This window comes from Dipteris shenzhenensis, chromosome 10 (assembly GCF_047967505.1).
Source record: "Dipteris shenzhenensis isolate YYH24624 ecotype China chromosome 10, Dip_SZ_1.0, whole genome shotgun sequence".
Taxonomy (NCBI): Eukaryota; Viridiplantae; Streptophyta; class Polypodiopsida; order Gleicheniales; family Dipteridaceae; genus Dipteris; species Dipteris shenzhenensis.
Window position 1 is genome coordinate 7,785,701 of NC_141605.1, and position 144,179 is coordinate 7,929,879.

The window sequence follows — 144,179 nt, forward strand, 5'->3', positions numbered from 1 at the left end:
TTTGTCAAATGGTTGAGCAGGGCTTGCAAGTCAGATTTAATCCTCATGGATGCTTTGTTGAGGATATGAAAAATAACGGTCGCTTGATAGCAAAAGGAAAGAAGAAGGGCAGGATGTTTACGTTGGATGCGGACATGCCTGAATTAAGTGCAGCAATGTTTGCACATGGGACCAGTGTAGTTGCAGATATTGATATCTGGCATAAATGCATTGATCATGTTAATATACAGCGACTTAAATCAATGCAAGCCCAAAATATTGTTGCAGGATTGCCTAAATTCAAGGTTGCAGAAATGCATAAAGTTTGTGAAGCCTATCAATTTGGAAAACAGGCAAGGAAACCATTTCCTAGGCATGTTCAAGAGAGTAAAAAGCCATTGGAATTAATCCACTCTGATGTGTGGACTACTAAAGCTGCATCTATTGGAGGCTGTCACTATTTTGTCACTTTTATTGATGACTTCAGCAGAAAAGTTTGGGTGTATTTTATGAAAAAGAAAAGTGAAGTGTTTGGGCACTTCAAAGCTTTTAAAGCTACAGTTGAAAAAGAAACAGGCCTGCAAATAAAATGCCTAAGGTCAGATGGAGGGGGAGAGTACCTCTCAAATGAGTTTGCAAGGTTCCTGCAGGAGCATGGCATAAAGCAGCAATATTCATGCAGTCATACCCCACAGCAAAATGGACTTGCAAAAAGGAAAAACGAGCATATTGGAGAGGTATCTCGGGCCATGCTAAATGAAAAAGATCTACCAGATTATTATTGGGCTGAAGCAGTTGCTACAGCAGTTTACATAATGAACAGGACTCCCACTGTAGCAATACATGGCATGACGCCAGAGGAGATGTATACTGGTAGGAAACCAGACATTTCTCACTTGAAAATTTTTTGTTGCATTGCCTATGTTCATGTGCCAAATGAGTTGAGGTCCAAGTTGGATCCAAAAGCTGAGAAGTGCGTCTTTATTGGTTATTCTCTGCAGCAGAAAGGGTATAGATGCTATAACCCTTCTACTCGTAAGTTTACAGTGAGCAGAGATGTTGTTTTTGATGAGATGAGCAGCTGGTATAAACCAGTAAATGTGATGATTGATGTAGATGCACAAAATGGTAATGCTGCACAGAATTCAATGCAACAATCACAAAATATCAGTGGACCCGCAGTGTCCTCTAGCAGTGGTTCACATACTTCGCCATGGATAGGCAGATTGAGATCAGGAGAATCTCCTCAAAGCAATGCAGATAGTGGTACGCAGGTATCACGAAAAGGAAAAGAGAAGGTAGATCAGCCCATGTTTGATGTGAATGCAGGTCACTCTTATGTGGATGGTGAATCCAGTGGCTCAAAACAGAGCATTGATGATGAGTCAGGTATTCCTTCTATTGTTACACCTAGAGTAAGGAAGACCAGGGATGTTTTGAGAGAACCTGGAAGTGAGCCTATTTTGCGCAGGTCTACCAGAGCTAGGTATCCTGTGGATAGGCTGAAATATGATGGATTTACAGCCATTCACTATGCCTATATGGTCAAAGTGATAGAACCAGAACCCACTTCTTTTGAGGAAGCCATGGGAAATGAAAAATGGGAGAAAGCCATGGATGAAGAAATGGATGCCTTGGAAGCCAATGCTACATGGAAATTGGCGCCTTTGCCTAAAAACAAGAATGCAATTGGCTGTAAGTGGGTTTATATGATCAAGCACAATGCAGATGGTTTTGTGAATAGATATAAGGCAAGATTAGTTGTCAAGGGGTATGCACAGACATATGGCATTGATTATGAAGAAACATTCAGTCCGGTTGCAAGGATGGCAACTGTAAGAGCAGTCATTGCTATGGCTGCATCAAAGGGATGGTCTTTACATCAGATGGATGTAAAGAATGCCTTCTTGCATGGTGATTTGCAAGAAGAGGTCTTTATGGAGCAGCCAGCAGGTTATGTTCATGCTATTCATCCTGAGTTTGTTTGCAGGTTGAAGAAAGCCTTGTATGGCTTGAAGCAAGCACCTAGAGCATGGTCTGACAAGATAGGACAGTATCTTGTCACTATTGGCTTTCAAATTTCCAAGGCAGATTTCTCACTCTATGTGAGAAAAACAGAGAAAGGGATTATGATGCTTGTCATTTATGTTGATGATTTGATCATCACAGGTGATAGTGATGAAGATATCCTTCATGTGAAAATGCTATTGAAGCACAAGTTTGAGACGAAGGATTTGGGAGAGCTGCGTTATTTCTTGGGCATTGAGGTGATTAGATCACCAAGTGGGATACAACTCTTGCAGAGGCAGTATGGATTGGACATGCTATCCAAATATGGGATGACAGGCTGTAAGCCTATTTCAGTTCCTTTGGAGCAGAATGTGAAGCTGAGCACAGATGCAGGTGAGCTTCTGGAAGACCCTACTATGTGCAGACGCATAGTAGGAAGTTTGATTTATATGACTATTACCAAGCCAGATCTAAGCTATGCTGTTGGATTGGTAAGTCAGTTTATGCAGGCTCCAAGGAAACCGCATTTGGATGTAGCTAGATGCATACTCAGGTATGTGAAGTCCACATTGCAGTATGGACTATTTTATGAGGCTGGGGTTTAGATACAGTTGCATGGATACACTGATGCTGATTGGGCTGGTAGTATTTCTGATAGACGATCTACCAATGGATATGTGTTCTCTTTTGGGAGTGCTGCAATCACTTGGAGCAGCAAGAAACAGCCTACAGTTGCCTTGTCAAGCAGAGAGGCTGAGTACAGGGGTGCAGCAATGGCTGCATGTGAGGTAGCTTGGTTGCATAAGCTACTTTATGATATGCATCAGTCTACAGATGGGCCAGTTGTCATTTATTGTGACAACATGAGCAGTATACACTTGGCAAATAACCCAGTCTATCATGCTAGAACAAAGCACATTGAGGTGCATTATCACTACGTGCGGGAGAAGGTTTTACTAGGTCTTATTGATCTAGTTTATGTCAGCACAGAGGATCAGGTAGCTGACATATTCACGAAGGCATTGGGCGCAGAGAAGCTGCGCAAATTCAAAGACTTGCTTGGTGTGCAAGAATTGGGATTGAGCTCGAGGGGGAGTGTTGAGATATCGAGCTCCACTCGTGATATGTCAGGGTGACCGTTGTGCATTTATGTCACCGACTTGTTAGCTGCAGATGCGGTTGGTACACCACCCACGAATAATAGCTGGATGACAGCTATCCTTATCTACTCTAGTTCGTGGCTCAGTTAGTATGCCACCTTAGTTAGTTGAGTTTGGTTTGAGACCCACATATAGGGTTCTTCTATTTCTTTGTACTAGAGTTCTTTTGGCTTTCACAACTAAGAAGAGGAAAACTGTTTTCAACCTCCACCTTTGTGTGTATTCCCCCATTGTGCATGTGAGAAAGCCGCAAGTGAGACTCCTTCCCTCTCTCCCACTATCTTCACAGGGAGGAGGTAGAAAAACAAGAGGCAACTTTGGGAGGAAGGAGGAGATAGAAGGTCAATGGAATGGAGAAGATGGAAGTTTTAGCTTTGGGAGGAAGGAGGAGATGGAAGGTAAATGGAATGAAAGGAGGATATGGAAGGTCTCCCAGCCATGTATCAAGACTTAACCAAAATTTTAAAAGCCAATCCAAGTACACAAGGTGAATTGATTAACAATTTAAGAGCCGATCAATGAGGAGGAGAAGAAAGGGATGGACACTAAGAGGGCATGGGCAAAGGTGTCAAAGGAGAGGGGAGAAAAAGAGGAAAGAAGGAAGTGATGGCTATAAGGCTAAGGAACATGAAGCAAGTAATCTATTATTGTTTTCTATTTAGCTCCCTTGATAGTGCACCCAAATTACCTTAAATTGATTGATCTCAAAAATTTCTAACCATGCTAATGCATTATGTTTTTTTAAATGTGAAATTTGATTGTGAATTTATATGAACATTCAAATTGGGATTTTAATTTACATAAATTATGTATATAAATTCCCACTTGTTGGAAAAATAAAGTTTGAACTAGTTTGTAACCTACCAATAACCTACGATGTGGAGGAGAAGAGGGGAGAGGCAACTAAGCTTACATAAGTTAGCATGGCTTTTTACTAGGTTTTTGTTTTTGAAAGCACTATTTTTGGAGGATTCTCTTCTTTAAATCTTGTATGATAAGAACTCTCTCTCTCTCTCTCTCTCTCTCTCCCTCTCTCTCTCTCTCTCTCACACACACACACACACACACATACAAGCTAAATTTAAACTAGAAAAGACATACCGGAATACTATACTAATTTCAAAAGTGGTATGCAGAAAAAACGTGGAAACTGCATGCAACTACAAAAGACTAGGACCGAGTGTGTGTCATGGGATGTGAAGGATTAGACTCCATCCTATGAATTTTTGCAAAGTTCAATGAACTTTCATGCTTACTATGTGAACAACGGATAATTTTCACATGACATCCATGGTGATATTCATATTCCACAAAGAATTTGCATGGAAAAATTATCTCTACTTCAAATGTGATGAAGTCAAAACTACAAAACATATGACATTTATTTCCCTATTACTATGCCATTCTATGCTCTTTGGCTATATATTTTGGTTCCTTTGATTAAATGTGGGATTTCTTAAGTTGATTCCTTTTCTAAGTTCATATTGGTTAAGGTCTGGAGTTTCTTTATGGGAATGACAAGTCTAGGTGCTGTCTCGTGTCTTCCTTTGGGATCGGCTTTTTAATTTTTTGTTGGAGTTTCATTAGATGTTTGTATATATTTAGTCTTTGAAGGTTCTAATTCTTACCATCGGCATAATTGGTTTCCCATGCCTTCTAAAAGTAGAATTCTAGAAGAGAATTTTTAGTGTTGAGCGCTAGACTTTTGCATCAAACGAATTATGCTTCCTCTTGCATCTTGTGATTATTTTGCTTGTGTGGGTTAGTCAAAGAAGCGGTGGGCTAATACTCTCCTGGTATAAAAGACTTTTGTACTATTAATGATGGACTTGTTGTTGTCAAGATTAATGAAATTCATTTGATGCCAAGATGTGCTTGGTGTTTCTTCTATGTTGTTCTAAAGTTGCTTTTTGAGATAGGTTGTAATGGTTTTTTCCCTTTTCTTTGTTTTTACATTTCAAATGGTAGGATGTTCATTCCTACTTATTTAGTGGTGTTTTTTATTTGGTAGCTTGGAAATAGTTAGGAGACCATACGATGTCTGCCAATGTTTAACTTTCCAGCAGTCAACCTTGATCATGCCTTCTTCTTTGCTGCCGCCCATCTTACTTTGTGACCTCCTTCTCCATGTGCCCGTTGATTGCATCATGCGCTTCGTCTTGTCTGGAGCCTTGGAATGAGATGCTCTCTGTTTTGTTTGGGAGGACTACTGCTTACTTGTCTCGAGTGGTCTGAATCTAAGGTGATACCTATTGGCTCCTCGTTGGAGCTTTGAATTCCAAGTGGTGATTCCAGTGCCATCTTTCATCCCCCTTTGCTGCTTGATCGTCTACTCCTCCCTTTGCTCTTGGCCAAGGGATCTCTCATCACTTTGTTCATGCTCCATGTCTCCTCATCCTTCCCTCAGCTAAATTGTTCCAACTGCTCGTGCCGTGCATTGGTCTGTTACCATAGTGTGGAAGGATTCTTAAGGCGGTTACCATGTCGGCTGGGGGCGCTCTTGTTTTCACTACCTCCCTCGTGGGCTTGTTCTTTGCTCCTTCTCTAGCTAGTTTCCTTTCTTCCTCTGAGGTATAGATTTGACGTGACATGTTGGTTTACTTGAGCGTAGCTGGCAAATCAGTCAAAATGTTTGGGAGGTGATTTTTATCTCAAAGGACTTGGTGGCCTTAGGCGTCTGCATCGGTTCACAACTGAACCTATTCCTCTCCAATTCACCAGGTGAGTTTTGTGTGGTATTCTCGAGAAGACCATCAAAATTTACATTGAGGTTTTCTTCACTATTGTTTTTTTCTACTATGGTACGAGCTTTGGTTATATTAAATGTTCATAAGACTAGAACCATTGTATGACATGGGCATATGCAACTAGCTACACATGCTAAGATTAAAACTTGGTTAATAGGAGTCTTGAATCTCCAAATGATGATAACCTTTTTAGTGTGTCGATTTTAATTGTACGAATGGCATTTTGCCATTCACATGTCACTTCTTAGCTCGTATACTCTAAACAATTACAGGAAGAAGACTCAAGTTATTACTTGGTCCTCTAAGGTGACAATTGAGCCTCACATCGAACCTAAGAGGCTTTCCCTAGCACTTCTTGTTTTGAGGTATGCTCATTTTCTATCTACATACCATCCACGACATGGTTCAACATAACTCCGTGCTACATGGGTTTATGATGTTAAACCCTTTTCAGAGAGGATACACAAAACGTGCCCCGTATTTATGGAGCATCTGGAGGCTTATGAATATAAAGCAGAAGTGCGAGATGAGGCACTGCTAAGCAAGGTTGTTAGGATTTACTAGCTTTCATAGCATATGATATTGCGACATTGATAACAAGTGGAGCTGTGCTTGAGGTCGGCAGTCCCACATTAAAAATGTTTGTTCTAACATGGATTTTTTGTGGATGGATGTAGGTGAGTAGAGCTCTTGTATTTGTAAATTTTTTGCCTATAACTTTATTTGACAGTCTTCATCGAGCAAATCAAGTATCTTCCAATCTTGGATTTTCACAAATAGTCCTACTCTCCTCCTCACACACATCACCCTCAATCTCTCCTTACCCTGTCGTATTACTCTCCCCGCCTCTACCTATCAGTTGCTCACCCATGTTGTATCCTACGTTTATGCCTCTTGCTCCCTAAGACCTCTCTTCTCCCCAATCCATCTCAACTTGCCCCCGCCCTCGCTCCTACTCGTGCTTTGTTCTGCACCTGCTGCTCTTATACACCCGTGCCCGTGCTATGCCATCTTCTCTACTTCTCTAAACTACACCTCCTGGCATGATTCCCACTGCAGCCGCCTTACAGCTCCCTCAATGCTGACATCCGTGCATTAAATGCATGTTGCTTGTTCCGTATCTCACTTGCTCTGTGCGACTCGCAACTCTCTACCAGTGCTTCATGTTCCTCTCTCTCCCCCCGGTCCGCATAATCTGTGACGGCTCCCCATGATTGTTGGCTACCCCTTCATCGATTTTGCGCCTCCCTGTCTCCATCCTCCATGTGGCTCTCAAGTCCTTCATCTTGTTATTGTTATTTAATTAACCAAACAACCCCCCCACCACACACACACACACACACACCACCACCACCCAAAACCCCCTTCTTTTTTCTTCGTCACATATTTTTTTACACTACCCTCGTCTTAGCCTATCACCCTTACATTAACTTTCATCACCCTCGTCTTAGTCATTCTCACCTATCACCCTTACATTAACTCCCACCCCCCACCTAAGTTTTCCTTCTACCTCCTTATGGTCCTAACTCTCTCTCTCTCTCTCTCTCTCTCTCTCTCCCTTTCGTCTCTCTCTCTCTCTCTCTCTAACCCCCCTCCCTTCCTCTCCCTCTCCCTCTCCCTCTCCCTCCCCCCCCCTCTCTCTCTCTCTCTCTCTCTCTCTCTCTCTCTTCACAAACTCATCTAGATTTGCTATCACCTTTGCTAACATCTCCAAATTCTTATTTAGTAGCACACTTATGGCTACTCCAATCTACTTGACACACTTTAATTAAAACATGCTTGATAAGTTTGTGGTTAAGTGTTAATTTTATTGTGATCGTGATAACAAGGGAGGGGTGTTTATGACACCTGTCTTCCCAACTAAGTTTTAAGTGGGTTTTCACTGCATTTTTCTTGTTGGATGGTGGCAGGTATGCAGACTCCCCTCTTTAATAAAAGTGATGCTTGCTACGACTTTTCCAAGCTCAACTTCTGTGCGTTTTACGCAAAATCATTTTTTCAAAATAGCCCACTACTGGTTTTTCTTTTAATAGGTGTTCACTGAGTTGTACAAACCTTTCCTTTAATGAGTTTCTCTTTCTATTCCATTGTCTAGCTTCACTCTTTTGTCTTCTCACTATGCAAAGGGGTGTTGTCAAGTCTTCCACACACACACACACACACACACACACACTTCCAAGAGATAAATGGGGGTTGAATCGACCTACATCTTTTGTGTTAGTTCTTTAAATATATTGCATGACATTTCCATTTTTATTAGTATCTTCTTTTTAAAATCAAATCCATCTTTAGTGGCTTTGGTTTTTTGGGGTTTGGGGTGGTAGTTGCCACACCATGTACCACATAAATAGTTATTTCTAATGCTCTACCTTCTTTTTTTTTGGGGGGGGGGCAAGGGCTTTTGTTTTTCACACAATGTCCCATACAAGATATTCATTTATTATGCTTTAGCATTGAGTTACATCTTCAAGGTCTGAGGAGCTATTAGGCATGCAATGATTATCACATGCATGTTATTAATGCCAGATGTTAGCTATTGACACTCTAATGTTTTGTGTTATCAATGCTAATCACCAGCTATTCACACTTTACAACTAATGTTTTGAGTGCATAAAGTTTTGATTGAGGTCATACGGCCATAATATGCCAAAATTGATTTTTCCTTCCAAAAATTTACCATTCATTTTAATTGTCATGGTCACAAAGGATCATCATCTAATTTTTATAGCTTTTTTAAATTTAAAGGTAATGTGAGGAGCCTTTCATCAAGTGGAACACATTTGATCTTTGTTTACTGTTTAGATGTTCGCTCCTTCCTCAATTATTCATTCCAAATAAGTAATATTTAAAGGTAAGAAACCTAAATTATTTGGATTTGGTTGAATCCACCCTCTCATTAAACGAGCACCAATAAACTAGTACCCTGAAAGTATGTGGCTATAAAATGAAAGCTTAAAGATTCTCTCCATGTGCATAAGACTTTATTAGCTCTTGCTTATGGAAAGGAAGCAATATGAATAATGTATCTTTTGGAGATAAATTTGCACCACTTCTTATAGAATATGCACCTCTCTTATGGTGGTAGGTTTGGGGGTATCTAAGAATCCATACAAAGAATATTGATTCGAAAGATATGGAATTGTAATAGTAAGGTCAATGTGGATTGAAGCTTGGAAACTTGTTTCCTTTGAAGTTTGAATGTGAAAGGTGTCATCAAAACATAGCCATCAAATATCAATTGGTCATCCAATTATTAGATTTTTTTGAGGCATAACAAAGCTATACGCAAATATTAAACATGGCATCCATACAAAAATATATAGTAGCCTTAGTGGACAAGGTGGTTAGATTGTTTAATGTAGGTTAGCAAAAGCATGGGCTAGCTTTATGTGGTCTCATGATTGTTGATAATTGCTATGAAATCAAGATAACACTCAAATAATGATTTTGGGTTTAAATTCATGTTTGTTTTATTTAAGGCCCACACATCCAACGTCTTCTTAATGGTTGTTGTAAGGGAATAGCTAGCTACCGATGTGGTGAAGCCATCACAAAAATTGAGGCCAAAAAGTAGCTTTAACAAAAAACTTATAACGTACTTGTATATTTAAAAAACTTATATATACTTATATATTTTAAAAAACTTATGATATATGTGTATATCTAAAAATTAAATTTGGTGTGCTTGGGAAACTTCTATCAAGCATTGAATCCAATAGAGTGACATATGTTTTTGTATCAATAAGGCAATCTAAGAAGCACATTACACCATGCGAAAAAGCATAATTTTGATGTTTTTAAATGAAGTCGATTAGGAGATCGTTTGCCACATGTAATGCAAAAAGCAAATTCTAAGACCTTGCATGAAGCATGCGAGATGGGGCTTGATTCATGATGTGTGCTTCAAGGTTTTATAGGTGAATTCATTTCGTTAATTATAGGGGGCAACTAAGATTGAAACTCTTAGGTGGATTAGTTTCCTTAAAGGTAGGGGACAATAATGGACCAACCAAGTGTGAAACTCAAAGTTGAATTGAAGTATTTAGAATTGAGGTAAAGATCCACTAAAACAAGTGTTAGAAAATATGGTATAACCACAAAAAGTTGTTCTGCTTGCACTTTTATTTTATGCCAAGTGGGCAACATTTATGCAAGAGCTTAGGATAGGGTTCACAAACACTTACTCACACATAAAAGGAACCTTCACAACACACCCTCCAAAAATTCAAATGGATGCAAAGTCCTAGCTTAGTGGGCTTGTTAGAACTAGCATAGTAAGTGGCTTACTTTGGGATGTGTAAAAAGTTTATTTTCCTTCTTTATTATGCAACCTAACCTTGGACCAAAAGTCCTTGCGGTAGTTGAGTTGACTCTTGGATGCTTCATTTAGAGGATTATGACCCCATTGCCCTTTTCAATGTAGGCACTGACCTTGTGGAACTTCACATAAGGTGTGGTGGGTCATGGCACCAGGGTATGAGCCCTCATGGTTGAGGATATAATGCTAGATAGCAAGCAAAAATTGACAAACATAGGTGCTTTTGGGCGAGTTGGTGCAACTAAACATGAGAGTATGAGGAGAATTGCTATTAGGTTTGGAGTTTTAGCTCTGGCCTCTTCTTACAAAGCTTGCATTTGTGCTTTTATTTTTAACAAGTGTGAAGAGGTAAATTCTTGATGCGCATAGAAGGGTACTAGGGTACAACGACTAATAAAAGCTCATTTATGTACCAAATGAAACATTGAAAGGCATGACTTTTTACATTGCAAGGAGGCACCTCATGCGAGGACATGGAGGGGAACATTTTAGCTTACTGACCCTTCTAACCTACCAAGTCAGCTCTTACATTCCCATGGCACAGGCACACTGAGGCCTAGTAAACAATCCCGTGTACCCGCCCACGCGAGAGAAAGGATGGGCATTGCACTAAGTGCTTGACAAATAAACAAAAAGGGTGATGTGCAATGACAAGCAAGCAAAGTTGAGTTTCTTATTGCTTGGTGAGGGTTCAAATCCCAGGCAGGCAACGGGTGGGGGGCAGTTGCCTCGAACAATTGAATGGCCAGTTGATGGGTGGCGACTACGGGGGGCTGAGGCTGGAGAGCTCGATGGGTGCTCTACTTCTTGTGCAACGAATCAACGGCTAGCATGTGGCAGCCACGTCAGCACACACCCCTTGGCACATCCAATTATCCAAATAAAATACTAGAGTCTAATAATTTGCTGAAAGACGCAAAATGTCTAACGTCGTGGATGACACGTTGGGGTGAGTGTTACCGGGAACGGGCTGGACCGGTCAAGTGCAGAGGGCACGTCAGCAGGGGCCGTGAAAGGAGTATGTTAACGTGAAATGCTTGACATAAAAGGAATTTTCCGTCCTGATGAGATCCAAGTGCCATCCTTTGCTTTGCTTTTGCCTCCTTTGCATTCCTTGCTCCCACTGCGTACATCCAGGCTTCACAGCTTTTGCCTCAGCTCTGCGACGCGCTCGCAGGGTGATGGGCGCCATCCTGCACGCTTGAGCACCACTCTGTAACGCAGGAGATGCAGCAGAGTCGAGTATGGAATGCAATCATCCACAGCGATTTATGTGAAGCTTGGCTTTGTGAGATTATTAGCGGAGCAATCGCAGGGGAGACAGCGCCTTATCAGGAAACAGCGGAGGCAGCCGGGGCCGACGACGCGAGGATTCGATCTGAATGAGGACTGGAGGTGGCGGCCGGAGTTTGAAGGGAAGATGAGGAGCGGTGGTGTGTGGAGAGAGAGAGAGAGAGAGAGAGAGAGAGAGAGAGGTAGGGCAAGGTCAGGTCAGAGACATCGGATGTGGGGGCGACGTTGGCGGTGAAAGGGCCTCATGCACGCTGCGCCCGCCTCTACGTGCGAGGCAAGCGAACAAAGAGGCTGGCCATGAGGGCGGCGCATGCACACAATCGTCATACAGCAAGCAACGCACCCGGAACGGGAGAACCAAGAGTGCGCCGGGCGACGTTCTCGCATAGATAAATGGTTGTGGGGCATCTAGCAGGGGCAAGCAGGAAGGGCGTGTGCGGGCTGCGGAGGGAGCTCGGGAAGGAGGCAGTCGTGGGGTTGATACTTGCAGAAGCGGAAAGCTGGCTGCTTTTCTGAGAGAGAGAGAGAGAGAGAGAGAGAGAGAGAGAGAGAGAGAGCTCTCGCGCTTCCAGCTTCCGGGGGATGGGGAGCGTCGCTACAGCAATGAGGGGGCGACGTGCAATGAGTCGCTTCAATTGAAAAAGGAAGGCGGTGTGGAGGAGGAGAAGACGACGAGGGAGGGGAGGCTGTGAGCAGAGGAAAGGGATCTGAGGGGCGATGGGAGCGTAGCAGCTGGTGGGCAAAATCCAGAGCGAGCTTGGGCGAGTGGGATGGAGGAAAAGCAGCAGCAGAAGAAGCACAAACAGCAGGATATGGAGGATGAAGTAGAGGAACAGATGCAGGACATGGCGACGACGACGACGAAGAACAACATGGCTACAACAACGAAGAAGAAGACGACGACGACGATAACTACAACACAAAGTGCAATAGCAGCAGCAGCAGCATCTTCTCTCCCCATCGTCCCCTCCAATGCTCCCAAATTCTGCTTCAACTCCAAGTGCTCCACCTCCTTCTCCCCCTCCTGGAAGCCTGGCTGGTTGCTCCTCCGTTCCGGCCGCATTGCCGATCTCTGTGAGCCCTGCGGGTACGCTCCCCCCTCCCTTAATCTCCTCTTTGCTCTCTCTCCCCCTCCTTTCCCATCCATCCCTCCCCTCTCACCCTCCTTCTGTTCCTCCCTTGCTCTCCCTCTTCCCCCTTCCCCCCTTCTCGAGTCCAGATGGATTGCTTAACCATTTATTCTTCCTTCTACCACCCACTTCTAACCTCCATACCTCTGAACGGCCTCCCAAACAACGAACTCACTCCCGTTTTAACGCTACCTTCAACAAACATGATATTGAAAACAGAGAATCTCTGGATCATGCCGGATTGCTCTCGATATCTCTAAAATCCACGCTCAGCGCCCACGTCGCGGAGTCGATGCCTTGCTTCTGCACTATTCGCGGAGCTACGCTTCTTTCTCTAGAAATATGTCCCTCCGACCTGGATCGTTATTGTATTCTCGCTCTGTTGTCGGAAAACGTGCCGAAGTCTGATAAAGTGCTCATTACGGTAGTATCAAACGTATTTAACAGGTTGGATTTCTTTTCAACGATTTACAACCAAAGATTTCCCTTTTGACTTCCTACTGTTGGAGGGTCTTGCAACAAATTTTTCAGGTTGGATATTTCAAATCTGATTTTTTCGCATCTTCACTACGCTTGTCGAGAACAGCACAATGAGCTTGTCTCAGCTGGGTGGATGCCCGAACGATAGAGGAAAATTGCGACGTTCCATGTGGATGGGTCTTTCATGAGCAGGGTGAAACGTAGAGGCCTTGTGTAGCTGCAGAAGTTCTGAAACATGATGACAATGATTATTCATCAGTTATACAGGATTTCTTGGAGCGAGATTCTGAAATAGAAGAAACCAAATTTTACTATCTCACAGGCAGCTGCTGTCATTCATCGGCAGAGGTGGTTCTCATGTGACAGCATGGATTTTGATTTTGACAGTTGCAAAGAAGAGATCTGACGAGCGTGAGTGTAGTATGTCATTGAATAGGGAAGAATGAGCGGTAGGGAGAATTGTTAGCAATTTGTAGGGGCCCTGAAATTTTGGTGCTACAGGAACAGTTGCAAATTTCCAAATGCACACATTGCAACTGGCTTCAGTTTTTTGTTCCTGTCTGCATATTCTCTCGACTTTTGGGCCATTTACCCTAAATTTTTGATGGAGTTCAGTACAATATAAGATTGGGGTCTATGGAAAGGAGTCTATCAGAAGGTTCTACCTAGACATGCGAAGAAACAGAGGTGGTAGTCCATGTTAAATTGGTACGGTCACTGTGAATAAACGCTTCCATCATTTCCAAATGGTGAAGATTTTATGCGGAATCTCCACAGAGTTGCAATATGACACATGCCCTTTAAATCAAAGTATAAAAGTGAAAGTTAAAGAAATCAATTACCATTAGGCAGGTTCCTAGACATACACACATTGCAAGTAGTTTTATAGAAAAGTTAATTATAAGCAGCATGAGTGTAATATTATCAGGATCTATATGACATTGCAGGGAAATGTAGAAAATGTGTGTTCAAAGGGGTCATAGTACAGGATGTCTCCCAAAGTGAGAGGTTGTTGATGACACAGCTATGGACCGCTCCTCTATAATGAAAGACTCTTTAGACTTAATTGTTGCAAAGGCTTTGTGTTGTTCAGACAGACCTCTTGCATGTGAAGGGAAATTTTCATGGACTTAAATGCATCTCTCTCTCTCTCTCTCTCTCTCTCTCTCTCTCTCTCTAGGTGATTCGTAGTATGTAAATCCTAACTTTACATTGCATTGCCTATAGTCTATTGCTTGCTGGAAAAGGAGTAAAACCTGTATTTTTAAATTTAGATAGTGGTTTTTAGTGGCTCTTGTAACATGTATCAAGAGGCTTAACATCTCTGGTTTTGTAGTAGTTTTTAGTAGCTCTTGTACCACGAACATAGTATCAAGAGGCTTAACATCTCCGATTGCACGTCTCTTTTTTAGTGACGTAAATATTAGAGTAAAATATGTCATATTTCTAAATTGAGACTATTGCCCATGCGCTATACTCTCTTGATAATGTGTTCATTGAATGTGCGCTTCTAAGACTACTATCAAGAATGCAATTATTTCAAATGCTCATCTTTTATGTCCACTGAAAAAATTTACAGGATTTTTTCAAGCCTTATTGAGGTGTATGCATCACATCTTGTAGTAGATGCCAGGCTCTCTGTCATTTTAAAACATGTGGATCACTGTGTTACATGATTTTGGCATCCCTGCAGTCTCCACTTTCTTCACGATGCTTATGACAATTATCTTGTTCTGCAAGGACAGTCTAGCATACGAGCGTCTTTGCTTTTGCGAAACTTTTCATGCGGATGAGACGGGCTGGAGGACATGCAGCTCATGCCAAAAGGTACTTGTTTTTAGTGCATGGTCTTTTGTCATCTAGAAATGATTGGCCATGCTAATCTTCATCGAGTTGAATAGGGGATTAAATCTCCATTTTGTGTGTAGGTCCATTTTTTTCCATATAAATAAGTATAATTTGTGTGCCTTTGGCTGAGTAGAAAGCCTCTATGCTTGTTTGAGCCCTGAAGTGCTTTTAGGAAGCTATTTGGGTTCGACCCTTTATTTTCTATGATTAGACAATAATACTCTGCACTCATGTGAACGCTGCTGGTATCAATTTCACGAATCACAGCTAAATTCAGGAGCATACGAATTTTAGAAGGCAAAAATATGGTGGACCACCTGTTTGACTGCAAGGAGATGCTGAGAAAAGGATTCATGTTGGGAATTATGAACTGTTGGCTGCTCCCTCCTATAGGGGGGGATTATATGCAGCCAATAGGACGAAACAAGAGGGCACCTGTAGCTCATCGAAGGAGCAAAGTTCTGAAACTGCTTAATTTAGCTGCATTTCCAGGCAAGGTCCTCCATCTTGGCAGGCATATTGGGAGCAGCTCACCATCGAACACCTCCTTTACACATCAGCATACTTGCATTCCACGTTCTCTTTAGCCAGATGTATAAAAGCTTCCATCCACTCTATATCATTTCTTCCTAGCTGGCCTGCCACTGTCACATTTTCTAGGACTTCCAGCATCCCAATTTTGCAACCACACTGCCTCAAATTAACACATTGCAAAGGATGCTTGGTTTCCATGGCTAAATTTTGCAAGACCAAGTCATGTATCTCAAAACCTCTGTGAGGAATGTCCATAGGTATTCTTCACCTCATGCATTCACCCTGCAGTTCATGGTTTGGATAGTGGGAGTGGGCTTGCTGCTGCCTTCCATATGCTCTCCTTAGCATTTCTTTTACAGTCGGTTTGTGATGCTGGCATACATGTAACATCACTGTGCATAGAGCACTTTCCATTAATCCTTTTGGCAAAGGTTGTTGCGTCTTTCCTTCAATAATTTTCATCTCATGTCAACATTCTCATAGCGGGCTCGCTGTATCAAGCATATGGTTGGCTTATCTTTTGAAGCACTCCTCATGAGTCCGGATTATCTATTGAAGCACTCCTCATGGTGGATCCAGTATCTTAGCACCTAGTGTTTTGTTAGTACAATTGGTACTAACTGTCCTAGTTAGGCACTATCAGCCCTTTAGGCCACTCAAGCCCACTATCAAGCCACTGTCTTTACCTCCTAGTCTTTTAACCCAAAACATCTCCTAGGAGTAATTTTACACCTTACCATTATGGGTGTATCATTTCCTTCCCCTTAGAAGAGTTGACATCCTTGGCAACAATATAAGGAAATCATTTTCTGAGTTTGCTTACACTTTCCCATGCTTGGTGCTTAAGAATAGGAAAGGCTTTGTACGTGGCCTGCCTCATCTTTGACATGAGAAGATGAATTGCAAAGCATGTATGTTGGAGGTCAATGCTCCACCCTTTGTTACCATTCATTTTAGCTTAGTGGCTCATGTAAGGCCCCAAATGAGGAGAAGCCATGAACATGTACAGTAGGTGAAGATGAAATGCCTAGGCATCTCTATGCAGCTTCATCAATCTTAGTGAGATGGGCTGCATGTTCTGTCCAGATTATGTCTATGCATTCACATATTCATCAGCCACCTGAGATGACGTTGCATGTGGGACACGTGGCAGATGTTAGAAATTACCCAACAGAGGGTATGCACAGCGGAAGACTGATAGTATTGCCCAGGAGCTCACACAGTGTGCTTGTTGCGTGTGAAATCACAGACTTCTTAACTTAATGTGCAAAGATGTGCAAGCCAGTAAATAGACAATGCTCCGAAACAAATATAGAAGCAACTCTTTATATTTCCGTCCGTCCACAAAGTAGGACAGGATACAATACCAAAAGGTTCTCCTACTAGATGTCAAGCACTTCTAGATCTCTGAGCGTGCGTGCTCCACCTCGAGCAAATGTAGACTATCTGTCTAGAGTGATCCTCTCCTCAACCTTGCTGCCCTGAATGTCAGCCTAGGTACGCAGCCCTCCAAGCTCAGTCTGCAGCTGTTCCTTCTCCTCTTGGTCCTCCGGGAATAGGCTCCAAGAGTAGGTCTCCTGCTGCTCCTGTCTGCCTGTCTTTTGCTCCAGAAGATGTCAAATGAGGGCATGGAAGCCCTCCTTTTATAGCCCCAAGGGCTACAGACAGAAACCGACCAGCCTGGCTCAATCTGGCCGACCAGACTGGCCGACCTGGTCTGTCACAAACTGACTTGGTTGGCTGGCCCAACCAGCCCTATAAAAGGGCCTTTGGCAGCCCCTTTTGGGCTGCTGCCTTTTGCCCATTTATTGCGCCAAGCAGGCCACCATAGCCAGAGGCTGTTCCATCCTTCTGTCAGGCCGGATGCAGGCCTCGAGCCTGCCCATATCCTCTGCCATACAGTTCGCCACGTGGCTGCCTCCAGCCTGCTCATCTGCTGCCTCTTCTGCAGGTCCATGGCCTGCCCTTTGCCTTGACAGCTGCCCACATGGCAGCTCATGTGCTGCCCATGTGACAGCCCCAATATCTCCAGGTCTACCTCCCCCATGCTCTCCTCATATGGGGCTTACAGATGGGAAGGTGACCATTCCAACACCCTCTCTCACCGACACATCCAGGCCCAATGCCAACACGTCGATGACGATGCTCCAGTAACTCCCTGGTCGTAGTCCTCTGGAACATTTTGATGTCGAATTCTTTTCCTGGCTTTTCATCCAATGGCTCCTGCTCCACCAGGTTTGGTTCTGCTTCTGCACACCATCGTGGTACATAGGTCCATCTTTGGTAGCACCTCCTGGCACCACCTCCTTCAGTCAGGTTCTCGCCTTCAAACTCGAGCAATCCAGCCGTCACGATCTTCCAGCTGTCCCCCTATGGTTCTCGCCTTCGAACTCGAGCAATCCAGCCGTCACGATCTTCTAGCTGTCCCCCTCATAATGAGTGAACAACGTGGAGTCTTCTACGCATCATGCTCCGAGGGTCTGTTTCAACCCGTCCTTCCTTGGCAAGGTCTGCAACCAATGAATATTTCCAGATAACCTGGACCATGAACTCTATCTGGGTTCTTAAGCTGGTACTCTTCTGGCTTCAGTACTCACCTTCTAGCAATTTGCGTCCGAGATTTGAAGAAGCACCAATACTTCCCCTTCTGCTTTCGAAGAAGGCCAATTCCTTCCAATCTTGTATCTCTTGAGATAAATGAAGAGCAGAGTCTCTTCACAGCATGCTATAAAGGCTCAAATGCAATCAACTACATACCAGATTGTTGTACTGCCTGTGTGCTTGCTCTGAAAGCAAACCCTGTACCTCATCGAGGCACCCACCAAAAGCCTGTGTAATCTTGTACTGTCCTGAAGTACAACATCCATTTGACCATGAGATGCTAGGACCCTCCATGGAATCCACCCTCGTGTAAGTGTCGACAGCCACACACCTGGAAGGTACCAAGCGCTCCATGCTGTTCTTCACCTTCACAAAGGCATGTGACTCCTCGTCGATCCACATCTCTATGTCAGACGTCCATACTGTGGTTTCTTGGTCAACATATCTGACCTCGGTAACACTTGAGATCACTTGATGACACTGTATGTTTCATCCGAGATACTGAGCTGACAGTATTTCTGCTGTGAGACTTCATGATATTGATGCATCTTGACTATTGATCGCCGAGAATCACATAGATTTTGAGCAGTGTATATGGATGGATGCATGCCTCTCCTAGCCATATTTTCACTGTCTCTGTATACTATAGCTGCGGCTTTCTTGTATACTCTTTCATGCTATATTTCATGCTCACTCCTATGTTTTGGAGCAGCAAACTGTGGTTTGCTGTTTAAAGAGAGGGGTATGTCACGGGGGCGTGAAATTCTAAGTACTTTAATGTACTACAAGACCATGACAACTTTAGTTTTAAAAGTCCAAGCATGGACTTAATAATGTGTAATTAAATGCGGCATGGTGCCTAGCACATAAGCGTAATTAATCCCTAGGCCCAAAGGCATTCCAAGGAATTAAAAGAGTGGTTGTTGGGGAATGATGATGTAGCATTTTTAATGGGCCCCCTAGAGGACCATGTACCTTCGATGGCCCCCCTAGAGTTCCAAGTGGCTCTAGTGCCTTCTACATGCTCCTTTGCCATTCCTAGACCTTCCTGGGCCTTCTAAACTTCACATGTGTGGTTTTCTCTCTCATCTTCTCCCTTTGTTGAGATTTTGGACTGGTTTTTCAACCTCCTTCACCTGAATTCCGATTTTCTTCATAACTCCTCACCCGTGTGCTACATGAGTCATTCTTTGGTTAGGTACTTTGTTGATTTTATTTTGGAGCTTTGAAAAGCTTTGTGAATGCCATCTGGAAACCACTCAAAGAGAGTGCAACTGGGTTGCAATGTGATTGCATCTGGACAGCCAATGGAATTGCACTCGGAAAAGAGAATGCCTTTGGGTTGAGCCTATGGGTTAAGTGCACTTATGTGATGGTGTTCTATGCTTGAAAGCCTTGCGAAGGCTTAGTGAATTGGGGCTGCATGCTCAGTTGCAGGGAAGGTCTCCCAGATGCAACTTGTAATCATTTCACTGTGAAATATAAAGAAATACCGAAAGGGGCGCCACGGTGTTTGGGGCCAATCGGGTGCACTTGTCTATGTTTGTTGAGCATGGGCATTCTAGCCTCCATTCCTTTTTCAGTGGTTTTGTTTGTGAACAAATTGGTAAATGCCAAATGGTGATCATGCAATGGTTAATGATTGTGATATATGCTTTGTGAGCTGTAAATAAGTGCTGAAGTGATTAAAGGTTTAGTTCCACTGCCCTCTGAGTGATTAGAGGCCGGTTTCAGTCACCCCTCCCACACACACAAAACAAAAAACCCAAACCACACCCAAAAAACACACCTCACAAAACAAAACCCTGCCCAAAAACACCCAAACAAAAAAAAAAAAACGTACAGAAAGCCGTATGGAAGACCGTACGTACGGACATACGGATGAGGTACGAAAAAATCATCCGTACGTGTACGGATGCAACTATGATTGCAGTAGACAGAGAGGAGCTCGAAGCTTGGGAAGACAGAGATGCCCATAACCTAGCATAGGGACTACGGCGGACTTTGTTCTTCCACATATCCAGATGGCCGAGAGGTCAGTAGAGGCGTGGGTCACTCTAAAGGATCTATACAAGACGGACAACACCTCCTGAATTTTGCTTCTTCAGCATTAACTCCACAATCTTGATATGGAAGAAGGAGATACGATACATAGCCACTTGCGTCAAGGTGGTGAGGGATCAACTGGCGGCAATTGGTCAGAAGGTGGACTCATGCGATTTGGCCTTGATGGTACTGAGGAGGCTACCTCGGAGTTTCAAGAGCTTTGTTACGACCGTGATAGCAGGACAGAGGACCAAACCTCTGACGTTTGAGGAGTTGGGTCCATTACTGCTACAGGAGGAAGCTCGAGAGAAGCTCTACAACAACGACAAAGATGACAAGGCGCTGCTGGCGAAGGATTACGCTAGCAAAGGAAAGGGCAAGCCTAAAGGTGGCAAGTCCAAGAAAGACGGCTCTAATGACGAGGAGACTTCCAAGAGGAAGCAGAAGAAGTGCTTCTATTGTGATACGCCACGCCGGGACATTTTGTAAAGGACTGCAGAAAGAAAAGGCGGATTAGAAAAACAAAAGGAAGGAGTCAAAGGGAGATACAAAGGCCAAAGCAAATATGGTAATCAAAGAGTTGTTCGTGATGACATCACCGTGAAATCACGGTGAGCCCGTCTGTACTAAGGAGTGGAGTGCTATCCCCCTCCTGAACACCAGGTAATGCTCCAGACGCTCGCTCTGCTAAACTATCTGTAGGAGCCCGGACCGCAGTCGGCTCTAACTGGAAAGCATCAAGGTAAAGCTACAATATCCCAGGTGAATTTGCCAGTTCACCTTCCTCCATCCATTTTGCATCAAGTGATGGGTAATTTTGAAATTTTACCAAGTAGGGAGGGATAACTTTACCCTTGAGCTTTCTATCTCTGTGTGCCAGAATCTGCTCTGGGACCAGAAGTTCATCCAGTTCTTCCCTTCAGGCTGCACCTCATCAGGTAAATCCTCGGGAATATCTCCATGATATTGCTTTAATAAGCTCACATGAAAGGCATTATGTATCTTCCAATGCGGAGGCAACTTCAGCCTGTAAGCTACCTCGTTTATCTTTTCAGAAACCTGGAAAGGACCATAGTAACGCATGTTCAGCTTTGTGTACAACCTTTCCTTGCCTTTCTTATTTTTCAGCCTTGCCTTCTGAAAACGCAGCAAAACCCAATCACCTTCTGTGAATACCAATTCCGTGCGGTGCTTATTTTCTGTTTGTCCTGACTTCTTTGCAAGGCATATTTGATCTTCTTGTAAGCCTCTTCAAGGCTTTCCACAAAACGATCAGCTTCGAAGATTTTCTCTTTTGTATGCAAAATGGGAGGTATCTTCCTGGCACCTTCCACTATTTCAAAAGGTGCTTTACCTGTGGATGTGTGCACCGTATTATTGTAAGCATATTCCAGCAAAGGCAAATAATGCTCCCATTTGCTTTTGTGGTCTGAGACATAGCATTTAAACATATCCAAGATGGTAGAGTTTTCCTGCTCCAATTGTCCATCAGACTGAGGGTGAAAAGATGACGAAAAATTCAGCGTAGTGCCCATATTTTCAAACAGCCCTCTCCAAAAGAGGCTGGTCATCCTCGGATCTCTATCACTGATTATGGATTCAGGCATCCGATGATACTTGAAGACATGCTGCAGAAACAATTTGGCCATTTGATCTGCTGTAATTTTCTTTCTTACTGGCACAAAGTGGGCTTGTTTGCTGAACCTGCAAATTATTGTCCACAATCCATCATGTCGAGTAGGAGTACGTGGAAGATCAAACACAAAATCCATAGCTATGCTTTGCCATGGTCTATCCGGAATTGGCAAAGGGTGTAACAACCCAGGTGCCTTATGCCTGTCAAACTTTACTTTCTGACAAACCATGCATGTTCTCACATATTCTTCCACATCTTTCCTCAAAGATGGCCAATAAAAGTATTGCTCCACTGCTGTAATTGTTGCTGTAATTCCCCTATGTCCTGCATATGGAGGAGCATGACTTTCCATTATGACTTTCTGTCGCATCTGATCAGTGACACAGAGTCGTCCATGCATCAAAATGAAACCCTCTTTCAACATATAGTGATCATGCCTTTGACCATCAGAAAGCTGATTATAAATAGTTGAAAAATCAGCATCATTAACATATTGATCTTTCATCACATCTAACACATTGTTGTAAGCAATGCTCACTGCTGAAACACTGGGTTTCTTGGAGACTGCTTTAGGCTGTGGTTTCCTGGAAAGTGCATCAGCCATGACATTTTTGTTACCCGGCACATGTACAATTTGAAAATGAAACATTGAGAGGAAGTTAGCCCATCTCATGTGCTATTCAGATAATTTTCTCTGCGTGAGAAAATATCTAAGTGACTGATGATCTGTCTGCACATAAAAATCAGCTCCAAGAAGGTAATGTTTCCATGTGGTCAAAGCATGTATCACTGCTAACATTTCCTTCTCGTATGTCTGCAAGTACAATTCAACATCTTTGAGAACTCTACTCTCATATGCAACCACTCTGCCATCTTGCATCAAAGTGCCTCCTATGCTGTTTCCACATGCATCACAAGTTACAGCAAAGGGTTTGGCAAGATCTGGCAAGATAATAACGGGTTCAGAACACAACTTTTGCTTCAGGTCTTCAAAAGCTGCATTTTCCTTTGGTTCCCACCGAAACGGTACAGCTTTCTTTTGTAAAGCATGCAAGGGAGAAGCAATTCCTACAAAGTACTTTATAAACCTGCGATAGTATGTACACAACCCAAGAAAGCTTCTGACTTCATGCAGATTTTTCAAAATTGGCCGACTCCTTATGGCCTCAACTTTTGCAGGATCCATCTTGACTCCATCCTTTGACACTATATGACCGAGAAAATGAATCTCATGCATAAAGAACTCACTTTTCTTGGTGTTTATTAATAGCTTGTCTCTTTTCAACTCTTGAAACACAATAGTGAGGTGTTTCCTGTGCTCTTGCTCATTTTTAGAGAACACAATGATGTCATCGAAGAAAGTGTCCACAAACTTTCTGTGTGCTCTAAAAATTCTGTCCATCATTCTATTGAAAGTTGCATGTGCATTAGTCAAACCAAAAGGCATCACAAGGAACTCATGTAAGCCAAATGAAGTGCGGAAGGCAGTCTTGTAGACATCTGCAGGCCGTATCCTTATCTGATGGTATCCACTTTTAAGGTCAATACGACTGAACATTGAGGAACCTTCCAACCGATCCAATATATCATCAATGCGTGGAATTGGAAAACGGTTCTTAATTATGACTTTATTCAAAGCCCTATAATCAATACACATTCTCCAACTGCCATCCTTCTTTTGCACAAGCAACACAGGGGAACAGTAAGGAGAATTACTTGGCTGTATTAATTCCTTTTCCAAGAGTTCCTTCACTTGTGACATTATCTCTTCCTGTTGTGCCTTACTGACACGATAGGGAGGTATATTAGGCGGTGAGCTTCCTAGAATTATATCAATTTGATGATCCTCGGGCCTCTTGGGAGGTAATTCTTGAGGAAGTGCATCTGAGAAACAATCCTGAAAATCTGAAATACAAGCAGCCCTTTCTCTATCTAAAGCAGAAAGAGTAGAGCCTTCCTGAACTGGTTGGCTGTCCTCTTTGACAAAAATCAAGTACGCTGAAATATGACGCTTTATTACATTGGAAATACAAGAAGCTGAAACTACAGGGATGGACTCCCCTTTCAACTTTACATCAAGTACATGATTTTTGCCTCTATGAGTTAAAGAAATCTTCTTGTTTCTCATTTGCACATCAGCCCCCACCCTGTACATCCAAGGCATCCCAAGCAAAGCATCACACTATGGCAAAGGCATAATGTAGAAGTCCTCTGCATCCTGATATCCCTGGATATGCATCCTTAACTTGCCAATGATAGGAGTGACAGGTGTGTTGAGTTCAGGGTTGGCCATATCACACATGCCGGATGGCCCCATTTCCTCAGGCTTGATGCCAAGCCTTCCTGCCATATCAGGAGTTATGAAATTCGCCTTTGCCCCAGAATTTAAAAAAAAAAAACAATTCTGATTTCTGATTTTTCCCCATGCTCTGCACATCTCAGTCTTTTTCGTTTCCTCTTCATCATGTGCATGTGGCAAACTCCCAATCACATCTGGAAGAAGTCCTGCGAAAGGTTTAGGCCTTTTGCCTTTCCGATCAGCCTGTTTATCACCATTCTTATCATCATTTGACCTATCTCTTTTCTTGGATGGGCAATCATAAGAGCGGTGTCCCTCTCCATGAGTGACTTTTTCTCTTCATCAGATAACTTGGTACGGGGCTGTTTATTAGGCTGTCCACGCCTTTGACCAGCTTTGAATTGGGCTCTTCCTCCCTTTTGAAATGGTCGTTTGCCATAATTTTTATTTTCAGTATTGATGTCCTTATCCTGGTGTTTGGCAGCCTGTTTGTTGTCTTCTTTCTTGCTGTCCATAAAGCCCAAATTCTTCTCCTGCATCCATGCATATGCTGTCCTTGCATTCTTAATTAATTGAGTCATAGAACCCACCTTGGTTTTGATGCAATAATCACATAGCTCACTAGGCAATCCACAACAGTACCTCTCTATTTGCTCTTTCAAAGAAACATGCCTGTAAGAGCTCGTTGGGGAGAGACTAAAATGAAAATGTTCAGACTTCACAGGCAGTTGTAGCTTGAATGAAGAGATTTCGGACTACCTTTTGATTAGCCTTCTCCTTTAGTGCTAGCCTTCATCATGGCTGAGTCTGCCCTTCACCTCCGGAGTGCCGACAGAAACTCAATACGAAGACTTTGTATAAATGGATGCTCAAGTGTGTGTGGGTGTGTGGATTTGTATGTGTGAGAGCATATTTTTATACTATGGTCTACACCCACTGTTGGGCGCTGATGATGTAGTGGGGATGTCATAGTAGCTAGTCCCTGCTATGCATGATGGAGTTTATGGTTTTCAACCTTGTGAGTGACTATCATGAGATTTTTGAAACTGCACTATGTTGTGTTTTTAGAGGATGAGTTTGGGAATGTTCCTGGATTCATCTAGGTATATGTCTGTAAGAGCTCAATGGCAGCAAAACATCCCAAAACCTCTGGGTGTAATCATCAAGATTCTTGCAAAGTTTGTATGACAAGTCATGCCAGTGTGAAAGTACTTCAACTTCAAAAGTTGGAGTAAGCCAAGTAGAAGAGAACACTTGCTTAAATTCCAGCCAAGTAGCAGGTGCATCTCCATGAAGCATAAGGTTGGTGTACCACTTAAGTGCATTGCCTTTCAAAAATGTGGTGACCTTCCTCATCTTGGATGCTTCTGTAAACAAACCCCCAAGAAATGCAGCATCAAACTGTTGAAGGAATGTGAGGGCTTTGTACCTGTCTTGTACTCCACTATATGTATCAAACTTGACATGAGAACCACCATCCTTAAATTCTTTATATACGTTTGATATTGGCTGTCCCAAAGATGGCTGTATATTTGCAGCATTCCCTTCACTAGGGAGAGCCATGCTTGGCTGAACATTAGGCATGGGAGCATATGCTGTGGCTTGCATGCCTGGCTGCTTTCCCACATTGTCATACATGGCTTGCTTTCTATGCCCAATTGGCGGTGAAATCAACATAGCATCAAAGATAGAATCTGTACCAAAATATTCAGGTTGCTGCCTCAAATATGGCTGAGGTGGTTGAGCCACATTTATGGACTGCACATTATTATTTTGAGGAGTAGAAGTACCCAAACCAAGGCCTTGTGCTGGCTGCTCATACTGTTGCACTGGCTGTACTTTTTGTACCTCTTTCTCAAGTGCTCTTTTGGGTGATCCCTCTCTCTTGGAAGTCACTTTCTGAGTCATTTTTGATGGCTGTCCCTCATGGGAAACTGATGCATGAGTGTGCGGTCCGCCATGAGAAGCTGATGCATGTGTGTACTCACTCTTTCCGTGCTTGTGCTTTGTTGATTTCTTCTTCTTCTTGGCATTTGTTTGCACAATCTGAGCCAAATTTTGAGCCAGCTAAGTCAAAGCAGTCACTGCACTTGCAAGTTGTGCATTCAACATAGTAGCATCATCTGACTCACTGCTAGAACTAGTATCACCGTTGAGCTCAGTTGTAGCTTCATGTGTGGCTTGCTCTAAAGGCATTTGTTGTGCTCCCTGCAGGTGTACACTAGCTGGATCATTAAGGTTTTCCTGCCTTCTCCTTTGAGGAGTTGTGGAGCTCTCTTGCTCATGGGTACTCACCATGTTTATGGTTGTAATATTCAGCTGTCAAAAAGTGCAGCAAAGATATCCTTCCTCTTGGGAAAGAGTGTGTGGTATCCCGGCAATGGAACCAATGAAACCGGCCTCTAATCACTTAGAGGGCAGTGGAACTAAACCTTTAATCACTTCAGCACTTATTTACAGCTCACAAAGCATATATCACAACCATTAACCATTGCATGATCACCATTTGGCATTTACCCATTTGTTTACAAACAAAACCACTGAAAAAGGAATGGAGTCTAGAATGCCCCTGCTCAACAAACATAGACAAGTGCACCCGATTGGCCCCAAACACCGTGGCGCCCCTTTCGGTATTTCTTTATATTGCACAGTGAAATGATTACAAGTTGCATCTGGGAGACCTTCCCTGCAACTGAGCACGCAGCCTCAATTCACTAAGCCTTCGCAAGGCTTTCAAGCATAGAACACCATCACATAAGTGCACTTAACCCATAGGCTCTGTTAGAATTATTGTTATAATTTAGCAGTGACCAATGTAATGTAATAAGTAGGTTAGGGGCACTTTTCCCTCACTTAGAGGTTTTTTCCCCTAACCACAGTTAGTTCACTAACTACGGTTAGTGAAGGATAAGGTTTTGTCACTTAGACAAAACCTATCCCACTCTTCAGTTGTAACACTCTTCTTCTATTGCAACTATTGCTTTCAGCTTTCTCTCTCCGACTCTTCTGCTCTCACACTTTGCTCTCTCCCTTCAACTCACATTTGGTATCAGAGCGGTGCTCCTTCCCGGACGTGCTCCCAGCTCCTTGCCCAAGCTCCTCCTGCAAGTCGAGCTGCCCAAGCTTGTGCTGTTGCATCATCGCCGTATAGCCCCAGCCCATACAGCTCCCGTACCATTCGGTACAGCTATCAATGAACAAGTCCGTACAACCATTGTTGGATGTTCCGTACATCCGTACCAGCTTGTCGTCAGCCTGTACAGATCGCCGTACAGAACAACCTGTACAGCTCTCGTACATTCAATCAGCCCGTACAGTTGCAATACGCTTATTCGTACCTGCTACAGCGCCATCTGCACGCTTGTCCGTACATGCACGTGATCCGTACATATGTACAGATCCGAAGCGACGTTCGTACAATTTGCCATTTTCGTACCTCGCTGTACAGTGCGTCGATGGTACAACCGTACAGCTTGTCAGTACAGTCGTCAGATCCGTCCATCCGTACATCACTCAGATTCGTACATCTGTACAGAAATTTGTACGCCCATACACAGGAGGGCACCTGTCTGTACAACTTGACGGTACATTCCGTACAGTTCCGTACGTTTGTACGGAGTGTGTCATTCGAGGCAGATTTTTGCTTTGTAGGCCATTTTGAGGGTAGATTTGGACACATTTTCTGTATTGGGAATTTTATCAAATTTGGGGCTTTTACATTTGTTGCAGAGATTGCAAAAATTTGGGGCTTTTGCAATCACACTGCAATTTTGCAGTGAAATTTGGGGCTTTTGCAGACAGAGAGCAATTTGTGCAACATTTGGGGCTTTTAGACCATTTGCCCCTTTCTGGTTGCAATTTCAAGCCACAAATTGGGGCTTTTGTGTTGGGAGAGCAATTTTGCAGGTTTCAGTTCACACTGCCTTTCTGTAAGTGTTTTGAAGCACTTTTGGCAGGTTTTGGGAGAGATTGGATGCTCTGGCAGATTTCTGACAGAGACATTACAGAGATTTGAGTTGCATTTTTAGCCAGTTTTTGGCTGTATTTTTTGGGGATTGTGCACTCCATTCCCAGCAAGGGAATTCAGATTTGCATTTGCTGTATTTTCTTTCTCAGACATGGCCCAGAAAAATTAGAATGATTTCCAGTTCAGTGGTCTCTCACAAGAGGATAAGCTGGATGGTACTAACTACTCCCTCTGGAGTTTTATGGTACGCAATATTCTGATTTCCCGTAATTTGTGGGACTATGTAAATGGGGATGAGATCCGGCTGGCAAATGTGGCACCTAATACCCCTCCCCAGCAAGGAGGAGGCAGAGGTCGTGCACAGGAGGGTACAGCTGCAGCACAAGTTATTGTTGCAGTTATACCTACCACTCCAGAGCAAAAGAGATGGGATTCACGTGATGCGTTAGCTTTGTCGTGTATTTCTCTTTCAGTGAAAATATTCATCATTCTGCATATCCGGTCGTGTAAGACCTCAAAGGCAGCATGGGATATTTTGGAGAGCATGTATGCAGCTCGGAATGATGCCAGGGTGTCTTCTTTGAAAAGAGAATTGTCTCATACACATATGGAAGAGGGTGACTCCATGTCAATGCACCTCACAAAGCTACAGGATTTACGAGAGCAATTGCTGAATATTGATGAGATCATTCCTGATTCAGAGATGACTGCCACTACTTTGAATTCTCTTCTTGAGTCTTATCTCAGCTTTCATACCTCGCTGAATTTGTCGTTGAGGGGGGGTGCAAATCCTCTCAATTTTCACGAGTTGATAGGACTTCTGTTGCAGGAAGAGTAGACCAGGAAAAACATGGCTTCACGAGCAGGTGAACATGCCATGCTTTCAAAATTCAAGCCTAAAGTAAAGGGACAAGCAAAGACATCAGCAAATCAGCCTTCTAGTGGTTCAGGACAGCCTTCTCAAAAGGCTAAGGGTGATGCAGGTAAGCCCAAGAAGAAGGGAATATGTCATTACTGCAAAAAGCCAGGTCACTACATTGGAGAATGCAAGAAGAGGCTTGCAAAAGAAAAGAAAAACAGCTCCGGTATGGCTGTTTCAGATTCAGCTCCTCATGCATCTGACAATGAGCAAGCTACAGCCAACTTTGTGGAGCACGACTATGCCTTCTTGTCTTGCATTTCAGACTCTTAGTTGGCTGCTCCGGATAGTACAGCCACTTGTAATGATGACTCTTATGCTTTTCTGACATGCAGTTATGATTCTTCCAAGGATGCATCAGCTTTCAGTGTCAATGAGACACAAAATACATTGTATTTTGATAGCGGTGCCTCAAAGCATATCACTTCCAAAAAGTGTCTTTTCACATCTCTGCATCCACCTCCCGTTGGTAAGAAGGTCACATGTGCCAACAACTCCTCCTATTCAGTTCGTGGTACAGGAGAAGTTGAACTTACAGCCATTGATGGCTCAACATTCAAAATTTCTGATGTCTTGTATGTGCCTGGTATCACAAAAAATCTACTTTCAGTGTCCACTCTTAACAGAGCTGGATTTCAGGTCATTTTTGAAGATGACAAGTGTGCAGTCCATGACACAGAGAATGACTATGCCTTGAGATTGTCTGGCACTTTGTTATGTGGTCTTTTTCAGCTTGACATGTATGAGAAAAGACCAGCACATGCTCTTGCAGTTTCCACTCCTATTGCTGCTATGCAGAATGCGGAGTTATGGCATGCCAGATATGGACACATGCATTATGGCAGCTTGATGACACTTCAAAAACATGCTATGGTTGATGCATTGCCTCCTCTTGAAACACCTCCTCCACATGCCTGTGAAGGGTGCATTCTTGGTAAAATGCACAGATTTCCTTTCAAGAAGGATGGATCAGTAAAAGCTGTCAGTAAAAGCTGTTCGAAAATTACAGCTTATTCATAGTGATGTTTGTGGTCCCATGAGGACTCCATCATTGGGTGGTCATCTTTACTTTGTCACTTTTATAGATGACTACTCCAACTACACTTGGGTTTATGGATTGTAACGCAAATCAGAAGTGTTTATGGTTTTCAAACACTTTGCAGCCATGGTTGAAAATGAATAAGGACTCAAGATACAGACATTACACACAGATAGAGGAGGGGAGTATTTGTCTGTAGATTTTGATGCTTTTAAGGGTATTGCACATCAGCTTACAGTGAGGCTGACCCCTCAGCAAAATGGCAAAGCTAAGAGGAAAAATCGTACTCTTTTGGAGATGGATAGATGCATGCTAAAAAGCAAAAAATTGCCTCACAAATTTTGGCTTGAAGGTCTCATGTGTGCCAATTATGTTTTGAATCGGGCTCCCACAAAAGCTTTGAAGACCAAGACTCCCTATGAAGTTTGGCAAGGGAGAAAGCTTTCTGTGGATCATTTTCGTGTTTTTGGATGCCTTGCATATGCTCATGTGCCCGTTGAGTTTCGGCATAAGTTCTCTGATAAGGCAATCAAATGCATTTTTGTTGGGTACAGTGCAGAGAGCAAGGGCTACCGTCTCTACAATCCTGTCACACGCAAGACTATTGTCAGTAGAGATGTTATATTTTCAGAAGATTCAGCTCACACTCAAGCTGAATTTGATTTGCCTACTTCTTCCGATGATGTCTTTGAGGGATTACTACCCATTGCCTTGGGTTCCCCTGCTGATATATTTGATGCAAATCAAAATTTTCAGATACCTCCACATGCTCCGATTCAGCCACAGGATGTCTTACCACCTCCACAAGCAGTGGAAGAAGTTGTTCAGCAAGAAATTGCAAATATACATGCAGCAAAAACAGTCCCTAATTGGCTGTTACAAACTCTCAGGGAGAGTAAAATTGATGCTCCATTACCTGGCAGAACTCGGAGTGCAGTAAGGCATGGGGGGGGAGCTCTTTCAGTTGAATCAGCTTATGCAGGTACTCTTCTTGATGAGGAGGAACCTGAGACATTTGAAGAGGCACATGATAATGTGCATTGGATGAATGCCATGCACGATGAGTTGCAGTCCATTCAGAAAAATCAGACATGGGAAGTTATCGATTTGCCACCAGGTAAACATGCCATAGGTACACGGTGGGTTTTCAAAGTTAAAAGAAAGCCAGATGGGACCATTGATCGGTACAAGGCAAGGCTGGTTGCAAAAGGATATGCTCAGAAAAAGGGCATAGACTATGAGGAGACTTTTGCTCCTACATCCAGAATGACAACCATTCGGTCAGTTATAGCTATGGCTGCAAACTTTGAATGGAATGTTCATCAGTTGGACATTAAAAAAACTTTCCTTAATGGAGACTTGTTGGAAGAGGTTTATGTCAAACAACCTCCAGGCTTTGAAATTTCAAAAAATGCACTTCAGGTATGCAAGCTGAATAAAGCTTTGTACGGGCTGAAACAAGCCCCACGTGCATGGTATGCCAAAATTCATGCCTTTCTGACCAGCAAGGGGCTGCACAATAGTCCAACTGAAAGCACCCTCTACATCAAGAAGGATGGGGGGGATATTTTAGTCATCATTCTTTATGTAGATGACTTACTGCTCACAGGGTCAAATGAGGATAATATTGCAGATTTTAAAGCTGAATTGCAGACCACTTTTGACATGTCCGATTTGGGGCTGCTACACTTTTATTTGGGGATCCAGTTCACTCAAGAGAAAAGTGGCATCGTTATCTCTCAATCCAAGTATGTGCAGAAACTCTTGGACAGATTCAACATGCAGGATTGTAAGCCCATAGCTACTCCCATGCATGATGCAGGTGAATCAATTGATGTCACACTCTACAGTCAGGCTGTTGGATGCCTCATTTATCTCTGCAATACACGACCTGATATTCAGTTTGCAGTTTCTCAGCTAAGCAGATATATGCACAGCCCAAAGACTATGCATTGGCAGGCTGTAAAATGCATCTTCCGTTATTTGCAAGGTACCAAGTCTTTTGGCTTGATGTTTCCCAGGGGGGTGACTTGTAGATGCATGCCTACAGTGACTCAGATTGGGCTGGAGACTATGACACTAGGTAGTCCACAAGTGGCAATTGTTTCTTTTTGGGCAAAGCTTGTATTTCTTGGTTAAGCAAGAAGCAGTCTACAGTGGCTACCTCCTCATGTGAAGCTGAGTACAAGGCAGCTTTCACAGCGACAGTTGAATGTGTTTGGCTGCGTCGTTTATTTGCTGATCTTCATCTTTCATTGGAGGGTCCTTCTTCAATTCTCACTGATAGTCAGAGTGCTATTGCAGTGGCAAAGAATTCTGTGTTTCATGCTCGCACGAAACACATTGAGGTTCGCTATCACTACGTCAGAAGAGAAGTTGCATGCAGGAGAGATCAGTATGATCTATGTGTCAACACATGACAATGTTGCATACATTTTCACCAAAGCACTTCCACGTGAAAAGTTTGAGGCATTTCGCAATGCCCTGAACTTATCTCCTTTTGGTGATTGATCATTTCCTTGTACATGACATTGGCACTACAAGGGGTGTTAGAATTATTGTTATAATTTAGCAGTGACCAATGTAATGTAAAAAGTAGGTTAGGGGCACTTTTCCCTCACTTAGAGGTTTTTCCTCCTAACCACAGTTAGTTCACTAACTACGGTTAGTGAAGGATAAGGTTTTGTCACTTAGACAAAACCTATCCTACTCTTTAGTTGTAACACTCTTCTTCTATTGCAACTATTGCTTTCAGCTCTCTCTCTCCGACTCTTCTGCTCTCACACTTTGCTCTCTCCCTTCAACTCACAGGCTCAACCCAAAGGCATTCTCTTTTCCGAGTGCAATTCCATTGGCTGTCCAGATGCAATCACACTGCACCCCAGCTGCACTCTCTTTGAGTGGTTTCCAGATGGCATTCACAAAGCTTTTCAAAGCTCCAAAATAAAATCAGCAAAGTACCCAACTAAAGAATGACTCATGTAGCACTGCCTGGGCACCTGTGAGCCAAGAAAGAGGCGGCACACGAGGCCAACCAATAGCTTATGAAAAAAGGAATTGGAGCAGCAAAATCACAACTCACCAAGCCCTGAAAACTCGAACTAAGTCCTCAATCGCCAAGAGGACATAGTAGCCAATGCCCAATTGCATTCTTAGCCAAAGAGGAGTGCAAAGGCATGAAGAAAGAGCATTTACAAGAGCCGACCAGCAAGAATTCCACTGAAAAATGCAAAAAGAAGCACTTCTGTCGCGAAGAAATGGGAGTTCTTGGGCTCAAAAGAAGCGTGCTTCAGAGAGGAATGCATTGAGAAGGTTTTGGAGAAGTTTCATCGCCGGAAAGTCCTCCAAAACTGAGAAAAACCAGTCAACCAGCGCGTGGGACCACTCGAAATTCAACAAAAAGCTGTAGCTTTGCAAGAGGAGAGGCCTAGGAGGCGGTAGAAGCAAAAAGGTCCAGAAAAAGCCACTTTTGCAAATTCGACCAGCAAAAGAAGTGCTCAGCTCTGTCCGTTCTACCAAACGCACGGAGAGAAAAGCATATTACTAAAAAGCATATCACTACGAAGGGGAGGCAGAGGGGAAGCCATCGGGCCAAACGGAAGTCGAGGAATCCAAACGGGTGAGGAGTTGTGAAGAAAAACGGAATTCAGGTGAAGGAGGTTGAAAAACCAGTCCAACATCTCAACAAAGGGAGAAGATGAGAGAGAAAACCACACATCTGAAGTTTAGAAGGCTTAGGAAGATCCAGGAATGGCAAAGGAGCATGTAGAAGGCACTAGAGCCACCTGGAACTCTAGGGGGGCCACTGAAGGTACATGGGCCTCTAGGGGGCCCATTAAAAATGCCACATCATCATTTCCCAACAACCACTCTTTTAATTCCTTGGAATGCCTTTGGGCCTAAGGATTAATTATGCTTATGTGCTAGGCACCATGCCGCGTTTAATTACACATTATTAAGCCCATGCTTGGACTTTTAAAACCAAAGTTGTCACGGTCTTGTAGTACATTAAAGTACTTAGAATTTCACGCCCCCGTGACAGTGACGGTGTTTTGTTTGGGAGTAGGGATCGATTTTGTGCCTTGCCAAATGCATTTTTAGCAATATTCTAATCCGTACGTTGCTAATCCGTACTCTGTACACTATTTGCCGACTTTGGCTCAAGGATGGTCTCAAGGAGGAGGATGGCAGTGATGCAGATGAGGATGAGGATGAGGATGAGGATGAGCAAGAGAATGAGGATGAGGATGCAGGCTGCATCTTGAGGCTTGAGCCTCATCGGTTGTGAATCGTGATGCATTTCAATTTTCAGCTTTATTTCCGGGCTGTGGCAGCCTTTTCTTCTATGATGTTTTGCCTTTGATGTTTTGGTGTAGTACCTACTTCCAAGTTTCTACTACCTACTACCTTTGATCATGATGTTTGGTGTAGTATTGATCTATCATTGACACTACGTATCAGAATCCAGATTCCAGATGACTCTGGTCTCTGGAGGGCCGAGGTTGGACTCTTTGAACTTTCGTGAATCATGACTTTAATATTAATACAAGTTGGAAGTCTGAAGTTTCAATTTGAAAGTTTGTAGCTCCATGTCAATGTAATGTGTACAATGTATATCTTTCCCAATGTTTTTGAGTAAAATAAGGGTCATGTATGTTTCAGCCCTAGGGGCTGAACCATACTCCAATCATACTTCCATACTCGTATGACGTATGCGTATGGTAACATATGGAAAAAACTATGACTGCAATGAGTATCTTCCCTTGCCTGTCCACCATGTCCTCTGGTTTCACCTCCACTCCCGTTGTCAGTTTTCATAGCTTTCGAGCCACTGACTGACTCCGGATCTTCACTAGACCAGAACTCTGAACGCACCTGAATGAAACTGGGTCACCCTTCTCGCAAGGGCACAATCCTCCAGTCGTGGAAGTCGATTCCCAAGAGCTTCTAAATCAGGGTCATTCTTCAGGAAGGTCCGTAGGGGCCTTCAGGCTCCCACACCTGTGAGCCTCCTACTTGGGCTCTGATACCATGTTAGAAATTACCCAATAGAGGGTACGCACAGTGGAAGACTGAAGAACGACCCAACAGAGGGTCGTTCTTCAGCAAGGTTCCTGCCTTCAGGCTCCCGCACTTGTGAGCCTCCTACTTGGGCTTTGATACCATGTTAGAAATTACCCAACAGAGGGTACGCCCAGCGGAAGACTGATAGTATTGCCCAGGAGCTCACACAGTGTGCGTGTGGGGTGTGGAATCACAAACTTCTTAACTTAATGTGCAAAGATGAGCAAGCGAGTAAATAGACAATGCTCAGAAACAAATATAGAAGCAACTCTTTATATTTCCGTCTGTCCACAAAGTAGGACAGGATACAATTTCTCCTACTAGATGTCAAGCTCTTCTAGATCTCTGAGCCTGCGTGCTCCACCTCGAGCAAATGTAGACTCTCTGTCTAGAGTGATCCTCTCCTCAACCTTGCTGCCTGAATGTCAGCCTACGTAGGCAGCCCTCCAAACTCAGTATGCAGCTCTTCCTTCTCCTCTTGGTCCTCCGGGAATAGGCTCCAAGAGTAGGTCTCCTGCTGCTCCTGTCTGCCTGTGCTTCAGAAGATGTCAAATGAGGGCATGGAAGCCCTCCTTTTATAGCCCCCAAGGGCTACAGACAGAAACCGACCAGCCTGGCTCAATCTGGCCGACCAGACTGGCTGACCTGGTCTGTCACAAACTGACTTGGGTGGCTGGCCCAACCAGCCCTATAAATGGGCCTTTGGCAGCCCCTTTTGGCTGCTGCCTTTGCCCATTTCTGCGCCTATTGCAGGCCTGTTTGCAGGCCTTATGCCTTCCCATTTATTGTGCCAAGAAGGCCACCATAGCCAGAGGCTGTTCCGTCCTTCTGTCAGGCCTGATGCAGGCCCCGAGCCTGCCCATATCTTCTGCCAGACAGTTCGCCACGTGGCTGCCTCCAGACTGCTCATCTGCTGCCTCCTCTGCAGGTCCATGGCCTGCCCTTTGCCTTGACAGCTGCCCACATGGCAGCTCATGTGCTGCCCATGTGACAGCCCCAATATCTCCAGGTCTACCTCCCCCATGCTCTCCGGCTTACAGATGGGAAGGTGACCATTCCAACAGATCTAAGCGCTGATGCGCACTGCACGGATGCTGCTGACATGGCAGAGCGCCATTTGGCACTTTACTGATGATGATGTGGCAGCAGGCGGTATGCTGATGTGGCACTATATGGACAATGATATGGCATCATGCACAGATTGCTGACATGGCAGCAGATGCAGTTTGCTGCTGTGGCAGACTGGTGATGTGGCAAAACAGCCACCTGGCCTGTTGGCTGATGATGTGGCGGTCGGCTGCTGGTCGGCTACAGATCAGATGGGCTGGTAGGTGAGGTCACATCCTCCCTTGCCCAGTTGCTGGGCTATGAAACTGGGAGTTCCACTCCTACTCTCCATCCACCTCCCTCTTGAAGAAAGAAAGAGTGTTCAAGCATAGTGCATTCCAGCACTTTTTTGCTTCACCTCCCAACTGACATCTAGTAGAGGAGAGCGTGGTTTCTAAAAGTTGTAATTGTGGTGGAAATATAGGTGTCAACATTTCTTGGTTAAAAGATTGCTTCTGCTTTGTGCATCACATACATGATGAATTTCACTCTCACATGGTATCAGAGCCAAGTCGGTTCAATTGAGAGAGGCGACCTGAAGAAGAACACAGATCAGTCCACCCACAGTCCAGGCCTCTTCACACCTGAAGGAAGAGGATCTGCATTAGATGGGACAGTAGAACCCTCTGAATCTGGTTGACAGCTCAATGAAAGAAGCTGTAGCAAACAAGGGCAGCAAGCCCTACATTGAGTTGGCCGTTTGAGCAGAGGAGGTATATCCAGTTGCTGTGTTTTTTTGGAATTAAGTTTCCCAACGTTTTGATGAACTTCCGTGCTCGAAGGTCAAGATTCTAGAGTTTCCTTACTTCTTGGAGACTGTGAAGGTTACAGGCGGTACCTTCTCTTCTTGGAGACTGTGGAAGGTTATAGACGGTACCTTCACAAAGCCCGAGGCAACGCTGATAGGTGCTATAGCATTGCCTCGGATGAGGCATTGTTGCAGTCATGGGAAGAGCAGGATGCACCTTCATAGAGATGATGATGAAGCCCATTGTCACCATTCAAGAAAGATGAAGTTGGAAGAAAAGTATGTACAAATGTCGAGGTCTTCAAGTGACGGAAAACTAGAAGTATCACTTTCTTGGATGCGGCAATTAGATACTTTGCGGGGGAGGAATTTGATGAGAGAGCAAATATCAACTTTGCTACAACGGCTCTATGGCATCAAGCTATGGAAGCACAATGTATCATTCCGCAATCTTGTGCTCATGCTTCTTGGACTTTAATACAAGACCGACAATCCTACGAGGATGTTGAATGTCTAAAATCAATTCTTTGTAATAAAGCTGGTAGTTTCTCAACAAGGTTAAGGGGGTTTGGGACCAGTTAGCCTTGGTGGGGAGAACCTAGACACTGAGAACCTGGCAAGACTTGTGTTGATCAAGTCACCACGGAATTATCAAGAGTTTGTAATGGCATTGACTATATGTCAAAGAAGCAGCCTGTTCATGTCTGAGGAGCTTGGAGCCATGATCCTTGAAGAAGAACTTAGAATGAAGGTATATGATGGAACGGATATTGATGAAGCTTTGAACGTCAAGGCTAAGGGCAAAGGAAAAGGAAAGCTAGCATCTCCAACAAAGCTTATGATGTTTAGAGTATTGTAAACCATCATTTAAGCAGCAATGAAAGTATGGTAGAGAAGAGGTTAAGTGCTTCTATTGTGATAAGATGGACTACCATGCCAAGGAATGCGGAAAGAAAGTAGCTGTCAAGAACGACGGCAACAAGAAGCCCGAGGAGGAGACAAAGTAGCAAAAATGTTGAACTATTCCTCATCATGGGGGAGATGCTACTAATGGCCAAGACATTACACCTATTTGATGCCTAGTATGTTGATTGTGGTGCCATTTGGCACATGTGCTTCTTGTTCCTAAGCTTTGCAAGAATCTTCTCTGTTCATACCATAACAAAGAATGGAATGAAGGTAGAGTTTGATCATCATGGAGATGGCATCCTTGATTAGAAAAGGAAAGTTGTCGCACGAGGATGATGGTCTCTACCAGAGCAGGACATCCAAGATCACACCAAGAGCTTCCGGCATGATGGACATGAAAGGGAAACGCAAACCAGGAGGAAGCCATGATAATCGAAATGGATTGATACTCCAAAATCATACTTGGGACATAGTGACCAGGCCTGCTAACTTCTAAGAGCAAGGTCATAGGAACCAAATGGGTTTTCAAAGCTAAGTACAAGGCTCAATGGCTCATTGGACAAGTACAAGGCAAGACTAGTGCTAAGGTCGAGGGTAGCGATGTACCTCTTGTGACATGGTTCTTGCAGAGTTCGTCACGAGACCTCTCCACATAGATGCCTCATTTTAGATTCTCATTTACTTGCTTTAGTTAGACAAGGGAGATGAGCAGTCTTGATATGCACAAGCATCCATATGGTTTTGATTGTAGGGTATGACTATTGATCATTTAGCACCGTACTAGTGCTGACTAGATATTCCTTTTCTACATCTGACTCAGCAGGTATCCCCAACAGATCATACGGGATGATCTATGGGAGGTATACATCCATAGGACATGGATATGCCCTTCGTACCCACAGGCACCAAGATGGCCTTCTACACATAGCACTTCCTCCACTTGAGTGAGGATGGTTTCATCCAGGTCCTAGGATACCTATAGATTTATGCTGAGGGATCACTGTGGGATAGATCATGACCTCATCCCACCGATTCTAGATTGAGGTAGCATGAGAGATTGCAGCCACGCAACATACTCTTTTTGGCACACATGAGATAGAGACGGAGGAGCATGTTTCGATGTGTCGTCCTAGATACTATGAGAATTGGAGGAGGTATCATTGTCTTTTCGTCCAGGGATACACGGACATGAGCAGAGTCATTCACTTCCTAGGTCAGAGATGTTCTGCACTGTGTACATGAGGTCACCCGAATCAAGTCTAGACTCATGAGGCATACCATGGATCACAGGGATTACAAACTACTCCTTTGCTAGAGAAGATGTGACAGGGAGGTGTTGAGATTGGGACCTAGGCTTTCATGTATGTCAAGTCAGCAGGAGGCTCGATACAAGCCCTGCGAATACCCCTCTCATGTGAGATCCTATTATTGCGGCATCTCGATGCCAGGCTGCCTCACGTTCTCATGATTATAACCCATGGAGATGAGCTAGGTATGCCAACGACAGATCTCTCTGATATGTTCTAGCAACACCGGGGCTCCCGATGGGACCGTAGTTAGGACCATGCGAACTTAAACTACTCATAGCTGACATAGGACAAGATTAGACATGATTGTAGTCTTCGGATTTCCTCAAATTGTTGCCAATCCTTTTCTGGCTCATTTTAATCGTCCCAATTCCCCCCATAGGGGGTGTATCTCCATGATTGGACTCATTTTTCTTTGGTTTCATAGGCTTTTTTGGCCTTCAGCAGATGTTAATAAATCTTTCTTTCTTTCTTCATGGCTTCTCCACCACTCCAAGGCCTCTTTATGGCTGAAGGCTGTGGTCTCATGCTTTTGATGCTCATCCATGTTTATGCTCTTATGCTTATCCATGCTCAAATTCTCAATTTATGTGATGAGTTATGAGACATATGATATATCAGCTCTCAGTTGTGCTCAGATTTGTAGGCATGTCTACCTTTTGTTTTTAAAATTTTTTTGTTAGCTCATTTTTCTTCTATTTCTTTTTCTCTTTTATTTTCATTGTAGAATTTTGGACTTTAGAACAACAAAAATCTGAAGTTGTATGATTGGATATATTCTAGTCTTACAAGGGATATCTCAGCTGTGTAATATGTACTGAGTGTCAAACTTCCTTGGCCTTGGCCCTCATGGCTCAAGGCAATTTTAAATTTCTATAATGCAGGCTGATCAATGATGGTTAAGTTTCCTACGAGTACTTATACATGTGGGAATATGTTATAGTTTTTAAGTCTCCTCTTGTCTCCTAAAAATAAATCATAACCAAATGCCTCCTACACTGGTAAAATTAAGAGTTTTTAGAATCTGTGCCTCTTTCTATCATGCAATTTAATAAATACGAAGATAGATATTGATATACTGAATTGAACCAGGAAAACATTGTATTTTAAAGCCAAGACACTATGGTGATATGTATCCCCATCTATTGACTCCCATCTATTTTTGTCTGCAGAGGGTACATTGCGGTTGTATTGCGTCTATATTTGCATATATTCATTTGGATGGCGGAGGTATAGAGTGTGTGAGATGTTCGAAGAGGAATAACACTTCTTATGTGGTATCTACCAAACTTGCCTTTTGGGTTTTTGTAAGGGTCCTTTGTTATTGGAATTTGGTCATTTTCGTTTTTAGCATAAGTCTCATACATTTCCATTTTCATATAGGGAACTTAAAATGATTATGTGTATGACGTGCAATGATAGGGACAAAGTCCTTTGTAAAAGTTAGCTTGTAAACTTCCAAATGATCCCAAAAGTAGTTCTCTTGCATTAATGTGTATTGGACTTTAAAAACCAGCACACACAGTTTCCCCTTGCTTTAACACGTACCATGAAGCCCACAAGCTGTAAGATTAAATATACGCAAAGCATAGTTCTCATGTTATATACAACGAAATGATTACATGATCGATTGCTATCATGGAAAATTTCGGCCCCATGACCCAGAGACCCATGCACACAATTATTTAAACAATGATACTACTACCTAGGCTTGCTAGGCTCACGACCTGGACAACTCAGAATTGACCCAATTTGAAGTCATCTTTTAGAACTTGACGTGCCCTAACTTATGTGCATGTGAGTGGTCAAGGTGCTAATCAAAGATTATGGGTTCTGAAGATCAAGCCGCCTCACGGTTAAACACTATGTGATCTTGATGTCAAAGCCAGTCTGAAGGTGTGAGGGATAAACCATGGGTACTACAGATACAATAGACACAATGGGTGCTAGGAAACCCTTGTCGAGGTGCGAACCAGACAACATGTTGATAATTCAATATTTGATGGAGGGTGATCCGGAAGAAATAGTCAAATGACTCATAATTTCACTGATGTGAAGTCCACCCCATGGCATTCAGCTGCAAGTATATTGGGGTGAGGAGAGGATTTGGAAGAAACAACGTCTGGACATTGAGGCGTATTGGCAATTAGAAGAAGCTGACTGCAACTCACTAGAGAAGAATGCATGGGAAAGTGGGAAAGATTGGCCTACTTGAGGCACTCACTAGCTTGTAGCAGAGAAATGAGGGATAGTGCATGGGCTGATGTGGACATTAGAATTCAAACCATGGAGAAGACCCATGAGCAGCAGTTCTTTCACCTTCACAAGGGTCACTTGTGCAATGTTATGGAGGCGAAAAACCAATGAGTGGATGTGGAGTTGGCTAATGCAGATTTGGAGACGTAGTTAACCTTAGCTTAGTCAAAGGAGTCCACCATTGGCCATTAGTAAATGTTTTTAAAGTATACTTTTGTACTTACTCTTTCTATTTTAAGAAAGGAAGAAAGTGAAAACCATAGAGATAGTCTCTTTAGAAGAAATACAGTTGCCCTTGGTGCAATTGTGTATTGGAAAAGATGATTATGCTTTTTCCGAGTTTCAATTGAGTGTTGAAATAATCCCTCCCCCCCCTCCCCCAACCCCACCCCTCTTTCCCCTTTCCCCCCTTGTATTTCATACAGATTAGAATGAAGCCATCAGTTTGTATTTTACTTTTCTGAATTGTACTTTTTTTTCTCACTAAAATAGTAAACGCATACACCAAAAGGGTCGCAGATAAAGAGGGTTAAGAAGCTCAACCAGTTGTAGGGTTGATATTATGTTCATAGGAAGCTAATTGCTAACAAGCACCAAGTGAATATTACGAGGTGCTGACGCTGATGTGTTAGCAAGCTATGGCAAGGACTCTGTGTGGAAAAGGATGCAGGGGGCTACTTCTATAGGCTAGATGTATTTGGACTAAAGCCCATGTACTATTTTGAGGGTCTAAGGGATGTCTTGATCGGTGTGGATGTGTGCTAAGTTTGTGTCCAATCTTATCTTCAGGTGGTAAGATTGTCATATTTTGGATACACTGTTGTAGCTGTCCATGCCAAGTTGTATGGAGGAGAGAATGGTGTAAATTTTGACCATGACTTGTGTTCTGGTTTTATAAAGAAAAATGGACAGAAGAGGAAAACTAATTCAAAGCAGCATAAGGAAGCTAGGATACTTGTAGCTTGCATGTGCACATTTTGTATGAAGGAGAGAAGAGCATGAATTTTGTGCACTACTGACTCTGTTTTAAAAAGAGGAACAGAAGAGGAATTTTGATTGAAAAATGGTCTAGGAAAGGATTATGCATAGTTTCGGACATCCATTGCTGTCCGTGAGAATTTTCCTGATTTTGGGGAGTTGATTGCTCTTCTAATTTCTGAAGAGTAGGGAAATGGTGGTGCATCTTCTTCAAGAGGAACTTCAAAAGAAACTGTCTTCTACTCAAATGCTGGAAGAGGTAAAGGTAGAGGTAGAGCAGGACGATTTGGAGGCCATGGTAGAAATCAAAACGAAAGAAGAAGGCCAGGATGTTTACGTTGGATGTGGACATGCCTGAATTGAGTGCAGCAATGTTTGCACATGGGATTGGTGTAGTTTAGATATTGATATCTGGCATAAACGCATTGGTCATGTTAATGTACAGCGACTTAAATTAATGCAGGCCCAAAATATTGTTGCAAAATTCCCTAAGTTCAAGGTTGTAGAAATGCATAAGGTATGTGAAGTTTGTCAATTTGGAAAATAGGCAAGGAAACCATTTCCTAGACATGTTCAAGAGAGTTAGAGGCCATTGGAATTAATCCGCCAGTTGTTTGTCTGTGTCTCGGGCAGTTTTGGGTAGCTTTTTGCCAGGCAGGATATGTTCTGAGAAATCGCCTCTGGTGGACTGTTTTGTGGCCTTCTTGCTGCTCCTCTGGTTTGGGAGCAGCCCCTTTGTCAGGAGCCAAGCAGAGTTGGGGCAAAAGGTGCTTCTTTTTTCCTTCGTTCCTTTTTCATCCCTTCCTGCTCTTCTCTGTTCAGCTCTTTGGCAGCCAGCAACAGAGTTCTTTGGTCTAGTTTTGGGGTGCGAAATCCAGGTGGTGACCCTCTTTAGGCTAGCTAGAGGTGCTCTCATGGTGCTCCCTCGACTCCCGGATTATCCTTTTCTCAGAAGACAAACAGCAGTTACAGACGGCAGCTCAGTCTCTCTAGGAGCGTTGGTGGGGTGCATTGTTGTCCTCATGCCCATAAGAGACCAGGCTCGTGGTTGGGTTTAGGCGAGTTTGGCCCTAGGGGGTGACCACATCCAGGATGTCTCCATCTATAGAAGAAGAGTGTTTCTTCTTCGGGTGAGCTCCCCTGACATCACCCAGGCTTGGAGCAGAGCCCCATCTTCCTTGGTCCTTGCTTGGTTTATTTCATCCCTTGGTACCATGGATTTGCATTTGGGTCCCGGGCAATCCTTGTCGAGGGAGTTTTGGATGCTTGGACCGCGGAACTACGTGGAGATTTTGGATGAGTATCCTCTCGCTTGGGGAGAGATCTCCTTCATGATGCAGTGGGCCTTGAAGATAGGCGTTCCCACTCATAGGGAGCCTTGTTCTCTATTCCCCCTCCTTCCCATGAGTTGGACCATGGTGAGTTGGAACGTGTACGGGCCATGATCGTGCGCGCAGTAGCCACATTACCGGATTCTTTGCCAAGAGCTACTGAGGGCTGTGGTAGGACAAGCAATGGCCTTTCTTTTGATTTAGAAGCATATTTTTTCTCAGATGCCAGCCCCATCTCCTCCCAGGGAGAGGCCTTGAGGTGTGGTCCCCCGTAATAGGCATGAGTGGAGAGGCTCACATCTCTGTCTCACAAGCGGTGGTTGCATATGTATATGATTAGGGTGAGCTTAACTTAGGGAGGGCAGCACTGGTTGAATTTTAGGGTGAGATTTTTACTTAGATTCTCTTCCATAGTCTTTGAGTCGTGGTTGGATTTGTTTGATTCTAAAAGGAGAAGGGGGGGGGGGGGGCATGTGTAATCTTTATCATGTGAGACCAATTACTTTGCTAGATATTGCATACAAGATCTTGGCCAAGGTCTTGAGTTTGCGGTTGTGGCCCCATCTAGTGTATTTTATTCATAACACGTAGATAGGTTTTGTTTAGGTATGCAATCCTAGACAAGATCTTCACCCTTTGGGAGGCACTTTTTGGGCGAGGGAGGAGTCTCAGCCTCTTGCGGTCTTCAAGAGAACCTTATAACAAGGTGGAGTGGTCCTTCTTACAAGGCACCGTGCATAGATTAGGCTCCTCAAGTAGATGAATCGAAGGAGTCTTGGCCTTGTATGCAGTGAGTTTTAGTCAAATGCTTACTAGTGGCCACCTTCTCTCATGCTCGGTTTGGCAGGGCTGCCCCCTTGCCCTTTTTCTTTTGGTAGGCAAGGTGTTGGGTTGTTTTTTGCCTTGCAGGCTATAGGCCGCGGGAGGAGGCTCCCGATTTGGCAGCAGTATAAGTTGTTGGATTCAGAGCTCGCAAATGACATGACCCTCCATGTGGAAGCTTCAAGAGAAGCCTTGGGGTGGTCAGAGGGCCATAGATATCTACTGTGAGGCCTCTGGACTAGGATGCACTAAATTAGGTGGCTTCCTTACAATGACACAAAAGGCCCAAGAGATCTGTGCTAGGGCGCCGCCCTTGGTTTTTGGTGGATTTCGTGTGGGATGACAGTGAGATACCTTGGGTGCCAGGTGGGGATGGACAAATCAACGGAGTAGTAGATTGCCACGGTACTAAAGAGTGTGAATGCAAGCTTCTCTATTGGAGCTCGGCGAAACATCTACCTAGTAAGTAGGGCCTTGGTGGTTGACCAGATCCTCCTCGCCACGGCTTGGTACATAGCCTCTTGCTGGTGCTTTTACAGAGAATGAATGGGATAGCTCAGGCGCTTGGTGCGCAGTTTCTTATGGAAAGGATCGGATGGCGTAGGTACACCAGAGCCAGAGGCATGGTAGGCAGTCATCATGCCCTAGGCACTGGGAGGCTTGGGCATCATCGACCCATAAATGTAGAGCAGAGAGCCCTTTTGGGCAAGCTAGTTGTGTGAGGTCTTACCTTAGGCGCAGATGGAAGCTCCTACTTCAACAACCATGCATTGGGCAAGTCTCATTGGTGGATTTTTTCTGAGGCCATCTTTATTGGGAAGGGATTCCCATTGATGAGAAGTCTTCATAGGTTTGGTAGCGTCTGGTAGTAGGACTCATTGGGCTTGCCCTCGCTGTAGGAAGGAGTTAGAGTGTTAGCCTCTTATTTTGCATCCGGAGGTTGGGGATCAAGATGGTCTCATGCTTTGTCAATGGACTCACATAGGCTGTGCCCAGTGGGATAGTGGCCTAGCCAGATCTTTTGGGACTTGGATGAGGCTCCTCGCGGAGGTAGAGGCGCGGCTCAATGCTCTCTCTCCCATCTTAGAGGGGTAGGCTCGCGGATGAGGGAGATTGACGCAGCCATTCTTGAGTCATGGCGGGCAAGACTCCACACAATGGCAGTCGGTTAGTTCTCCAGGATAGGGGTACCTTCAAGGATTATGTTTAGGTGCAGTGGTCGAGCCTGTTTCTTCAGAGTGGGACCAAGAGGGCTCCTGCAGCCAATGTATGAGGGAGACCTAGAGATGGATGGGAGCCTAGATGGATGGATCATGGGCGTCGGTGTATGAGGGAGACCTAGAGATGGATGGGAGCCTAGATGGATGGATCATGGGAGTCGGTGTATGAGGGAGACCTAGAGATGGATTCGCTTTGGTGGCAGATGATCAAAGTAGTGGGCTGATTGGGCAAGGAACGGTCCATTGACCCATCATTCATTTCAGACCTGGATGCGCCTCGGTCGCCTCTGTCTTTTGGAGGACTTCAGAGCGTGTGGAGGAGGCCACCTTTTTTTCTGACATGACACGTATAGGACAGCGTCTTCAGCTGGAGGCAATGGCATGGACTCCTTTGAGAGAGAGACACTAGGTTGAGCCTCAGGTGCCCTAGGAGGTTAGATCTAGATTCTAGGTGCTGGTGTTTGCCCATGGGGGTATATCCATTGGCACTTGGCTGGATCAGATGCGTGTGGATGGATGGTGTCACTATTGCACGGACGGAGTTCAATCCCTCATTGCTTAATGGAGCTGTCCTAGTGCACAGAGGATCTGATTGGGATCTATTCGGATTGTGGCTCGGCTATAGAGGATTCAGAGGGATTTCTTGTGGGGCATGGCGGCCTGGTTGACAGAGGGGGGTCATGGCTTCCCAATTGACGAGGTCTCCCTAGCTTACATGATACATGGATAGAGCATCTCTAGGATTGAGCGATCCCACCTGCCTGGCATCGTCCCCTCCCTTCTGTAGAGGAAGTGTGTGAGAGACAATGATCAATAGTACAAGGTGGAACATCTGGTTTGCGCGATGTAGCCTGGTGATGGGTGAGCGCTTTGTTCCAACAGCAGCCACTCTGGTTGCCATTTAGCAGCATCATCTATGCCCTGCATGCCACATGGGTGCGTGAGATGTCGGGATCCTTAGTGACCGCCCAAAGGTAGGACCATTGTTTCAGAGATTCCCTAGGCATTGAGCTGGTTCTCTGGAACAGGCTGATTCCTTTTCAGCTAGTTTTCTTTATTATGTTCCCATGATCAGCACCTCGGGCTGATTTGTATGGTTGTTTTTCTAGCATTAATAGAAACTTCTTTTCTTTGGGTAAAAAACAACCTTCAAACTTCCTTTGAAAACTATATATATTCTCATAGGCTACCTCACCCTCTAGAATAAGCTTGTGCATATTGTGAGAAGCCACTTTACATAGATTGTAAAGGAATTGAAGCAAATGGATAAGTTGCTTATTGCATGTTATATTATTCATAAGATCTCATTACATGTGAACAATGGGTTTGTTTGATATATTTGCTGAATTGATACAAACGATAGATGCGTGTATGTCTGCTTGCAATGCAATGGCATTACTTCCATTGATTAACAAGTGTATCAATTTGGGGAGGTATCCAAAATTTTAGCCATGCTATTAGCAGGATTCAACTGTGGTGTTATTTTGAATACTATTTGTTGGGTCAGCCACTAATCATACATGGTTGTGCCGATTGTTTTTGGCTTCAAGATTTTCAAGGTGTGGCTTTTTCTTGATCTGTGCAGAAAGCCGAAGATTCTCCTCTAGAAGGGTGGACTCAGGACATAAGGGCAAAGATTTCATGGAATCCTGAATCTGGGTGCTTTTTGCCATTGGCAGCTCCATGGCTTGCCCCTGCAGGTGAAGTTCGAGCGACGCATTGGCAAACAGTGCCTGAAGTTGAACGGCGGGTTGGAAGTGGTCATGTTGCAGATAACAGTACTGGAGAGATGACCTCTGCTGCTGATTCCCATGTCAAGGCAGAAGATTATGCAAATGACGTGTTAAAAAATCACAATGGAGCACAAGAAAATGCAATGTCTGCACAACCTGCAATCTTAGAGTCGACAAATGGGGAAAGAAAGACAGACATGATGAATAAGAATTTAGCTCTTGATGAAAATATGCAATATTTGTTAAATCCTGTGGCTTCAAAGGAGGGTCGCTTGAAGGGTGAGTTTTTGACAAGGGAGGTGGATGAAGGTACCTCATCAGACACTGGTGGGCTAAGTTGGCGGGTCACAACTGCTGAAGAATCAGGAGATTTATGTGGGTTCACGGACAGTAATGGGTTAGTTGCTGGAAATATTCAGTTTGAAATTTCGAGTAGTGCTTGCTCCACGTTGCCATTTGCTCTGTGCCCATCAAAGGAGGTAGCTAGTGAAGCTAGTGGACCTAAACTCTTGTCAAAATCTGAACCGAATGGGGATGGAAGGGATCTCAGCAAATTTTCAGCATCAACTGCAGTTGCTCAAAGACAAAAACAGCTGTGTGTGAGGCCACCACCGGCCCCTGCATCTTCTCGTGCTGAAGCATCCAAGGACTCCTCGCTACAGATCCCAATACGAGTTGCACGTCCACCAGCAGAGGGAAGGGGTAGGAATCAGCTTTTGCCTCGATATTGGCCAAGAATAACTGATCAGGAACTCCAGCAAATAAGCTCCGGAGAGTATCCACGTACTACAACGTGCGATTTTTTCATTCTTTTATTTTGTTGATATTTTTGTTCTCACTATTTTAATGGTGTATGCAAACTGAAGCAGATGAGTCGCCTATATCGGAAGGAGTTTTATCTCACACAGTTTTGTTTAGAGCATCTTTGTAGCATCACCAACTGTTTTGTGTGGACCAATCTATTTTTGAAATGAAATTTTGAACATACTTTGTTGCCTATGTACGATGATTAAGTTATCTTACAACTTAGTGACGACAGCATGAGTTCTGCTCGAGAACTCTTCCTTTCTGTCATTATGATGTTATATTCCTTGACATGTGATCAGCTCAAATTCAACAATCACACCACTATTTGAAAAGATGTTGAGTGCAAGTGATGCAGGTCGAATTGGTCGACTGGTTCTTCCCAAAGCTTGTGCTGAAGTAAGTGTTCTCCTGCTTTTCTAGGTGCCTCATAGCATGCAATGCATTCACACTTTTGCTTTCTGACTAAAGTTTCACAAATGCTTACTGGCTCTTTGCACGATAAATACATATAATGCATCTGAAATGTTGACTTGCTTATATACGTTCATTTCTTGAATACTTTCAGAAACTTCCCTCATTAGGAAAAGCCCGCTTCATGGCTACCACTTGTCCATGCTGAAGCACCTACTTGCTATCTAATTCTACCCTAATGTCCCACTTAACAGGGCTTACAATTGGGGTTGGCCTTGTAACCAAGACCTAGCTATCCAGGATTCTTGCTACATCATCTTTTATGGATGCGCGTTACACCAAGTCACATTAAGGAAAGTGGATCTGCCTCTTGGAGACATACTCTTGGATAGTTGAATTTGGTGAAGACCCCAACCATGACGAACAACCCACCCCTTTGGAGCAAATGTCTAGTTGTAAGTCCTCTCCTTTTCCTAAGAGTACTCAGTATCTCTTGGTGTTGACTCGGACGACGCCTACAAGAAGAGGATAGGGTCATGCATACTGCCAAGTGCGACCTTCCGACAGTGGAGACGAGGTGGGGCCCAGGCAGCCAACTCACTAGGGCAGCAGACATCAGCTACATCAGAAAATCTTAAAGTTGGCCCTGCTACCAAGTAAGGGGCCAAGATAATGAGCAATTCTTTCACACTCTCCCCTCCAGCAGCAGCTCTCACTTAAGCCAGCGGCCAGCCACCATTTGCAACAGCGACAAGCCAGCCCTAGTCCATCAAAGGCACAACCTTCAGTCATGCAAGAGCAGCAAGACAGTCCACATGTGGGATAGGATGTGCAGCAGCAGGCCTATGGCAGGTTGGATTAGATAGACACTTTTAGATATAGCCCACGAGTAGGAGATGAAGCCAGTTTTTAGGTGTCATGGCCCTTCATTCATTCAGAACTCAGCAAATTTACCCACCTGATTTTATGTACTTCACTTATCTAATTGCATGGTTATTGTCTGCTTCTTATGTACACATGCGAAGGTATTGGTCTAGATACATTATTCAGATAGCACCATTTCAAGTGAAGCTTGAATGGAGAAAGAAAAATAGAAAGAAAGCTGATAACGTGGTTAGCATGTTGGGGCCCCTCTCTCCTCCTCTCTGGTCTTTGGGAGGTAGCTCGCCGTCTGGCAAGTGCCACTGTCACTCCAGTCATCTATCTCCACAAGATGAAGTGTAAAGAGGAGATATCTACAGTCCTCATATGTGAGTCAATGCAAGGGCAAGTCTGTTGTGTCGTGCTCTCTGATGACGGTTGCGTTGTGTCCCTGCAGCCTCTGGTCGGGATCACCTGGGTGGAAGAAGTCAATGATTGTCCTCCTATTGGACTCTGATGGGTCCTCTTGGTCTCGCCTATATAGTTGAAGGGGCCGAACACAATTGACATTGATTTACATTTGGAATTTTGCAATACTGCTCTAAATTGATTGTTTAGAGCAGTATTGCGAACTTCGAACCGCTGATCAGTGGGGCACGGCGACATCTACTAGGATCTAGCTCATTAAGTGATCATGTTCAAAAAAAATAGTTTCCTTCTTCCTTGGATGCATGCCCGTTGCCATCTAAGTTTTTGTAACTATGCCACGGGTATGGTTTATCGCTCTTGTATTGCTGAGCTCACTCCATGGACACACTTGTCTGGCAATTAAGGTGCCTCGCGTTTTGCTGCATGCTGCTGGTGACGCCATTTCAATCTTCAATCCTTCAGGATTTGTGGATAGAAAGTGTGTGGATGGGATCAATCTCGTCCTTTACCTTGGGTTGCAGGAGCCTTATCCATGTTGGCAGCAAGCCAGCAATGCATTAGTGCTCAAAGTTGAGTGTCCTTGAAATTTCGTAGAAAGCCTAGGTGGTCTCCAAGGTCAGGAGTGCAATGATGCAGGCTATGCTGTGTAAGCTGCTTCCAAGCTGAGCTTTGAATTGAAGCTGTGAACTGAATTTGGCAAAGGAGGGAGATTGTACAGAGATACATAGTCATGCACCAACCCTACCTTGGTTGGCAGTCAGATCATGTAGTTTAGGCCACTCATAGACTATCAATGTCATAGTCTAAAAGCACGCATACCATCAAGTCTCGACCAAATGTCAGGACACGTAAAACACATTGCAGACAGATCCCATGGATATGCTAAGTCCCCACTCCTCAGATGATATTTCGTACATATACTTTGCAAAACATATTTATGGCCCGGTTCATTTGATATTCCCTTTCAAAAAGACATATCTGTGTTTGTGGGACCTTAAGTGCTGGTTGCACTTTCTTATGACAATGGAGGCCAATTACAAGCTTCGACACCATCTATAAGATCCTAACCAAAGCCTTTAACTTCACAAAGACATCTTCTTATCATGAAACAAAGACAAGTTTGTCAAGATGCTAGTATCCTTCTCCTTTAGTGCTAGCCTTCGCCATGGTTGAGTTTGCCCTTCACCTCCGGAGTGCCGACAGAAACTCAGTACGAAGACTTTGTATAAATGGATGCTCAAGTATGTGTGGGTGTGTGGATTTGTATGTGTGAGAGCATACTTTTATACTATGGTCTACACCCACTGTTGGGCGCTGATGACGTCAGTGGGGATGTCATAGTAGCTAGTCCCTGCTATGGGTGATGGAGTTTATGGTTTTCAATCTTATGAGTGACTCTCGTGAGATTGAAACTGCACTATGTTGTGTTTTTAGAGGATGAGTTTGGGAATGTTCCTGGATTCATCTAGGTATATGCTAGTATCCTTGATAACTGGCTCCTATATCCTTCCCTTTATTTTAAAGAAAGCTTATCATAGGGTTCGCTAAATCTTGGATTGACCTTGCACGCTTTTTAATAGTACTTTATATGATGTTGGTGTCTCTCTTGTGGCTGCATGGGTCAGGTTCGCCAACTCATTAGCAAGTAACATGTGGAATGTTTATTTTCTCTTTGAGGTGTCACCGATGGGATGAATACGGCCTTTGCGTACTTGAGTCGATCATTGGTTCAAATGGAAGGCAAAATGATGAGAAGTCTTGGTAGCCTGATGGCCACTACCAGGCTGATTCAGCTAATGGACAGCTGTTATGTATCGTCAAAAGCTCTACACAGCTAGCACTTGTGACATCCCAGACAAAGAGGGCATCAGAGAAACTTCTTTGACCGATTGGATAGATCCGGAAGACTGTGTTAGCAGCTGCAATGGGTCACATGCTACCCACACAGCCACAGATTCATTTCTGAGAGCCTGTCTCCCTTTCTTAACCCATAAGGTCTCCTTTAACCTCTTAATCGAGCTCCCTCTAGAATCCTTCTTCTAGCCTAGGTTTACACTTGTTTTCATCCTCAGGTGCCACTTGTCCTTCGAAGGACCTTTTCACATTAGCCCTCTTATGGGCATACCTATGCACCCTTCCATTAGTACCAAGGAATGTCCCTGGGTCTTAGCCGTGATTACTGCAAGCATTGTGACACCCTCATGGTTCCTCACATGCCTACCCACGCAGCCACAGATTCATTTCTGAGAGCCTGTCTCCCTTTCTTAACACATAAGGTCTCCTTTAACCTCTTAATCAAGCTCCCTCTAGAATCCTTCTTCTAGCCTAGGCTTACACTTGCTTTCATCCTCAGGTGCCACTTGTCCTTCGAAGAACCTTTTCACATTAGCCCTCTTATGGGCATACCTAGTTGTCGTAACACCACTTGTAAATTCTGAAGTCTATATTTCTTTGGGCATATGATGATGCAATCAGTATTGAATTTAGACAAGTTAGTGAGGATTAAGACGGAGCCTGGTGTGCTCCACCTACCAGGATGATTTTAGCTGATGAACAGCTCTCATGTATCATTAGAAGCTCTTCTCAGGACACAGTCACGCTTGAAAATCTTTAAGCTTTACAGTTCTTTGGGCATAGGATGGTGTAATAAATATCAACTGTAGGCGGTTTAATAAGGGTGCAGCCTATAGAGATGGGTCAAAGGGGGTTGCTGTAAAGGCACACCACTCTCAAGGTTGGTCTACATTCATCAATCATCTGAAATATTATCTCCTTTTGTCTTCTGTCACCCTTGCCTTGGATCCTTAGCCTTAGCCCTAGAAGACTCTCTCCCCTCTTGCACTTTATTACACACCCTTTCTCTCCGTCTTCCTTGTCAATTGATACCCTTTCTATACTGGTCCCTACTCCAAGTTGAAAACACTCTCGTAATATCTGTGTGGTTTTCTTTGTATCTATCTCAGAAGTTTCTCATGTTATAAGTCGTATTCTAGTTGTGTAAGGAGATAAGCTCTGCCTTCAAGCAATCTGAAGCTCAATGAACTAGTGAGAGTATTCAAATTAATTTTCTGTTGCAATGCCATAGTGCTTGACCCCTAGATTTGAGAGATTTTTGGCTCCCCCATTGCATTTTTATTCTCCATTTCTTATTAAAGTGGATGCTTGACCCCTACAGTTCAGAGATTTTTGGCTCCCCCTGGTGCTTTTTTAGTCTCCGTGTTCTTATTAAAGCAGATATATGTTTTTAAAATCAACCTGCAACTGCTTTTTTCTGAGGATGGTGTGAGTAGTGTTCATTAACATGCATGGTTATCATTCTGAAGCTTGTGGATCAAAGCTATGTCAAGGGTAAATCGTAAGATCTACGATGCTGAGTTTCTTTTCTTTTTTTTTTTGGGGGGGGGGGGGTGTTCTTATCCACTCCCTCTGATTGGAAATTCAGCCCGGCCGGCTGGCTGGGGAGGTAAAGCCAATCATCCAGTCTAACACCCCTTGGGGTATGAAGCTATGTTTGCGTGCTTCAGATCTTTTTATTGATTTGTGTCCTCTTTTATGGATTTTTATGGTCTAAGATAGTTTTGGGTGTTTTGTAATAGAGGAAGCGTATTGATATTTGCTTTACATGTTTTTTAATATGCACTTGTTTTTTGTTTTTTTACAATAGGCATACTTTCCTGCTATCTCTCAGCCAGAGGGGGTGCCTTTAAAGATTCAGGATGTTACTGGCAAGGATTGGTCATTTCAGTTCCGCTTCTGGCCAAATAACAATAGCAGGATGTATGTTCTAGAGGGAGTCACACCTTGCATTCAATCTATGCAGTTGCAAGCTGGTGACACAGGTTTGTTTCTAGCATGATAATGGTATCTTCATTTTGCCCATATCAAAATTGTGCAACGTCTTTTAAGAGCATGTTGTCCTTTTAAAAGCAATCTGCATGCTACAATTGTGAAATTAAGGTCACTCTCAGCAAAAAAATTATGGTAGGAGGAGGTAGTAGTGTGATGAGCTTTAAGTAAGACGTGTTATATTGTATGTGTGATCTGGAAGGTGGTATTTTAAAAAGTTTTGGACTCGAGCAGATGTTTAAGATTGCTACATGCCCATTTCCCCCTTTGTAGTGACTTTCAGCAGACTGGATCCAGAGGGGAAACTCATCATGGGTTATCGTCGAGCACCAAATTTGCTTAGCTCACAGGTTTGTTTGGGCACTATACAAACACATTATTTTGGGTTACATAAGAAGCTACATGAAGGATTTGGAAAGACGGTAGGTTATGGCAGCTTTATGACTCTGTATTTGGTATTGTCTCCAGGATTCACAGAATGTCAATGTAAGCACAACAATGACCACACCGACGACGACTGCCATGCCCATGGGTTCTGGTGGCATGGACAGCTTAAATAATCTTGCACCATTATGTGGATTAATGCCAAATGCAGTCAAGCATTCATTGGAGGCACAAACCAATTGTATTGGTGGTTCCTTCGATGTATCTGACACAGGATATGGATGGCAAAAAGCAGAAAAACAAGCAAAAAAGCCAAAAGATAGCTCTGTTGTACAGTCTGCTACTTCGGGCGAGAGGAAAAGAGGACAGCATCTTGGTCCAAAAATCAAAAGACCACGGTTGGAGGTGGAGGACTCAGTTGATAAATCAAACATAAGCTGGGAGGATGTACATGAGCTGCTTCGGCCACCTCCAAATGTTGTTCCAAGTGTTTTAACGATTGATGGCCATGAATTCGAGGAGTACGAGGTTGCACCTTTTCTCTCTTGTAAACTTCCATTTCCAGATTGTTTCAACTTTTAGTTGTTTCAATGTTCATGAAGCTTGAGAGTTGGTAACAAAAGTTACTACATTAAATAGGTGTGTACAAGAACAGGGGAGACATTTGCAGATTTGCTAAGAACAAGGGTCTTTATAATATTCCATTTCTCCTTGTCAACAAAATGCCAAGGATGCCCATGACATTATCCTTGTGAATGTGTTTGCTAAGGATGAGGTCCCCTAACAGAAGTTCGGCCAAGTAATAGTCCTGTCAGAGACCCTTCCACATTTGAGGCAAGTTGAACATGTTGTCTATCCTTGTCAGGCTAGGCAAGGGCTTGCACGTGTTAGCGCAACGCATTATTATATTCGTATAGTCTAAGAATAATGAAGCAAGTGCAAGGCCACCGAGCGTCTACTGGGTTTCATACTTCCTACAAGCTGCAGTAAAATATTGCCAGGCAGCCTCAGAAGACAGTGCAGGTAAAAATAAAACAGAGTCGACTTTCTGGTAAAAAAGTGAGCGCGTTCATTTTTTATAGACGTGATCAACGGGATTCGTTGACCAGCCGATCAGGTCAACGATCAGCATTGACCAGCCGAACAGGGTCGATCAATCTGCCCTAAAAATCCTATTTAAGGAAGCCCCCTTGTCCTCGTCCTTCATAAACTCCTACAATCTCCAGTCTTCAGCCAGCAGTAGTCCTAAGAGTTTGGTTCAGGGAAAGGGAGTCTGCAGCAGTCCAGCAGCCCCTTTCAGCTCTTCTTCAGTTAGTCTTCAGCCCGGTTCAGTCCGGTACAGCAACATCTAGGGTTGGCCCTTCAGCAGCCCTTAGTTCCAGATCTACAGTGAGGGTAACCTCCCTCTATACAATAGTCTTTTTCACTTTTGCAGTGAGGGTTCTCCCTTCCATACAATACCTATTCATTGGAAAGTGCACTGAGTCGATGGAGGTGGCCACACAAGCTCCAAGTACTGGCGCTCATCGATGGTCGTGTAGGGAAAGGGTGACTGGGGTGGCATTGGTACCTCTTCATATATTCAGTTATTCCTGTTCGGAGGCCCCTTTTATATTCCTCCCTTAGGGTCTCTCACTGACTCCACTAGTGGTCATTGAGGAGCTTGAAGATCAGCAGAAGGGGGAGCTTTGTCAGTATCCCAACATGTTTCAGTTTTATGGCCAGATTGGTGGTTAGGAAGTCCTTATCCTGGCAGATTGAGAAAGCTCAAAGGACATCATTTCCACCAAAGCAGCTAAGAAGGCTCAGTTGACTCTTACACCGGCAGATACCATTGCCTTGAATGGCGCATTTTCCGGGCAGCAGATAGAGAGCAGCATTGAGTTCTCTTTAGCCACTATGAAGATCTCAGGGTGGGTGGACAGTCTGCCACTCTGAGTCACATTGACTTAGGCAGCGAACATCATCCTTTGGGACGCGATGGTGGCACGAATTTGAAGTTTGACCTAATTATCAGAACCAAGGTTTGGATATCAAAATCCTAGGCCATGGGTCGTCCAAGTTCATTTCTTGGATTAGAGGTGTTTCGTCTTGACTTTTGATTTCAGTAGTTGAGAGGGCTTGAGTCAAGACCCCCCAATAGGACATAGGACCAACAAGACCAAGATGCTTCCCTCACGACGAGTATTCCTCTGTCCCTATCACCAATATGCACAGAGGATAATTGCTATGAGCATCTTCTTAGATCATTACACTGCAGCATGTTTCCTTACTAGAAGTTAGCAGAAGAGCGTGGGATTCAGTTCCGTTAGAATAATATTCATGAGCTAGGGATTCAGCTCCATTAGATCATGATACATGAGCCAAGTATACGGATGTTACAGAAGTTCTTTTCATAGGTGATTTTTGGCGTTCAGTATCCCAAGTGGCTCTCTCCATACACTAGTTCTAATTTCACCAGAAGGGTATGTCACAGGCATCCATAGCCGGTGACATGTTGCCTACAGGTTACAGTGCCATCAAATATCACCAGGCAGCCTCAGAAGACAGCGCAAGTCCACAAATGTAGAGTTGACCTTTTGGTTAAAAAGTCAACGTGTTGACTTGTTTGGCCAACATTGACTTTTTCACCAACTTGGTCAACGATCGGATCAAAGTTCGGCATTGACTAGTTGGCTAGGGTCAGTCAATACTCCCTAAAATGCCTATATAAGTGCCATCATTCTTCATCCAACAGGTTCCGGTCTTCAGCTAGCAATAGGCCTAAGAGTTTGGATCAGGGTAGGAGAGTCTGCGGCAGTCCAATAGCCCCTTCTAGCCCTCCTTCGGTTAGTCTCCAGCCTGGTCAGTCTGATACAGCAGCAGCCCTTCAGCAGCCCTCGATGCCAGATCTATAGTGAGGGTATCCTCCCTCTAGATAGTAGTGTTTTTCTCTTTTGCAGTGAGGGTTCTTCCCTCCATATAGTACTTATTATTTCAGTTGTATTCAGCCCTTTGGGGGCAGGCAGATATTCAGTTATTCATTCCTCTTCGGAGGCCCCGTCTATATTCCTCCCTTAGGGGTTTCTTACTTACTCCATAGTTCCACGTGTTTGAGTACATATTTCATCTTAGTTTAGTTATGAGTAGAGAGAAATTGAGTTAGGCTTTCTCCTTCTATAGCTATAGTGTCTTCAAGAAGCCCTGAGCCTAAGCTATAGACCAACAGGGTAGCTAGTTTAGGGAGATTAGTAATCAAACGGAGGCACTGTTGGAGATATCATAGCCAAAGAGGGTGTGAGATGTGTTGTGTGGGGTGTTGTACTAGAGATCTAATAGTGGTTTGATGTGTGAGTGCCATGTGTCACCATGGGACTTATCCCATATGCACTTGGTGCTAGTATGTGTGTGTGTAGCCTATAAAGGCTTGTACTTCACTTATCTCATTGCCTTTCATGGTGTTTACATTTGAGGATCTCTTCTTCTCTCCCTAGCCTCTCTCTCTCTCACTCTCACCATGTTTCTAACATGGTATCAGAGCAAGTCAGTCCTGAAACCGGCCTTCGATAAACAAAAGGGCAGTGATCTTGTTCTACAGTCATAAACTTCATAAATGGCCACAATGCAAGCTTCAGTCACTTCAATAACTTAGCACAACTTAGAAACAAGCTTCAACAACAACAAAGGTGAGGCTAGAAAACCCCTGCTCAATGAAAATAGTACATAATGCACCCATTGGCCCCAAATGCCTTGGCGCCCCTTACGGTATTTATTTAATGCTTCTGAATGGAAATGCTTTACAACAAGGGTTCAACCCTACACTGTTCCTCTCTGCAAATCCTCTACTTGTCTTCAAGGCATCTAATCCCAGTGCACCACTAGAATTCCCACTGGCAAGGCATACTCAGGTATTCACTTTTGATCTGACACAACTTAGAGGCATTCAGGCATCCAAACCACTGGCAAACTGAGCTCAAGGCAGCCTCAAGGCTATCACATGCATCCACACTGTCCTTAGGCCTTCGACAGGATCCCTGTGCCTTTGGGTGCTTGCTAGAACCTATAGGAGTCCTGAAAGGACTGCACACAACACGCATGCACTGCAAAAAGCTGCAAAGCAAGAAAGAACAAGGAAAAACAGAACCTGGAACCAACTCCCGCTGTCTGTGGTAGAGGGGCGAGCTCCTTCCTCGCACCTATCCTCTGTCCAGGCTCCCCGCAGGGTGCAGGTGTCTTCCAGCAATCAGGAGAAGACTGTCCAGGCTCCCCGCAGGGTGTAGGTGTCTTCCAGCAATCAGGAGAAGAGAGAAATGAAGGTAGAGAGCAGAGGGTGAACAAGAAAGAGCTGTAGAGGAAAGATGGTTCACAGAGCTGCCTCGAAATGATCGCCTCGAGATCTGTGCCTGAGTCTTCCTAAGAGAGGGTGCCAAAAGCAGCAGGGAAAGTTTCTCCTGCAGCCTGCATTAGTCCAAAACAGCTCCAAAACAGCTCCAGAAGCCACAACGCAGCTAGAAACATGTGCACAAAGGTCCAGCACAGCAAAAGACAACCGCGGGCACCTGCTGGAGGCAGTTGAACACGTATGTATGGACGTCCGTACAGCCCGTATGAAAATTTTCAGAAAGTTAAGAAATGACTCTGCCACTTCCTAGAAGTGCATACTAGGCTTGGAACATTCAAAACAGACTTAAAACGGCTTAAAGCAGCTGAAAACAGGCTTGAAACAGCTCAAACAGCTCAAAAACTGCACAAGAACAACTGAAAACGTCCAGCACTTCTGGGAGAGTGAGGGGAGAGAGATGGAAGGTGGGGGAAGGGCATGCATACACATTCATGACAAATGGCACCTCCTCCTTGCCACTTGCCGCTTCATTAAAGTTCTAACCCCCATACCTGTCCTTGGGCCCAACTTTTAGACCCCTCTTTTAAAGCCTTTGCCTTGCCCCTAGGACCTAGTGCTGCACCTAGACTTTGCCCTTAGGAGCTTCTAGGAAATGTGCACTTCCTCTGACAGAAGACTTGATAGGCAACCTTGGGAAGACTAAGGTCATGATCTTCAACACCTCACGTGCTGCACCGGCATAGTATGACTTACCGAGGCAAGCATATTTGAGATTGTGCAATCCTAAATACACTTGGGGTAGTTTTCTCAGGGCCAGTCTTTAGGATGACTCATGCAGCCACAACACTACTCACACGCAGATAGGGAGCTTTGGCACAACTGAGAGACAGTGCTTTCAGGCATTCTCAAGACCTGCTGACGAAGGTTTGGCTTTTCAACACACTAGTTAGATCAACTACCATGTATGCAGCAGCACCCTTCTCGAGGAGTGACCTTTTAGCGGCAAAGTGGAGGAGATTTGAGCGGCTATAGGTGATTATGGGTTCTATGATGGTTTAGAGTAAGCCCTCAGTCCCCCATTAGATAGTGCAACCAGAGTTTTCCATGACACCTCTCTTCAGGTTGATGCCCTTTTCCTGACATTGACTTTCCTCCACAGAGTATGGGCCTTACCTCGCTAGAGATTACCAAGACTAGCACTAGAGTCGTCCATACAGTTAGTAGAGAGTGGGGCTGATACATCATGGTATGCACGCGTATCCACATGGTTGGCTAGTCACGGTATCCAGATGGACCGGCTCCCCCCCTTTCCAGTATAGGATTGATGCACACCCCGAGTCGATCCCTCAAGATGAGATTAACCTTGTCATACGGTTAGACCTCCTTCTAGTTACATGCATCACGGGCTTGGGACCTCCTTTGGTTAGACCTCCTTCTAGTTACATGCATCACGGGCTTGGGAAGGGGACTAGGACCTCTCCATCAAGATGAGATTAACCTTATCATATGGTTAGACCTCCTTCTAGTTACATGCATCACGGGCTTGGGAAGGGGACCAAGAGCTCCCTATCAAGGTGCAATTTTATCATAACCAATTCTTGAGATTATCAGATGATGGACTCATCATTAGACCCCAGTACCTTGAGGACAGAGGAGTCTCATGTGCACTGAGGATTGCCATCAGGCACATGCGGGTCATCACATCAGCTTGGGATAGAGGCAGGTAGAGATGCGGGAATACCTAGAGAGCAGCGGATCTGTAGGCCATGCGCACTGAGGAAGATTGAGACAGGGGATGACTCCTTATGTGTCTGCTGAGCCTACTACGAGATCCGAGGGTGATACCACTGCCTCTTGCTCTGTTTCAGAAGGGACATGGCTTTGGTCGACTCTCACGACTGATCCATTTTCAGGCCAAGTCTGCATTGGGCTTTATTTGATTGAGTGAGACGGCACAGAAGCACACTACTACGACAGATCAGACAACAGCAGGAACGTAAGGCATTACAACCTACTACGACAGATCATACAACAGCAGGAACGTAAGGCATTACAAGCTGTAGAGGTAGACTGAGCACAACGATGTGTCATAAAAGTCTATGCCTGTGAGTTAGCTCTAGCACAATAGGGTGTGGAGGAGGAGGAGCTAGCTGACCTGCGACTCGTGAGCACTGCGGATCAACGGGGAGAGATGACGTGATACTACCGACCGAGGGACACAGAGTCCACAAATGACACGGAGAGTGACCAGGGCACGCACCATTGAGGTTTGACCTATTGCCACCCTCCTCAGAGACAATCGCCGAGACGAGGAGTTATCCTTGACATAGCCCACTGATACAGAGCTTGAGGAGACCACGCCCTTCGCCACAGCGTGAGATAGCTCGACAGACAGAGATTCGGGAGATCTTTGCTGCACACCAGAGAGCTACTTTTTTGGATCTATAGCTATAGCTTAGATTAGCATAGCACTCAACAAGGGCCCTAGCACGCCCTTCGCTTTAGCCCTTTGAGGCTTGTATGAGTATCCATGTATATTTGGTGTACTTTGTCCCATAGTCCCACGAGGCCTCCTGTAGACGTTAATATATCTTTCTTTCTTTCTTTCTCTCACTCTCTCTTCACATTTCTTATTTTTATATATCCCGTCGGTTGTCCAAGCAGCTCAAAGCTTGGAAGTACTGGTCTGAGTCCTCACATTTGTTTTGCCTATACGGTGCCGTTCATCAGCTGCATGTACAGCAATTGCAAGTTGTTTTTTTAGAGAATATCTGCAAATTCACTGCTGCCAGTCCGTGATAAAACACTGCTGTAATAAACTAGCTGTTGTTTATTCTTCTACCTCCTCTTCTTTGCTGCCCACCTTTTCCCCCCGGCTCGATGACCTCTTTCAAGACATCATCTACCTGCTTGAGGACCTCATCATCATCTTTCAAGACAATATCTGCCTTCTTGATGACCTTGTTCAGCCCATTTATGCTTGTCATACATAGCCCGTTGCAGCTCTCATATTCAACCCACTGTTTATGCTGTCATTCTGAAGAAGGAGATCGCCACCTCGAAGGTGAAGAAGCACTACAGCCTGCACGTTCCTGCCCACCTAAAGATGTTGTCGATCTCAATCTTCTCATGGGTTTTCCCCTGTGAGCCAATGGTCTAACAGTCTTATTAATTACAGATGGATTTTTGTTGAATTTTCTTCTTTGTTTCTTCCTTTTTTCTATTGACGTTTTTGTTGTTTGGTTGGGGTTTCAAAGGTTCACTCAAGAAATTCCGGAATCTTTCGAAACCTAGATGGCAGCTTATGTTTGGGTACTGATGAGAATAATAGCGTAGCTTTGCTTATTAAGTTATTTTTATTTTTTATTTTCTCAATTACTTATGTTTTGTCTAAAGTAGCTTACATACTCCCTTCTTTCTTTGTTCTTTTGCTTGTTCTATAAAGTTTAATTTGTAATATTGGATACATTAATGTTGAGGAACTAGCAAACTTGGCTTGTCAGGAGAAGTGCTTCATCATTGCAGGACACTCCAAAATAATGAGAGGGGGCTCTGATTCTATCTAGGGACTCAAAGAGCAACAGCTAGTTGTTGGGTCAGGGTAGAGCATCATTCTATTGAGGCATGTTGTGTAGAATACTTCTGTAACTGGTCTTGTTCTCTTGGACTTTGCAGGAGGATACAGTGATATTAGCAATCATGGGGTGGCCCCAAGTCTAGGTGTTGAGGGATGACAATGGGTGAGTTGCGTATGGACTCAGGGAATCTTGGACATGACCTTTTATACTGTTTCAGGCAGAGCTTTCTGTGCTTGACAGCTAGAAAATAGATTTGATCCTAGACCCCAACAATGGTTACATTGGACATGATGGGGAGCTTGAAGGCCTAATTCAAGGATGAGGAGCTTTTAGAGACCCTGAGGGAGAGATGAACTATTCCCTGCCAGCTTTCAGGACTTCTAGGACTTTGTCCTACCCTACGTTGCCTTGCTTTTTGTGAGTTCTTTGGTATGTCCCATAGACTTAGTATAGATACTTTTGAATATGGTAGTTCTTGCACCTCGAGGTCTATTCTAAGTTGGTAAACTGATCCACCATAACTCTGCCATGACAGGGTCGAGCCTCGTTAAAATATAACATGAGCATTCTGATAGACTCGAACCTATTCGTCTTTACTATATGTCGAATGTCGATCTTGTCTGTAGAATTGATGAAATAACTCTAATACTATGTTGCAGACAGCTCCTATGCTTGATAGCTCTGTTCATTCTAACATCCTCTTTTGGGAAGTCCATACTTTACAATGTAATAGGTAACATTTTTATTTCAATAGCTCTGAGGTTTCCTAACTTATATTTTGCAGGAACCTCCTGTATTTGGGAAGCGAACACTATTTCTTCCAAGGAAAGGCAGGTCAGTTGAGACTTCCCTACAGCCTATAGTAATAAATGTCATCTTAAGGTGTTCACCTTTGTGTGTTTGGAGATGGTAATTGGCAGTTGTGTTAAGACATGCATACTTGCTGAGAGTTGTGCTAAGGTTCGGTCAACATTTTCCTTAGTGTTACCGCATGAAACATAGCCAAAAGCCATGCATGAAACACATCCCTTGACTACGGTGCTTTTTTCATTCAGCCTTAAATAAGAGTTTTCATTGCCTTATTTCATGGTAAACATGCTGCCTTTTATTTGCTGTGATGGTAAGTAGTTAAACTGTGATGGTGTATGTGCAGACCAGGTCTCCTGAATCTATGAAAGTGGTTTCATACACGATTTTTGTATTGCAAAAATTACCTTTTTGATTTATATTTTTTAGAAGGATATGACATCAACTCTCCTAGAAATATAGCAGAATATGAAAATTAAATCACCTTTAGAGCTTCAAACTTGCGATTTGCAGATTCAAACTTGCACCAATGACAAATATCAAGACTCAAATTTTGAAAAACCCATAAATTTGAAAATTCCCATCCCATGTGAAGTGTAACAAGACAAGATGCCATAGATAATAGTTGTTGTGCATTGGACACACTACCACACTTTGTATACATGTCTACTACAGTTCATAAAAAATATGTTGATCCCAATTTACTTTCAGACATTTTGTGCATGAACCCGCTTGGCCTCTCCAAGGGCTTTCAATCTCGTGCATTCTTTCAAAAGTCCACCATAAGTATTTTCAGAAGGCCACGTGTGTTGCTCAACTATAAGGTCCACAATCTCCAGGGCTTCCTTTATATTACCTCTGTAGCATTGCTGCATCACCCTGCTTTCAAGTCTGTTCAATGGGAAAAACACATTCCGATTGAAACTTTATAAATATAATATAAGCTATGGATTACAAAGAAAATGAAAACAGAACCTTTTGGAGCTTTCACCTGCTCCACAGTTAGAGCTGACAATTGGAGCATACTTTACCGTATGCATATGTCATACGGGTACGGAAGTATGATTAGAGTATGGTTCAGCCCCTAGGGCTGAATTATACGTGACCCTAATTTTATCCAAAAAAAACTAGGAAAATATACATTGTACACATTTACTTGAGAGAGAGCTACAAAACTTTCAACTTCAAACTTTTATTAATTCTAAAGCCATGATTTATGAAAGAGTCCAGGGACTGGATTCTGATACATAGTGATAGCCAACCAAACATCATGATCAAAGGAAGCAGGTAGTAGATACTATAAAATTGAAAGTAGCGTGTAAGTACTCCACCAAAACATCAAAGGCAAGCTGCAAAACATCATATATCAAACTGAAAAGACTGCCCTTGCCAGTCTGCAGGCTGCCACAGCCAGAAAACAAAGCTGAAATGCATTACAACTGATGAGGTTCAAGGCTCAAGCTGATTGTCATCTTGTGCCTCATCCTCATCAACATCAGCATCAGTGCCATCCTCCTCCTCGTCATCCTTATCCTCATCACTATCATTGTCATCTGCCTCGCCATGGGACTCCAAAATATTGGAGCTGCTTGAAGCTGCAACAACATCCATCCTTCTTGTAACGAGAGGGGCTGGAACTCCTCTTCTCCCTCTGTAGTCTCTTGCAAAGCAAGCAGCCTCTCATCATCCTTCTCCTTGTTGATCATTTCCAAGGTCACTTCTATCTTCTCAAATCCCCTTTCCTTGATTTTGGAGATGACTGGCAAATTACTATGGTTGTATACTAATTTTTCTATATTCTATGGAAGCAGCCTATTCCTTCTTTTGGTATGTATAAGAGAACTTGCTCCAGTTCCTCTCATAAGGAGAAGCACATGTCGCGTGCGAGAGCACTCGAATAGCTAATTGCTGCAAATTTGGAGTGAGCCCCAAACAGCTCACCCCTTGGTGCATCCTCTTATCATCCTTTGCAATTGCCCGAGCAAATGTTCCTGACATGGACTTGTAAATATCTAACTCATCAATTAAGATGACCTGCCTCTCAACATCATACTTCGTGTATGGCTCTTTGACATCCATTCACCCATCATGCACCTCCTTATCACCATCTGGATTTTTCTCTCTCTAAATAAGATGGAGAACAAAAGCTGCTGCATGCAAAGAAGAGTGCATCTTATCTCACCTATTAACACACAAGGCTTTGATATCAATGGACTTTGAGGAGTCTATTCCATCCATAGTCTGTATCTTCTCCACCATTCAATCAGTGAGCTCATATATAAGTCCCATTCAGAATAGGTGCACAGATCTCCACTATGACTCTTGCCTCTTGCTAGAATGAGGCACCAAATACAATGGAAGACACCTGCTGTGTTTTCACAGTGCGTGATACTTTCTTCCTGCATTACTCATCACTCACAACCATACAATGCAATCGCTTTCAAATCTCGCAACCACGAAAAAGCCTTCCCTCAAATATACCTCTCAACAAGAGTAGCCTGCAGGGTAATCTGTAATGGTAAAATGTGCCCCCCACCTACTCAGCCAAGAGCGAACATATTCTGGGGTTCGCTCCTACCTCCTGAAAATATCTCGGAAGAGGAGGAGGGCATGCATAGGCTGCATGCTAGGCGAGGTGGCTGTGGGGAAAGGCTTGGTACTATAAGGACTTAAATTAGCTGTTTACTAAAACTTCAGTTCTAGTGGATGTACTTTTGCATGCATGCACCACGTGGCACTTTCATGTGTGCTTGCATACTAGCACTCAATGCACACATGCATGTAGGTGCTTGTGAACTTTTAGAAAACACATGGCAGTCGCACAACAATGCTTACATGAAGCTTGCTTGTCACACAAAAAAACGCCTAAAGTAGAGGCTTCCAGAAGTTACACTGCCAAAGTAGCTTTCCAAGGCATGAAGCCCAGAAAAGTACGGGCATGTTCCACATGCAACCTCTCTTAACCCACAAAAGTAGGACTTCCTGCAAGCAACCAACTTTTATTGGTTTCACCTTCAAACAGGCCATGTCTATCCCTTGAAACCCTGCACATAGTCCACAAAGCCACAAGAGTGCGTACAAATCTGCTGCAAACAGGCAAATTCAGCAACAGTTAAGCTCAAGCAGATTTTGTTTTTTTGCAAATCACCTCCAGCCTGACTGTTCCAGAGCTGTTTCCTTGCCTATCTAATAATGCCAGCTGTGGAATTCACCACCAATTCTGTATAGAAGGCTTCCGAGAAGTAAAATTTACACAGCTACAGAGGCTGCATTTCCTTTCAGGGTAAACCCTTTCTATGCTCAAATATCTAGTTACTATCTGCTGTCACAAGGACTTCAGACATGCATACATGGAATCTTCAGCAAACCCAAGCTGACCCTTGAAAAAAGATGTTCCAATTAATATTCACACACATACTTGAGAACGGATAAGAAAGGCACTCGTAGTTTGCATTCTTTTCTTATTCACGTTTTTCAAGCTCTTCCTGCCTTAGGCGTTCAATTTCCTCTTTTGCTTCTTCTACACTATAGCTTGCATCCAACGAATCTTGAAATCTTTGGTCAAGTTCTACATCTTGAAATAGTGCAGTAGCGATGGGGCTTGACTACCAGGGCAAGCAGGGCTTGAGTTCTCTCCAGAGGATAGTGTTTGGAAGATTGTTGCCAGCAAAGGGCGTGGTTGGGTAGCATGAATTTAAGAGATATTAAGAGGAAATAGACATGTTTTCATTCTTTAAATGATGCCATACAAGGTTTAAGAGTCATTATGCAAACTGGAAGATCCTTCAAAGAAGCTATAGGAGTCTAAATAGACATGTTAAGATGACATCTGTGCTTATGTATGTCAAATATCTCTGGAGATGTTAAGAGTCCATTTAGGTTCACTTAAGAGATGGCTTGTGAGACTCATAAATTTCAGAGGTTTCACCCTACTATGAGAGGCATATTCTTATAACAAATGTTAAGCCTTTGACTGTTTCTTTTCAGCAACAAGAGTATTTTTTGAGCTATTTATATTCAATAGAGAATATGATTGATAGATTTTCGAAGTGAGCATTTGCGACCGGAAACGCTCGCGGAACCTGCAAATCCTTGAAAAACACAGCAACACTCTTTGAAAATACGCACAAACTCTCAAAACTCACAAACCGAAGAGACAGAACAAGTGTGCTGGGTACAATCTCCCCCATAGGAGTGGTGCTCTCTTTTCGCCTCCTATGTATTTATGTATATTCCTCCAAAAAGCTTCCGAGCAAAAATCATACAAAAGCCTCTGTGCTTTCCTCCATGCATCCTTTTAGAAAAAGCCCATCCACCTTCTAGAATAGCTGGCTTTTTCTAACTTTAGTTTATTCACTTAGCCGAGCCACTAATATTCCAAAATTCAATTATGTACATAAGCTTTTGTAATATCAGAAATTAGGCATAAGCCTTATTTATCCCCACATCACTGGAGTTGCACCTACGCGCCCAAAATATGGCGGATCATGCTTGCCAGATGCCATCGCCCGATCAATTACTCTTTTCCTGGATTCACACGATTAATAGTAATGAAATATTTCAAGCATAAGATAACCTTGGAATTAATCACCACAATCAATCAACCTTTCAGTATTATAGCAACGCGAAATCAATAAATCACAGATGAATGGTGCACACATGTGACACATACCATCTCATGGTGCACCTGATGCTACACATGAATAAAATCGTATGGATGGTGCACACATGCTACACATACCGTCAACGCGTAAGTGGTGCACACAATGCTACACACTCATACAGTCGCAGCCGTATATCCAACCATGTAGGAGCACACATGCATCACTACAGAACAGCGAGCACACATGCATCAGCTGCGCGACAAAAATGCTAGATCTCACTAAACTAAATACTGAAGGATTAAATTAATGGGATAATTCCAATTCTCGTAACATCCCTCTTGCTTAAAATCGTAATTGCCCTGAATTGCGCGACAAAAAAGTAGTCAATAAATCATGGTACTGGCGAAAATATTGCTCGGGCATCCACTTAGCATCCTCAACAGGGTGGTTCTTAAATGTAAGAAGATAAATAGGATACGAGTTTCCACGTCTCGTTTGAGTGATTTGTTGATCAATGATCTGGTCTGGCTCTAAGAGCTGGGTCTCTCCTTGAAGCAATGGTCCATCGTCTAAAATAGGTCGAATTGGTGGGTCTCCATGGAAAGGTTTTAGGAGGTGCACATGAAAAGAATTATGAATTTTTCAATCGGGTGGTAATTCGAGCCGATAGGCATTGTCATTAATGCGTTCCAAAACTTTAAAGGGACCATAGGATTTAGGGATAAACTTAACTACAGGGTGTGTCTCAATACTCTTAAGTTTGCGCTTCTCAATACGTAACATAACTAGGTCACCTTCAGCAAATACAACTTTCTTTCTATCCTTGTTTGCACGTGCAGTATATACAGCTTGAGCATGCTCGATATTCTTTTTGACAGTAGTTAAAATGGTAGAGAAATCTTCAGTAAATCGATCAGCAGCCTCTACTTGGTGCTTAAGGCGGGTCAATGGAGTAGGAATGGTCTTTCCATAGACAATTTGGAATGGAGATTTGCCTGTAGCAGAGTGCTTAGTATTGTTGTAGGCAAATTGTAATATGTGTATAAATTTGTCCCAGTTGCCTGGCTGACCAGACACGTAAGCACGTAACATGTCACAAATAGTATTTTGTGTGACCTCGGTTTGGCCATTAGACTCGGGATGAAAAGCAGTGGAAAAATCTAACTTCGTACCAAGATTGTCAAAGAGTGCGGTCCAAAAGTTACTACAAAATTTACTATCTTGGTCTGACACGATTACTTTTGGAAGGCCATGGTGTATAAAGATGTTCTTGATTAACAAATGAGCAGCCTGAACTGTGGTAAAGGTCTTCTTACAAGGAATAAAGTAAGCCTGCTTGCTAAATCTATCAATGATAGTCCAAATCATATCAAAACCTGAGCTAGTTGTAGTAAATCCAGTAATAAAGTCCATAGAAATTTGCTCCCATGGGCCATCAGGAATTGGTAAAGGCATAAGTAAACCTTGATATTTGCCCTTGTAGCTCTTGACTTTTTGACAAATAAGACATTGTGCATTGCAACATCAATTTTAAGCTTAGGCTAGAAAAAATCTTGAATTACAGTTTGATACGTAGCAGCAACGCCTCTATGTCCCATGTAGGGTGGCTGATGTACCTCATCTAGTACCAACCGTCGAAATGATGCAGTGACACATTAGCGCTTTTCATAGAATAGATAGTCATTATGAATGGAATACGAGGCCATAGGGGTGCTATTAGCTTGCTTAATCTTATGCCAAATTTTTGAAAAGTCTTGATCAGTAGGATAGTCCGCCTTCATAGGCTCGAAAGGGTCTCCCTCGATGACTGAGATATTATTTATGCTAGGTCGACGGCTTAGTGCATCGGTAACTACATTGTCTTTGCCTGGTTGATATTGGATCATCGGTTTAAAGCTGTTAATAAAGGCAGCCCATTTAATGTGCCGATCCGAGATCACCGGCTGAGTAAGGAGATGTCTAAGACTCTGGTGATCAGTCTTAATGAGTAACTCGGAACCCATAAGATAGTGTTTCCAGAGTTTAAGGACATGCACTACAGCGGTTAATTCTTTATCATATGTGGAATAGTTTAGCTCTGTTGGTTTTAATTTACGTGACTCGAATGCGATTGAATGGTTATCTTGCATGAGCACAGCCGCAAAACCCTGTCCACTAGCATCAGTAACCATGACAAAGAAGGGTCTCGTAAAGTCCGGCATGGTCAAAACTGGTGTGTGTGTCATTGCACCCTTAAGTCGTTGAAAAGCTAAAGTGTGCTACTTACCCCAAGAGAAAGCACGAGTCTTACGCAATAGTTCGGTCAATGGATGTGCCTTGTGTGCAAAATTTCTAACAAATCTGCGATAGAAACTACACAGACCTAGGAAAGATCATAACTCATGGATATCTTTAGGCTGTGGCTAGTTTACTATCACTTCTACCTTCTTGGGATCTACTCGAATGCCTTCAGTTGAAACGATGTGTCCAAGATATTCAATTTCAGGCTGGAAAAAAGAACTTTTCTCCGGGTTGGCATACAGTTGGTTCTCACGTAAGAGAGAGAAAACAAGATCCAAGTGTTTCTCATGTTCCTCTTGACTCTTGCTATAAATCATGATATCATTAAAGAAAACTACCACAAAGTCTTGATAGGGTAGGAAGATAGGATTCATCATCCGACTAAATGTGGCAGGTATATTGGTCAATCCAAAAGGCATAACAAGAAATTCATAGTGACCAGTTTGGGTTGTAAAAGCAGTCTTGAAAATATCGGGCTCGATCACTCTCACTTGATGATATCCTGACTTATGATCGATCTTGCTAAAGTTTATGGATCCTTTCAACTTGTCGAGTAGATCATCAACTCTCGGAATGGGGTATCGATTTTTCACAGTGATTTTATTTAAGGCACGATAATCGATGCACATTCGAAAAGTTTTCTTCTTGACAAGAAAAATGGGTGTCCCCCAAATGGTGAGCTACTAGGTCGAATTAGGCCTCTAGCCAAAAGATCTTCTATTTGGGATTGAATCTCTTGCTGCTCAGTAGGTATATGGTGATTTACACGGTGGTGCGCTACCTGGAATAAGGTCAATCTTATGATCCTCAGGTCTAGATTGAGGTAGGCCAGGGGGTAAGTCTCCCATAAAGCAGTCGTCATAAGTAGCTAGAAAAGGATCCAAAGGCTCTTGCTTAGTTTTCTTAGTCTCAGGACTCTAGCCTCAATCTTATTGACCATAACCAGATATGTCTTCTCACGTTTGCGCAGAGCTCTTTTAGCTTGGGTATGTGACAATATAGGCTAAGAGGGAAGATTCTTGTCGCATTCTAGAGTCATAGTCTCAGTGCCTTGAGTCAGAGTAATGGTGCGTTCAAGATAATTAGGTTTGGCATTCTGATCGACGCGCGAGGGCATCCCTAGAATGAGATCTTGCTCACGCAAAGGAGCGACTAAGAAATCACGGCTCTCAACTAATGGCCCTAAAGTCACCTCAAGATCCTTAACCATTTGCAAACAATTATAATTCAATCCTTGAAAAGCTGATTTGACTTTATATTTTGTTTTGATGGTTGCGAGCCCTAACTTTTTAACTAAACGTTGCGAAATGAAATCATGGGTGCTTCCATCATCAAATAAGACACTATGTTCTTTTTCGTGTAATAGTGCAGTCATATGTAACAAAGAAGTACTAAAATAAGATGCACTTTTACCTGAATAACACTTACTTGAAGGGGTGTAGTCGGCATCTTCAGTGTCGTTGTCCTCATCCTCGTCCTCTTGCTTGAAAGATTTATCATGGGATCCATCATCAATGTAGTTGATCCGTGCGGAGTTGTTGCGCTGACTATTACCATTGGTACGTCCATTGGTTCTCCCTCCATTGCCTCCGTTGTTGTTGGTAGCATTCTTTGCTTGAGTACATGTCTTGTGTGTAGTAAATGGATTCTTTGGACATTCATAAGAGTAGTGTCCCTTCTCTTTGCATTCATAACATGTAACAAGTTCTTTGGTTCTTCGATTAATACATGACTTAGCAGGTTTCCAATTAGACTTACCATTATATCTACCAACTTTACCACTTACACCCTCCTGCTTGAAGTATGAAGTATGCTTCTTTGCTTGAGGGGTGCGAGTAGCAAAGCTTCTTCCTTGCTTTCTTTCTGACTCTAATGCCAAATCCGTAGCATCAGAAGCTGTAGATGATCGAAGCATACGTACATCAGCACGAATAGTAGAGCGTAAATCCTCAACAAAGGTACGACATTGCTCCTTTCGGGACACTTTCTCAATAGTTTGCAATTGAAGTAGAGAGGAAAGATATTTCTCGGTGTATGCGTCCACACTCTCATCATCCAACTACCTCAATCTTCGCCATTGCTTGCGAGTATCCTCTTCAAACTGTGTAGGTAGGAAGCGCTTCTTGATTTTATCGTTGAATGCTTCGCATGTATTTGGAACATGAGTGCTTTCGGCAACCACACTCCATCATAATTGTGCACTGCTTGTCGTGTGACTTGCAATAAGTTTTACCTTCTCGATCTCTTCGTACCGTTCTCCCAAAAAGTATTGATTGAAAGAACTAATCCACGCAAGTAAAGCTTGTCCATCTCTTTTACCATCATATTTTGGAAAAGAAAAAGTTTTGCGATTAATCTTACCAGACTTCTTCTTATCACGAAGCTTGAGTGCTTTCAAGATGGCCTTTCCCACGTTGTCTTCATCGCTGGACTCATGTGAAGGAGTAGTGTCATGATGTCGTCGTAGTGAAGTCTTCACATGTCGCTGCTTCTTCCTTTGATGTCTGGTCTTGCTTCTTCCACGCTCACTATCACTAGTGTCTGATGATTTGCTGCTTTCACTTTTTTCATCATCTCTGTCCTTCATACGCTTCTTTGTGACTTCATTCATCTCTTTTAACACTCGATTTACGCGTTCTTCGTTGGCTTTATGCGTGCCGCACATGTTACGCATGTACTTAAGTTCTTGCTCAAGGTCCCGTGCATGATGTTTCCATGCATCCAGTGAATCTGATGCATGTATAGGTTCCTCGTCCTCAATCGATATAGGTGGCTTTCAAGTTGTCGTCACTTGGCGTAGAGCATCTTCAATTTCTTGACGTTGTTGCTTCTCATGCTAATAGCGTTCTCCCCATTCTTCCTCAGTAAGTGTCATCGGTGTTGAACTTCTTGTTGACCGATGGTGATCGTTTTCCACATCCTCATCATGATGTAGATCTTTAAGATAACCTATCTCTGATGGAATACGCCTTCCAGACATAGTTAAATATGTGCACGGTGCAAAGAAGAAATCACTATGAAAGGAAATACACACAAACACAAGACTTATCTCAATTCGGTTTCCAAGCTTTGAAAGCAGCTATTTGTCGAATAGTATCTCTGTGGGCTCTTGAACTCACATGATTCCAACAAGTGAATCCACGTTGCAAGGTACAAAGCAAAGCTCGTGTCCGATAGCACTTGTAGACTGCCTCCTGCTCTTGTGAACACTTGCTTTTGAGATTCTCCTCTTCCAAAATCCGTTGGGTTGCTCCCTTGTTTGCTCTTCTGCCTTGAAGTATATCTTTATGACTAGGAACTTCAAAGAATAGAGTAACAAAGTGACTTGATCTAGTGGATAGTCACCAATTGTTAAGTGGACTTGAGCTAAAACAGTACCGGATGGGGGACCTCCCGGGAAGTTTTAAGAGCAATCTCCCAAGGCTTCCTCGCGCGCAGCCAACGGTGCCTTCAGTGCCAAGTATGCCAAGGACTATGCCTTGGTCGCCGCCTTTGTCGTACGCTTGGAGGAGCTAAGGCGCGGGTGTGCGTCCACAGACTTCGACCTGTCTACGTACGGCTGACTTCTTTTGCTGTGATTTTTTTTTCTTCGTCGCACGTTTTCCTGCCTGCGAGCCATTTTGCGCTGTTCGCTTCTGCTGCTTTGAACTTCGTTGCGCTCTTGTACCCAGTGTCCGCAATCTGATGCGTACTGCGGTTTCTTGTTCGAGGACGCGGGGTGCGTGTGCTTCCCGTGCTATGGACAACGAAACCTACTGCGACGGGAAACGCTCGTTGAACCTGCAAATCCTTGAAAAACACAACAACACTCTTCGAAAATACGCACAAACTCTCAAAACTTACAAACGGAAGAGACAGAACAAGCGTGCTGGGTACAATCTCCCCCCATAGGAGTGGTGCTCTCCTTCCACCTCCTATGTATTTATGTATATTCCTCCAAAAAGCTTCTGAGCAAAAATCATACAAAAGCCTCTGTGCTTTCCTCCATGCACCCTTTTACAAAAAGCCCATCCACCTTCTAGAATAGCTGGTCTTTTCTAAAAATAAAGCTTTTTCTAACTTTAGTTTATTCACTTAGCCAAGCCACTAATATTCCAAAATTCAATTATGTACATAAGCTTTTGTAATATCAGAAATTAGGCATAAGCCTTATTCATCCCTGCATCACTGGAGTTGTGCCTACGCGTCCAAAATATGGCGGATCATGCTTGCCAGATGCCATCGCCCGATCAATTACTCTTCCCCTGGATTCACACGATCAATAGTAATGAAATATTTCAAGCATAAGATAACCTTGGAATCAATCACCACAATCAATCAACCTTTCAGTATTATAGCAACGCGAAATCAATAAATCACATATGAATGGTGCACACATGCGACACATACCATCTCATGGTGCACTTGATGCTACACATGATTAAAATCGTACGTATGGTGCACACATGCTACACATACCGTCATCGCGTAAGTGGTGCACACAATGCTACACACTCATACAGCCGCAGCTGTATATCCAGCCATGTAGGAGCACACATGCATCACTACGGAACAGCAAGCACACATGCATCATGCACCACTACGGAACAGCAAGCACACATGCATCAGCTGCGCGACAAAAATGCTGGATCTCACTAAACTAAATACTGAAGGATTAAATTAATGGGACAATTCCAATTCTCGTAACAGCATTGGTTCCAGCTGCAACCAGATCTTTCTATCTTTGCCAACAAAACGATTGTTTTGGCTATGGGCATATGTGCTCTATTTACAAGAATGAAATTCCATTCAACTGATTACCAAAAAGTTTTATGTTGTTACAGACCTGGAGATGACCAGTGGGCACAGTGTGATGATTGTGGAAGCTGGCGAAGGGTCCCTCTTGATGTTTTTTTGCCAACTAGATGGACCTGTGCTGATAATGTGTGGGATTCCAAAAGGTGATGTATTTTTTGTCTAACCTCATCCGTGATTTGGACTCTGATAGTTTATATGATTGGGGCTCGTGAAGTATGGATGCTCTAAATAAGAAAGGATCAGAGCGATGATAGATGTGCAAGGTTCTATCGTAGAGGTTACCCCTGAAAACAGTTCCTTCAACCTGCAGGACATGGATTCTGTCACATTCCATGGAATACTCCCTTTGACATGGTTTGTTTTGTGCTGGCCATCTATCAACTGGATATTAAAGTACACAGTGTAGAATAAATGAAAAGCGTCTAGATAGGTCTTTCATGAGATTGAAATACTGTATACATGCTGCAACATGGTTAATAGTAAACAGACTGAAGCTGCATGCTCCTATAAGACACATAGTGACTATCCATATCAATGGCTGGCTATTTAATATAACACTTTATTTTTCTTACTACTTCTCAAGTAGGAACATCATACTGAATCCTCTGAAGCTTTGATTCTACGTGTGTCCAGACTCCATTGTATGCAACGAAGAATTCCGATGCCTTTTTATTCTCATGAGTTGTGAGCAATATAGATATCTGAGACCGCAATGGATCTATGAACTCAATTAAGCAGCATACTTTGAGACTTGGTGCAAGTTTGGAGTTGCGTTATTGGAAGCACTTAAAATACCTTCTTTTTAGACCAGATGCACTTAATCAAGAATCTGCTGAATGTCAACATTTGAAGGCATACTATGAAGATTGTGGTTTTGGACATCAGCCTACGGAGCTTCTCTTGTCTCTAGCCTTGCTTGTGAAGTGTCCCATTGTATAATGTTTGTAACAGTAGAACCTAGAAGATTTTACTGGACTTAAAGATTGAATTAATGCTATTCGAAAAAAAAAGATAGCTTGGCCTGTGTACAAGATGTGAGTTTTGTAAGTCGGGGCCTAAAATCTGAGGAAGGTCCTGAAACAAAGATGAAAAGGCTGTAAAGTTATGGGTGGCATTATCACTTCATACAATTTCACGGCTGGGTGTCTAGGCAAACCAATCAAATTAAAATGGCCAGTGGACCTGGTTCACTAAATGGTGTTTCTGTAACCTCTAGTGTCTCTCTTTGAGGACTTAGTAGCTATATTTTTCTAATCTAAAATTATGCTGCTACTGGAAGCTCTACAAATTTTTTGTTTATGGAATCCAGATTAACAAATGTGAGGAAGGCCTCAAAACAAGGATGTAAAGCACGTGTTATAAATATATAGGCCATGTGTCTCGTCAAAACAACAGATTCATAAAATTAAAATGGCCATTGGACCAAGTTCAATAAAAAGCATTGTGTTTCTATGACCTCTAGCATCTCTTGTTGAGGGTTGAGTAACTATATTTTTCTAAACTGAGGCTATATTACGAGTTTTTCAAAATTTTTCTTTATGGAATCAAATTCAGTCAGATTTAAGATTCTTCTCTCATTTGATAGATTTATATTACAAGACTTTACTTCTTTGTTACCAGGAACACATGTATTGCCCCTCAAGAACTAGAAAACGAGGAGGTGGATAGCGTATCATGCTACACAAAAGGTGATAGTTCTGAAAACACATTTTGCTATTTTCAGAATGGAACTCTTTTCCTCTTAAATTTTCATCCATGTATGGATAAATTTTAAAAAAACAAGAAATTGCAGAGACTCCTTCTGGTCTCGAGGCCCTTGCTAATGCTGCAACATTGGGAGAGAATAAGGTTTCATCATCATCTCCTGCTCCTACAACCAAGCACCCTCGGCACAGGCCTGGTTGCACTTGCATTGTGTGCATCCAGCCACCTAGTGGTAAGGGCCCAAAGCACAAGCCGACTTGTACGTGCAATGTGTGTGTGACAGTGAAGAGGAGATTCAAGACCCTTATGATGCGCCGGAAGAAAAAACAGACAGAGAGGGAATCAGAAAGCGTTCGAAAGAAGAAAGTAGAAGTCAAAGAGGAAGGAGACGTAAACAGTGGAACGAAGTCACACAGCGAAACACATTCTATCTCTGAAAATGGAACAATGAAGGGAAACTTCACGGCCACATATCCCCCTGCCATACCTAAGATGAACCACTTTCCTTCCAATGGAAACGGATTTTCTCCAAATGTTACTCTTTCAGGAGCTTATCCTCCACAGACAAAATGTACTGGAGAGGAACATGTGATTGGGAAAGCAGGAATCGACCTCAACAGCCAACCAGAGCGAGATGATGAACCTTGTAAAGATGCAAGCAGAGTAACAATGATGATGCTATTTCAGACTGCAAACTATCCGCTAGAAAGATATTTGCAGCAACAAGGAATATCTAACCTCTCATGCTCAACCCAGTTGATAAATCCAACCGTGCCCTTTTCTGGCAATCTTGGGAGCACAGTGATGAATGGCCATACTAGCAGCCAGTCTGCTGTCCTGACCTCAGATAGACCTTCAGATGACCAAAGTTTGGGTTTTGCTCAAGACAAGTTGGGCAGTTCTACCGCACTTACTCAGGTTCTTTCCCCCTTTCATGCTAATCTTTTTTGAAAAATGGGATCTTGACTTTTCAATCTATTTCTGCCTACCATCTCTTCAAAAATGCTTGCAGAGATTTTGACAAATTCAAAACTGCTGCAGATATGAGTAATGGTTCTTGACATGCATTCATGTGGAGAGAGAGAGAGAGAGAGAGAGAAAGAGATTAACGTCCTCGGGAGGGTCTATGGGACAAAGCACATATACCTAGATGACTTACAATGTCTGGATATACCAGCGGGTTGAGGAGGCACATGGCATCTCAGCTCGAAGCTATTATAGCACACATCTAGATTCTAATACTATGTTTGAGAAAGTGGCCTTCATTACACCAGTTTAAGACTGAGGGTCTTTGGGTTTGGATTTGAAGTCTCTAATAAATGCTTTCCCATCTCTGTAAACAGTCCCATTTGCCTTCCTTGCGAGCTTCCTTCACTTTGGCTAATTCTGTGGCTTTCATCTTGAGCTGAGTCGGGATGAGCTCCTCTAAAATCCATATCTTGGTGCCTCTCAACTTGTTGGTTTGCTTGAGAATTTTCCTTCTTGCTAACTTGTCCTTCAAAACTAGTTGGGCTTGTGTCCCTTGTTGGAGGACACCAACCATATCTTTTGAGTCCCATTCAATTTGGGGAATTGCTTTTGTGACATGTTCCAGCTTTTCAGCCATGCTCCCATCCTGCCAGCCCATAGGTAATCCTCCTATGCGTAGAATCCGGCTGTTGCTGGCCCTTTTCTCCTGTACTTCATAAACATCTCATGTGTTGATTTTGTTGTCCATTTTTGCTGTAATTTCCTGTTTTACTGATTTGACCTGAGTGGTAACTAAGTCTTGTACTTTGGTTACCAGCTTTGGTTCGAGCACTGCTTCACTTTATATCTGTAATACTTCTTGTATGATTTCATGTTTTCCTTTGTTCTCCATATTGAAAACTTTCATCTCCAGAGAGGTGAGTCGAGCCTTAGTCTCTCTGAGTTCTTGTTGTAGATAGTAAACTTGTTCCTGTAGGTTCAAGCCTGTGAGTTTTCCGCGTTGCCTTTGATAGTTCAAATGATAAGGAGAGGGAGTCGGGACAAAACTAGTAATGGCAGCAAAGGAGAGTTTCTTCGTTGTAGGTGTCGAGATAGGAGTTGAGATATCATATTTCTTCTCCATGGAGGCCTTCGAGAGCTCCATGGTGGCCTATGAGTATTTTGGGGGGCCCTTTCGCTGTCTCTAACACCCCAGACTGAGCCTCAGCTCCGTCTGGGGCTGATAGTGGCCTGCTTTTGCCCCCCCTAGGCCGGTGAACTGCTCCCCGGATCTGCCCCTCCCCGTGACTTGACCTTGGTGCCGCCGTGCTGCTCTGCTGCTGCTGCTGTGTGAGCCGCCGCTCTTGTTGCTGTGGGCGCTGTCTGGAGTGGTGGAGCTAGGCAGAGAGAGGCTGAGAGCTAGGCGAAGGACTAGGCGGGAGAGAGGCGGAGAGCTAGGCGGGAGAGAGGCGGAGGGGTGGAGCTAAGTGGGGAGAAAGAAAGGAAGGAAAAAAGATATATTAATGTTCACGGGAGACCTCGCGGGCCTATGGGACAAAGTGCACAGAAAAGCGAACTCATACAAGCCTCATTGGGCTGAAGCAACGAGTACACTAGGACCCTTGCTGAGTACTAATCTATGCTAATAGAATCATAATCATAATCATATCAATCAATCTATCCAAGTGCTGGGACGAAAGCGAAGCCTGGTGTAGTGATGGCTCTCTAGTGGGCTGCGAAAATATCTCGTATCTGTGTTTGTCGAGCTGTCTCGCGCTGCGGTGGGGGGCGTGGTCTCCTCGCTCTCTGGACTCTCTGGGTTGTGTCTAGAGTGACCCCTCGTCTCTGTCGTCTCCCCTGAGGAAAGTTGTGATAGGTCGGACCTCAATAGAGTGTACTCTGGAGGCTCTCTGTCGCACATGTGGCCTCTGCGCCCCTCTCTTGGCAGAACTGTGCCAGCTGCTTGCTCTCATATCAGCTAGCTCCTCTTCCTCCACTCCACTGTGTCCGAGGACTTACTCAAATGTATAGAAGTCTGTGATGTGCCGTTGTGCCCGGTCACCCTCTATGTCCTGTAGTGGTCTGACCATCCCCTGCTGCTCTCTGATCTGTTGTAGAAGTGCCTCCTTGTGTTGCCGCATCTCCATCAGATAAAGCCTGATACAGACTTGATCATGGAAATGGATCAGTCGTGACAAAGGACCGAAGCCATTCCCCTCTAGGTAGAGACAGTGGTAGCGTCCCCGAATCTCGTAGTAGGTTGGGCAAACACAAAGAAAATGCTACTTTGTCTCAACCGCCCCCAGCGTACATAGTGTGCAGACCCGCTGCTCTCTAGGTATACCCGCTGCTCTCCCTGCCTCAATCCTCAGCTGGTGGGATGAAACCCACAGCTAATCAGTGGCAATCCTCATTGCATGAGATACTCCTCTATCCTCGAGATACTCCAATTATTTAGAGTACCTACATTATAGCTTGAAAAACATAATCATCCATACATCAATTTAAGACTGAGAGTCTTTTGGCTTAGATTTAAACTCCTTAATGATTGCTATGCCTCCACGATATACTACCCATTTTCCATCCTTCCTAGCAGTCTTGACCTTAGCTAATTCCGTTGCCTTATTTTTCAGTTGAGCTCGTGTTAGTTCCTCAGCTATCTTAGTCCCTTTCAATTTATAAGATTGTCGGAGAAGCTTGGTGCGTAGATCGTGTGAGTTGAGCGTAAAGATAGCATGACCTTGAGACTGAGAGATTTAAGTTGGTATGGCTTCATCATCATCATCGATATCATCACCCTTGTCAACCGTCCAAACAATGTTAGGCATGGCTGCTTTGACATGTGCTATAGTGTCACTGAAAGAGTCCTTCTTTATACCATCCTTCAGAAGTCCCCCAATATCTTCAAGCCATTATCACGTCTAGCTGTGTGTTCTTAATCTCTTCCTGACTGTCAGCTTCATTTACTTTGGTATCAAACTCCACAATCACTTCCTTCTTAGTGGTTTGTACTTCAGTGTGAACTAGATCTTTGACCGTAGAGACTAGCGGGGCGGTAGGGGGGGAAGCCTTGCAAGACTTTGCAGCCCCATCAATTACTGCCTGCTCGCAAGGTCCTTCAAGATCCTGAATTGTAGCTCCCAGTTGCACCTTTAACTTTGTTACGTGCTGCTGTAGATCAAAAATCTGTTCATGGTGCCCAATTATGGGTCGATCCAGACCTCCTCGTACGTATGTGTGTGCATATGGAGAGGGTGTCTTGGCTGTGGCATATCGGGTCTGCGCATACGGAGAGGGTGTCATCATTGCAATTGTGGCATATCAGGCCTTGCTGGCTGGGGCTGTTGGGGTTGAGGGAGGGGATTTCGAGGAGAGGCTCGACCATTCCTCCTTGCTGGCCATGTCTGCTGCTACCTCGGGCTAAACTAACCGCCCCGGCTGGGCTAGGGGTTCAGCCTAGCTAGGGGTTAGGGGGCTTCTGGAACTACTGGTCTGACGGGGGTGTACGAAGGTCTGATGGGGATGTACAAAGGTTTGACGGGGATGTAGGGAAGTTTGATGGGTGGGTCTGATGAAGGGTGTACGGGAGGGCTAATGAGAGCTTGGTAGAGGAGAGCCTTCAAAGCGGGGGGGGGGGGGGGGGGGGAGAGAGAGAGAGAGAGAAGAAGAAGAAGAATATATTATCGTCCTCTGAAGACCAAAACCGGCCTATGGGACCTGAGCAATACAATATCACAAGTACATGAAAGCTCCTCCCGAAGATGGGAGGGTGGAAAGAGAAACCACCTTCTAGGATTCAGGTGGATTCCTATGCTTGAAGAGCTTATACACAAAAGTTCCTAAAGCTGAAGGTGACCCTTTATGCAGCAAATCAGCCAGTTTGTTATGTCCCTCAAGGAGGTGATTGAACTCTTCAGGAGACCAACAAGTCTATGGGGAAGCAAAAAAACCATCTAGTACATCTGCTTTAGGGAGGGTATATGGCAGCTCCCAGGGAGTGCAAAAGCAACCCCAATTATTTAGAGTACCTACATAATAGTCTCACAGGGTAATCAGCCATACATCAGTTTGAGACTGAGAGTCTTTTGGTTTGGATTTAAACTCTTTGATAAGTGCTATGCCTTCACGGTAAACTGCCCTTTTTCAATCCATCCTAGCAGTCTTGACTTTAGCTAACTCCGTTGCCTTATTCTTCAATTGAGCTCGTGTAAGTTCCTCTGCTATCCATATGTTGGTCCCTTTCAACTTGTAAGATTGTCGAAGGAGCTTGATCCGTAAATCTCGCGACTTAAGTGTAAGGATAACGTGTCCTCTGGAGTGTCGGATATTCGTCGTCGTCGTCGTCGTCATCATCATCATCATCATCATCATCATCATCATTATCATCATCAACCTTCCATTCAATATTAGGCATGGCAGCTTTGACATGCTGAAAGAGTCATCATCTTTGAACCATCCTTCAGGGAGCCCCCCCACTCTAATCTTCAATGCATTATCGTGTCTGGCTTCGTGTTCTTTGATCTCTTCTTGGATATCAGTTTTGTTTGCCTTTGTGTTGAACTCCTCAATCACTTCTTTCTTGATTGATTGTACTTCAGTATGAGCCATATCTTTGATTGTAGAGACTAGTTGAGGAGGAGGAGGAGAATCTTACATGAGTTCACAACCTCAACAATTATTGCCTGCTTAGCAGGTCCCTCTAGAGCTTGAAGTCGGGCTTGTACTTCTGCCAGCGCAAGCGTTAACTCTCTGATTGCCTGTGCAAATAATAAATCTGTTCATGTTGCCCAATGATGGGGCGTTTGGACCCTTCTTGTTGGTAATTGCGTGCATATGGAGAGGGTGTCATGGCTACAATTGGAGAGTACCGAGTCCCGATAGTTGAGGCAGATTTGGAGGAGAGGGTAGGCCATTCCATATCTTCTATTTCTCTAGAACCCCCTAGCTAAACCTAACCCTCGGGTTGCGGGCTGGGGGTTTAGCCCAACTCGGGGTTAGAGACTCTAGGAGCTTGCTGCGAGGTGAGCCGAGGGGGGGGGGGGGCAGAGAACAATTGACCAACGAGGAGTAGCAGAATTGCTACTAGTGGCGGTTCTGCTGGTGGTGGCACTGTTGGCTGGTTGCTAGCGGCGCAGCTAGCTAGTGAGTTAGCTACGTTGCTAGTTGCAGCTAAAGTTGCTGAAGCAGTAGAGAGACCAAAGGGTAGGCGACGAGCAGAGTGGGCAGGGCTACTACTTGACGGGCAGAGCGTGCTGAGGCGACGGATACCGGTTGAATGCTGTGAGAGAGAGAGAGAGAGAGAGAGAGAGAGAGAGAGAGTCCTAAGTACAACATAGTCATGTCGATAGTCGACTATATATCAATCTCAGCATCATCGTCATCAAGAGAGTTTATTAAAGTCTTCGGAAGACCGATGGGTCTATGAAACTGTGAAAAACCTAATACAATGAGCTGTGGTAGTGGAGCTACTAAACGAGCATCCAAAATGGCAGTACTAAGTCCTAAGTACAACATAGTACAACATAGTCATGTGGATAGTCGACTATATATCAATCTCAGCATCATTGTCATCATCAACATCATCATCCTCATCATCAACAGCGAAAAATCAGGATGGATGAGACAGTGGAGGCATGAGGTCAGCAATAGAGCGTCGGCCCATCAAGGGTGCAATCTTGGTACGTCTCTTGGTCGTAGCTCTGCGTCTAACCAGGGCCATTGTGACCCCCGTCGGTCGGGCTCCGACCCTAAACAAGGAGGGGATGTCCCCAAGTATGATCTGTGTGTCAACCCTCTGTCTGAGCTGTCGGGTCACTGGCTCTGGGTCACGGTCATGTCGAGGTCTCGTCTCGTGGAGGTCTATGTGATCTGGCGGAAAGAACTCCGTGATAGAGCTCTGAGAAAGAAGTCTGCTCTTGTCTCTGTGCTTGGAGTAACACCGCGAGAGTAATCTCTCGCGGTATCTAAGTATCTCATAAATGAAACCAGCCAAATACCGCTGGTCTGGGTAGGAGAGGAGACGGGCCAAAACCCCATAACTATGTCCGAAGAGACAATAGAAACGCCCTCAGATCTCATAGTAAACAGGACACCTGAAGATGAAATGCTCCTCTGTCTCAACCTTCTGCATGTCACACAGTGTGCATATGCGCCTCTCCCTGGGTAACCGCTTTGCTCTGTTGCTCTCGATATGAAGTTTGTGTAAAGAGACCCAGAACTGCCCAAGAGAGATCCTCAACGAGTGGGGTAGGTGAATCTGCGTGTATCCTGGTGGATCAATGAAACCCTCCACTGTGATATGTAAGAAGTGATCTCTGTAGAAGCCCAACCTCACTGGAAGATCACTCGGGCCCAACCCTCCGCTGTGATATGTAAGAAGTGATCTCTGTAGAAGCCCAGCTTCACTGGAAGATTACTTGGGCCCAACCAAGTCCGGAATGTGTGTAGCTGTAGTAGATCCTCATGGATAACCTGGTTGACCTCGTGTGATAGGAGGGGAGAGAACGTAGCATCCATGCTATACTGGAATGGAGGTAGTTAGTCCATGTGGAGCCCTAGCCCCTCAAACCATCTCTCTGTGCGTGCATACCGGCACCTCTTGTCTCCCCCTACTGGAAGTGCCATAGAAGAGGACAATGCTAGCCATGGTACCCTGCTACGCCCAGAGGTGTAATCCCCATACTCCCTGACTCGGTACAGATATGTGATGACCTGAAATGCAGCATCTAGCTGTAATGGGGGTGACTCAAACTCCGCCCGAATGATCTGGTGAGGAATGGATGGCTTACCACGGATCATCTGTGATAACATGAGAATCTGTAGCCGCTCCACCCTGACCCACTCTGTATCCGACAAGTCAAGCCCCTAGCATGGACTGCCATACATCCCTGCTGGACGGACCAAGGAGTCAAAAAGCAACCCTTTGGTGCGTGGATCCTGAAAGTGAGAGCGGAAGCACTGCCTCTCTAGTCCAGCCAATGAAGCATATCCTCTGCTTAGACGTGCATGCATCGTGGGTCTCATAGTGAAGATGGGTCCGGAAAAGACGACACCAAGATAAGTGTATGATGAAACTACCTCAACAGGGGACCCATCAAATGCGAACTGCTCCTTGTGCATGGCGGTTCGAGACATATTGAAGATCATAACCTTGGTTTTACCTAGGTTGACCTTGAAATCATGAGACTCACAAAAGGACTATAGTGCATCAAGGTGTCTCTGAAGCCCCTCTGCTGAGTTCATCAGTTTGGAAGGTGCATTGCACCTTGGTCTTGTATCTCCATTTTCAAGAATAAAGTGAGCCTGGATAAGGGGGGGGGGGGGTGTCTTGGCCCCTCAATCATATTGCAATTTCCAATGATGTCACTTTGTGTTTAAGCTGTATAAGTGTTATGGTCTAGCCGAGATAGCATGACCTCGGATAGATCGGTGGGCATTTTCTCTTAGATGACCAACTTTTGTAATAGTTATGTGCGTAATTGAAATGGTCAAGAGAAGTAACTGCCAAGGTCCTAGGTGAGGGTGGAATGGCATTGACTAGGTAGTTCTGAGTGCTAAAGCCTAGGTGCACCTAAATGTGCAATAATGCCAATGGGCAAGTGGTTTTTAATGTGCCCCAAGAGAGGGGTAAAAAAAAGGTGCACCAAGTGGAGAGGCAATAATGATGACATTTGGCAAGGAGAACTATCTAGGGAAATGAGGGTCTCATGGATAAGTATGAATGAAATAACGTATAGATGGGACGATCTACGATCCATGAGAATAGGCTGGGTGGAATAACATATAGCCATCGCCCGTGATTTCTTTAACGTAGGAAAAGAGATTCAAGCTACAGATAAAATCGTTGACAGATAAAATCGTTGACATTTGGTATCTGAGCCAGGGTTAGAGGATGAAAGGGGATTCGTGATTTACGACGAAACCTGTGAAGGAAAGGTGGACGATCAATTTTTGGTTGGTGTTTTGCTACGACGACTGGCGTAGGCGACGCGCTGATCACCGTGAGGCGTTGCGCGGTGGCCTGGGAGAAGAGATCGACGGAGATGCTGGTGACGCCTAATTGACGGCGTTCTCGACTGTGTTGTTGGGGTGTCTACCGAGTTGGGTGACGTGCTCAGATTGGATCGCCTCGAGCAAGAACTTGGTGAAGACCCGAGGGCTACTGGCCGTCGCACAATGAATCTGTCTGTTCCGCTCCTCGAGTATGGGCTGGTTGCAAGGCTTCAGCCTTGGTGACTATACCGGTCTATAGTTGGCTTTGTGGCCACAAGGCCTAGCCTTTGTAAGGCGGTTGGCTGGTTGTGGGCAAGCAGAGATGGGTCGTGGAAGCACGAGCGTGGAGTAGAGACGAGCGACGCGCATGCCTGGCAATATATGATTTTGGAGCGGGATGATAGTCTACGTAACGTGAAGGCGTTACGTCAATTAATAGCCGCATATCTGATCTACAGAAGCACCGCCTGCGAGGCATTCTAAGGCCTCTGCACAGCCTATTTGGAAGGAACTTCGAAGGGAAACTGTATGTCTGAGAAGAGCAGCCGGGATCGTTGCGAAACAACCAGGGAGCCCTTTCTTTCCATGCAGTTTTTTTTCCATGCAGTTATTTCTGTACCGTAGAAAAGAAAAGAAAAAAAACCCCAGGAAAGCAGAACAAAGTGAAGCGTGTATATATTGGTTATTTGGGTTTTAGAAAAGACTGGAAAAAAAAAAAAACCCCCCCCCCTCCCATTTTCCATTGTGGAACTATGGAGGCAGAAGGGCAGAATTCAAGGGTGAATCCTAGTGAGTCTAGAGTGCAGTCTACACAACAGATGTCACATCATGCAGCACCTACATTGATTGGTAGGATTTCGATATTAGAGGATGCTTTACAGCAGATTATGAACCAGCAGATGGTGCAAGCCTTGTCGGCTAGACCGTCTAGAATTGATAAGGGCAAAGCTCTAGCAGAGCCAGAGCCCAGTATACATTCCTTAGAGTGCGCAAGGGTCAAAGTGCCTAATATCGCTAATTATAGACCGGAGAAGTACGCTGGTCGGATGACCGAGCGCAGCTTTGATGTGATCGAGGTTTGGTTACACAAGTGGGAAGAAGCCTTCGCCATTTGTGAAATTAGATCCGATCTAAAGAAAATCCGCGAGGCCACACACCTGTTTATTGAGGCAGCGGACAGACGGTGGATAAAGCAAGAGAAGGATCAAGTTGCTCCAACCACCTGGGAAGGGTTTAAAGCTGAATTCAAGAAACACTTTCTCCCACCTGATGAAGAGTCCCGAGCTTGGGATGCTTATAGAAATCTTCGTCAGAGGAGTCTGTCAGTGGCAGAGTACACTGACAAATTCAGGGAATGTGTCATGAAAATAACAGACCCTCTCCCTATGTCGGTTCAGTTAAAAGACTATATCTATGGACTGAACGACAAAATCAAAATGGAAGTTCGGGCTAAATATGTGACTACATTAGATGAATCTATTGCAGTAGCCCTGAACTATGAGGACGCCAGAGGCAGATCTGGTGGATTTGTGCAGGCAGGGACTCAGTATGAGTACCCGAAAAAAGGGGGATTTCCGAGGAAATGGGTTTCAAAGACAAGTGTCTCGCAGCCAAGTGGCCAAACCAAGCAGGTGAAGCCGGTTGAGGGACCAGTAAAAACAAGTACCACCGTTGGGGTGAAAAGGAAAATAACTCCAATGGCAGCCCGGGCTTGGTCAAAGTCCTCATTGACCCTTGAACAAAAAGAGAAAGCTAGAAAAGAAGAGAAGGTATACCCCATCATCGGCAAGCTTCGGGTACACATCCAGGGGTACTTGGATCATCTACCCTTCACGGTGGCACCACTTCAAGGATCAGATGTAATTCTCGGAATGCCCTGGCATAAGCAAGTCAACCCCCGAATCGATTATGTGAAGAATATTCTAACCCTCCAACATAAGGGTAGAGATGTGAGCATTACAGCGGGAGTTTCAAGAAACACCATTCCTATGGTAAGTCATGCACGATCGCCCAATTTGCTTAAGAAAGGAGTATGTTCTTTTCTAGTGTTTGTACGCGATAAGCAACCAAGTGAAGAAAAGTCAGATCCTCTCACAAAAGAAAGATTAGATTTCCTTAAGGAATTCTCTAGTTGCTTCTCTCAGGAACTTCCTAGTCACCTCCCTCCTGAGAGACCAGAGGATCACAAAATTGACATAGTTCCAGGGTCTTCACCTCCAAATAGACCCCCATATAGAGTTAGTTAATCTCAACAAGATGAAATCTTCAAGCAAGTCCAAGAACTCTTGGACAAGGGATTGATCCAACCCAGTAGTTCTTCTTTTTGCTCTCCTGTCTTACTAGTCCAAAAGAAGGATAAAACCTTCAGGATGTGCATAGACTATAGAGCCTTAAACAAACAGACGGTTAAGAATCGTTTCTCGATTCCTCGTATAGACGATATCTTTGATCGTTTAGGAGGATTTGAAATTTTCAGCCGCATAGATCTTAAGAGTGGCTACCATCAGGTATGAGTTGTACCTGAGGACATTCATAAAACAGCCTTCCGAACCACATTTGGGCTGTATGAATACATGGTAATGCCATTTGGCCTTACCAATGCCCCAACCACGTTCAATCGGCTGATGGAACGGTTGTTCAGGAACTATAGACAGTTCACTGCCGTCTTCTTTGATGACATCCTCATTTTCAGCAAGAATGAGGAAGAGCTTAAGGAGCATCTAAAGATTGTATTTCAAATCTTAGCTGAAAATGCTCTTCACATCAATGAGAAGAAAAATGAGTTCTTTCTTCCTGAGATTCACTATCTTGGTCACATTATCTCACGGGAAGGTGTTCGTATGGACCCAGCCAAGATACAGACAATTGTAGAGTGGCCTGACTTGAAGAATGCCCATGAGGTAAGATCTTTTCTAGGCCTAAGCTCATATTACCGAAGGTTTATTTGACATTTTGCTGAACTTGCAGCCCCTCTACATGATCTCACTAAGAAAAATCTGAAGTTCAGATGGACCCAAAAAGAAAAGGACTCTTTTAATGCTCTAAAGCATGCCTTGACTACAGCTCCTGTACTTATCATTCTTGACTTAAGGAAACCATTCCTAGTAGCAGCTGATGCCAGTGGCGATTGCCTTGGGGCTTCTCTTACCCAGGATGGTCATGTTGTGGCCTTTGAAAGCTGACGGCTAAGAGATGCTGAACTTCAATATGATATCTATGAAAAAGAACTCTTAGCTGTAATTCATGCTCTCAAACTTTGGAAACATTATCTTTTAGGGATAGATTTTCTTGTAAAAACTGATCATGAAAGTCTTAAATATTTTCTAACTCAACCTATGATCAGAGAGAGACATATGAAATGGTCTACCTTTCTGCAATCATTTCATTTTCAGATACAATATACTCCTGGAAAAGAGAATGTAGTGGCTGATGCCCTTTCTCGTAGACTAACGCTTCACCATATTTCAGTTCCCTATCATGATGAGCTAACAGCCCTCAAAGAATTCTATGAGGGAGATTTGCTCAGCCATGGGCACATTTGAAAGATGGAGGCACCCATCATGCCTACCACATCAGGGATGGCTATTTATTCATGGAGAACAAACTATGTATCCACAAAGCAGCTTAGATCTAAAGTGATGGAGGAAAGCCATAACCCACCCTATGCTGGTCATAGGGGTATTGTGGCCACTTTTTCAGCCATGCATAAATTTTTCTACTGGCCTAACATACAAAAGGACACTGCTGCCTACATTTCAGCTTGTCTCGCATGTCAAAAAGCTAAGTATGAGAGAGGAAAACCCAAGGGTTTACTTCAGCCCCTACCCATTCGTGAGAGACCATGGGAACACATCACCATGGACTTCATTACAGGAATTCCCAAGACCAATCAAAAGCATGACATGATTTGGGTGATAGTAGATCGATTCAGCAAGCAAGCCCACTCATTCCTTGTAGAAAGAATCTAAAGGCACCTGAAGTTGCCCCTTTATTTATTAGACACATCTTTAGACACCACGGCATGCCCAAGTCTATAGTATCAGATAGAGACTCAAAGTTCACTAGTAACTTCTGGCAGGCTTTGTTTGAGAACCTTGGAACTCTTCTAAGTTTCTCCTTAGCTTTTCATCCTCAAACGGATGGCCAAACTGAAGTTACGAATAGTACACTCTTGGATTTGCTGAAATTTTATGTGCATGACCAGCAAACCTTTTGGGAGAAATTCCTTCCTCTTGTGGAGTTTGCTTATAACAACACAATTCATTCCTCCACTAGAAAAGCTCCTTTCGAAATTGTATATGGTAGATCTTTACCAACTCCACTCATGCAAACAAAAGAGAAAATCTTTGCCGCTGATCGATTCGTGGAGGATTATGACTCTGCTTATGCCACGGTTCGAGCAGCCATTCAAAAGGCACAGGAGAAACAAAGAGCAGCTGCAAATAAAAGACGGAGGGTGTTTGTTGTGAAAGAAGGCCAATGGGTCTTATTGAAATTTGAGAAAGCCCGGTTAAAAACCAAAGTAGGCAAAAAGCGCATCTACTTCAAGCTATCCTTTCGATATTATGGTCCTTTTCAGGTGTTGCAGGTAATAAATGATGTCTCAGTCCGATTGAGACTTCCAGAGCATTGGAAGATCCACGATGTCTTCCACGTAAGCTTGGTAAAACCCTTCATTGGGGAACCACCTCAAGAGCCCACACTGGACGGTGCACCTGAAGTAGAGGACACTGAGATCTTGTTGATCCCAGAGCAAATTATTCTGCATAACTTCACTACGGGACATCGAGGCATGACTCGCAAGATGTACCTTTTGAAGTTCAGAGGGCTCCCATCCACCGATGCCCAATGGGTGGACAGAGCTACATTTCAAGAGTGTCCTGAAATCCTGGATGCTTATGAGGAAGCATTTCAATTGAGGACAACCGAATGAAAGACGAAGGGAATGCCATCCTGCTTCAACATGTATCCACTTGCTTGGTACTATTTCTTTTTGTTTTTCAATAGTATGCTTATTAAGAAATGAAATGTTTTCCTACTGTTCAGTTACGGACAATGGAGACTAGGTCTAGCATTTGAGGGTGGACCCCCTTGCTTGGGGTTATGGGCATTAGTGACCCACAAGAGTGATGGCCTCTCTTTGAGAGGGACATCTGGAAACCACACCCCACGTGAGGACCCAAACATGGGACCAATCAAATGCACAGATTGCATACTGACCTAGGAACCATTCAAGAGAATGTTCCCTGAGCTTTGGGTGTGGGCCTGGCAACATGCCAAGAGTAATGGAGATACAAGATAAGACGACAAACAAATGAGCTCAGTATGGCTCAATTATGACCTTAGAGTATGTCAATAGATAGTCCAAGCTGTTAGGAACCCGTGGGTGCGATGACAACTTTGAAATTTTAGGGTTTTTGGGAGTGACACGTGGCAGACTGCCACATGGAATCTGAGCTGGCAGGTCAGTCCACCTGTCCCACACATGTGGCAGCATGTATGGCAAGTGGCAAGGTATGCAAGCCAAGTGTCTGGCCCCAAATCTGGTAGATTTGGGGCAGGTTGTGGGCTGTCCTCTTTGGGACTGCAGCCCACCAAAAATCTGGGACAAGTGTCCACTTTCCACTCTAAGCCTGGGGGGGGGGCCTGAGCCTATAAAAGAAGGCCTCTCCCCTTCATTCTCTACATGAAAAATTCATCACTTTTCTTCTCTCTCCTTTTGGTTGATGCAGCAGAACCTCTCCAGCTCCTTGGGTGCAGCCAGCTTCTCCCTAGGCCATTCTCTCATCTCAGCAGCACTCTCTCTCTCTACAGCAGCACATTCTCTCTCTACAGTTCCAGCCCTTCCTCTTCAGAAATCTGCCCCCTCCCAGCTCTTCTGGAACAGCAGCAGCATCCTCTCTCCTTCTCCTAGCCTGGAGCAGCCACAGCCCGTTCTCTCTCCTGCTGCAGTATTTCTCTCTCTACTGCAGAATTTCTCTCTCTACTGTTCTAGCCCCTTCCCCTTGCAGAAATCTGCCTTTCTCTGCACCTCTGGAACAGCAGCAACTCCTCTCTTACATTCCTTCCCTTGGGATGAGCATTGGCACTCTCTCTCTACAGCTATCACTCCATAAAGGCTTTCTCTCTCTAGCCTACAGGCTGTTTTTCTAAGCTGTTCTCATTCCAGTCCCATTTCCACACTCTCCTCACCCAAGGTAGCTTCAGAGGCATCAAGGACTTCATCTACAAAAGGGTCAAGTCACGAAGGGAGCCTGTATTGTCAAGTTTATCTCATTTGCAGCACTATTTCATGTTGTTTCTACTATCTTTCTAGAAACTAGTGCTTGCCTCTAATGTTGGATGTAAGTGGTGATTGTTGCAGGCTTCTTCCTTGTGGTTTGGGCAAGCCAAGAGTTGAAACCTGAGCTTGGAGTCCTCCTTTTTGTTGTCTACCTTGTACAGGTCCTAGGCTTTCACTGAGTTCATCAGTTTGGAAGGTGCATTGCACCTTGGTCTTGTATCTCCATGTTCAAGAATAAAATGAGCCTGGATAAGGGGGGGGGGGCGTCTTGGCCCTTTGCAATTTCCAATGATGTCACTTTGTGTTTAAGCTGTATAAGTCTTAATTCCAGCTTAATTGCAAACTCTTAAGTTCAAGTATATGTGTTTGGCAACTCGCAATCATTTCATTCAAACGCCTCTGCAAAATCCGTTGTCTGAATTGATAGAAAGCACCAAGTAGTTTACATACGGTTAATCTTATCTTGCTGGATCAGCTTGGGTGATGCATTCATGCTGTACCGAAGGGGGGAGCCGGTCCATTTGGATACCTGTCGCCGATAGATTGCGCGCTGCATACATGGTAGTCGGCCTCATTGGTGGGTCTTGGAAGTGTGGCAGAAAGCACTACCTCCTTAGTCGAGCTAAAGCTCCTTGTCGTCGTGTGAGTCGTGCCCTGGTTGCATGGATCATCGTGAAAATTGCCCCTGAAAATTCTGCCCCTAGGTATGTGTGTGAGACTGCACTATCTCCATTGGCTCACCTCGATAAGTGAAGCTATGATGATGTAGCACTGCGCCTGAGGCGTTGAAGATCATAACCTTGGTCTCTCCAAGCTCAATTGTCAAGTATCTCTCTTTACAAAACACCTTTAGGGCCTCCATATGTCTCTATAGTCCCTCTGCTGAAGATGATATGAGGACTATGTCATCCGCATATAGAAGTATCTATATCATCAAATCAGCCAGTAGTAAATGGAAGCAAGAGTGTGAGCCTCCGTGCTTCCATTTGGGCGGAGATCATCTTCACTCTCAGGAGTCAGTGGGAGTGGTGTACAGGCACCTCTTTGGCAGCTCGTGGGAGACTTTTATCCTTCATGAGGACATGGGACTGCTCATTATTTTTTCATTTGACCCCTTTTGGGATGTCGTGGCATTTTAGACCACCTCCATGGCTTTTTAGCCACATTGTTGAGGCTAGGGATAGAGTACTTTCTCTCCCACCTGTTGTATGATTCGTTTTGAATGGAATATATTACTTTTTCACTTAAAAAAATCAGCCAGCAGTGACCCCCTCACCTCCTTGGTGGTCAATGAAGGATGTGATCTTATCAATGTAGAGCCAAAGAGAGTCGGTGAAAGTAACCCTGTTTTACGCCGATTGTGCTCTCAACCCAATTTGATAGGCCTCCTGGGGCACGGATTCTCCAAATGACACACTCTTATAAGCTCATAACCCCTTAAATCATGACGTGTGGAATCTACTCTCATGAAGTCTCCTGATCATACGAGAGCATGGGAAGTGTTGAAGGCCTTCCGGAAGTCTACAAAGCAGACGTAGACTTGCTGGGATCTCGACTATGCCTCCTCAATGATAGCCCGTGGGATGAAGATGTGGTCTAGAGTGGAGTGCTGTCTTCGGAATCGTGATCGATAAGTAGATCTTGGCTAAAGTGTGGCCAATCATAAGAGTGCGGTAGTTCCCAGTATCCATGGGATCCTCTGCTTTGTGTATCGACACAATGGTGGTAGTTCTTTAAGTGGATGGGAAGCCATGGCATACAGTGTGGTTGAACATTTGCGCTAAAATTGGAGCCAAGACCTCTTGCCCATATGGAAAATGCTCGATCCGTAGCTCCTCATGATCCTTGGCTCTATGATTATGGAGCCGACGGAGTGCAGCCTGGACATTCTGTGCAGTGAACAAGTGACAAGTAGTGGGCTTGGGCATAGAGGACATAGTGCTTGCACATCGAGACATCATAGAGTGAGCACACATATGTATGCCAGCCTCCATGCATCTGGTCTGTGATGAGTATAGGGCCCTTTGCCTCGGATAGAAGCCCCCATCCAATGGTAGGATCTCCCCCTCGAAAAGATCGGATTACCTCATCCATCCTGTATGTGAAGAAAGCCCGCCTCTTATGACGTGCCAGTTGTCGTGAGACTCGTTGCGCCTCGTGTGTCGTCATGTGGCCTAGGGCTCGCTCACACGTGAGGTGAGATCTCATCTCTCTGCACTCATCATCGAACCAAGGGTTTTGGGGCATCTTCCTGACTGGGACATGTGTGGATCGAGAGTCGTGGGGAAAGATCGAGTGGCAGGGTCTTGTGCCACTGAGACAAGGGTTTTGAAGGCATGGGCAAGGTCTCCATCATCTCCAAGTGAAGTAAGGAGCTTAGGGGCTAGGAGACTCACATAAACTTGATCAAGAGCACTGACAAAATGGATCTGGACACGGGTGGTGTGGGAGTGATTGGCGTAGTAGCCAAGTTGCTAAAAGCCAGAGGTAAGAGCGGTCAACATCTAGTGTTTGGAGGGGAGGCAAATAAAGTTGTGTATTTGCGATGCAAAGGCTATGGACCCATCAAATAGTCCACTGTGCTCGTCCCCCCATCGTGTGGGAAACAAGTGAGCCCGCCAGATGATGGCCATCTCTAGAGGTTGTTATATGTAATCAAGTCATGGACAGCCCCAACTCAAGTAGATGTCGCCCATACCCTGTCACATATGCATCGATTGAGTGTCTCACTATCCAGGGTCTAACTCTGGTTCTATGAGGGAATTGGATGCAAAATCTAGCAGGCCCATCTGTCTCTCTCTTGTGCGCACATTGAAGTCACCAAGGAGGAAGGTGTCTCTCTGCCTAGAGAACTCCGTGATGTCATCATATATCGTTGATGGGACTGGCAAAAGCAACCTGGAAATGCCTTTATAGTTGGGAACACAGTCATGTTTGCAAACACACCGAGAACAAACACAATCCCAACATAAACTTAGATCACCATAATTGGAAAACATCAAGAAAGACGATGTACCAATAACTATCAATAATTGTCGAAAATACAAAGACCACTGAAGCATATAACAATCATAACCTCTTGGGAACCATAAACTCGTAGATAGAAACCCCTGTAGGAGCAGATAGGACCTTGCTTGCCAAAGATATACTGGATGCCTTAGAGCTTAGATAGAGCCAATTGGATTCGCCTTTTCCCACACTATTTTCTTCCCTCTAGAGGACTTGGGTATATGTGCTTAGCCCATGCACAAGAACTGCCTAGTATCTAGCCACAATTTCCCTGAGCTATCTTCCATACTTGGCTGATTGCATGTTGGCCTTGTTGATCACGACTAAACTTCCACAATTTGAACTTGCTACCACAAGCTGGTCTCCTTGCATGTCCCCACCGATCACAAACGTAGACCTTGCCCATCAACCGTGGAATCGTTCTCCTTCTTAGATATTCTGGATCCTCAAAACCCCCGCTCTGCTGTGTTGAATGGAAAGTGCCTATTAAACCATGAAATGCAAACCACAATAAACAGTGCTCCCTTACAGTTTGTGAACAAACAACCGCGATATTGTCTTTTATGCTTGTCTCTTTACTGTAGCCTTTTGAGCTAATGCAAGAAATATGACTCGGCTTACGTTCTCAACCCGGATGCCCTTGCTAGTTGCGAGTGAAAATGGAGACGGTAATCGAGGCTTCACGGAAGCAAGTCGTCCAGCCACGTATTGGAGTTGGGGCTGGAGCAATGCCAAATAAGAGCACACTAGCCGTGGCTCTCTCAGCGGGATGCGATTATGCATGATCACGCTTGTCCGCAATCATTTGTAGTACCAAAATAGCCCTTACCTTTGTGTAGGTGAACTGTTGCAGACGAGCTTGCAGCCTCCAGCTATCTTGTGATCATGTCGCAGTACTCCTATGATCTTGGCGAGCTGCAAGTGCCTCTTTCGTCGCTGTGATCCTCTAGGATGACCCAGTAATTATAAATAAGTGATCCTCTGTGACCTATCCCTTGTCCTTATAAATCAGGCGGCATGCATGATGAACTAAGCCTTTTTAAAGCAATGAACTTGTCTGACCATCACTTGTAATTTTGTGGAAAATTTTATTTTGGGTGAGGATGCTTGTGATGAAGACCATGATTGGGCCAAATTAATGAGTTTAGGGCTTTTGGGTTAGAGACGGCTAAAAGGATATCTGGAGGGGACTATATAAGTCCACCTACAAATCATTGTACCTCTCGTATTGATATGACTCTTCTCCACTTCCTAATCTACACAGCTCTCTTGCTTTCTTTGACCTGTACACACTCTATCTCTTACTCTACCTGTCCTACAATTACCTCCTACTCCTTCTCTTGCCCCATTCTTCCCCTCTCAGCTTCTGCCTTCTCCTCTGACTCCCATCTTCTGCTATCTTCTCCCCCTTCTCCAGATCTGAACTTTATCCTTTCCCACAGTTACAGGTGGGGTGTTTGGATTCATAACGTGATTCACTCATTATTAATTTACCTTGCCAGTCATTTTTCATATGAGTCAATGATAATTTCAACACGCTACTGCTTGGACATGCTTGGCAATGCCTTTCTATTGGTTATGATTCTGATAGTTGGTTCTTTTGTATATTTCTTTGCAAGAACAATATGTCAAACTGGTTGAATTTCTCTTATTCAAGTGTGGAAGTAGGAGTCTGTTAGGGTTCTGCATTTTTTGATTATATTTTCTTCTGCTTTCCCATTCTTATTCTGTATCCTATGTTTATCAGACTGGGTGCGTGCAGAATGTGGATGTAATGGACCAAAATTCTGCATTACCAGTTTCTAGCCAAAGTTCGTGACCGGAATGATGCTGCAGGTCTGGATTTGAAATGGAAAGGAGGCTGTCGATTGATATAAAGGAGTAGATGGCCAGAACTGCATCGGCTTTACAATCCGACAACCCACCACGGTAAAGCACTCTTTGACTGAGTTTCATCACCTGCTCATTATTTGAAAAACACTTCCTTCCCAATCAACTCTTGTCACCTCCCCTTTGTGACAAGAAGAGTCACTGGAAATAAAGAGGAGAGGTGCATCCTGTTTTGCTCTACATGCATGTAATGGCTTATGATTGCATGGTGCCTAGGATATGCTTTCATATACTTCTTTCCTCTCCAACGGATCATTTTAATTTTCCCCACCAAGTGTCTTTTGAATGCTTGACAAGTATTATATTAGGAAGACACAAGACTTTACAATGTGCTTCCATGAAAACCAGTATCTGAGTTACAAAATAAGCATTTCTGCTTAGAACAGATCCTTCCAGTATATATTATATGTTGAAAAGGTACATACGAAGCTGAAGATCACGAGCAAACACAGTGAGTGATCTTCTATGACAATGGAAATTGTGAATGCTGTGGAATATCTGCATTATTGCTCCTTTTTGGAGGTATACCAGTTTTAGATGAATGGCAGAGAAAACACAGTGGGTGACCTCAAGCTTCTATTACGACCATGCAAATTTTGAATGCAGTGGAATATCTGCAGTATTGCTCTTTTTTGGAGCTATACTAGTTCAAGAGGGGGACAACTCAGTGTGTTTCCTATCAATGGACTGAATGCCCATGGGACTTTTGTCATATCAGAGGGAGACTTCTATAAAGAAGGTGCTGGCCATAATTTTTTTGATAGGAATACAAAGACTTAATCTGGTAACTAGCAAAGGAGAGATTCTTGTACACTCTATTGTAATTTGTAGCATCCTGTCAGACCATGTCAGAATGATGCCTATATCAGAAGGATGCTAGGGGCCGCTTGAGAGGCCACCTCTGGCCTTTGCTACATAAAAGTTTTCTAAAGCAGCAAAGGTGGCCTCTTGGTATCTTCTATTTGGTTAAAACCGGGGATTCCCCATGAGTTTTCAGTCAGATATTTCTGTTTCCTTTAAGGCGTATCAGTCCATTAAATCACTTGGAGATGTAAAGCAATAGGAATCTGATAGTTCACTTAGACTTGACTAATAGGAACCTGATAGCTGCAAAGAATGCCAAGAACTTTTTACTGGCTGTAGCCTGCCATGTGGATGCGAATGGGTATGTTTTACTTCTGTTACTAATATTGATGTTACGCCAATATTAGGATCTTCTGGCATGGTGTTGACAAGGCTTGGAAATGGCAGCACTATCGTCATCACTGCAAAATTGACTAGGGGTCTATACAGACTTGATGACTATGAAAGAGAGAGACACTGCAGCACTTTCAGATTGCATTCACTGAATATGGTTATTCTCCCAAAGATGCATGCATTGTCTAAGCATGCTTGTGAGGGATGCTTACCTGGGCAATGCATCAGTTTTGCTTCCCTACATATGGAAGTGTTGGTGCATCCCGTAAGTTGCATTCAAATCACAGTGATGTGCGTCCGGTCCTATGCGGACAGCATTTATTGGCGGGTGTTCATACTTCGTTACTTTTGTGGATGGTTTCACATGTCATTCTTGGCTTTATACATTGAATTCCAAGTTAGATGTCTTTGCTTGCTTTAAGAAATTCCTTGCTATGATTGAGAATGTAAGCAAAAACTCTGCACTGATAGGGGGAGAGTGTATATCTGAGAGTTTGCTGAAATTTTTAAGCATCTTGTGGTATCATACATCAGTGTACAGTGCCATACACACCACAACGAAATGGTGTTGTAGAACGCAAGATAGAACTGTGATGGACATGGCACAGAGTGCATGATGAAGGGTAAGTCTTTGCCCATCAAATTCTGGTTGGATGCCGTTATGTGTGCCAATTATATCTTGAACAGGTCACCCACCAAGGCATTGAAGACTGATAGTCCCTATGAGGCTTTGACAGGTTGTAACATCTCTCACATGAGAGTGTTTGGATGCCTTGCATGTGCACATGTTCCATCTCAGTCACGGCATAAGCTTGAGGACAATGCACTCAATGCGATTTTATTGGTTACAGCTCAGAAAGCAAAGGCTATAGTTATACCAGCCAAGTACTGGCAAGGTTATTATCAATAGAGATGTCTTTGCTGAAAACATTGTCATGCCATCGTTGGGCTGTCAAAAACAGGCCACTATTGTTGCTTCTAATGATTGTGATCCCTTCTTCAAGTCAGCAGTCCGTGGAGGTTCCAACTCGGCCACTAGCAGGCGATGCACAGCCACAAACAGAGTCTGATTTTCAGCCTGAGATTTCCTTTTTAATTTGTAGACCCACAAGGTACCAATGGCATGCTTGCCAGGAGGTAGATCTACTAATTCCCATGTGTCATTTTTGGCAATAGATTTTAGCTCAGCTCTCATTGCATCCATCCACTCTTTGTTGTCAAAAGCATCTTTATGGCATAAAGGCTCTTCATTGCAAGCTGTAGCAAGGAGTGCAAAATCAAGAAAGTGACCATGCATCTGTCTATTCCCTCATCTTGTCTGGGCAGCAAGAGGTTGATCTTGTGGTATGCATCCATAGAGTCACCTTCATTCATTCTGACTTCTTGTAATTGCCTTCTCAAATATGCAACACGTGCTTCATTGCTAATCTGATAGAGAGAAGCCAATTCGTCCCAAGCATCCTTTGCTGTCCTGCAAGACCGGATGTGTGGAATAATGGCTCTCTTGCATGATAAAGCAATACATGAATGTGCATTTGCATCTCTTGCATCCCATCTTGCCTTATCATAAGAAAATGTCTCATCAAATACAACCTATTTTACTATTGTGCAAACAATTCATGTGCAATTCATCACACATTCCCACTACACTCATCAACAATTATGTCCAATATTATCACTCTCGTCATGTCTTTGGCTACTTAGGTTTGCACACTAAGTTTTGGCTTCTCTATGTGAAAATTTCTATTGGACATATTTGTGTCATGAATGCCTCAAGTGTCAACAATGTAAAGATCTGAGAACCAAACCTATATACCTACTTCATAGCATTGTTGTTAATCAACCATTTCAATTGGTCACTTAGGATCTTACTGGTCCCTTTACTCAACCCAAATAGTGTTGGACAAGCAATCCATGCATCTAGTGAGAACTAGCTTGATATGCAACACTATGTTTGAACCTTAGCCTTGTTAAGAGAGATTTCCATAAATTGGATAGATTGGACGACATCTATCACCTTAAGGTTTTGGTGTGCGAATGGCTAGACCAATTTGTGGGAACCTCTAGCATTGGGATGGGTGACCTCCCAATAAGAGGGAGTTTTGCCACAGTTGTGAGTTTGGAAGCTAGGACCTCAACCAAAAAAATGTGGCTTGAGGGGGGGTGTTGGAATAGGCCAAAAAGAGGGCAAATGCAGAAAAGCCCCAAATTTTGCTGTTTTTTTTTTTTTTTTTTTGGGGGGAAATGTGACCCAATGTATGATAATCTGATCCAATGTATAGCCTCAAGGCTTGAAACTGGAAAAGTATGGGTTACTATCCCACATACCAGTTGAAATTGAGCTTCCAACACAAAAGCCCCAAATTTTGTTGACCTGAGTGATGACGTGGCACAATGTGACAGTCCTGAACCTGAAATTAACTGAAAACTTCAATTTTTGGAAGAATTTCAGTTGTCAACCTTGTCCAAAGTATTGTATTGACAGGTTGAAGGTCCAGATGTCAAAAAGCCCTAAATTTTCTGTTGGAAATTAGGATTTGACAGTAAAAACTGTCAAAAAATAGTAAAAAATCAGCAAAGAAGCTTGTGGATAGCAAAAGATAGTTGAATCTGCTGGAAAAAGTTCTCAAATGCAAGTACACTCTTCCACGAGATGGGAGCAGCCAATAGAAGCTTCAAGGGAGTAGTTGGAGAGGAGATGCCTTCTGGAGAAGGTAAGTCGCCACCTTCTAGTGCCACTGAAGGTTGAAGCTCAAATCTGGTGGGAAATGGATCCCAAGTTAGTCGCCCAGTTGAGAGGGCCACCTGTAAGTGTAATGGAGCTGGATAAAGGGCTGTAGCAGCAGCTCGAGATGAAAAGGCAGCAGTAGCAGGGCTGGAAATGCCTCAAATCAGCCTCGAACTGAGTGTAGAGCTGCAAGGCACCCTTGGAACAGCCTCTAGATATGTCGTGACTGGTAGGCGTCTAGTGTAGAAGCAGTTCGAAGTAATTTCCAGCAATGAAAGGCCTTGAACTAACCACGAAGAGCTGATATGGTCCACGAAGAAACTGGAACAAGGTCCTAGAGCAGTCGCCTCAGCTTAGAACCAGCAATAAAGCACGTTTTGGCGACGAAAGAGCGCTGGAAGCCTGGGACTGCAACTGGAGGAAGCGTACGGGATCTGTACATATCTGTACGGACGTTCGTACAGGTGTACAGATACGGGTGTACAGACAGTACGGAAAAGTGGCGCAGAAAGCAGATCTGGGCTCTGATACCACTGAAAAGGGTAATGGAGACAAAAGAGAGCACGTACAAGGTACAAGGGTCGATGAGAAACGTGGTCACGTCAAACTAAGATAATGGGAAAAGGAGGAGTACAAGGTACAAGTACTTAGACCTAGGACTAAGTGTCCTAGGTGTCACATAGGACTAAGTGTCCTATGTGGCCTAAAAGGCACTAACACTACAGGTGCCTATGTTTATGCCTACAACACGCAAAATTTTTGTTAGTAGAGATGTTATATTCTCTGAAAATTCCGCACATACACATGCTGAATTTCAGATTCCAGCCTCTTCAGATGATGTGTTTGAGGGGATGCTTCCTATAGCATTTGATTCCCCCGTTGAAACTCAGAATTTACAGCAACCTCCCCCAGATCCACATGTTCAGATTCAGCCCCCAGTTGATTTAGTACCACCTCAGGGTGTGGATGAAGTTGTCAGGCAAGAAATTTAGGAGATACACGCAGCCAAAATAGTCCTGAGTTGGTTGCTTCAGACTCTCAGGGAGAGTAAGCTTGAGGCTCCATTGCCTGGCAGGACTCGTAGTGCAATAAGGCACACAGGGGGGGCTCTTTCAGTTAAATCAGCTTATGCAGGTACTCTTCTTGATGAGGAGGAGCGTGAGACATTTGAAGAAGCAAAGGATAATGTGCATTGGATGAATGCCATGAATGATGAATTGCAGTCGATTCATAAAAATCAGACTTGGGATGTCGTGGATTTGCCACCAGGCAAGAATGCCATAGGTACACGTTGGGTTTTCAAAGTCAAAAGAAAGCCATATGGGTCCATTGATCGGTACAAGGCAAGGCTGGTTGCAAAAGGATATGCTCAGAAAAAGGGCATAGATTAAGAGGAGACTTTTGCTCCTAGATCTAGGATGACCACCATCAGGTCAGTTATAGCAATGGCTGCAAATTTTGAATGCAATGTTCATCAGTTGGACATTAAAACACTTTCCTTAATGGAGACTTCAGCTTTCCTTAATGGAGACTTGTTGGAAGAGGTTTATGTCAACCAACCTTCGAGCTTTGAAATTTCAGGAAATGCACATCAGGTATGCGAGCTGAATAAGGCTTTGTATGGGCTGAAACAAGCCCCATGTGCATGGTATGCAAAAATTGATGCCTTTCTAACTAGCAAGGGGCTGCACAATAGTCCAATTTAGAGCACCCTCTACATCAAGAAGGATGGGGGGGATATTTTGGTCATCATTCTTTATGTAGATGACATGCTGCTCACCAGATCAAATGAGGAAGTAATTGCAGATTTCAAAGTCCAATTGAAAGCTACATTTAATATGTCAGACGTGGGCTTGTTACATTTCTATTTGGGGATCCAGTTTATTCAAGAGAAACGTGGCATTGTTATGTCTCAGTCCAAGTATGTTCAAAAGCTCTTGGACAGATTCAACATGCATGATTGCAAGCCTATGTCCACTCCCATGGAGCCGGGACTGACGCTTACAATGCATGATGCAGGTGAATCAATTGATGTCACACTCTATAGCCAAGTTGTTGGATGCCTCATTTATCTTTGCAATACATGACCTGATATTCAGTTTTCAGTTTCTCAGGTGAGCATGTATATGCACAGCCCAAGGATTATGCACTGGCAGGCTGTAAAACGCATCTTCCATTACTTGCAAGGTACAAAGTCTTTTGGCTTGATGTTTCCCAGGGGGGGTGACTTGCAGATGCATGCTTACAGTGACTCAGATTAGGTTGGAGACTATGATACTAGGCAGTCCACGAGTGGGAAGTGTTTCTTTCTAGGACATGCTTGCATCTCTTGGTTGAGCAACAAACAATCTACAGTGGCTACCTCCTCATGTGAAGCTGAGTACAGGGCAGCTTTCACAGTGACAGTTGAATGTGTTTGGCTGCGTCGTTTGTTTGCCGATCGTCGTCTTTCATTGGAGGGTCCTTCTCCGATTCTCATTGATAGTCAGAGTGCTATAGCAGTGGCAAAGAATCATGTGTTTCATGCTCGCACGAAGCACATTGAGGTTCACTATCACTATGCAGAGAGAAGTTGCATGCAGGAGAGATCAGTATGATCTATGTGTCAACACATGATAATGTTGCAGACATCTTCATCAAAGCAGTTCCACGTGAGAAGTTTGAGGTATTTCGCAATGCCCCAAACTTATCTCCTTTTGGTGATTGATCATTTCCTTGTACATGACATTGGCACTGCAGGGGGGTGTTAGAATTATTATTATATTCTAGTAGTGACCAATGTAATGTAATAAGTAGGTTAGGGGCACTTTTCCCTCTTTAGAGGTTTTTTTTCTAACCCCAGTTAGTTCACTAACTACGGTTAGTGAAGGATAAGGTTTTGTCACTTAAACAAAACCTTTCCCTGCTTTTGTATTACACACTCCATCTATTGCAACTTATGTTCAGCACTCCGTCTCTCCTACTCTCTCTTTCTCCAACAAGAGGGGCTTTCTTATTATGACGGTCCTTCTCAATGATTAGTGCCATCATATCATCAAACGTGGTAGTGGCAAGGCGAAGTACTTTCAGAGTTTCCTCAAAGCGGGTTATCCCATGCATACCCTTCATCACGCATAAGGAGCAGCTGCATCTTGGTTTGCCATGTGGGAAAGCCTTCCCCCTTGAACTTATCCACGAGCAAAGAACTAGAAGACAATGAACTTATGATGGCAAAGACCTTGATTAAGGCGGACATCAAGTTGAAATGAAGGACGAGCAAAGGAATGGGCTGGTATCGGGCAAATATAGGTGTCTTAGTGGTGCTCCAAATGCCCCAAAATGCAGAACTGAGTGAACCCAAGTCCAAAAATAGCAAGTAGATACTGCAAGAATCAGCCAAGGGAAGAGCACTTGTGGGCGTGAGGACGCTCAAGGTGCTGTAGCAGATCTGAAGTCCTCCCAATTCCTCAAAACGGCTGAGCAGACTGCTCCAAAGTGCAAAGAGCAGGCTGTCCAGGCGGAAGATGGCTCCCTTGAATATTCCGAAATGTTGCAGCAGGTCACCAGTCCAAAAATCGGCTGTTCTGGATGAGTTGAAAGCTAGGAGCAGCCCCGAAAATGCTTATGGTATAGGCGGTTCTGCAGCAGCAACCCTAAGATGACCCGAAAATGCAAGAGCAGCTCCAAACTAGCCTCCAAAAGCCTTGAAATTCTGCAACCAATCCCTACAGGTGGTCGGTTTCTGCTGTAGCACCCTGGAAACCCTAAATTCGGGGATGAAAAGGCTCCAAAACAGCTTCGAAGGTCCACAGTGCAGGCGTTTGTGGTTTGCTAGGTACTGACTAGCAAACTAACAGGTTGTCAAGGGAGGTAGAGCACTGAAGGACAACTCCAAGAGATCCCGATTGATGGCGGTAGGCTATGGAGAAGCTAGACGGGCAGGAATGAATGCAAAAGGGCCAGAAGGAGAGGCGGAAATGAGTGCAGAACTGAGGCGGTTGAGAGGAAAAGTGCTTGAGCAGAACTAGGGCTAGGGTTAGGGCGGAGATGATGATGTGGCCAGGCAGCTATGGCAGGGATACCATGTTAGAAACATGGTGTGTGAGAGAGAAAGAGCTAGGGAGGAAGGAAATGATACTCAAATGGAGACATGATTAGAAAGGCTTTCATTCACAAGACAAGGAAGTACAAACCTTATATAGGCTACACACTCACACACTTGCACCAAGTGCATATGGGATAAGTCCCATAGTGACACATGGCACTCACACATGAACTAGTACTAGATCTCCTAGTACTACACACCAGCACATCACATCTCCCACACACTCTTTGGCTATGATATCTCCAACACTTTCATAGGTTGCTATATCCATTTGGATGAACATGTGCAACCATGGCATTAGTTCCAGGTGTCTTTTAGATGTTTCTAGAGTAGTTCACCCATACCATGGAGGGGGGTTTGTTAGGTTTAGCACTTGGTATGGCCTTGTAGGCTATTAGTATAGTACTAGTTAGTTCAAATCGTTATTAGTACATCTTTAACTAAATCAACTCTTACAGTGTGAGTTGACCAGACTAGGGTTCAGTTGTACTGTTGCTGCTCCCTTGCTCCCACACATCCCTTCACTACCTAATATATACATGATGGACAGCCTATATTCTTGGCTTGCTCCATCCATCTTAGGTGTATTTAGAGTTTTAAATCAAGTTTACACTACATATATGGGGGAGTGCTAGACACCTCTTGCTCCCCTATATAGGTTTATCGAATCATGTTATATCTCAGCTTTGGTCTCATAGACCATTTGGTTTTTTCAGACCGTTGTTTTTTCTTTCTCCTTCTCTCTTGCTTGGGCCATTGTCCCCTTGAATATTCCAAAAGCACAAAGGCATGTATCCACATTGGGAAGGCTGACGCAGCCTTAAGTGCTTTCAGCTTTGCAAAATATTTTAGATACGCTTCAATATCAGTGTAAACCTTTATATATTTATAAATTAGACTACTTGCTTCTTAAGAACATTTAATTATTTCCCTACTACATTTGAATACTAAAGTTTTTTTTTTTTGCAGCACAGTTTGCCAAACCATTGTTTGTTCTGATATTTGAGAGCAGAGTTGCAGTACTCATTGCAGTACTCAAACTAGCTCCATGAGACTATTGGTCTCCTTGATTCATGGTTGTTGAAGCCCTCCTTAATTATTCTTTTGGGCCATCCTTCTACTCAACAAGATGATATAACCACCTGCCACTTTACATCGACCAGAAATGATACGTAGGTATATGAAGTGACCCATACCAACTTCATCTCACTCTGGTTGATTGGAATATAAAGTTTCTCATTTTTAGAAAGGCCTTGCTAGATGCTGGGTCTGGACTGTTTTCATAAGGCTCTACTCCCTGAAGCCCATGATCTGTGCGAGTATGTTGAGGGGATTGAAAAACCCTTCCAACCCACGTTTGGGCTGAGTAAAAACGCACTTGGATTGTAGATGTAGGTGGCTGCTCCAATCAATATGTCACTTTCCCAACGTTTCAATGATTTTCTAGGGGCCAAGTCCAGACACGTGCTAGCTGAGTGTGAATATTCCCTTTGAAAAGGGAAAATCTTTATGCAATTGCAGGTGTGGTAATCTAACTTGTTGAAAATGGAATCCTTCTTTGCTTCGAGCCAATTTCTTATGGTTGGCATGGGCATCATGAATGTTCTTTTTGGTCACATCTAGGAGTTTAAAGTTGGATTGGTGATTTTCCTGCAGTTCTGAGTTGAGAGTAGTGAGCTTCCTTCTGTATTGGACCAGTGATGCAAAAAAAAACCTCCAGACTACTATTCAAGATCACAATGAAATAAGTGAACCACCAAAAGAAATGGTCGTCCCTGTGCTCTAGGTTTATCAACAAGCAACATGAAAAGTAAAACTGAAAATCATTGGAGAGCTACGTGAGCCAATGAGCTAACAATTGAATATTTTTTGCCTGCTCAAAGATTTTAATGGTCATTTTGGCAGGTTGACATACGGAACATTGATCGGATGATTCTATGCAAATGGCATCTTTAAGAACATCAAGGCCATGTTTTCCATGATTTTTTTTCCTCAATTGTCCATAATGTAAGTGGGGAGAGTATTTCTATTCTATCAACGTGTTCAATGGTAAATCCACATCTCTCTCTCTCTCTCTCTCTCTCTCTCTCGTGCAGATAAGACATGCCCAATGCATGCGGGGGGGATGGGCACATGCTTTGGTGGGTCATGATTCAAGAGGAGAAGGTTTTTTTTTTGGTTAGTTTTTTCTTGCGGGGCTGGGGGGAAGATCATGGCTAGGGCTAGGGTTGGTTCTTGGTGGAGATGAAAGTTTGGCCTCTTTGGGGAGGTCATCGCCATGGCTGGGTTCTAGTTCTTGGTGGAAATGTAGGAAGGTTGGCCCATGCTTGTTGGTTGTGAATGTGCATGCAAGGCTGGCCCATGCATGTTGGTTGTACATGTATGAATGGACATGGACATGCATACAAGGTTGGCTCTCTCTTACTATTGCATGGCAACCAGCTTGTGCATGTCTGCTTAAGTTTGTGTCTGTAAGGCTTACTTCTCCTCGCATTTGCATGGCTTATTGCTTTCAATACCCAACACTGGTCTTGGTGGGTGACCAGAATGGATTATTACTCACCATCAAAGAAACATCTTGAAAAGGTAGCTTGTATTGGCAAGTAGTTTCAAAGTGAGACTTGATGTAAAATTCAAAATGTAATTTGGAACTATACTACCCTCCCAATTGAGACTCAAGTTCTTGAATAAAAAGCAGCAGCTCCATCTTTATCAATCGGCACTTCTGGCTGAACATACATACTGTTGTTTTGATAAAGTTTATCAAGTGGGAGGTAATGGGTTTACAATGCATGGTTCTAAATCACTCATTTGTTAAGGTAATAAGAAGGGTACTTCAGATTGTGGGATCTACTCATTTATAGCTTATATTTTCTACACACATGGAGAGAGTAGAGTAGCTTATATTTTTTTAGAGACATGGAGAGGGTAAAGAGAATATTTTAATATCTGTTTACATATGTATGTGGGGATTGTTGAAGAGTGCTATCAGCTAATAATATGCTTTATATTTACAAGATGCTAAATTTAAGAAGAACTAGCTTTTGGAAAAGTGACTTGCAAAAGCTACTTGTTGTGTGGAAGTGGCAAAATGCTGGGTTATCTAAGTACTTTCTACACAAAGTTTGCTTGCTAACAGAAGAAAATTCTCAATCATGAATTATGGGTGTTCAGTCTTAAAGTATACTAAATAGCAAACCCTCCTACATTATGTCCATATATTTATGGTATTTCTAAATCCAAATATTCTTTTTCATAGCTCCCTTGTATTTGAATGAAAAAATACCTTATAATAGAAATTAAAACCCGAATGACATTTTTGGGATATGGATTTTTTCCATGATGCTTAAAATGTTGCCAAGCTTGTACCAAAACTAGTGGTAACTTGTTTGCCAAAAAGCTTTGATTTTTAGAAAAAAGGAAGGGTAAAGTTATATGAATCCTTCATGATTAGAAGTTGACATCTCTTGCATGTTAAAATTTGAAAGATAGTATGCATGAAAATTTGTTCATATCTGTGTGGATAATGACATAAGTTGTGCTAATCTATACATTTGAGGAATAGTTCTTAGGAAAGACTATAACAAAGGGTAATGGATGTGATAGGCCAATTATAACATATTTGTGTGGATAATGACATAAGTTGTGCTAATCTATACATTTGAGGAATAGTTCTTAGGAAAGACTATAACAAAGGGTAATGGATGTGATAGGCCAATTTTAACAAGGTTTTTCAAGTTATAATTGGTATGACTATGGTATATACAATATAGGGATTTAAGATATATCATCATACACTCTATTGAATTGAAAAGTTCTACCTTAAAATTGACACCTATGGAGCCTTGCTAGAGTTGTTATAGCATTAATTTTCTCTCGATGCTTCATTTTTGTAGTGTATTAAGCCTTGAAGGTCAATGCTATATCATTTATAAATATGTATTCTCAAGACATAGCAAAGGAATGGATACACTTCCACAAAATGTTGAGACTTACATGAGGATGGTTGGCTTCTTGTGTTGAGCTTGAGTGAGATGTTTTGTGACAAAGAGCATATTAATACACTCAATAAAGAGGAGTATAATTCGAGGCATAGGATAGTAACTCTTTTACAAGCAGTGTTTGAGAGAAAATCTTGTATGGTACAAGCCAAGCATTGAAAATATGGGTGTCGATTGCAAACTTGTAGTTAAGCACTATGAATTCAATTGCAATTTAAAACAGAATGCCATTTTTGTGGATATGGATTTTTTCCATGATGTTTAAAACATTGTAAACATTGTAGCTTTGATAAAGCTTTTACAAAGACTAGTGTAACTTGTTTGCTAAAAAGCCAAGTCTTTTAGAAAAAAGGGTAAAATTATATGAATCCTTCCGGACCAGAAGCTGAAGTCTCTTGCATATTAAGATTTGAAAGATAGTATGCATTAAAATTTGTTCATATCCGTGTGGATAATGAGACATAAGGTGTACTAATTTATACATTTGAGGATTGGTTCTAGGAAAGACTAACAAAGGGTAATGGATGTGACAGGCTAGGTTTTTCAAGTTATAATTAGTATGACTATGGTATATACATCTTAGGGATTCTTAGGGATTTAAGATATATCATCAGACACTCTATTCAGTCGAAACGTTCTTCCTTAAAATTGATACCTATGTAGCCCTACTAGAGTAGTTATAGCATTATTTTTTTCTTCTGATGTTTCATTTTAGTAGTGTATTGAGCCGTGAAGATTAATGCTATAGCGTGCTACTCAATGCTATAGTGTGTAGTGACCCTCTTATGTTCTTCTCCATGGTGAACTTGAGTTCAAGCTATGGGATGTGTTGCTTGAGCTTCAAGTTTTTTTCTTGTAGCACATTGAGAAGAGACAACACGAGTACCAACGCCTCTCCACTTTCTCTATGGTAGGCTCCCTCGTTGCCTACCTTGTTGCATTTTTGTGGAGTAACCCCCATGAGATGAGGCTATGCTAGATGAAGTAACATGAGCGAGCTATACAGGCTCATACTTTGAGGAATTTCTCTGTGTATTGTGGGAATTTCTACTATGGAGAGGCATGCACAAAGGTTGGAATGCCAAGTTGCTATTGTGTGATGATGATGATGATGTGTGCGTCGGGCTTGAAGTTGTTGACAATCAAGCCATTGCTTTGTGTTTCCTTATAGGTTGAATTGTTGTTGGCGGTTGCTTTGTTATGTTGTAACTTTGTTGAAGTAAAAAATCATGAGTAGATTCTTGGTGACATGACCAACAATGTACTTGATTGGTCGAAGGTTGTTGAGGTCGTGAGCAACATGTGTCCTTGATCTGCTAGTGCGGCTTGCTGCAAGCATGTGCAAGCATGAATGTTGACAATCAATGTTGGTGAAGGAAACAGTGTGCTAAGGTCAACAAGTATGGTGAGGCATAGATGGTGGTGTAATGGTTGTGGCTAGGGTGTGGCGACATTCAGTTTGTTGGCCGGGGGAGGGGGTCCATGGCTGAGAGGTACCCCCTTGGTTTGAGGCATGGAGGTGGCCCAGCTAGGAGCGTCATGGATATTAACAACCCAATCATCATTATCCTCTCTCTCTCTCTCTCTCTCTCTCTCTCTCTCTCTCTCTCTCTCTCTCTCTCTCTCTCTCTCTCTCTCGATTTAATGCATATGCCAATGACTATATCCAAGCTACCCATTTGAGGAAACTCTGTAGTCCCAACAAATAAAATAAAATAAAGTCTCAAAATGGAAAATACTACGAAGCATCAGATTCTAAGGGGTTATGTAAGTTATGGAGGCCTCAGTCTTTAGTTGTGGTTAGTAGATTGCCCTTTCTTCGCTTCCCGTACTTTTGCTACCTCTATAGCCTTCTATCTCAGTTGGTTTAGAAAGAGTCTTGGGCTATCCATCCCTTTGTGTCTTTGATCTTGTGGATTTGCCTTTAGGTATTGGTTCTGTCGTCTTTCATATTAAAAGTGCTCTCTTGCAAACCTTTTTTGGCTAGTTTTTCCATTGCCTCTTGGTCCCACTTACGTGGTGTTGCTATCTTAATTCATTTGAACATTTCATCAAATGTTACTATGTCAATCCTCTAACTCCCCCTATCTTGATTTTACATGCATTGGCATAGAGAGAGAGAGAGAGAGAGAGAGAGAGAGAGAGAGAGAGAGAGAGAGAGAGAGATATTAACGTCCATGGGAGGCCTCGCGGGCCTATTGGACAAAGTATGGAATCAAGTAACTCATACAGACCACTGTGGGCTGTAGCAAAGGGCTCACTAAGGCCCTTGTTGAGTACTAAAATGCTATACTAGTACAAAATAGCAAAAAAAGTAGCAAAATAGCACGAGAGTGGCATGAAGATACCAAGTGCTCAGAGCTAGAGTCCCAAGTGCATGAACCAGCTCCACGTATCTAGGCTTCATGATGGCTCTTTGATGAGATGCAAAGAGCTCACGTATCTGCATCTGTCGGGATGTCTCCCGTGGTGGTGGAGGATGTGGTCTCCTCGATCTTTGGATCCGATGGGCTATGTCAAGGGTGATGCCTCGCCTCGATCGATCTCCCCGAAGGAGAGCTGAAATAGGTCAAACCTTGATCGTGTATGCTCTGGTCACCTGTCGCGCCGCGTACGATCTTTGTGCCCCTCATCTGACAGTGCTGTGTCGGCTCGCTCCACTGATCCATATCTCTCTCATGTCGGCTAGCTCCTCCTCCTCTATTCTAGAGTGCCATGGGGCCAAGTCAGATGCATAGAAATCCGTGACCTGTCTCTACGATCGGTCTACCTCGGTACCTTGTGATGCGGTGGTTCCATCCTCCTGCTCTTTGATATGTGGTAGTAGTATCTCCATGTGTCGTCGCATCTCCATGAGGTAGAGCCCAATATAGACCTGGTCCTAGAAGTGGATCAATCGTGAGAGTGGGCCAAAGCCGTATCCCTCCTGAAAAAGGCAGTGGTAGCGCCCTTGGATCTTATAGTAGGCTAGATAGACACATAGAAAGTGCTCCTCTGTCTTGATCACCCCCATCGTGCACAACCTGCAAGTCTATTGCTCTCTGGGTATGCGTGCAACTCTTCCAGTCTCGATCCTCAGCTGATGGGACGAGACCCACATCTATCCGATGGCAATCCTCAATACGTGTGAGACTCCTCTCTCCTTGAAATACTCAGGTCTGATGATGAGCCCATCTTCTGATACTCTTAGAAAGTGGTCCTAGTAGAGCTGGGTCTTGGTAGGGAACTCCTAGTCCCCCCCCCAACTGTGAGATGTGTGGAGCTGGAGGAGATCTAACCATATATGATGCGGTTAATCTCATCTCGTGGGATCGACTCGGGCGGTGCATCCATGCTATACTAAAACGGGGGAAGCCGATCGATCTGAATGCCATGATTGGCAAACCATGCGGTGATGTGTGCAAACCATGCTGTACCTGCCTCACTCTCAGATAGTCGTATGGACTCTAGTGCCAGCCTCGGAAGTCTCTCACGAGGTAGGTCCCAAACTTTGTGGTGGAAAGTCACTGTCTGAAAAATGGCATCAACCTGGAGAGGGGTCATGGCAAACTCTTCCTGTACTATCTGATGGGGGACCGAGGGCTTACTCTGAATCATCCTGGAGCCCATAATCACCTGTAACCGCTCGAATCTCTTCCATTCTACTATTGAAATATCACACCCCCAAAAATGTGCCGCATACATGGTGGTCAGCCTCACTAGAGTGTCGAAAAGCCAACACTTCATCGGTGGATCCTGGAAGTGCGCCTAGAAGCATTGTTGCTCTAGTTGGGCCAAGGCACCATGCCCTCGTGTGAGTCGTGGTCTGGCTGCATGGGTCATCATGAAAACTAGCCCTGTGAAAACTGCACCCAAGTTTCTGTAAGACTGCACAATCTCCACTGGTTGACTCTGGTATGTAAAGCTATGTCGGTGAAGCATTGTGTAAGAGGTGTTGAAGATCATGACCTTGGTCTTCCCAAGGTTAGCCATCAGGTCCCTCTCTCTGCAAAACACCTCTAGGGCATCTAGATGTCTCTGTAGTCCCTCTACCGAAGATGACAGGGAAAGACTTGATGGCTGCGTCCATGACTACTGTGGAAAGGGTGTGAGGCATGGGCGAGGTCTACAACATCTCCAAGGAGTAGGGCTGGAAGTCCCTTCGCCAAGTTTCTCACATAGATGGGGCCCCAGGCACGATCAAAGTGAACCTGTACACGAGTGGGTGCGCGGGGGACCCTCTCTGTGGCTGGCATAGTGGTAGAGATACAAAAGGCTAGGTACGAGTGATCAGCACCACCGAGTGGGAGAGGAACAATAAAGTCGTGTATCCATGAGGTAAAGGCCAAGGGACCCAATAGGTAATCCACTGTGCTTATCCCTCCGCCATGTGGGAAACAAGTGAGACCACCTGATGATGGCCATCTCTATAGACCATTGTAAATGATCAAATCATGAATAGCCCCTAGCTTAAGTAGATGTTGTCCATACTCTTTCACCCGTGGTGCATCTGTAGAATGTCTCACTTTCCCGAGCTCAACTGCATCTAGTCGTGGTATTATGAGGGAATCCGAGTAGGCCCACCTCATTGAAGTCATCAAGAAGAAGGATGTCCCCTTGCCTAGAGAATTCAGTGATATCATCTTGAATCGACTCATATGGACTGTGCCCTTCTGTGGTGACCTCGCATGCATAGGATGTAGTATCTGGAGGGAAATAGCAAACTGCTATGAGAATTGGTCATGCATCTTGTAGCTGGACTCGTATCCACATGTGTCGCGCATGCTTCTCTCTCCGTGCCACTGATATGAGAGGTCTCATGTGTGATCTAAAGCAGATAGCCACTCCCCCCGAACACGGTACACCATTGTCTCTCCTCGTCTCCTTCCTATGAGATGACTCCCATGTATATCCTGTCAGGGTGGGCAGTCCTCTCTAGGGGCTCTCATGTGTCTCAGTGTAGAAGACCATGTCTCTATCATTGTATGTCTCCGAGAAACCACTTGAATTAAACCAAAGTGTGCCATTGCATTCCACACTGCAATTCTCAGTCCACTTTGTGCCCCTCTGGCCCGACACTGTCATAATTCACCCTCTTCTTTCTCTTCCTTTCCTTCCTTCTCCCCTTGGTCCTGATCTCCTCTCTCTCGGATGATCACCCTACCATCTCTTTATGTAGACCATTTCCCTGCTTCTCTCGCTGCCATGACGTGTACCACACCTTCCCTCGGGTGTTCCTGCTGTAGGAGGGTGAGGTCATCGTCCAAGTAGATCCGGGTTCCTTTCAAGGTCACCCTTGTGCTCATGAGGGTCTTCCTATCCATGGCTGTTCCGAGCTTCATCACAAGTGGCCTTGTGGGTGCATTGGGCTTACAAACTCTCCAAGCTGTCTCACATGTCAGGTTCACACCCATTTTGGTGAACAAAGCATTTGCATCTGCCATAGGAGTATCTCCTACTGTGAGGCCTCAGACTAAGACATTTAGGGCTTTACTGTTTCTCCTTTTATCCTCCTCTAGAGCATCTGAAATGAACTCTTTGTTGGGGACAGCAATACCTTTCTTGACCACATCGCTCCATTCCAAGATTGCAACCTCTCCTTTCTTGATTTTCTGGGTAAATTCAGCATGTTTACCCTTCATAGTGTCTAGCAAGAATGCAAAGTCTTTTCTAAGTTTTTCATTCTCAAATTTCAGTTCATTTATGATCTTGCATCCTTCTTTTGACCTCCTTTTTGGCCCTTCAAGCTGCTTCATTTGTTCCCTAATGATGTTCAGCTCCTCGTGTAGGGATGGCTGGAGCTCCCCTTCATCTCCGTGTGTGCTTTCAATTTTGCATTCTCGTCTTGAAGACTAATCACCTGATTTTCTTAATTTGTTTTGTCCATTTTGCATGCATTTCTTCTTGCCATCCCTTCATGTCGTCATTCATTTGAGCATGTATGTTTGAAAGCTCATCCTTCTCGTATTCTTTGAGTTTCTTTTGTAGGCATTCAATTTCAACATCTTGTAGCAGACATACCTCTTTGATAGTAGATAGGCATGCTTTGACATTCCCATCCTCTTCTTTCTGCCCTTTGGTCCAAATTACACTGTATTTTCTGTCCTTGTCCCGTCTGGTTTTCTGATCGGGTGAGCTTTCCATGGCCTCTTCTTTTTCTCTGATTTTTACTAATTTTTTATGCTTTTTGGATTGCCCATAGCAAGTCTTTTTTGACTTGATTCTTGATTTTTGTAGGTCAGGAGCTGGTTGGAGCAGAGGTATAGGGCTATAGTCGAGGCATGAGGGTTTTAAGGGTTGTGAACCCTGTCTTGGTCAGAGACCTCATCCTAGCTAGACAGGGATTGGTGGCAGCCCCTTGATGTTGGTGGGCCTAGAGCAGCTTGAGCTTAAACACTAGGTACAGAGGGGGCCTAGTAGCCCATGCAGCCTGTGGAGGCGCTTTTGGCATGCATTGCTATATCTGACAAAAGGCGGGGGTGGCATGATAGAGAGGTGTAGTAGATGGTGGGGGTGGCGCAACAGGTTGTGGGGGTGGCACAGCAGCTCCAGATGGCCCGATGGCCTATTACCAGTCGCGCAAGAGTAGGGAGCCCACGCGGGGACTAGGAGGCAGCCCACGGGGGTTGAGAGAGAGAGAGAGAGAGAGAGAGAGAGAGAGAGAGAGAGTATTAACGTCTGCTGCTGCAGAAGACCTCATGGGTCTATGAGACAAAGTACAAACACCAAAAAGTGACTTACTTCATCTGGATAGCCAAGGAATTGAGGGAGTGCACGAGGCCAACGCTTCCTGAGTTATTTTAGGACATAGCTTCATTCTAACACCATCATAAAGTGGCCTTTATTACATCAGTTTAAGACTGAGAGTCTTTGGGTTTGGATTTGAAGTCCCTAATCAATGCTTGCCCATCTTGATATATCGCCTATTTGCATGCTTTGCTTGCTTCCTTTACCCTTGTGAGTTCACCCACAGCAGTTATTTCTTGCTTGATTGAGCTCACATGAGCAGTGATCATGTCCTGAACTGTAGAGAAAAGTATCGGTGCCAGTGGAGATGCATTACATTTGTGTACTGCCTCTTCAATAATTTCCTCCTTTCCACTACTCTCCATATCCTACAAGTTTCTCAAAAGGGTTGCAAGCTAAAGCTTGAGCTATCTAATCTCTTGTTGTAGGGAATAGATTTGCTCCTCTAAGTCAATATTAACCATCTATCTTTGATATTTTTTTTCATAGGGGGAAGGTGTCTTCGCAATGGTTGAATACAAAGGCTTGAAAGAGGGGGCTAGGGTTTCAAAAACTTTGACCTTGGGGAATTCCATGGTGACCTACACTTGCGTGTGTACCCCTTGATCAAGCTAACCCCCAAGGTTGGGTAGGGGTTCGGGCAGGGGTTCAGCCCAACATGGAGTCTATGAAATTGGAGTGCTGAACTGACTAGTTAAAATGAACTGAACTGCTAGCTGAGCTGACTAAAGTTAGCTAAATCGAACTGAACTGAAGATGCCTAATGTGAAGTTTGGAGGAACTTTGTGGCGGCGAGAAGAGCAACAATATTGACGACGACCTTTGGTCTTGGGTGGTCGACAAAATGAGCATGGGCTGAGAGAGTGAGTCTAGGAGGGAGGGAGAGTGAGCTATTGAGGCGGCTAGAGGGAGAGGTGACCTGCTCAGGTGCCTTGGGTTGAGAGAGTGCGATCTGCTTGGGCTGGAAGAGACAACCAACTCAGGCGGCTTGGGATGAAAGAGAGAGGGACTAGTAGAGAGTGCTTCTTGGGGGGCGGGGGGGGAGAGAGCTAGAGAGAGAGAGAGAGAGAGAGAGAGAGAGAGAGAGAGAGAGAGAGAGAGAGAGAGAGAGAGAGGTTTATGGAAGACTCAAGTCAATGTGAAACTAATAACTCTTGTGGGAGGAATTGAAGGTGTCTATGACACCCTTGGAAACAAAAGTTAAAATAAAAAAATATTTTTGTCAACAAAAGACATAAATCACATAAAGAAGGAGTTTTGGAGCTTCTTTCTTATTCCAAATATTAGCAAGATCCTTGTAATTGTACATCATATGTCTCCAAGACATTAAGATTCTTTGATGCAAATTATTGTATGTTATAATAGTACAAGTTCCTAAAATTATCCATGTTTCAACAAAAGAGGAAATGGCACATCATCTTTCCTTTCATGTTGTATTGTCACATGAATTTGAACACAAAGATATTATGAGTATTCTTCTTCTGCACTATCTCCTTCTTCCTCCTTGGCAATCATCCTTAAAAACTCTTGTGTATTCCCTAAACAATATTTTGCTATACTTACTTTCTCTTCAACCATGCATTGCTTTGTGTGCTTCTTGGTTTTCTGAGCCTTTGCTTTCCAAGGCATTATGATTGTTTCTAATGGTTGACATTGATTCATTTTTTGGGACCCATTCTTTTTGGTACAATTAGTATACAATATGTTGTTTCCATATTCTTCATCTTACTATCATATGTCTTGGCTCTCACAAGTTCATCCCTACATATGCCCACTACTTTTATAATGTAGACCTCACATTCATCATCTAATAACTGAATTGGAACATCATCGACTTGTATATCTACTTCTGGCATGAATTCTCTCTTTTCTTCACATGGTCCATAAAATGGACATGGAAGTAGTGATTTGAATTTCCATTTCAAAGTTTGGTGTAGCACATAGGTGGTTAGTAGCATCTATCCAAAAGAAAGGTCATTCATCCTCATTATTGCCTTTTTGCACTTTTTCAATGAGAATTGGTGTAGCACATAGGTGGTTAGTGGCATCTATCCAAAAGAAAGGTCATTCGTCCTCATTATTGACATTTTGCACTTTTTCAATGTATTCTCAATCTTTAATTTTCTGCTTGTATTCTTCAATTTATTCTAGATACTATGAATCTTCAATTTTCCATTTGTTTCCAAAGAATATTATTTCCATTGGAGTATTAGTTTTCCACCCTTTTAAAAATATCAAAACTAATGTGGATGGCTATGATATTTTAAAGCATCCCAACCCTTTTGTAAAAAAGGTCAAATAAAGCTACTCAAATCATACATTCTTTCTAGCCTAGAGCATTATCTGGTTTTTTTATAGCCACTTATTTGCCTCCCACATCTCCTTGTTAAATCATCTATTGTGTCGACATGGTTATGGTTTAGCTCTCTTGAGACTATGCTAAAAACTTGATTAATATCCTCATCTATAAGTCCAACATACAAAATTCCTACTATAATCTCATTGAAGATTCCATGAGCTGATCCATAATTGAAATTACCCATTTTGAAATCCTCATGTGTATGTCCAACATATAGAAATCCTATTTCAATCTCATTGAAGATTTCTTGAGCTGATTCATAATTGAAATTATCCACTTATGAAATGGCATCAATTCTATAATTTGGGAAGGAACTCATTTCAATATAGTGATAAATGTTTTGAAGATGATCAAGCTTGTTGCTCTTGAATATTTTGTAAGCTGGGCATTTAGCAGGATTATTTTGACCTTTGTTGTTGTACTATACCCTATCTTTTGCAGTGAAAACCATATGGCTCAATCTAAACTTAAAAATTTTCATATTCCATCTCATAGCCTTGCCTACCTCATAGTAGGGCCCATCCAAGGAGGTTGTGTTATCATCCATGCCATCATCAATGACTTTGGTGATCATCATTTATGCAAATGAAAAGTACTCCATTTGTTCAAATACCAATACTTTTTCTTCTAGTACAACCTCACTTGTAAAACATCTCATTCTCCAATATTCAAAGAGATGAACTTTGTATCCTTGATGAAATCCTAAGTCTAATATCTATCCCATGTGATCAAAGTTTTGTTGATGTATTACAGGGCATAGCATCTCCAAGAGTTTCCATATCTCCACATTTATGCTTCAACTTCACATGTGGGGTAAGAATCTTGGATACAATATCTACCAAATTTTCTTGACCAAGTCTTCTAAAATGGCATATGAAATTTGGATCAATATCATGGATCCTCTCTCTTACAACATAAAATCACATTCATCCCAGAAAAAATCTTTGGCACCATTTCCTTCGAGATCTTTCTTTGTAAGTTGCGTGATGTACATGTGTGTGTGTGTGTGTTTCATATGGATCAAGGTAAAATAAATTTACAAGCCTTAGGGCCTTATTATGAGCTCATCAAACTTATAAATTCTCATATGTTGTCTAAAAAATATTTAATATAACTAGGCCATACTTGAAGATTATGCAAGCTTGGAGTGTGGACAGGATGTTTATATCATAGGAGTATGTATATGATGGTCATGAACCTTTACATGGATCATTGATGGAGTAAGATGCATATATTCCAAAAGTTTCATATGGACCAGACATACATGTATGGTGAGACATGCACAGTTTGCACTTTTGCAAAAATGTATACATTTTGCACTTTTGCAAAAATGTATATTGCATAAGTGCCAAAAAACTATGCATCAATATGCTTATACAATACATGTATGATTCTATGGTTCTAAAACTTTGCAAATATATTTTAATGAGTAAGGCTTGTAGACTCACAAATTTTTATAAGGTCCAACATCCATCTGATGGTGGGACATGCACATTTTCTCATTTTTAACCATGCATGGCACCTAAGCCTTCAAGAAATTATGCATCAACATGCTTATAACATATGCATCTATGTTTGTGGTCATCAAAAGTTTCATGGAGTCTTTTTGAGTAATGTAAATATACTAATTTTTTTTCATAAGACATCTATTGTATGGACATAGGCAGTCTCACATTTTCGACCATGCTTGGTGCATAATTACCAAAACATTGTGCATTGTCATGGTTATACCATGCCTCTTTGTGTGATGTCATGAAACTTTGCATAGGAGAATATTTTTGTGATCTTTTATGGTAAGCTATTCTAAAACTCCCAAAATTTTGGTGAGCTTTACTACTACCAACCCTCCTTGATAGTTTATGTTTTGAAGATGTACTCTCGAAACTAGTTGATGATCCTAGCACTGTGATATCCTACACTCTCTATTGCCTTCTTATTTGTTTATAATAAACTAGTGGGAAACCCGTGGTAAGCCATGGAGTAAAGATTTCCTATTTATTATGTGAGAAGTATCTTATTAAAAAAAAAAAGCTATCGATTCTAAATTCCCAACCATAACAATTCTCACATTGTTTCATTCATTTAAAACTTTTAAATATAAAGGATAGCAAGTGATTTCAAAACTATTATTAAAAAACTTCTTTAAATTGAGAATGATATAATCTTAATCAATTATAGTAGTCCATAATCATTTCTCGCATGTCACTCAAATAATGAATAGAAATTTAAAGTACTATGGGTATTGAACTGTTGCAACATCTAGTTGCCCTGTTGCTAATAAATATACAATGAGAATGATAATTGATTATATGGTGGATGATATGAGGTGGTTTTGGTGAAAGCTCAAAGACCTTTTTATTTGTAGACCTGGTGTTCTCTTGGGGTATATGTTGAATCTTTAATTGTTGCATCCTCATGAAGTAATTTCCCATTGTAACAACTAAACATTGGACTAAATTCATTATCCTCTTAAAAAAAAGTGTAGGATGGCGAGAAAGAATATTTGTAGGTTTAGTTGTAGAATTTTTGGTGTCTCTAAGGAATTTTGTAGTCTTTAACATTCGGAGATTCTTCCACTTCATCCTTCTTACTAAAGGATTCCAACGTGTCTTATACACACGTCTCCTTCTTTGATAAAGTACCACCTTTCTCTGCATTAGGATAAGATTTTTGCATCCATAAATGAATGAAGTAAGATTCTAATTCCATGTACAAATGAACATATAAGTATGCACACATGAGCACACAAACAAATTATGTCCATATATACATATAATCATGAGCACGTCAGATAGGATTTCTCCCAGGCTTATAAAACCTTAAGATTTCAAGAAAGTAAAAGAGGAAAACTTATACAACCTTGTCATTGCCTTTCAATCTTTGCCAGACAAAAAATACAGGTTTGAGTGTGTCACAAAGCCTCGGGGGGGTCACTATGTATAAACCCTCTATATCACGTGCGTTCAAGGCCTATATTTAAAGTCCCTTATCTGCAAAAAATTTCATTAATAAAATGTACCCCTTTTCTATACAAATCTGTAAATTTTTTCCAAAACTATTTTAAATAGTCCCTTATGTATATTTATTTCTGTAAATTTTAGAAAAAAAAAATCCTTCTGTTGAACTCACGTGATAGGGTTACATATGATGAGTGACCCCCCCCGAGCACAAAGCATTGACGTACATGAGGATGAATGGAAATAGACCAAGATGGGAGACGGTGGAGGAATGGAAAGAGACCAAATGGAAACAAGCCAAGATGGGAGATGGAGGATGAATGGAAGGAGACCAATATGGGAGATGAAAAACTAAAAATATATATCACTTTGAATACAACTTATGAGATAAAATGTACTTTTAAGTTGAAAGTATTTTCCATGGAAAACATCAAATCTCTCTTTGGATACAACTTATGAGAGAAAGTGGACTTGATTTAAGCTAGAAGTATATACTTGAAGAAGGTACTTACTTGGATAATGTAATGATAAATCATTATGATTGAGTAGTGCTCTATGAGAATGTGACCACAATAGATGAAGAGCCTAGTAAACAAAATTTACAATTCAAAGCCAATTTATATATGTTTGAGATAATAAAATAAATTTCATCCACACATTCTCCATTTACTTGTACTATTAAAGTGAAATGGTAGATTATTTTTATATGAAAGCAAATTGATTTTCAAAAGTGATATGTATTGGGGAGATGAAACGATACATTTGTACGTCTCTTTTTTTTTTCATTTTTAAATTTATAACAACCATTTGAGAAAATACAAGCCAAGAATTCTCTCTCTCTCTCTCTCTCTCTCTCTCTCTCTCCAATTGAAAAACATGTTTCATTCATCGTGTTTTCATACAATGTGAAGTAATTGTTTCCATAGCACATGATTTATTTTAAAATTTTCTTTTTTTTTGGGGGATTAACCATGCTCAATTCCAAGTTATAAATGTCACGCAACAAGATATTAAGGGCACGCACAAAAAGATGACTAATCTTACTTGAATCTAAAAGCGATACAAATTTATTAATGTGTACAAATATGATGCATAAGAGTTCGCTAATTTATTTGATGAAGGGTGATCTTAATGGGTCTTATTAAGCTCATAAATCAAGGATGACGATAGTTGTGAGAAGTGGCCATGCAAAAGATAATTGTAAGATCAGCTTGATATTTTAGAATTGTTCCACTGATTCTTGCCATTAAGACATTACCAATGAATGATTCTCTGTAGTTTTTGGCTAGTTCATCTACATATGCTAAAATTTTCGCCCAATCATACGATGTACCAGTTAAGCTATTAAAATTTCTTGTCCTCAAACTGAGCGAGATTGATTCGAAACAATACACAAACAAGAAGGTACGGGGCATCATCATCAATTTCATGAGTGCGGGTAAATTATTGCTTGTTTGCAAGCTACAGCATTGAGTACCTGTGTGCACATCTGGAGGTCGAGCTTGTAAAATGTGTGAATCAAGCTTACAATGTCTGCTTCATACTTAACCCCTACTGCGGTAGATGTGACGGAGGTGGAAGTCTTCATGTTCTCTAATCCAATTAAAGCATCCACAAGCTTGTGGGAAAACCATCCAGCATCACAAATGACAATCTACTCGTCCAAACTATGCTTGTCTTGGTTTGGAAAGAAGAATATCTCACTTGCATTGAGCAATTCCACAAGGGCTGCCCTTATGAAATCATGTCTCATTGCAATCCTACTCTGCTCCTTTGCAAGGTCAATGTGGCATTCAAGCACTTCGGATCTGCCAGCAACACTGCCATTTTGACCCACCTCTCTCAATTTATGACACAAGATGCTTGCAATGTGTATAAGGATGTGCTTGAATTGAGCACATAGCAAGTCTTTGGGATCAATGCAAGAATTCCTTTGGATGGATCTCTTAGTGAACAAGCTCCGGCAGATTGAAAGCATTGAGGGAGAGCTGAGCTATACCTGAAAGAGCTCGGATGTGGGCTTTGTTGAAAGGAGGAGAAACAAAGGGCAGACAGAGATATCTAAAAGCAAGATATGTAGATGCTCATTGCAATTGGCATCCAGGGTGCATCATCGCTTAGAGATTCGCCTACTGAAGAGATGGCTAGCACTGCGATAGCTCTCGATAGATCTGCCTGGCGCACAGTCTAGATCCTTCCCATGTTTCTTTGCTGACCTCTTGGAATCGAAGGCAACTTCATCGTGTGGATTGTTATTACTCCGTTTGCGTTCCTCCTCGTCGCAGCATTTCCTTGGCATGGGGACACAATCCATCACCTCCGATGCCAAAAATTCTCCTAGAAGGGAGAGCTTTGTCCCTCTGGTGCACCTTCTTGGCTGGGATAATAGGATCGTTGTCTTCTCTACTTGAGTGCCCTTGCGGGGCCTGAGAGGCCAAAGCAGTTATGGATTTGGAAGTGTTCTGATTTTTGAAGGCATCTACGATGACATCTCAGCTCAGGAGTTCGAACAAAATGGCTGAGAAAGAGAGCTAACTACTATCGACCTGAGCGTGAGTGAAGAGGAGGTGCACTATGCTAACGATTCGAAACTCTCATCCGGGATTTTGAGGGATTTGGTAAGGCCAAAAATGTCAGCCGCCAGTGGTTGGCATGGTAGTCCCTTGAAAGAATCGGATCCAAATTTCTATAGCAACGGGGCACTACATCCGAGGAGGGAATTGTAGGAAAGAAAGAAACTGGCCTGTTAGACAGGGTCTGTTTAGTCTTTTGAGAGCAACTCTGGTCCCTGGGGTGTGAATGTGAAAATTTAAATCCAAAATCAATTGCACTGGTGATGTTCTAGAAGCTACTCCTAATTCTAACGTAGTTTGCAGACCTGCTTCAAGCAATGTCTAATTTCAACAAAGAACTTAGACCTTGCAGGGGCAATTTACATCAAGGTCCTCACGGCCGACAAATTTTAGCTGGCAACGTTTAGCATCAAACGGAGTAATTCACTGCCGCATGAAATGTCAAAAGAAAAACGTGAGGGGTCATCACCATCGTGATTACTGAAAAATCCGGCTGGGTTGCAGAATTTCTTCCGAAAGGAGCGGCCGAATCTCGGGGTTTCTTAAACAAAAATTCACATCATCAAGACGCAAAGCTGGCGCAACGGCAAAGGTTTGCGCACGCTACGATGACGATTTTGATTAGGGGAACGATGATATCGTGAACAGAACTTGGAAGCATACGATGCATGCAGCAACTCACAAACAGAATCGTCCTCCGTCGATTGATCGTCGTCTAATTCTTGGCCGTTTCCACTTGATCTGGTTGTTGTTGGGTGCGTTCTTATTGATTTTGTTGTTTGTGATTTCACAAAAAAAACAGTTGCCGAGACGATTGATCATCATCATCAGCAACTCACAACAAAATCTATCAACACAACAAGAAAAAAGAAGCGATGAAATCGGGATGAATCGCGTGATCGTCTCCACCTTCTGAGCTGCCGCCTTCATCCAGCTGCAATTTACCCACGCCCCGTGGACGCAACTCGTGAATTGTCAGGCTTTTTCTGCCCACCCTTGGTCCCTTGCCTCTTCCCAAGGATACTACTAACAAACGAACTTGCTGTAGTAGAGTTTGTGATGCTCTCAAGGATTAGGCATCCGAATCTGTGGTACCACTGCTAGGCTATTGCAAATAGGGGAGCACACACAACATCGTAGCATTAGGTAGCACAGGAAGATAAACGATTACCTCCAAGGGTTGATCACGAACTCTGCTACGATCCGTGATCTTTCAACCTGTAGGTGACAAGAAGATCTTTGATTCAACAAGCCTGTTGCTCCTATTCTCTGTGATCTTTCAGCCTGTAGGTCATTTAAGATTCAAGAAAATCGTGTGATCCCGAAGACCAGGCTGATCATTTGACCTAACGGCTTGAAATCTAACTAATGATTTGATCTACGGCTTACATTCATCACCCTAAATCTAAGGGTCCACATTCTTTGAATGGTCATAACTGATTAGCGTGCTTAATATATTATAGATAGATAAAAATTATGATGCCAATAATTTTTCAAGTACTTTTAGGTTTTTCTTATTCGACTTCCAATCTTTTCTTTGAGAAAACGTGATTAGAGTTGGGGATTATACACCAACAAAACCTCAACAAGATGGATAGTACTTGGAGAAAGTGAGCATCACTAAAAAATAGTATGAGATGAATGATCTTTCTACATGGTGCTAAAATTGATTCATCCATAGAGGCAAAAAAATATGCTAATATACTTGAGGTAGTCTCTCCCTCCCAAAAAAAAGCCTTCATAATTCTAAAATATATCCAAGCTTACAAAACTTTTATAAAATAGGAAAACATATTTCATTAAGTAGCTTATCTTCCTCAAAATACTATGCAAAGTAAGTCTTGTTTCATAGTGTGTTGATTCTTGGGTTGATTAAGAATCAAGGAAACTTGTGCACTCGAAAAGCTTGGCTGGTGGATGTGTTGAGAGATTACACTCAACATCATGTGATCATATGTGTATAGCACTAACCCAATAGAGTGCTATAAAGGAAAGGGTTAGATGCCCTAACCCTAACCCTAAATGGGTTTGTATATATTCTACATTTTCAACTAGATCTAGTGTACAGTTAGTCATTGCGATGTGCTCTCTAGCTATGCCCTCTCTCCTCATCTCCACTCTTCTTCTCTCCCCTCTTCATATTTTGTCATGGTATCAGAGCTCCCTTGCCTTCCGCTGAGGCATTGCGATTCTTGAGAGTGATCGAGAGATTGAGTGCTTCCATTCTTTCATTCCATTGATGAAAGAAAATTTTCATCAAACAATTCTATCCATGTGAGAGAGAGAGAGATATGCCTTTTCATTTCTCGAGAGAATTCTGATTGACAGCTTATATTCCGTTGTTGAGAGATTATGAGAGTGATGCTTTGAGAGAAAGATATGGAGAGTTTGAAAGTGATTCTGAGAGAGAATTTCTTCTTCTTCAAGTGAGAAAGAGAGAGATAAGGAGCTGACTCCTATCTCTGATGCACAAGCAAAGTCTTCAAGCTCCAAATTTCTCTGCCATATTCTAAGCAAGGCTCCTACAACTCCAAAGCCTCCATTGATGGTATAATTATTGGCCTATCTATCTAAACGACTGGTGACTCAAGCCCTGCGACAACAAGCATAGCGAGCTCTAGTGGCTCCTACGACTTCATTGATCATAGGTTTGCTGCCTCTCCATACACGGGTTGCCACAGACCTCCAACGAGCGATGACTCCATGAAATCCATCTACAGCGTCGATTGTACCATAGCGACTCCTTGGAAAGTCTATGCTTGAGGTCTAGAGCACCCAGCAACTCCTCCAAGCCTTCACGAGACTGCCGAAATGAATAGCTTTGACTCCAAAATACAATGGCCAAATGGCTCAGCAAATCTCAAACTTGGCCGCCGTGACACAGCAGTAGCAAACGGTTGCTCTCCACCCACAACCCAGCAACAAAGCTGCGTCTCCTACATCAAACAACCCACAGAGTTTCCCTAGCCTACAACGAACTAGTGACATAGCAGTAACATGCATTGCCTTCAACAATGAGCATAGGCTCCCAAAACGGAACGTGAATGATGAGCTCCGCCTCCATAAGCCAACACCTCCAATTGACAAACCATCTCTAGCCATAGTGGGCTGCAGCGCCACCAAAAGCTTCAATGCTCCTACAAGCTCCTCCATATTCCACGCTTGTGACCTTCTACTTCTCCAAAGGTCGCCACTGTGGGGGTTAAAGGTCACTGTGCCTTTACCCCGGTTATGTACAATACTCAAACACATATATAAATGAATGAAAAAAAAGATTAGGGTGGTTCTGCACCCACCAAACTTGTGTGGCTCTCTGTCTCTCTCCCTCCTTCTTCCATTCTTGCTTTCGTTGAGAGCACTCTCAACTGGTATCAGAGCCCGGGTGATCTAGCTGAGCGTGCGTGAATGCTTGAAGCTCAGCAGCTCTGTGGGAGGAAGGAGAAGCTCTGTGGGAAGCTTTGTGGGTGACTTTACTTGTATCCGAGTGTGCAGAGACCTTGGAGGAACCTTTGGAAAAGTCACTTTGGCTTTGTGAAGTGGTTTTGAGAGCCTGTTAAGAGTTTTCAAAGAAAAAGTCGTTTTTTGAGCTTTTCCTTGTTCCGTTCGATGACAGAGACTCCGTATTGACTTGTAGAGGCAACCATTGCTTGCTTTTGGTGTCCACATTACTTCAGGAGCTTGGAAACACCTTCATTCTTGAATCTGGGATCATTTTTCATTGGATTTCTGACTCACTGTGTCAGTTTCTGCGTTTTTTGCCCGGGTGTTGGAACTCAAGTTTGGAGCAACCATTTGCAGATCTGTCAGTTCCGGTGGACTCAAGAGGTCCTAAAACTTCTATGTTGCTCATCATTTGCACTCCGGTGGAGTTTACAAACAGCTCTGTTTCCAAAAACGTTTTTCAGTCCGTGTGTTGGACCCAGTGATTGAGACCACGGTTTCCAAAACCGTCTGTCCCATTGCGTTCCGGACGCCCAAAAACCCCTACCTATCAGTTCTTGCACGATTCGGTGGAGGATTTTCAGAGTTATAGATCTCTGTGTATTCGATTTCGTCTCTTTGTTATGCATTTTTCATTCTAAGGTTTTGAAACCTTAGATTTATGCCACATGGCGGTGGATAAGTGTTGACTCCCATTTCTCACTCATCGGTTGGGATTTTGGAGTTCTGGCAGAAGAGAGATATTTGCAGATTTTCTTGCTGAGTCCGATTATGCAATGGCGCCCATGTTTTGAGGCATCTCAGGTTCTATTTTCAGTAGCGCTCATTACCGTGGGACTATGATTTCTTGAGCATACCTTATGCAGATCACTCTGGTTGCAGTTTGAGCAGTGTGCGCTCATTCGTGGTGTGCATTGGGTTGCAATGGATGATTTATAGGCCATTTGGATGCATTGCGGTCCTTATTGGATGCGCTGATAGGCCCAAATTGCCTTGTGGGATGCTATTTTTATGGACGCTTTGCACATGGATGCTATTTTAAGCTGAGGGACAGCTTTGACACATTGCAGGTGATGCACTGATAGTGCTATGCTCTCTTGGATGAGATATTATTGATGCATATGCCAGTGGACGGTGTTTATGCTTGAGTCATTTGGCACTTATTGGCATTTTGGATTGCCATTGCAGTTGGCATTTTCTTTTGGGCTAGATTTGCTCATATGGATGCATAGTATATGCACATGAGTCAAATGCTTTGAGCTTTGAGTTTTAATGATATTTCAGTCTATTGTGGCATACACATTTGGGTGCACCTGGTATTTGGTGTGATTCTCTCTTGCAGGCACTAGCATTTGGGATTTTGTTTCATTTGCATCATGGCATCCTCTTCCATGTCTGAAAAGGAATTTTTCAGCATTAAAAAGTTTGATGGGACAAACTTTTCTTTGTGGAAAGAACAAATAAGGGATGTGCTTATTCAAAAGAAGCAGATTAAACCCTTGGCAGGTATTGAAGCTAAGCCTGCAGATATGTCTGAGGATGATTGGAATGAGTTGGATGCATTAGCAAAGTCTACTATTAGACTTCATCTTGCAGAGTCAGTTTATTTCACAGTAGTAAATGAGCAGACTACAGAAGATTTGTGGAAGAAACTATGTGCCACTTATGAGAAGGAAACTACCTCTAATAAAGTTTACCTCATGAAGAGGTTGTTTGAGCTGCAGATGAAGGAAGGGGTCTCCATTCCTTCTAACTTGAATGAATTCAATATTGAATGAATTCAATATTATTTTCAGCCAGCTTCAGGCTCAGAAAATGAATTTTGATGCGGAGACTAAGGCAATATTTCTCTTATGTTCATTGCCATCCTCATGGGATACCTTCCGTACAGCTGTCAGTAACTCTGCACCTGGTGGAGTACTGAAATTTGATGATGTTGTGGGTAGCTTGTTGGCCGAGGAGATTAGACGGAAGTCTATGGACGGCAACAAGCAGGATGTAGCCTTAAATGTGCAAAGGGGTAGATCACAGTTCAGGGGGAAGTCCCAAGAAAGAGGAAAGTCTTGTAGCAAATCCAGGGCACGGAACATTTGTTGAGAGTTGTGGTGCCATGAGCACATGTAGAGCAAAGGTATGAGCAAAGGGAAAGCTGCCACATGGCATGGAGGAGATATCCCACATGTGAGCAAGCAAAATGGATGTAAGTACCCTCACCTATAAAAGGGAGGTTCATTTGAAGTAATTGCCCTGCAGAGGCTCTTCATCAATGGACCCTGCAAGGTGCCGCGACACAGAAGAACAAGTGAATCCTTCAACAGCCAGTCGCCACGGATGGTTCAACCACCTGCAATAGGCTGCACCGACATCCTCGACACCTACGGCTAGCTGCAGATCCGAAAGCTACGGACCCGAAAGATCCACAGAGCTCCAAAGCTCGACCAGCAGTGCTAGCAAAGGGCCTACCTACCCGTGACTCTGCAACAAGCTCCAACGCTCGGCTTCAAAGGCGGCTCCAGCCTCCATCACGACAAGCAGCTTAAGCTTCTGCCTACCTGTCTGCAACCTCGCCAGCCCTACCGGTAGCCTGACGACCTTAACAAAGGCAATGCAGCCCTACACAGTTGCTGTCAACGAGCGGCCTCACCAACAAAGCTCCTGAACTGAACGACTGCGCCAAAGCTTCAAGCAAAGTAGCGCTCCTCGATGCCACAACCTCAAAGAAGACTCTCGCATCAAACGCTTCCAGCTCCATCGATGGATTTGACACGGGCAGCTAGCCGCTATCTACGCTTCAAACAGTAGCGCAGGTAAGCAAAGCTAACGGCACCTCCACAAACTGGCTCCTCACACAGCGTAGACAAGCAAGAGCAGTCTCGCCAACGTCGACTTGAACGATGCACACAGCAATCGTTTGGCTCTAGTGAGTCGAGCTCCAAAGCCTCCACTAACGATGGGCAGCCCCTCCATCTCTAAACGACAGTAGCAGCGATGGAGCAGTGCTAGTCTCCACCGACAGACGACTCCATCGACGGAAATTGGAGAAGAGAAGAAATACAAAGTCTCCTAAGGTCTCCCCACAAAAAGACATGTGGCAGATAAATACTAACTAGGGTTAGTTAGAAGCACCCATGGTTAAGTTTGAAATCACTATCGTTAAGTCAACCTTGGTTAAAGTTCATGGTTAGGTTTATTGAGGTTTGGTTAAGTGAATGTTTTGCCACATGGCATAAGGCCCCTTGCCAAGCACAGTCCTGCAAGCAGCATATGAATGCCTATGCCACATCATCAAGGCCCCCTCTTCTTCACAAAACCTTCAACAAGCCATAACTTCCAATCCAGGAAGAATTTGCACACGCTCCAAAAAGGAAAAGTGATCGTCTTTTCAAGCTCTATGCGCCTGTCAAGTCAGAATCATTGTATGCAATTAGACACTGCCAATATTGAAAGAATTCAATTGGTAAGACCTTTGCAACAAATGGAAAAGCAAAGCATGAATGCACACATTATTGTCATAAGCATGCCAAAAGCACAAGTGTATGAGATGACCATAGCCCGAAACATGGCATCCACACATAAAGCATTAAGGCACATGGAAGAACAAAGCATCATGCAGATAGCTACACCAAGCAAAGCAGCAAACGAGTCATCATCAAGCCATGAGCCAAAAGGTGACATCAATGGAATGTAATGAAACCAAAACCTTGCCAACCTTGCCTATGTTTTGTAATCAAACCTGACCACCTGAGAGTAGCTATGAAAGCACCCAGGGGAGGTATTGACATGTAGAAGCCACACTTGACCACCTTAAGTAGCATGCATGCACTAAGGGGAGGTGATGGAATGTAACTCACATCTGACCACCTTGCAGTAGCCAAAGGATTATGGCACCAAGGGGAGGTGTTGAGAGTTGTGGTGCCATGAGCACATGTAGAGCAAAGGTATAAGCAAAGGGAAAGCTGCCACATGGCATGGAGGAGATATCCCACATGTGAGCAAGCAAAATGGATGTAAGTACCCTCACCTATAAAAGGGAGGTTCATTTGAAGTAATATCATATGAAGCACTTTGCACTATCTCAAGATTCTCTTTATGAGTCCAAGCTAATCTATCTTGGAACCTAATTGACTTGAGATACATGTCATGAGCACTCTCTTCATCATGTTTCCACATAGGTTCCATCCACCTTAGAGTGCTCCATAGATCCTGAGGCACACATGTTTTGTCAACATTGAGTGTTACCATTGTGGCAAGAAGGGCCATATGAAAAAGGATTGCTACAAGCTGAAAAGAGAGCAAAAGGATAAGAAAAAGAATGCAAATTGGGGTGCAAATCAAAAGGAAGAGAGTCCAAGGGAGGACAAAGGAAAAGTGAAGATCGAGGAGATCAATGCAGTCACACATGATAGTGACAATGACGTTCTCTTCATGTCTAGTTTATCTGCAGAGTTGCTTACCACTTCAGATGATGCATATTCCTAGGATTGGATTTTGGATTCTGGTGCTTCATTCCATGTTACTCCCCATAGGGAATGGTTCTCCACTTATGATAATGGAAAGACAGGTTGTGTGCATCTTGGAAAAGACTATGCATGTGACATAGTGGGAGCAGGTGACATAAAGTTTTCTTTTGCAAATGGGTCTGCATTTGTTTCGAAACATGTGAGACATGTGCCTAAGCTGACCAAGAGTCTTATTTCAGTGGGTCAGCTAGATGATGCTGGTTTTCACACCACTTTTGGCTTTCAGAGTTGGAAAATTCAGAAGGGCTCTATGCTTTTGGCCAGGGGTGCCAAGTGTGGGACTTTGTATCCCTTACATGTATCAGGGGTATTTGATCATGTTGTTGCAATAACCGAGCAGCCAAGCACTTCTTTGTGGCATTGCAGGTTGGGGCACATGAGCCAGAATGGAATGAAACTCTTATGCCGTTTGGGTTATGTACCGCATTTGAGTTTCTCTGATTTTGAATTTTGTGAGCACTGTCTCTATGGGAAGCAGACTAAATCAGCCCATAAAAGAAGGGGAAAGAAAGAGTTTGAAATGCTTGATTTGGTGCATTCAGACGTATGTGGTCCCATGCCTACACGGTCATTAGGTGGGGCTGAATACTATGTACATTCATTGATGATGCAACTAGGAAAGTGTGGGCTTATGCTATAGCTCGGAAGAGTGATGTGTTCCAAGTATTTCAAAAATGGCTAGCCTTAATTGAGAACAAGAACTAGTGTCGCTTTGGAATTTTGGATCTCGAATCACAGCTCCACATTCGGATCTCGCATCACTTCGAAACTTTGGATCTTCGAACCTGCAAGCAGCCACTGAACACAACTTTGCCACCATGCACTGCACCACCAAAACCTCTACTGCAACCTCCACAGAAAGTGTTGGAGCATTATATGGTTTCAACCGATACCCATTGACTGGTTTAGGAATTGCATTCCCATACATATCCTCCAATTTGAATGTTCTCTCTCCTAAGACCTCAACAATCTTGTAGGGACCATTATATCTCAACTTTAGTTTACCAGGATGAGGGCCCAATTTAGAATTAAACATCAATACCAGATCCCCCTTCCAAAATACCTTAAATTTGATATTCCTATTGACCCATGCTTGTCTCCGCTTCTAGATCACATTTGAAATGTATGAGCTAACAACCCGATCTTCTTCCAACTTCAGCAACTGCTGGATCCTATGATGAACTGACTCTTCTGGAGACAATCTGCATTCAGCCGCTATTCGAACACTTGGTACAATGAACTCCATTGGAACCACAACTTCACACCCATATACCAGACGAAATGGTGTCATTCTAGTAGTCACCTTGTATGCTATCCGAAATGCCCATAATGCCAAGTGTATGCTGTCACCTTGTATGCTGTCCGAAATGCCCTTGAACTCCCTAATCCAAAACTATCTCAATTGGAGACCCAAATCTAGTCATGATATTATAATATAGAAACTTAGTTATGCTTGCAGCTATATTATCCCTCAATGCAATTGCTTCCACCCACTTTGTACAATAATCTGTAGCCACCAAGATATACTTGTTCCTAGTAGGTGGTTTGATAGGACCCATAAAGTCAAGTCCCCATTTTTGGAAAGGACCTAGAGGTAGCACGGGTTGGTGTGGCATTCTGTCTACATCAATTGGTGGTCTTCCATCTCGCTGACAAGGTAAACAAGTCTTGGCAAATTCATGAGCATCCTTCAAGATTGTGGGCCACCACAAACCAGCCTGAAGTATCTTTTTTCTAGTGATGTCACCCAAATAGTGCCCTCCCGAACTTCGAGCATGTGCTTCCATCAACACAGCTTTTCTCTCATAATCTTGGACACCTTCGAATCACCTGATCAATGCCTCTCTTGTACAACACTCTAGCTACTACGACCAGAATCGGTTTACTTTGTAGTACAAATTTTCCTTTGATCTCGGGATAATGATTGAGGTACCACCCTATCTGTCAAAAACAGCAACATTCGATTGTACCAATCGTGCCCTTCCTTCATACTAACAGAAAATAAATGAGCATCAGGTAGATCATCTTGTACTCCCATAGGTTCTTCACCACTCAGTAATTTGCTTAAATAATCTGCAACAACATGCTGTTTTCCTGGTGTATGCACAATGTCATAATCATATTCTTGAAGCAATAGTATCCACCTAGCTAGTCAGCCAAACAATTGTGGTTTATTCAAAAAATAAATAAGTTCTGGATGATCCACATGTAGTACCACTTTATTTCCCAACAAATAATGTCAAAATTTTTGGAGAGCATACACCATCCCCAATGCTTCCCTTTGAGTCACACTATAATTTTGTTCTGCTTTTGTCATTCTTTTGCTTGCATAGTATATGGGCTGAAACCAACCTTAACAAATTGTTGCTTCAACACTGCTCCAATAGCCACATCTGAAGCATCCACAAAAATATTAAATGGCAACTTCCAGTTAGGTGGTTTAAGGATGGGTGCTACCGCTAACATTTTCTTTAATAGAATGAAAGCCTTCTATTGTGGTTCTTCCCATGTAAACAATTCCCCCTTCTTGATAAGCTTTGTCAGAGGTACACAAACATGAGATAGATATTGTAAAAATTTGCTATGCCACTTGATTTGCCCAACAAAGTGTGATAACTGCTTCAAGGTTCTAGGTGTAGGGGTGTTTTGAATGACTTCCACTTTTCGTGGGTCTATGGTCATCCCTTCTTCTGAAATTATATGTCCCAGCAAGACACCCCTTTTTACAACAGCAAATGCACATCCAAGTTAAACTCAGTTGTGCAATTCTACATCTCTCAAGACATAGTCTTAGATGCTGCAAATGCTCATTCTTTTTTCTGAACACAGAAAAATCATCCAAAAAAACTCTGATGAAAGTAGTCAAGTAAGGAGCAAAGACTTCCTAGATCCATTTCTGAAATGTGGGAGGTGCATTCTTAAGACCAAAAGTTATAAACCATCCAAGAAACTAAAAATTTCATGACCAGCTATAGCATCAAGCATTTTGTCACAAAAAGGTAATGGAAAAGGGTCGGTTATTGTTGCTGCATTTAATATTATGTAATCAACACATACTCTCAGCTTACCATTCTTCTTAGGTACTATGACTATAGGTGAAATCCAAGTTACCTTATCAACTGGATAAATGAACCCCACCTTGAGTAGCTTATCAATTTCCTCCTTCACCCTCTGAGCATAGTTATCTACCCCTTCTCTCCCCATACTACCATTGAATGTCTCCCTTTGAAAGGGATAAAGTGGATGAAAATGAGGCTTTCTAGAGTCCCTTTTACATTTTTGAATATAATATGTAAAGGGAATCTAGAGAGCCTAAATTTCATCCCCTTTCCCTTTTCCTACCCCCATTTGTCTCTCTCTAGCTCCTCTCTACCTCTAGCATAGCAAGGATAGGGGGATGAAAATATGGGATCTGAGGAGCCCATTTTTTATTTGTATTGTTATAGATGAAAAGGTTCTCTAAAGAGGCCCTTTTTTTCCACCCCTTGTCCTTCCTATAACCCCATTTTTTTCCATTTGAAAGGACAAAAGTGGATAAATGGGGGCTTTTAGAAGCCTTTTTCAATTGCATGAGCATAGATGAAAAATGGGATCCAAAGAGCCCCCATTTTCATCTAATTCATCCCTTTCCAAGGGGGACAAATGGGGGTAGGAGGAGGTCAAGGGGCTTGAAAATGGGGGCTCTTTAGAGCCACTTTTATCTACATTAGTGCATATAAAAAATGGGTTATGGAGAGTCACTATTTTTATCATTAAAATGGGGGCTCTTTTGAGTCCCTTTTTTTCCCCAAATGAAAAAAGGGCTCCAAAGAGCTCCCATTTTCATCCACTTAACCACTTTTAAAGGGAGATGAATGGCACTATGGGGAGGCAAGGGGGTGGGAAAAATTGGCCCTCAAGACCCTTTTCATACACTAGTATAGATGAAAAAATGGCTCTAGTGAGCCCCCATTTTCATCCACTTTTCCCTTTTTTCATAATGTGCTAGAGTAGATGAAAAAAGGGCATGACATTTTTACCACCTTACCCTCCCCCTACCCCCATTTCTTTGAATTTCAAATGGGAAAAGTGGATGAAAATGGGGACTTTCTAGAGCTCCTTTTTCATTTGTGCTAGTGGTGTAGATGAAAAAGGGGCTCTAGAGAGCCTCTTCTTTTCTACCCCCTTTCCTCCCCATACTCTGATTTGTCTCCCTTTAAAAGGGGAAAACTGGATGAAAATTGGAGCTCTCTAGAGCCCCCATTTTCATCCTTGTCCCTACCTGTTCCCTCATTTATCTCTGATAGGGGACCAATAGGAGAAATAAGATGTATGTATAAATAAGAATTTGATTGTTCATTTAGAGGAGAAGCCTAACGACACTATCAAGAAAGTGGTTAGATATTTATCTTTATGTCTTCTTTTTCTTATAGAGCTTCGAATGTTAAGGGTCTAAAGGGTTTGGTCAAGTGTGCTTGATTTTGGTAGCATGTCAGATCCAAGAGAGATTTATGTTGGGCAGTTCAAGGACAGGTTTGCATGGAGTTAAAATGGGAGAAAATAGGTTTTTGGTAAGAATTTGGTGTTTAATGGTGCATTACCTTCTAGTTTTAGTGGAACTTTGTATGTTGTGCATAGAGAATAGCATCCCATTTTGGTGTCAAATCACAATACCTTTGTAGGCCCTTTTTTTAATGAACACAGTTTCCATCTAATATCTTAGTATAACCAATTTAACTTTATCGCCTCAATGGTATTCCTTTCTTATTAATGTACATGCAAAAGAGATAGACTTACATGGTTGTTTGCCAAAGGAAATATTAACTTTCTAAAATGTGGTGTGGGCTTGTATACGGCATAAATATTTGTGCAATGGTTGTGTGGCACATTCAACACAACCCTTGTTGACTTCCATTAAGATGGTTGAAAGAATCCCATTGATTTCCAATGAGTTATGCTAATCAATAAGAGTTCTTGCTCCTTGCTACTTACATTAAGATGGTTAGAAGAATTCCATTGATTTCCAATGACTTGTCCTAATCAATAAAGGTTTTTACTACTTGCTATTTATGTCTTGTCCTCACAAGAAAAAGCTAAGAAATCAACCAAGCTAGGTAGTATTAAATTCCAGGAAGTTAATTTTTTAAAAGCTTACTAATGCTAGATGTTTGAGAAAGAACACAATAGAAATTATTTTGCAAAAATTGGCACATCTTACTAGCTTGTCTTCAAGACTAGGAGGAAATTTTAAGGATTCGTATGTTATCTTAGTATTGCATGATTGCTAGTGTATAAGTGAGTTGTATTAAAAGTTTACTAATGCTATATGTTTGAGAAAGAACACATTGGAAGTATTTTGCAAAAATTTGCACATCTTCCTAGCTTGTCTTCAAGACTAGGAGGCGACTAGGAGGAAGTTGTAAGGATTCATATGCTATCTTAGTATTGCATGATTGGAAGTGTATAAGTTACATATACACATCAAGAGGCAAGATGGATAGTATTTATGAGCAACAAGAGACATTAATATAATTGCACATTTTTTAAATAATACTATGCTTAAATCAAGATTTGAGTATAATTCCTTATTGCAACCAAAATGTTTTGTATTAGTTTCAAAATTAACTTTGTAGATTATCACGTCCCCAAAAGAGGGGTCCAAATCTAGATTATCAATAAAAGACAAAAAATACTCCCATGCATTGCTACAGTGCATGTGCAATGAAAAATGTTTTCACCCATATTGAATCCCATTCATCCATGATTAAGTTAGCTCTTTGACATAAGTCTACTATGCATATATTATGAATCCACTTATCGGTGCTATGCCACAACACAACTGATCACAGGTGTTGCTCCCTTTTCTATATCATCTCTTCACGACGGATTTGTTCTGACTTGGCAACATCAACCTTTAGGTGGATTATTTACGTTTTCAAACAGCAACAATAAGTCTAGGTAGATTAAGTTTCCAAGATTTTGTAGAGTAGTTTTCTAGAGCAAGCCTCATGTGGAGACTAACTCCATTTTGTAGTCTAATGGTAGCAACCAACACAAAACTCAGTCAAGACTACAAGTCAACCATAGGAGGAAGGATAGCCATTGGATTCTACTCATGTGCATCCTCAGAGCAATCAAGGAGAGAAAACTAGGGGCCTAATAGAACCATAACTATAGTCTTCAACCCCAATCTAGCAGGGTGTGACTTTTTGGTGAGGTTTTTATTGCAAGATTGTCAAAGAAGGAAATAAAATTTGTGAGTTCTTTTATACCCCCCTCCCACACATACAAATCCTAGAGATACTTTATCAGTATGTTTGAAGAAAATTTGATGATGTTGACGTGTTTTGGTTGTACATATGTCTCAATGTACCATGACTATTACTATCACTCCTAAGTAGTCTATAATGCTTTTACAATCAAGGATTAAGGTATAAATTAGCAACAAAATTCTTAATCTCGTATTTGGCATCATCAAGGATTTGACACACCCTTAACCCACTATGAGCATGATCACATCATCATCAATATATACGGAGTATATACGATAATGAAGGCCATGGATGAGCTCTCTCAATGAAATGATATCTTAAGTGACCTTGATGCCTCTAATGAATCCATCAATGTTTTAAAAAGAAATTATTTTAGAAACGAATAAATCTAGTAATCATCATATAAAACCATTAGAAGCTCTAAATTCTTTGATAAAAAAGTTAAAACTCTTGATACATACATAATTTGTACCTTTTGATAGCGAAAATGAGCTCAAAATGACCTGAAACCCTAGAAACGACTGTAAACATGGGTACCTTTTGATGCATTTGAAAAAAATCCATTTGGAAAAAAGTACAACCTGTAGGGCCACAAAGGAGCCTGTGCCTATGCGGGCATGTATGTTTTTCTAGATGGATATTTTTCAAATGCATAAGAAGGTATGTGTGTTTACAATCGTTTCTAGGGTTTTAAGGCCTTCTGAGCTCATTTTCGATATCAAAAAGTACAAATTATGTATGTATCAAAAGTTTGGTTTCTATTGAGAGGGATTGAAACATGGTATATGGAGAAACTAATATATGCACATAAAGGCATCTAGAATTTATATAGATAGATTTAATATGTAATCCATAGATGTGGATAAGACTTAAAGTATAAGTGTGCATGAAAAATGTTTGCACACTTTTTAGGATGCCAAAAAGTTCATGGAAATTTTTCCTTCATTTAATGTAGGATTCATGGTCCCTTTAGAGTTGAGATATTTTTGCCCACACCTAAAAAGAGTCATAGTGCATGTGTGTGTGTGTTGAGGGGTGGATTAAAGATTGTGTGAGGGGGGCTCTAAAAAAAGCTCATAGGTTTTGTTTAGATCTCTCAAAAGCTCGTGAACAAAAGCTTTCTACAAGATTTTCCCCAATCTAGCAAGACCGGCATGGGTTCCTTTGGGGCCTGTAGGATGTACTTTTTTGCCAAATGGGTTTTTTTAAAACGCATGAAAAGGTATGTGTGTTTATAGTTGTTTCTAGGATTTTGGGGCCTTTTGAGCTCATTTCTCATGTCAACCACTAGAATTATATATGCATGAGAAGTTTGTTTTTTGTTGAAAGGGATTGAAAGATTTCAAACGTGGCATATGGTGAAACTGATATATACACGTAAACGTATGTAGATAAATTTAATGTTGTCATGTGATCCATAGATATGGCTAGAGACCTATAGCTAGAGGCCTAGGTATAAGTGTGCATGAAAAATGTTTGCACACCTTTTAGGATGCCAAAAAGTTCATGAAAGCTTTTCCTTCATTTAATATAGGATTTAAAGTTGAGAGATTTTTTCCACTCCTAAAAAGAGTCATAGTTAGGGCCTTAGCACATGGATGGGGCTAGCATGGGCTTAGGATGGGAATCTTTTTGTCATCATTACACCCATCCTAGACCAAATGGTCTAGGATGGATTTACAATGGGAGTAGCCACTTTTTCTCCCATCCTAGACCATGGCCTCTAGACCCTGGCAACCAGAATGGGTTCCCCTTTTTTAGGGATTCCAAAACACAGGAGGATGACAAGTGTCCTTGTCCCCGCGTGGTCCCCAACTCCTAAACACATGAAATGCTGCCATGTCTTCTCTTCTACCTAAACCCATCCCTAGTTCCTTTTTTGTTAGCACATGGTGGGATGGGAATAGGATAGAAATATGCATGGGACCACTTGGGACCACCTTTCCCATTCCCATCCTATTTCTTCCCATGTGCTAATCCCCTTAGTGTGTGTGTGTGTGTGTCTTGTTGTGAGGTAGCATGCATAGAGTAGAGAGTCACTCTCGCATCACTTCTTGTGCATGCATAGTATGAGAGCTCTTATGAAAGTGTCCCTATTGTGCTTGTGTACACAATTCCATTAAGGTGACCCTATGTATAGGATTGCATTGAGGTGTCCCTGATGTGTGCTCGTGCAACGGAGAGATGCCACTTTCCATGGTGGGCAAGTGTTGACAATTAGAAAGAAGAATGGTCATAATTGCTCGAATGAGGGAAAAAGGTGGCGAGGAAAAAGGGTGGGGGGAGTTAAGAGAGAGAGGACTCAAGTCACCCTCAAATGGTGACTTGTGATAGGAGGGAGTCATTTGATGGTGACTTAGGAACCATGCTCCTTCCCTCACATGGAAGATATGGGGAGGAGCCACCTAAGAAAATTTGGAGGATTCTTGGAAAACTTCAGGTTTCTAGGTCAAAAGTAGCCTCAAAATTGGAGGGTTCTTGGAAAACTTTAGGTTTCCAGGTCACAAGTGACTTGCAGTGTGGAGCTAAACGAATGCTAGCAAGAAACACCTTATTCCCAACTTATCAAAATAGAGACACTCTCCGAGCACTCTCCAAGTCGGCAGATTTTTGCTTTGCTAGGTTTTTTTCATTACTTGGAATCTTAATAGATATTCTAAACTACACTAAAGGGCAGTTATTTTCTACATTCAAGCTATGAGGGAGAGGCTCGAGGGAGGAAATTCCCTTCCTTTTTTTGGGGAGGGGGGTGGGGGAGGGGGCAATGTCAATTGCAAGTCTTTTACAAGTGTCGAGGTTGTGTGGGAGGTGTGAGATGGTGTGTAATGTTCTGGCACATAGCGATTGTGACTTGCAACTTCACCAATGGTACCTTTTGCAAAAGAAGATTCAAATATCTGATTGCTAGCATTAAATTTTGGCTGTGTTCATGTGGGTGTTGAGAATTTGCCTTTTTCTTCATATCTTCATCTTCATTTTCCTTCTTTTTAAAACTCTCAATCTCCATCTTCATTTTGCTTTATCCTTAATCTTCATTTTTCTTCTTTTTAAAATTCCCAATCTTCATCTTCATTTGTGAAATTCCTTTTTTCTTCTTTGTGCTTTTTCGTCAATCTTAATCCCCTCTTAAGCTTCATCTTCATCTTCATTTTCCTTCTTTTAGACAAATTCATTTTGTCGTGTTTCTGTTTGCTATTCGAGTCATACCGAAATCGAAAGTGCCTCAGCAGCGCCCTCAACGGCCCCATATAGGATGACCAAGATGAAGCCGGGAGGGGCCTAGGGAGTGAACTAGGGATGGACCCATACTTTGCTAGATTGGGGGAACTAAAAAATCTTCTTCTTCTTTTAACGTTTCTTAATCTTTAACGGTGGTTGTGACAGCAGCATCATCATCATCATCATCTTGGCTGGAAGCTTTTTGATTATGTCTTCCTCCTCCTCCCCCTTCCATTACTGCTCTCCTCCTCCTAATATCTTGCTTCCTTAGTAGGCTTATTCATCTCCCTCTCCTTGCTTCGTCATCAAGCTCTGTACAGTACGCCAATTTCCACCATCCTTGATCCTCCAGCTGCAGCTGCACTCATCATCAACCTCGTTGATCATCATCGACCTCTTCTTCTTCAGTAAGATCATCTCACGTAGATCATCAGTCTCTTCCACAACTTTCAACTGTCAACTCCTTTGCTTAACAGCTTCACATCATCCTCGCCGACTTAATGTCAAGTTTTTCCGTCCATCTGCCTGCGCTGCTCTCATGGCAGCTCTAGCCTCACCATCTTCCTGCACTGCAACTCAAGAACTTCAAACGCCGTCGAGGTTTTTGCATTTCCATTTGATCATGACTCGATTCCCCTCGCATCTTCTAAAGTTGCAGACAAATTCTCAATTCTTCGCTTCTCTTGGCTGCAAATCAGGGAACAGATACGCTTTGTTTCTGTCTACGAGCCCACCCATCACGTCTCTCAAGGCCGTAACTTTGACATCTTAACAGAACCTTCACTTTTTGCGTGCAAACGCAGACAGCAAATACTGCAGTTTTGACTCCTCGTATCGTCCCGCCGAGATACATTCGGAATCGCCGTCAATTTTTCCTTTCCAATTACACCACCCATTCATACATAACGTTCGAAGGCCTATTTCGAGCGTCGAAGCGAAGCGGAAGAGTTTGTCGACAAAGAATCATCCACAATCCCTAGCTGGTTGGGATGTTATATCTTTACAGGATTTCGTGATCAGTTCCATTATCATGGTCAGAGTTGCAACCTTCTCTCGCCGCCGTTAACTGGGGTACTCTAAAAACGAAAAATGTGATGGCATCTTTCAAATCTGCACTCAACGACTCTTTAACGTCGTCAGAGACAAAGCTCGGAGGAAACACAATATTTAAAAGAGAACGGCAGTCACTTCCAGCGGACAAGGATTGCCTGAGTTGTTCGAGAGAGATCTCAGATGACGGGATGCGTCTCCCTGATAATATCTCTCCTTTTACAATCAGGTACTCAAAGCCCTCCCAGCTGAAAACGTGATTTCCTTTATATCAAACTAGGCAAAGTTTTGTCATATTTAATGGCTCGAGAAAAGGTGGTCGTGTACGCCGCTCTATCTCTAAAGCAGTTTACATGTCACGAAAGGATATCACATATGCACGACAGCACTCATAGGGAGATGTACACGCGGTAACATCTGAGTCGCGGAAAGATATCACGTATATCAGCAACGCGCTTTTGGAATTGTTATATTTTAGTGGAAAATCCATATCCTGCAGATGCCTTGTTTTCAACCTGAGACGGCGTGAAAACAGAGGAAGGCTCTTACTGTCATTCTGCTTATTTAGAAGTCGTACAGTGTGGAAAGTTTATCTTCAACGTACTCTTGAAGTTGGAAAAGCAATTACACAGAAACAAACCATCCTTAGTCGCATGATTGCATCTTAGTGGTTTCCAGCGAGTCACTTATGCTTTGCTTGACATCATGGCTTAAAGGTATTACGTTTGGGCCTGCAGGAACTTCGTCTCCACTATCCGAGGCAAAGATTTTTCAAAATGCTGGCCTTTTCGACAAAGAATTTTAGAAAGATGTTTGAGTAACGGCTTCAAACCACAGTTGCCACCTTTTGATCCTCTTCCGGAAGGCCATGCCTGTCTTCGAAAAGATAATTGCCAAGAACAAGCTATTGCAATAAATGAGCAGGTCGTCTTCAAAGCTGCACAATTTACAAAACAAGGTCGCTCGGAAGAAAGCAGCGAACGACAACTTGCAAGCAATAGGGTATTCTCAGAAACGGAAGCGGTTTCTCGAAAATGTGCATCTGCATGTGAAGACAGCGGTCGTGGCATGAACGTTCCACTGTATTCAGGTTGTGACATGAAAGTCCAACTGTCAGAGAAACAATCAGAAGACGACTGCTCAGAATGTGCCAAAAATATCCAGGAATTCCTTAGAGTGGAAATAGTTAGTGCAGCTTCGACACAGAGGTCTCCTAATGAAAAAATGAAGAAAACAGATGATTATGGCGAAGCCAGTGCAGAAATAGTGGATCCTGGCTTGCCTCATGCGTGTCAAGTAGATGTGACAAGAGCGGATGTTTCTCCTGATAGGAAAACTTCATATTCTGAAAGTGAAGGCATAAATGCTGCAGCAAAGGGATCAGAGAAGATCCTGTCCGATTCAGAAGCTGTCTTCATTGAAGTTGCACAAGGAGATTCCAGCTCCCAATGTGATGAGGCAACTAAACTTCAACAGCAGCAAATCAATTGCATATTGGTATCTCACGATTTCTCTATGCAGGCTCAAATCCAGAATCTGGCCTGCGATGGTAATCTGGAGCCTCCAGAGATTTCGACAAGTATGAAACCATGCAATGATGAATACCATCTCGTAGATGGCGTGAGGTTGAAAATATCAAATGTTGACATCACGTCATCTCTTGGGCTTGAATTGGTGGGACAGCAGCTCGGAGTTGAAGCAAGGATGAATGGTGAGAATGTTGGTATTACAGGCCAGAGTCTGGCCTGCGATGGTAATCTGGAGCCTCCAGAGATTTCGACAAGTATGAAACCATGCAATGATGAACACCATCTAGTAGATGGCGTGGGGTTGAAAATATCAAATGTTGACATCACGTCATCTCTTGGGCTTGAATTGGTGGGACAGCAGCTCGGAGTTGAAGCAAGAATGAATGGTGAGGATGTTGATATTACAGGGATAAACTCAGATTCATTAATACCCCAAGAGTGTCCTGTATGTCTGAACTTCACCTCTTCGTCCAACACGGCATTGAATGCACACATAGATCGTTGTTTGGAAATGGTCTTGCTGGGTCACAAAACCAGAATAAGACTTCTTAAGAACAGAATCAAGCCTAGGATCAAGATGCGTTCCATGGTAGAGATTTGTACAGTGGCACCCACTCGAACTTTGGAAGATTTGGAGTTGAGCTCCAAACGTTGGGCTCTGAATGAGGAGATATCCTCAAAAAATGTTTCTGGCCCTCTAGGCTGGAGGGCTGGTGTGATTCAGAGACAGCCTCGAACCCCCTTGTGCCGTGGGCCAGCTGGATCTTGGAAAGGCAACAGCAAATCAGAAGATAATCATGCCTGGTCACTGAACTTACCTTCTCTGAATTGTCGTCGTCTAGAAAGCACTCGAACAAAGTACCCTGTCACAAAAGCTGCTTCGAATTCTCTGAAGCTTGGGATTTTGAGCAGTCCAAGTATGCGCATTTCTACAGATGTCACTTTCAAGGTAAGGATTTGGTATGCAGGGTAATTTTTAGATGCAGTTATTGAACCATTATACCACTACTATAATGTTAACAAATAAATCTCAAAAGTTTATAGTCGATTTTGACATTTAATGCATCATTGAACAAATGCTATAGTAATGAAGGATATATTGCAAAACATAG

At 43.1% G+C, this 144,179-nt stretch overlaps 2 protein-coding genes across 8 annotated transcripts in view; both read left to right on the forward strand.

Moving 5' to 3' along the window:
- The first annotated feature begins 12,051 nt into the window (after positions 1–12,051).
- Positions 12,052–107,133, forward strand: LOC147897351 (B3 domain-containing transcription repressor VAL2-like). 5 transcript variants are annotated; one of them, XM_087379998.1, is made up of 14 exons: positions 12,052–12,594; positions 14,863–14,944; positions 40,314–40,418; positions 47,334–48,274; positions 48,588–48,684; positions 53,654–53,828; positions 54,109–54,185; positions 54,304–54,747; positions 62,903–62,952; positions 74,633–74,749; positions 76,227–76,294; positions 76,399–77,228; positions 96,290–96,471; positions 106,347–107,133. In XM_087379998.1, the coding sequence occupies exons 1-13, from the start codon at positions 12,278–12,280 to the stop codon at positions 96,359–96,361; spliced, it is 3,375 nt and encodes a 1,124-aa protein (XP_087236124.1). In that variant the 5' UTR covers positions 12,052–12,277; the 3' UTR covers positions 96,362–96,471; positions 106,347–107,133. The 5 variants fall into 5 exon arrangements, with proteins under 5 accessions (XP_087236124.1, XP_087236126.1, XP_087236125.1 ...); XM_087380000.1 differs by having other exon boundaries at positions 96,379–96,471; XM_087379999.1 differs by having other exon boundaries at positions 47,334–48,256.
- A 33,642-nt stretch (positions 107,134–140,775) lies between these two features.
- The window catches only part of LOC147897352 (uncharacterized), a 23,677-nt gene continuing 20,273 nt past the window's right edge, over positions 140,776–144,179 (forward strand). For all 3 annotated transcript variants that reach the window (XM_087380596.1, XM_087380598.1, XM_087380597.1), the window contains exons 1-2: positions 140,776–141,767; positions 142,276–144,016. In XM_087380596.1, the coding sequence (XP_087236722.1) occupies positions 141,583–141,767; positions 142,276–144,016 (1,926 nt within the window). In that variant the 5' untranslated portion in view covers positions 140,776–141,582. The remainder of the gene's footprint in view (positions 141,768–142,275; positions 144,017–144,179) is intronic.

Excerpts from the sequence above, each read along its gene's own strand:
- LOC147897351 (XM_087379998.1), top strand. The coding sequence starts at position 12,278 with ATGGAGGAAAAGCAGCAGCAGAAGAAGCACAAACAGCAGGATATGGAG. Across the intron at positions 48,275-48,587 it reads GAGTATCCACGTACTACAAC|CTCAAATTCAACAATCACAC; the intron begins GTGCGATTTTTT and ends ACATGTGATCAG. Across the intron at positions 48,685-53,653 it reads TTCCCAAAGCTTGTGCTGAA|GCATACTTTCCTGCTATCTC; the intron begins GTAAGTGTTCTC and ends TTTTTACAATAG.